The 129,680-nt window shown below is 48.8% G+C and overlaps 3 protein-coding genes across 8 annotated transcripts in view; 1 reads left to right on the top strand and 2 right to left on the bottom strand.

Moving 5' to 3' along the window:
- The first annotated feature begins 8,876 nt into the window (after window positions 1-8,876).
- Window positions 8,877-69,780, top strand: SACM1L (SAC1 like phosphatidylinositide phosphatase). The gene is made up of 20 exons (XM_080806886.1): window positions 8,877-9,020; window positions 27,481-27,578; window positions 30,599-30,673; window positions 31,924-32,051; window positions 34,345-34,494; window positions 36,906-36,965; window positions 37,886-37,919; window positions 42,273-42,374; window positions 44,763-44,848; window positions 45,660-45,746; window positions 46,262-46,330; window positions 52,576-52,655; window positions 56,813-56,911; window positions 59,301-59,439; window positions 61,620-61,689; window positions 61,811-61,883; window positions 62,606-62,699; window positions 62,813-62,905; window positions 63,849-63,906; window positions 67,899-69,780. The coding sequence occupies exons 1-20, from the start codon at window positions 8,989-8,991 to the stop codon at window positions 68,033-68,035; spliced, it is 1,764 nt and encodes a 587-aa protein (XP_080663012.1). The 5' UTR covers window positions 8,877-8,988; the 3' UTR covers window positions 68,036-69,780.
- A 6,174-nt stretch (window positions 69,781-75,954) lies between these two features.
- SLC6A20 (solute carrier family 6 member 20) lies at window positions 75,955-107,235 on the bottom strand (the record flags this gene model as incomplete). Of its 4 annotated transcripts, none has more annotated exons than XM_080810984.1 (11): window positions 75,955-76,104; window positions 77,748-77,913; window positions 79,470-79,629; window positions 81,598-81,802; window positions 84,701-84,863; window positions 85,746-85,987; window positions 86,722-86,832; window positions 89,494-89,721; window positions 91,054-91,145; window positions 92,853-92,989; window positions 106,873-107,235. In XM_080810984.1, the coding sequence occupies 11 exons, from the start codon at window positions 106,995-106,997 to the stop codon at window positions 75,955-75,957; spliced, it is 1,779 nt and encodes a 592-aa protein (XP_080667110.1). The 4 variants fall into 4 exon arrangements, with proteins under 4 accessions (XP_080667110.1, XP_080667107.1, XP_080667108.1 ...); XM_080810981.1 differs by having other exon boundaries at window positions 85,746-86,032; window positions 106,873-106,997; XM_080810982.1 differs by lacking the exon at window positions 86,722-86,832 and having other exon boundaries at window positions 106,873-106,997.
- Window positions 107,236-129,615: 22,380 nt separating this feature from the next.
- The window catches only part of LZTFL1 (leucine zipper transcription factor like 1), a 13,712-nt gene continuing 13,647 nt past the window's right edge, over window positions 129,616-129,680 (bottom strand). For 2 of the 3 annotated variants that reach the window (XR_013968174.1, XR_013968175.1), the window contains exon 11: window positions 129,622-129,680. This exon is cut by the window's right edge. The gene's annotated coding sequence lies outside the window, so the exon portion shown is untranslated. The other variant, XM_080826534.1, reaches the window with a different exon arrangement.

Below are 129,680 nucleotides of genomic sequence, written 5' to 3'. Positions count from 1 at the left end.
GCTGCCTGCACTTTTCATTGTATTACGGCAAGAGGGAAGCTCTCGCACATGCTCTGTATCTTGGGGAGGATTTGGTGGCTAAACCAGAGCCGAGGTTTGAAATGAACGAGCCAGGCAGGGTTTCCTCCGGGTACACTGACCGTGTTTGATGCGGCCCTACAGATCTGCAGTCCCTTAAAGGCAGCTGGGAGCCCGATGGAGATTTGCCCTGTTCTAGCCAAGTGTGCTTTGGGACAAGGACTTGGTGCGGGCACCAGGTCTCCTTTGCCCAGCTGCTGGCCCTGTTTCTTTCTGGAGCTCTTGAGAGTCCGTGACTCCAGAGTCGCTTCCACAAAGGCAGGTCTCAGGATCCCCCCAACGTGGAGACAGGGGGTTTGGGCCCGTCCTGCCCCCCTGCTGAGAGCTAGCCCCGCCCCCCCCCACACACAGGGAGAGTTAGTGTGTGTGTGTGTGTGTGTGTGAGCTCTCTGAGCAGCCCAGGAAGGGGGTGCCTCAGGATAGATGAGTGTGTTCACCTCGCACATCTCTCCCTCACCCAGTTCTTGGCACAGGCGTGACGTGGGACGAGACCCGTATAAGGTACCCTGCTCTTGTCTGGTGTTTCTCCTTGTTTTTAATCGTCTCTCTGCCCCGCTCTCAGTCTTCCACACACACAAAATACCTCACAGATAAGAGCTTCATCAAACCGCAGCTAAGGAGGCACTCGGCCGTGGCACTGACCTCACACGCCTCCGCTGGGGCTTGCCGAGTCTCTGCGTCCACGCACATGGGACTCGCAGCCTTGTCTGCGGGCCAGGATCCCAGCTTGAGGCTGCATTTTCATTCGTTTGGTAGCAGCTGCTCTAAGACTCACAGAATTGGCCCCGAGCATTGTCTCCTGCTTTTCTTACATTCAGTCCCTTAGATGGCCTGATGTCACTTCAGTCCAGGCATGGGCTCTCATTGATTCCGTGGCACGGGCCAAGCCTCCAGAAGCCCGTGGATGCATGGGGCTGGGGGAATGAACCCTGGGGCTGAACCCCTCTCTTCCCAGAGTCGCCAGCTCGGCTCTGGCAAGGCTGGGGGGCCATTGTCACTTGGCTCTGCCAACCTAGGAACATTTCTGGCCTGGCTATCACACCTTGGCTTCACTTGCAAATCCAGCAAAAGTGCAGAAAATTGCCTGAGAGCAGCTGTCAGAAGCAGCGATTTGTTTGCAAATTGGGTAACTAAATAGTTTTTTTAAAATATCTGTGATTAATTTTTTAAATGATACCTTTTAAGTGGCCTTGGTGGAAGTGATTCAGAGATCAGCACACATGGTGTTTTCTACTGTTTGAGGAAAAAACAATAAGAGAATTTCCAGAAGCCCGAGAAATTAGAGTGGTGAGCTGTAGAATCTCACGCCTGTTCTGTTTCTCGGGCTGTGGGGCTAAAGCCACGAGGAGAAGTTCACCTACGTGGTATCTTAGACATTCTGGAAGCTGTTAGCCTAACAAAATTGTAATGGGGTTGTATTTATAGGCTCCTAGGAAGGATACACAAGAACCCCGTAGACCAGGATGAATTTGTTTATTTTAAAAGGTAGAGTGGATAGCCCTTCCTGAGTTCCCTAGATAGCTCTCGGACTTTAGATAAACAAGGAGAATTAAAGTCTGATGGCAGACCCCAGCCTTCTCTTCCCACCTCAGTTGGCCCACAGTTCCCACCCTCCCCACCCTCCCCACCCCCGGTTTGGCCTGCCCTTCTCTCTCTCTGATGTTCTCCCCCTGCCGCTGGGGAAAGAGTGACACGTTCACCTCCCACCGTGGAAGGGCATTACATCCTGTCTGGGTCACTGCCCAGACACGGCAACAGGACTTCCCACTTCTCCGTGATCGGTGCTCAAGTGAGAGCCTCTTTCGGCCAAGTCCAAAGGTGAGACCACCAACCACATGTGCAGGACTTGACCCCACACCAGCCTTGTTGCGGGATGCTCTTGTTCCAACTCTGTCTGCCAGGAAACCCAAGTTCTTTGCAGTCTCCTCCATGCCAGGAGTCAGTTCTCGTTTCCGGTTATTTGAAGTCAGTCTTAAAAGGAATAGAATACAATAAGTAAAATATATTAGCTATCGTTCTGAGTCGGAACTGGACAGATGTGGGAAATTTCCGTAGAGTGTGTGAAAAGTTCACCGTGCAGGGAAATTGTTTTACTCTGTATCTCTTCTTTTCCTATACAAATTATTCAAAATCATACCGTTCCTGTAAAATTCTTCCGAATATTGTTACTACAAAATTACTCAGAATCGTACTGTTACTATAAAATTATTCAAAATATCATGCCAATAAACTGCATCAATTTGTAGACGATTAAAGTGCTTTCCAACACGATGATGCTTATTGGGTTTTCTTGTGTGCGTGTGTGGAAGTAAGCAGACAGCACTTTTTGCTAACTGGATTTGGTCGTCTTTTAGAGCTCTGGATCCTTAAGGGAACACGTGTCAAAACTATGAAAGGTCCCAGATTTTACCCTCCCTGCCAGCTAATAAGGTACCATACCGTGGTTTTGTGGATAGCGGACTCCCAGGTCAGAGACAAAGGACAGGTGAATGCAGCACCAGCCAGGAGCGTTTCATCAGCATTTTATCAGCCTTGTGGTTTTAATCAGCATTGACACTGACTCCCTGACCTGTCTTCCCTCCAAGGCCCCAAGAAGAGGGCCAGGTGGTGCCTGCCAATGCAGCCACAAGAGGTCACCCGAACTTAGGGATCCTCCATTTTTTTTTTTTTTTTTTTTTTAAATTTGAGAGAGAGAGAGATGAGAGGGAGGGTCAGAGGGAGAAGCACACTCCCCACAGAGCTGGGAGCCTGATGCTGGACTCAATTCCAGGAGTCCGGGATCACGACCTGAGCCAAAGGCAGTGGCTTAACCAACCGAGCCATCGAGGTACCCAGGAACCTCTGTCTTACAATGACGGGTAAGCTTGCCTGAGTGTTGCTCCAGAGAGAGAGGCTCTCTGTCTGCAGCCCGAGACCGTTCGCCATGCCAGCATGCTAGAGAAGACCGGGAAGAAGCTCATGGGATGTGCAGGAACGTGAGCGACCCTTGGAGAATCATCTTCCAAGAACTGGCAGTTCCTTCCCCTGGGTTCTTAACATGGAGACACGAGGTTTTACGGCAGGGGTGGTCGTTCTTTCTCGTTTTGTGTATGTCGTTTTTTCCTAATGAGTTTCTGATCAGAGTCCCGGAGATGCGGGCTTGCAGAGGGGCTGAGTGTGCGCTTGGAGTCCCTGGGCTGGCAGAGGGGGTCGAGGGACTCCCTCACCTTCCATCGCTCAGTCCATGGGCTGTTTCAGGCTTCAGGTTAGTTCTCGTGGCCACCAGGGACGAGGGAAAGTTGAGCACAAGGATACTGATGGTGGGGGTGGGTGTCTCACTGGAAAATAAAACCTCTTTATATGAAGAAAGAGCACATGTACTGATTTCATAAATCAGTTTTCCTGTGACCCTGATTCCACAAGGGATGGAACTATATAGTCAGGGAGAAAGGTGGCCTGGGCCAAGGTGTGCTGGTGGTCCAGCTTTGGGGTAGGAGGTGGGGATGAGGCTCTGATTTGTGGTGCTTGCTGGTTTCTGTGATGTAAATATTCCCCTCATGGCCAATTTCAGGTGATCCGTGTGACATCCCTAAACCTGGTCCTGGGTCGAGATGGCACAGTCAGGAACAGACACCAACCAGCCAGCTCAGACCTTTGGGCCATTTGGGTCTGAAACAGTGAGGAAATCTGATTTGGTCTTAAGTTCTGTGATTAAAGCGGTAACAACAGGTGTAGCTGACATTCATTGTGGGGTCAGCATGTACTAGGTGCTATTCTAAGGACCATATTCTTTATAATCCTTTAGCTTATGGACAAGGCAACCGAGTCACAGAAGGATAAAGTTACTCTCTGAGCATTGAGGACACGGTAAACCAAGCCGAGATCCTATCCCAGGCTGTCTTGTTAGAGCCATTTAGCCTGAAACACTCATGGGTGGGTTGGTGGGGAGGAGCCTGTCCCCTGTCGTTGTTCTCTGCTGGTGTCTGTATTGGTTTCTTTTTATTTTATTTTATTTTATTTATTTATGCGAGAGAGAGAACACAAGCCGGGGGCAGGGAAAGGGAGAAGCAGATTCCCCATGGAGCAGAGAGCCTGATGCACGGCTCGATCCCAGGAACCCGGGATCATGACCTGAGCCGAAGGCAGATGCTTAACCGACTGAGCCACCCAGGTGCCCCTTGGTTTCTCATTGCTTCTGGGACAAATAACCAAATTTGGTGGCTTAAAACCACACATGTCCCAAGATTCTGGAGAAATGGGTCTTCTAAAGCTTGAATCAAGGTGTCAGTAGAACCAAAGTTCCTTCTGCAGACTCTAGGGGCGAATCTGTCCCTTCCTGCTTTTCAGCTTCTAAAGGCCACCCACACTCCTTGGCTTACGGCTCTGTCACTAAAGTCTGTTGTCACCCTTCTCTCTCTCTCCCCCTCCTGCTTCTTTCTTGTGAGGACCCATGTGATGACACTGGGCACGCCCATGTGGTCTAGGATAATCCCCAGCTCATCTCTGGGCCCCTTAACTAATCACATCTGCGAAATCTCTTTTACTTTGTGGGATAAGCAATTCACCGGTTCTGGGGATTAGGCCTCGGACTTCTTGGTGGGGGAGTACGACTCAGGCTTACTACAGAGTCCAACAAACTTTTAAGGTGGAATGAAAGAATATCCTGGGATTATGAAGTGCATTTTCTTCAAACATTGCTAGAAGTGGGGTTCACATTTTCCCTGGACTGACAACAGAAATGCTTCATATATAAAAGTGATTTGAACCTTGGATTCTGGGTGTAAAAACAAATCAGAATAGGCCATACTCTGCAGTGGGGTGGCGGGGAAGGAGAGAGGAGGGAAATAAGCCAGTGGTCTGCTCCAGGAGAAGGTTCCAGGTATGTGACAGCTGCAGATGTAACACTTTTAGGAGAAGCCCTGGTTACCTAAGGCACTCCCATCACTTGGGTTATACACACGTCCCTCCAACTAACCCAAGCCCACAAGGGCAGGTGGCTGTGGGCCCTGAGTTGTCCATGGGACCTGGCCCACAGCAAGTGATAGAGGGGAAGTGAGGAAATGCACCCAATTTGGAGACTTGGCAGTAAGGTGGAGCCCCCCAACAGACGTAACGGATCAAAAGTATGTAAGAGAGGGCGCCTGGGTGACTCAGTGGGTTAAGCCTCTGCCTTCGGCTCAGGTCATGATCTTAGGGTTCTGGGATTGAGACCCATGTCAAGCTCTCTGCTCAGCGGGGAGCCTGCTTCCCTCTCTTTCTCTGCCTGCTGCTCCCACTGCTTGTGATGTCTCCCTCTCTGTCAAATAAATAAATAAAATCTTAAAAAAAAAAGTATGCAAGAGCTACATTTGGGAGCCACACTCCCTTATAGAAGCATGGACATAAAATCGGGCAACAGGGATCATTTATATAGTGCCAAAAACCTCATCCGCAGCTAGGGTTGCTTCTATGGGAAGCCCCTTGGCATATTTTATAAAAAATTATATTTGTATTTACAGAGGTAACATAATTTCACGATAGGAAAAACTTGGCTAAAGGTGTCCACTCATATTACTTACCCTTGCCTGATTTCTTATCCTGAACATTGTTCTCCTTAGATCGGATTTGGGCTTGCTAGGCACTGAAAAGCCCCGGAAGAATGTCTGTTTCTGCCTGGATTAGTTTCCATTTTCCATTCTCACTGAGTGCTCATGAAAGCCTTGGCTTGTATTACACAACTGGCAAAGAAAGTTCAACCTTTGTGTCTCTTTGTTCTGCGGTGAATAGATCTTCTATATGGTGACATGATTAGAGTCTGCCAGGAGCTCTCTGCAGGCTGGTGGCTGTTAAGCAGTCTTAAAGCCTTAAGAGATAGGCTGCAATTTATAGTCCCATCTTTTTTTTTTTTTAACGATTTTATTTATTTATTTGACAGACAGAGATCCCAAGTAGGCAGAGAGGCAGGCAGAGAGAGAGGAGGGAGCAGGCTCCCCGCTGAGCAGAGAGCCCGATGCGGGGCTCGATCCCAGGACCCTGGGATCATGACCTGAGCCGAAGGCAGAGGCTTCAACCCACTGAACCACCCAGGCGCCCCTATATTCCCATCTTATTAAAGGAGAGGAAACGTCCAAGAGCCCACAGCTGGTGAGCTGAAGCATCATCAGGACTTGATGAGATCTGATTGAAAGCTGAGGCACGTACGTGATTGTCATTCACGCCCAGATATGGAATGACCCTGAGTCCACTCACCTTGTCACCCTCTGGTGCACGGTAAGCTCAAGGTCAGGATGGCTTTGGGATCAAGAGCCCAGACTCAAGTTCTAACTCAGGCTCCACCACCTAATTGCTCAACAACCTTAAGCAAATTTAGCTCTGGCACATGTAAAAATGGGGCTAACTGAACTTGCTTAATAGGATTGTTGTAGGATTGATTGAATTAGTCCAAGCAAAGAGTTTAGAGCTCGTAATTAATTGCTCAATGAGAATGATAGGCTTTAAGACTTAATTCATCTTTCCACTGGGCGGACAAAAAATAATTACAAATGGATTAAATGGGAAAAACAATACAAACACACAATTTTTTTTTTTAAAAAGACCATCTATGCCATAGAAGATACCATAAAGTGAAATACTGGTAAATTGGAATACATAGTAGTGAAAATTGTTAGGTTCAAAAATATTATAAGGAAAAGGTAAATGATAAACTGGAAGACTGTGTTGTGTTTTGATAGCCAAAGAATTAGTGTCCTCTATATATTAAAAAACTTAACAGGGGCGCCTGGGTGGTTCAGTGGGTTAAGCCTCTGCCTTTGGCTCCAGTCATGGTCTTGGGGTCCTAGGATCCAGCCCCGCATTGGCTTCTCTGCTCAGTGGGGAGCCTGCTTCTCCCTCTCTCTCTGCCTGCCTCTCTATCTACTTGTGATCTCTCTCTCTGTCAAATAAATAAAATAAAAAAAACCGTAACAGATCTAAGAACAACAATAATACACATACATCAAGAGAATAGATACGTTAAGTAATGTATGTAAAAAGAAGTTCCATTTTCTATTATGAAAATTGCAAAGAAATCATAATGCAAGCTATAGCACTCAGTTTTGGTTAGCAAGCAAGAAAACAGATGCTGTTAATGGAAATGTGTCCGTTTTATTTTTTTGGAGGGCAATTTGAAAATATGTTCCAAGTCTCAGAACTGTCCGCCTGATCCTTCCAGATCTAGAAATTTATAAGCCACATCAGAAATAATCCAACACAGCATTATCTTTAAAAAGTGTTAAGCTGACAACACCCCAAATTCCCAACAAGAGGATAATGCTTAAAATCATCTAGTTCTTGGATGGGGTAGCTTCAAAGTCTATTTAATGACCTGAAATCTTGGACAGAAATCAAAGGGGACAAAATGGGACCACAAAGGCATTTCTAACACAACCCCAAATCTGGAAAAATACGTGGGCAAGTATAGCCATATTTAAAAGCCTGGAAGCAAATATATATAAAAGGAAAGAGAAATATTTATTTTTAAAAAGTATTTCTTTATTTTACAGGGAGAGGGCAGGAGAGCACAAGCAGGGGAGAAGGAGAAGCAGGAGAAGCAGACTCCCCGCTGAGCAGGGAGCCCTGATGGATGTAAGGTTCCATCCCAGAATTCTGGGATCATGACCCCAGCCTGAGGCAGTTGCTCAACCAACTGAGCCACCCAGGCGACCCGGAAAAAAAAAATATTCATAGCTGTGATCTCGGCATGGGAACTCACATTATTTTTATTCCAAATAGTTTTCTGTATTTCACAAATTTTCCATGAAAAGGAGGAAAAGGAATGTCATATTGGAAAGACGTCTTGGCCAGTCCGCGGGTTCGAGTCCGCTTTCCCCCGCAGAGGTTTCCTGCCTTCGAGGTCTTCGAGCCAGACGTAATCGAATACGCCAGGTAACCTAGGGGTGATCTCACCGTAAAAAACACGCGTGTTTGAGGGCATCCGGGGAAATCTGGGGGTCAGGTGGCCTTTGCACGCGGAGCCCTCCGAGGACAGGGTTGCGGGGCCTGCACGCAGTGCAGCGCTCGGTCTCCGCTGCGGGGGAGCCCACGCCGTCCGGGGAAACGGGCTGCGCCGCTTTCCCCGTGACTACGGGGCTCTCTGCCCCAGGGAAGAAAGCCAGCACCGCGGCCGGGAGAGCGCTTCGGTGTCCGCTGGTGGCCAGCCTCCGGCCACAGCGCGCCCCCGACTCCAAACGGCCGCCTTTTCGGGCATGTCTTCCTATATGTACCCCATTTACAGAGACTCCCGCATCATCAAGAGGGAACTCATCATCATTTACAAACCACCTCACACACTCCCGGTGCCAGACACAGCCGAAAAGATGACATTTCGGGCAAAGTGGCGGTAAAACTCAGCTATCTAACCCTCACACTCTAGCCGGAGCCCCTTCCATGGGAACCTTGTACCATTAAATCAGATGGGGTAAAAAACACGACCCGAGCCAGCCAGGAGTCGAACCTAGAATCTTCTGATCCGTAGTCAGACGCGTTATCCATTGCGCCACTGGCCCTGTGCTAGGGTGGTTTTCGCAGTGATGTAGATCAGCCCTGATGCAGCTTCGTTGGGTTTCCCACAGCAGCGCCGCCTTTCGGCACCCCCGCACCGCGGCTCCCGCCCACAGCTCTCACGGCTCCGCCTTTCTCAAGCAAACGCTCTCCGCCAATCCGCAGCGTATACGTCACGGCGCTTTTCGGCGCGCTCCAATCCGCACTCCGGACAGCTGCTTTCGCGCTCTCTAGTGCGACTATTAAGTTTGTCCACGGCCGCCTCCCGTCCGCTGGGGGCCGGGCGGGGCGGGGAGAGGGCTGGGGCGACCCGGGCGCTGCGGCCGCGGAGCTGGGCGAACGGTACCGCGGTGGCGGAGGTGGCGGCGCGGGGCGGGGCGGGCGGAAAGAGGAAGAAGGAGCTAGTGGTGCACGATGGCGGCGACGACCTACGAGCGGCTGAAGCTGTGAGTCCCGCGAGCCGGAGTCCGATGAGCGAAGGGGGCCTGCGGGGCGGCGGGGCGGGGCGGCAGGTGCGGGACCCCGGCCTCCGGCAGGGCTCCCGAGTCCCGGGGCTGCGGGCCGGGTGTGGGAGCCCCTGGCGGTCCCCGCCCTCCTCTCCCGGCGCGGCCCGTCCCGGACCTTGTAGGTCGCGGCCGCCCGAAGGCCCGGCGAGAGTCGCCACAGGCCGGGGAGCCCGGGAATGACAGCGTCGCCGGCCTTTCTTCGCCCTGCTCGGCCTCAGCGCCCACGGCGGGAGAGCGAAGCTGCAGACCGGCCTCCAGCGAGCCGGGGTCGGCGTTGCGATGCGGCAAGCTCCGGGCGCGTTCCTCCCCACCCACTTTGTTTGTTAGAAAGGTGGCGGCTGAATTTATCTTTATTGTTTAGCAGAGGAAAGAGAAGTTTGTTATTATGGGTCCCCCCCCCTCCGCCCGCCCTCTTGTGTAATGGACCCATGACAGCACGTTAGAGTCCACACACAAATCGACGTACCTTATCTGGGCACCAAAGCCTGTCTGACCAGCTTTGAAGGTGCAGATAAAAAGAAACGTCAATACTCTTGAGCTCCTGAAGGATTTGCTTGGTTTTAAATATTATACAACTTAAGCACAAAGCGGGTTAAGTTCCTGTTGACGGCCAGAGGCCATTCTCGAGAATTTTGGCACTGCAGATGGACTTCCCGGTAAAGCTAAGTTCTTGAGACTTTGAGAAATAGGCTCTGGTTGTTAGAGTTGGAAATTGAGTAATTGTAGGTTCTTTTCATTTGTCCTGAATAAAAACATGCATTCATTTGAGCATTACTATCAGCCCCTTGGTCTTCTTGCCTCTGAATAACTTTGTACTACTTTGGGTTTAATACTTTACCTCTAGACTGAAAAGCCAGTTGCCCTAGTCTGAGAATGTACTTGGCCTCAGAAGCAAATGTAATTTGGGGGAAGCTTACCTATCCCTAAGTGAGCTAAAATACCTTGGGACTTAGGCAGAGGGATCGTATTTCCTTTGTAGGGATATGAGGACATCAAAATGTGGTTTGGGCACTTCCTGTGCTCTCTGGAACCTCAAACTCACTTAACTTTCTGGAAGGTTCAATTTAAAGTTTGGGTGCAAAATTGGGAGTGAGGTCATCTACTTGACATGCGATGTTTTGCAGAAAACATTATTATTTTTTTTATTCAGCCCCCTCCTTTGCCTCTTTTGTGTACTGTAATTCTCTTTGAAAGCCCCAGTTGCACACTTCCATTCACATTTTCCTTTGCCAGGTGTCCTTCTTCTCTCCCAGTTTCCCTCTGCAAGGTGATCACCTTGGTGGTGAATGGATCCAGCAAAACGCCTTTGACTAGGGTACTGGCTGGGCCGGTGTCACGTGTGCTGTGCTGGCTAATTAGGTTATCATTGACTATCTGATAGTCACTGAAGGGCTTGGTGCGATCCTACACCGAGTCTCAAATATATTTAAGCAGTATAGAGCCTTGGCTCGATGCTGCTCTGTATCGGGTTATGGAATGCAGTTATATTTTCCTTGAATGTGGCAAAGGTGGAGAACTTGAGAATTCTCATGATTGCTTATACGCTGCTAGGGAGTCACTAAATTCATCAGTCTAAAACTTAAAAAAAAAAAAAAAGGTTCTATATCCACAAAAGAGAAGGGCCCTTAAGTGGGGCGGTTGATGCTTTTGTATTGATTTTTGTAGAAGTGGAGACTATGAATCTGAGTTGAGAAAGTAAATCTGGGGTTATGTGAAGCCGGTCTCTAATTTGTCAGTCCTTAACTTTATTCCCCCAGGAGAAGTTATGCATGCCAGTCTATATGTGAAGAGCCGGCTTTTCTGTAATTTTGTTTTTCTTACCAAGAAGTTTGTGAGTTGGAATCTCTCTTTTTGGGCCTTACTGCTCTGAGGCATGCTGTCCAAGGTTCTTATATGTGGCCTCTGATCTAAGGGGTGTTCTTTATTTTTTAGATGCATGTGGACATGGCAGTAGTTTCTGACCCATGTAAGAATTAGTAGACATAATAACCATTATTTATTTATTTAAAATTTTTTAATGGTTTTAATTTATTTGACAGAGATAGAGCACACACAAGTAGGCAGAGTGGCAGGCAGAGGGAGAGGGAGAAGCAGGCTCCCCCCTGAGCAGGGAGCCTGACATGGGGCCGATTCCAGGACCCTGGGATCATGACCTGAGCTGAAGGCAGACACTTAACTGTCTGAGCCACCCAGGCGCCCTAATAGCCATTTTTTTAAAAGAGATTGTATTTATTTATTTGACAGAGGGAGACAGCAAGAGAGGGAGCACAAGCATGGGAAGTAGGAGAGGGAGAAGCAGGCCTCCCACTGAGCAGGGAGCCCCATGTGGGGCTTGATCCCAGCGCCCTGGGCTCATGACCTGAGCTGAAGGCAGATGCCTACTGACTGAGCCACCAGGCGCCCCAGTAATAGCCATTTTTAAAAACATGCCTAGAGATGTTTTAAGAGAGAGCCATCCAAGAGGCAGTTTGACCATTTATTACAAAACTGCTGCTGCTACTGAGTGTGTCACAATATTGAAATGCCCGGGATGTTAAATGATAATTTGTTCTGCATTATGTCACCCATTTGCAGTCCATCTCTGTCCCTCTGTGAAGTTCACCTTGCTCATTACTGCCCTGATTTTATCAGCTGCTCTCCTGCTTACAGTCTCCAGTTCCATCTTGCCAATAGGATTGAGCCCACATTTCTTAGTCATCTGGATTCCAGCCTCTTCCTAAGCTAACCCTTAACCATATTTCCTCTAACTGCTCAGTGCATTCTTTCCCCTTTCCCCCGACTTGGCCACGCTCTTTTAGCCTTAAGCTTGCGCTTATTTTATTTTGATCCTTCTACCAAAATGCCGCCTTCTCTCCTGACTTAATGTGCTAATCACAATCGTGGACCCGTGGTAGAGCTGAGAGATGCAGGCATTTTTGGTCAGAGGAGACTTTGATTCAGATCCTGACTTTGTTATTTGCTTTGTGTCACGGCCATGTTACTTATCTCTGAATCCGTTTTTCATCTGTGAAATGAGAACGGTCCTACTTCACAGGATTATTACGACGATTGAAAGAGTGTGGCGGAGATACCCGGTGTAATTGACAGAGACTCACTTTCTCTGAGAAGCCTTTTCCCCACATCTTTCCCTTCACTGAGCTATCAGAAGAGTTTACCGTCACAGGGACTGGACACCACACGTCCAACTGGCTTGCACATTTCTGTCTCTTAGGATTGATGTGCAGTGTAGAAGACTGGAAGTAGAATCATCAATTCATAGCACTGTTTGCCTTTTTAAAAAACATTAATTAGTTTGTTAATTAACTTGCGAACCAGAGAGAGAGATAGTGCACGTCCATGCATGGGTTTGTAGGGGAGGGTGGGGGAGCAGAGGGAAAGAGAAACTAGCAGACTCTGTGCTGAGTGTGGGGCCAGATGTGGGGCTCAGCCTCCTGACCCTGAGCCGAAACCAGGAGTCAGACACTTCCTTGACTTCACCACCTGGGCACCCCCCCTTTTTAAGTGGGCTCCGTGTGGAGCCCCATGTGGCACTTGAACTCACTACTTTGAGATCAAGACCTGAGCTGAGATCGAGAGTTGGACACTCAACCGACTGAGCCACCCAGGCGCTCCTCCATAGCTCTGTTTGAACTACTCACTTTGCCCCTGAGAAATGATGAAAAATCGTTACAGTGTAGTGCTTATGCTTCGTTTCTCCCGCTAGGTTGCTCGTGTGTAGAACATATTCCAACCATCCCAACATTGATTTCTTCTCTGCTCCTCCTCAGTACCTCGCATAAGGCCTTGTGCAGAGAGATCATCGGTGAATCACCTAAGTAAATGCACTTTCCAGTGTAGAGATACCACCAGCATCTCAAAATGACACACGCCGGGGTACTTTGGAATGTATTCTTTTGAAGTAGCAGCTGCTTAAGTCGTTCTATGTAGATGATTGTCTTCCAGTGCCTCTGTGAAGTCATGCATTGACGTATATCCTCCATCATTGTTGAAGACAGAAATAATTGCCCTTGGCCCCACAGGCAGGTCACACAGCCCAGCCATGGCAGAACTGGCCTTGGAACACAGCAGGGCCAAAGTCCGGAGATCTTTGCATTACACTGAGTTATTCAGACTGCTTTTTTTCTTATCAGATTGCTTTCACCTGGGTCCTTGGATGTGCCTGGTATAGAAGCGGGTCACTTATATTTGAAAATAGTCGACACGTCCATATGGATTTTTAATACGGAAAACAGAATATTGGTATGCTCAGGATTTAAAATTCTTCTGAAACATCCAGGCAGTTTGGAGCGCCTGGGTGGCTCAGTGGGTTAAGCCTCTGCCTTCTGCTCAGGTCATGATCTCCGCCCTGGGATCGAGCCCCACATTGGGCTCTCTGCTCGGCGAGGAGCCTGCTTCCCCCTCTCCCTCTGCCTGCCTCTCTGCCTGCTTGTGATCTCTCTCTGTCAAATAAATAAAATCTTAAAAAAAAAAATCCAGGCAGTTCTAAATAACCTATTTTGTGACTCCTTTTTCTTTTCAAGTTACTTGGATAAAGCATAGAGAATGTCAGACAGTGATAAATTTGAAATTATGACACAATTACACCAGAAACACATTACTGGAAATATTTAAAGGACCCCTGCCTTTAAAAAGTCAGCTGAAATAGGTGTTAAGACAGGAAGTCCTTTAGAAAGTGAATTAGGCTGCAGCTTGCCTCTGAAGCATTGTTCCCTGTTAGGAAGTCACCTTTCTTTGTAAGAGATGGCCAGAGCTGTGAGGTCAGCAGGACGGCTATGATGCAGCCCTGACCAGATGGAAACTGAATCACACAGTGATGAAGACATACGTGGTCTGTCCAGTACAAGCAACAGAAAGCTTATTCACTCATCTCTTTGCAAGGAAGGATGGAGGGAAGGGAAGGTTATAAATATGGGCACAGATAACGCACAGTTGATGTCCAAGGTACTGGTTGGCTTGGGGGCTCAGGCTGGAGCCTGGGTTAGTGCTGGGCTGCGTCAGATTACTAGCGGTGCTTGTGCGTCTCCCAGAGTCTCACAGGAGGCCTAGTCAGTGAAAAATCTCTCGGGGGAGGGGATGGCTGGGAATCTGCGTGTTTAACTTGAGCTGTCCCAGTGGTTCTTACACACTCTAGAGCCAAGTGAGAACCAAAGCATACTGGGGTAGAAGAGTAGAAGAGCGTTCTCTGGAAGGCCTGGGGGCCCTGGAGGATTTTGCTGTGGATTAGAGCTTCGGATTAGGTGGTCGTTAGACTTGGTACTATTCTGGAAGAGTCTGGGTTTTGGAGGTAATGGGTTTTAGGAGGTGCAGAGAATAGGAAGTAGGTGGGACCTCAGGGTTTTGAGGAAGAAGATGGAATTAAAGTGCATTAGCTTGGGCACCTGGGTGGCTCAGTGGGTTGAGCCTCTGCCTTCAGCTCGGGTCGTGATCTCAGGGTCCTGGAATCGAGTCCCGCATCGGGCTCTCTGCTTGGCGGGGAGCCTGGTTCATCATCTCTCTCTCTGCCTGCCTCTCTGCCTACTTGTGATCTCTCTCTGTCAAATAAATAAATCAAATCTTAAAGTGCATTAGCTTCCTGGAAATAGCAACTGTTTGGGATTGGGTTGTGCTCCTGGGTTGTCTGGGATGAACCTGGGCTGTACCAAAGGTAGCCTAGCAGTGGCTCCGCAAGGCTGGAACCCCTGCAACCCGGAGGGTGGATGGATGAGGGGTGGTGGGAGCGCCTTCTGGGTGGAGGTGTAGTGGGCTCAGATCGCCCTTCTTTTCTGTCTGAGTTTTTACTTTTTGCTAGTCAGGGCTAGTAAAATGTTACTCCTGTAGGGTTTGAACCAGAGATAGGATAGGTTTGATTATTAAGACTTTGATTTAATTCTTACGTAAGATTTTTTGAGGATACATGTTTTTGCCAGAGTTTTGTGGCTCTAGCAAAAACTCCAGTCCTCCTCCCCCTGGTCCTGGGCAGCCACCATTCTACTTTCTGTCTCTGAATTTGACTCCTCTAAGTACATCATAGAAGTGGAATCATCTAGTATTTGTCCCTTTGTGACTGGCTTATTTCCACTTAGCATAATGTACTCAGTTCATCCATGTAGTAGTAGGTCAGAATTTTCTTTTTTGTATATTTTTGTATGAATTTTCATTTTATGTATGTACTGCATTTTGTCTCCCTCGTTCATCTGTCGATGGGCGCTTAGGTTGCTTCCATCTTTCTGGCTGTTGTGAATGATACCACTGTGAGCGTGGGTGCGTAAATACCTCGTTGAGACCTCGCTTTCGGTTCCTTTGACCATATACCCAGGGGTGGAATTGCTGGATCATGAGCTAACCCTATTTTTAGTTTTACTGAGGACCCCCCATGCTGTTTTCTTGCAGTGCTACGCTTCGCTGCATTTTATATTCCTGCCAACAGCGCCCGGTTTTCCAGTTTCTCTACATCCTCAGCAAAACTCATTATTCTCTGTTTATTTTTCATAACAGCCCTTGTGATGGGTGTGAGTTCAGCAAATAGTAATATTTTTGAAGTGGGTTAATTTTGCTCCCAGGATGGGACAGGATTTTGAAGAGGTGAGTTTTGTTGCCTAGAGATGTAAATGTTACATGGGGGAGAAAGGTATGTTTTCAGCCACTAGAAAATCATATTGCCAAGTCTGAAAAAATATATTTTGTGTTTATGTTATAATTAAATATGTTGCTTTTCTTAAAAATTGACAAGGGTAATTTTTAAAAGGCACTCTTAGGAGCTAGTGAATCCCAGGTAGCTATAACATAAAATGCATTTCTATTAAGTATAGTGGAATTACCTGGTTGAGTTAAACTCCTAGTCCTCGGCATTTTCTTTTTTAGCTCCTACTTGGTCAGCAATCTATAAAAGCAAAATAGTCAACCAGAGGAAAGCAGTCAGAGTAGGAAGTAGTTGTTATTTAACTATTCTCCTGTTTCAGTGTATCTTCCAGAATATGTGTCCTCTGAACAGAGAGCAGAACGCAGGTTTGAGAGAAACGAGGCAGTAGTCATGTTCGGTTAGGGTTCATGGTTTCATGCCTGTTGGATTCGGACAGCCTCGCCGGTTTATATAGGACCAGAGCTCTTTTTACTGTACGGTATTTCTCTCAACTTCCGAGCTTGATATCAGCAGCATAGTTAATGACCAAATAATCTTCTTGGATGGACTCTCCGTGTCTTAGCTTCTAAAATCTATTTCATAAAAAAAGTAATGTGAGAGGGTTTAATGAAATCAGAGACTTGACAGCAATTGAGGGCCATTCTTTGGCTGTAGAGGACGGATTTCCTCCCAGATTCTTGGTTATCATGGACGCTTCTGTCTTGGTTTCCTTGTATTTACTATGTTGAGAATTCAGTATAGCCCGTTGACTGGTTAATTTTGAAAAGCTCCAGGCGGAAATTGGCACCAGTGACACTTTGTAGGCTTTCTGATCGGAGAAGCACTGCTTTGCCTCTTTGCCCTCTCCTTGGGTACACCATACCCTCCAGTCCAGTTAACATGCGACCGGCCGAGATCTTTCCTTAGCTAGGAGGAAGGAAAACAGCTTTTAAATCCTTCATCCTTTGTCACTGAGCCAAAGAAAACATTAGTTAAGGTCCGTAGGAAAAAACCCAACTTAAGGTAGATATTTACTGACTGATTATGTAGTGTTCTCTTAAGACTAGTACTTGAGCTTCTGCTGTCTTCTTGGGTGAGAAGCACCAAGGAGAATGGATAAGCAGAGTCCGTGTCTACCTGGTAGCCTATTTGGTGAGGCTCCCCAAACAAAAATAGCAATAAGACCATGTGCACCAGCAAAACTTACACCTCTGGATGGCTTACTCCAGTGTTTCTGATGGTAACTGCTAGAGAGCTGAAGCTAATTTCACTGGCTTGTTTTTTTTTGTTTTAAGATTTTATTTATTTGACAGAGATAAAGACAGTGAGAATGGGAACACAAGCAGGCGGAGGGAGAGGGAGAAGCAGTCTCCGCACTGAGCAGGGAGCCCGATGCAGGGCTTGATCCCAGGTCTCTGGGATCATGACCTGAACTGAAGGCAGACCCTTAATGGCTGAGCCACCCAGGCACCTCTGATTTCACTAGCTTTTGCAATGAGACCTGGGGAGCATAGAACTTACAGAATACAGTTTACTGGGTAAAGTGCATATACTTCAGGTCAGTAGTCAGGGCAGTTAAAGAGTGGGGTGGGAAGAAGACGACAGCGAAGGGATGTGTGGACCTCTCTGAGTTGAGAGGACACCTGCGGTGATCTTCAGTGGGATTCTGAGTCATCACTTACCCTGACTGCTCAGAGATGTTGATTAGGTGGTGGTCACTGTTCATATCTTCACTGCTCCAGTTCTTGAGCTGTTTTCAACAGCATTAGCAGAACAGGCTGGTGGAGCACCAGCAAGCAGGATTCCAGCAGCATCTCTCTGAGTGGCAGGATCCAACAACCGTCGTAGAGCCTTTGTTGGGCCCGAACTCTCTATCTCGATCCACGGTTGCTCTTACTTTTGTTTTTGTTATTTTAACACATTATTTATGTACTTATAGAAGATTTTATATTAGAGCTGGTGAGAGAGCAGGGGGGTGGGGGGAAGGGAGAGGGAGAAGCAGACTCCCCACTGAGTGGGAGGGGCACCAGGCTGATCTCAGGACCCCAGGATCATGACCTGAGCGGAAGGCAGATACTTAACCGACTAAAGCATCCAGGCACCCCTTAACATATTTTTTAAACTTCTTTTTTATTTTAATATAATACCTGTGGATGTTTTAAAAGTCGTCAGTATACAGAGCTTATAATAAAAGAGGACACTGTTCTGCACTCCTAATTCCCACTGTCCCACGGACATTGACTTTCAGCATTTTAAGCAGTTCCTTCTAGTATTTTATTTTATTTTTTAAAAAGATTTTATTTATTTATTTATTTATTTGTTTATGACAGAGAGGTCACAAGTAGGCAAAGAGGCAGGCAGAGAGAGAGAGAGGAAGCAGAGAGCTTCCCTGCTGAGCAGAGAGTCCCATACGGGGCTCGATGAGGGGCTCCATCCCAGGACGCTGGGATCACGGCCTGAGCCGAAGGCAGAGGCTTAACCCACCGGGCCACCCAGGCACCCCTCTTCTAGTATTTTTTCCTTCCTTCCTTCTTTCCTTCCTTCCTATTGTTTTAGAGATGATATTTTTTAAGTGATCTCTGTACCCAGCATGGGACTTGAACTTTAACCCGACATCAAGAGTCATATGTTCCGGTGACAGAGACAGCCAGATGCCCCTCTGCTCCACGTTTCTGAACAGCGTGCTTGTACTGCTGCTTCCTGAATTTTTTCAGTTTTAGTTATCAGATGACTTCCCACTTCTGAGGATGAGACTTTAGCTTTTATACCTCTCCCTCTTTTCCTCCCTTCTTCTCTCAGTATATTTATAGTAAGATACTCAGTGTTCACATTGCTATGCCCATGTAGATAGGGTTCAAATGAAGTCAGTAAAAATGCTTGCTTTTCCGGGAATTGAAAAGTGCCTTTTTCCTTTTTCTTTGCATGACTTTTTATTTATTTATTTTTATTATTTTTTTAAGGTGTTATTTATTTATTTGACACAGACAGAGAGAGATCACAAGTAGGCAGAGAGGCAGGCAGAGAGAGAGAGAGAAGCAGATTCCCCACCGAGCAGAGAGCCCAGTGTGGGGCTTGACCCCAGGACCCTGAGATCATGACCTGAGCCGAAGGCAGAGGCTTAACCCACTGAGCCATCCAGGCACTCTTTTGCATGACTTTTTAAAAAAAAATGTGCCTGTTGCTAATGAATCTTCAGTCTCTGGGACAGCAGTAAAATTCCTCTGAAACACATTGGGTAACTATGAATTCATTTTCTTCTCTGAGATTTACTTCTGGGAGCCCTGTACACCCTGCTTTAATCGGTACTGGCTTTTGTTTAGGCTCATTGCATAGCTGTGGTCCCGGACAATCCCTTCGTCAGGAGAATTTTTTTCATTTCTGTCCCGTTCTGGATTCTCAGTCTACCTCTTGATTCATTCCATTTTGGTGAAGCAAGCTTTTCCTTCCTTCTAAGAAAGGTATCTTGAGATGTTGTACATCTGAAGGTGTTTTCATTCTATCCTCACACTTGGATAGTGTGGTTAATAGAATTCTCAATTAGAAATTATTATCCTGTAGAATTTTGAAGATGCGCTGCTGAATCGTGCAGTGTGTGTTGTTGCTGAATAATCCAGTAGTGTGACTGTTGAATATTTCAATGCTTCTTTCTTTCTTTTTTTCTTTTTCTTTTCTTTTTCTGGAAACTTTAGGCTTATGTTTGTGTGGTGTTTTGAATTTTAATGCTTAATGTGCCCCTGTGTGTGTGTGTGTGTGTGTGTTTGTTTTTCACTATTTTTGTTTTTGTTTTCTCTGTTTCTTTGAAATACTTTCTTTCCTTTTTTTCTTGTGTGCTCTTTTGGAATTCCTGCTGAACTGATGTTGAATATCCTGGATCAGGCTCCTCTCTCTTCCCCCCTCCTTCCCTCCCTCCTTCCCTGCTTCCCCTGTTCCTCCTCCGCTTTCTTCTTGTGCTTCCCGGTTTTACAGCTCTTATCTTTTTATTCCGTTCTCATGGAGAGTTCTTCAGTTTTATCTTCCAGTCTTTCTGTCCAGTAGTCAAATTATTACTTCTGCTCTCCATCCAAGAATACGTTCTTGCTTTCTGAATGTGCTTTTCTTGTTCTTATTTCACGAATGCAAGGTCTTCTGTCTGAGGCCACAGCAATTATCAATGTGTTTTGAGGTTGTAGTCTGTTCTCGGCATAGTTTTTTTTATCCAGAGTTATTCTTCTGTTTGTTTTAGACTCTCTCTTATGTGACGGAAGCTTTCCTAATATCTGGTGATCCTTGGTTGTCATTTCATGTTGAAGAAGGAGGCACTAAAAATTGATCGGAGGGTCTGCTTGTGGGTCAGGACTTACAAACTGGTGGCCTTTGCTTTAGAGGGATTGCACAGGAGCTCAGCTGTTTCTTAGAGCGAAAGGAGGTGCAGCTCAAGGTCAGCACTTGCTGGTCTTTGCTTTCAGGACAATGAGTTTGTTTAGAGACGGTATTCAGAGCTTCTGTGAGGGTTCCGGGAGGGGGGTGGTGTGAGCTGGGCTGCCAGCATTCTGGGAATCTAGGAGAGAAAGAGGGTTGGATGAGTTTTCCAGTCTCTAAGTAGACCTTCTTTGTCTCTTGACTTGACTTGGCTCTTTCCTTGGCCCTCAGCTGTGCCTCATGTCTGGAGGCCTTCGAGCATCTTCTTTTGAACTGTTCTAAGCATTAAATCCCAGGGTGGGGGTGGGGTGGGGGTGTGTGTGTGGGCAGGTGCTGCTGTAGGTTTGGGTAGGGATCTGAGCGACTTACACAGACTGTGAGCCACCTCGCCCCTACCTTCCCCAGTCCTTATTACCTTTTCCTTCTGGTCCTTGAGGCTTTTCAGCATTCTGCTACGGGAATTGGCTTGCTTTGTTGGCTCTCACCCCACAGGCGATGAGTCTCTGTGGTGACTTAGTGAGTTAGCCTATTTCCAAGCACTTTCCCTCTTCCAGACCTGCATTTGAATGACTAGTGGCTGCCCCATGTGCTGCACCCTCCTGTTGGTACCCCCTAGATTCCGTGTTCTGAAAGAGTATCAGGGCTTTTTTTAATGGATGGAATTTACTCTTGGAAATGCGTTTCTTTCTACTTCAGTTAAAATTTTAATCAGTTGATCTGTCATTTCAAATGTGTCTGTCCAGACTAGAAGTGTTATAGCAGTGTCACTTCTTCTAAAAGAAATTTCAGTTTCTAACTTTATAATTTTTAGGACTCTAAGGACATAGTGAAGTCACTAACTTTGTGATTATCAGGAATGTGACAATTAGTAAAGGCTTAGTTTAACAGCTCTCTACTTTTTTTGTATATGCTTGAAAGTCTTAATCCAAGATGTGTGTATTTAATCAGTGTTCCCAGAACTTTTCACATCAGTTTTAGTTTAAATACCAAGTGGGGAAAAACTTTTAATTGCTTATAATGGGGATACTTTTTATTTCATATATAATTTAAACCTTTTGTTTATTATTTTATTTTATTTTTAGAGAGAAAGACAAAGAGTAGGGGCAGTGGGAGAGAGAGAGAGGGAGGGAGAATCTTAAGCAGGCTCCATGCCCAGTGCCTAGCCTGATGTGGGGCTCTGTCTCATGACCTTGAGATAATGACCTGAGCTGAAATCAAGAGTGAGAAGCTTAAATGACTTGAGCCACCCACATGCCCTTAACCTTTTATTTTTTTAAAGTAATCTCTATACCCAGTATGGGGCTCACACCCACGACCCTGAGATCAAGAGTTGCATGATCTACAGCTGAGCCAGCCGGGCATTCCTATTCCATATGTATTTTCAAAAGATATGTACATGCACATTTTATATAACTTTGTATATATACATACATACATACATAAATTTTAATAGACTCTTCTACTCCTGTAAACACTGGATTTTACAACGTATACTTTATCAGTAACTGAAAGGTTATCTGTTAGGTTAACACCACAACTTGTATATGGAAACAGGTGTGACTTTTCGGTTGATTTCATTCAAATAATTTATTTTCATTATAGAAGTTTTGCAGGTGAGGAGCTTAAATGCATTTATGTAGATAAAGGTAGTCAGGGGCGCCTGGGTGGCTCAGTCAGTTGGGCATCTGCTTTCGGTTCAGGTCCCTATGTGGGGCTCCCTGCTCAGTGGGGAGTTTGCTTCCCCCTCTCCCTCTGCCCCTTTCCCTGCTTATGTGTTCTCTCTCAAATACATAAATAAAATCTTCAAAAAAATAAAAAAAGAGAGCTAAAGGTGGTCAAAGTATAAGAGGGTGAGCCACTGAGGAAAAACACTATGCCTTTTTCTTCTTTTAAAGATTTTATTTATTTATTTGACAGAGATCACAAGTAGGCAGAGAGGCAGGCAGAGAGAGAGGGGGAAGTAGGCTCCCTGCTGAGCAGAGAGCCCCATGTGGGGCTCAATCCCAGGACCCTGGGATCATGACCTGAGCCAAAGGCAGAGGCTTTAACCCACTGAGCCACCCAGGCGCCCCAACACTATGCCTTTTTCTGTTGGCTGTTTGTTGAGCTGCAAGCTCCGTGTTTTGTGCACTGTATTAAAACGTGGAGGAATCTGATTTCTGAGATTGTATGTCCATTAGTCACCCTTCACGGGGAGAATTGTGCCAACCCTGTGCCCCCAAACACAACTGCGAACGGAGAGGAGCGAAGGCCCCTAAGCAGGATGCAGAGCATAGTTAAAGTAACACTCAGGGACTGTTGTGGGACTGAGGTCCCTGTTTCCTTGCTGGCTGTCAGCATGGGGACCACTCTTAGTTTCTAGAAGCTTCTCTGCTGTCCTTGTATGTGGCCGCAGCATCTCAGAAGCCATCAATAGTTGATCAAATCCGTCTCCTGCCCAAACTTTCTTGTTCCCCTTCTGCTGCACCTCTCTGACTGGCTCTTCTTTCCTCTTCTGCTTTTATGGGCTCCTGTGATGCCTGTGATTCCACTGGGCCCTGACTACCCAAGATAATCCTGTTTTAAGGTCAGGTGATTAGTAACCTTATTCCATCCGCAGGGCAGTACCTAGAGTGAATGGGTAATCAGGAGATGGGAGTCTTGGTGAGGGACATCTTTAGGACGCAGTCTACCACAGACACTTCTATGATACAGTTTAAATTCCAGCACATTCTGTATCCGGTTTAATTGTTCAATATTTAAAAAATATTTATAAAATATTTTAAAAATATTTATTTGAGAGAGAGAGAGTGCGAGCGAGCGCATGAGCAGAGAGAGGGAGAAGCAGACTCCCTGCTGAGCAGGGAGCCCCAGGAGGGGCTCGATCCCAGAACCCTGGGATCATGAAGACACTTAACGGACTGAACCACGCAGGTGCCCCTAATTGTTTAAACTCTTAACTATGCAAAGTAAAAATGATTACTGGAAGAAGTAGCAAGGAATAACCAGCATTTCATGCTGGCTTCTTAGAGCTAACATTGTCTTTTGTACTAAAAGCTTTTTTCTTGTTACAGTCATATTTACAAATAAATCAAGAAAGACATTCATTCATAATTTTGTTCACATTATTATTCTGGAATATTTGTTTTTTGATAAATCAGAGCTCTGTTTCATATGGTCTTGAACTTTGGGGATATATATTTAGAAGATAAAGTATTATTCCAGTATCTTCCTATCAAAACCAGATTGTTCAGAGGTGGCCCATGTGGCAAAGATATCAGAACCTTCAACAGTATTATTTCTTTAAAGTGTGAAGTAAATAACTTTTCTGGTCCTGTCATGAAAATTTGTAACTTTTCTCCCTTCTTCTCTGTTAAAGGATGTTTCTGTTAATGATAGAGTTATTACACCTATGAGGCAGACCTTTTATTCTTTGCAAAAGTACTTCATAAGTGCTCATTTAGTTCCTGCTGTGAGGCAGTTAGGATGAGCAGTCTCGTCCCCAGGCTTAATGAAGGGCTGCGACTGTGGGGTGTCCACACCAGGTGGGGCCTGGCAGTGGGGGGCAGTGAAAGAATTCACCCAAGACAGAACAAAAGAGAGAGAAGTTTATCGAGTACACCACAGGGAAGTGGTGGACAGGGCAGTAGAGGAGAGGCTTTTTGCCGCAAGGCAGGGGCGAGGGCGGAGTGAGGGAGTATGGGGATATCACTGTGCCTGGTTGTGAGTAGCTCAGTGGTTAGTAAGGTCCTATGGCTATTTTGGACTGGGTTGTTTAATAAACCTGTTTGCATTGCGTCTTTGCATTCGGCTTGATGGTCACTGTAAGCCCTTTGCCTTGGTCAGGTTCCAAGCCTCTTGCTTAAGTGTGGCCCTTTATCTCTTACTCTCCCCTCCCCCGCCCCCAAGATACACCCTCCAATCATATGACCCACCAAGATACATCTGAAGGGTCTCATGACTGAGGGTTTACTAAACAGTAATAGACAACCTTTCCCAACAAGAGCTAGCCCCCTCAGGATCCTGGAAACCATGCTTCCAGAATTCCTTAGAGACTTACACTATCCCTAACCCCCTCCCCTCCTCTCTTGACCCCAGTGCAGCTCTTTCTGCCCACGGGTCCTGTCCCCATGCTTTAATAAAACCACCTTTTTGCACCAAAGACATCTCAAAAATTCTTTCTGGGCCTTCGGCTTCAAACCCTAACCATCATTTTCAGTTTCCCATCTAAACAAGGTCCCCATGTGTTTGTTGACTGACCACGATCGTGGGTAGTTGCTTTAGCGCTCACTGCTGGGTCTTTGGGGGTCGACTTAACACTGAAGCAGCATTGGTAATGGACCGCTCTTTAGCAATGCTGTAATCATTATTTTAGAAGTAAGGGAACAGAGGATAGATTCTTTGTTATTCATTTGAAACTTGTGAAAAGATCTCCTGGAGTTTCTTCAGACATCAGAGGTGGGACAGGATGTTCCCATGTAGCTCCAGCCACGGGCACTCTTTCAGGTCCTAAGCCTGTTTCAGCCTCAAAGAATGCCGCTGGGAATCTACGTGGCCTGCCTCTCTAAGATGGGGGTGGCCCTCAGGAGGGGGCTTGTCATAATGGCTTCTGCTTGGGAGACAGCACTTTCTTTGAAAGCTTTTATAGATTATAAAGAAGTCTTGGTTTTGAGGTCTCTTTTTCTATTGAAATTTTTTTCCTGTTTGTTATTTTATCTCTCTCCCCTGCCTCTCAGTCCCTAATGCTTGTGTAATGCTTCACACATGGTTAGCTTTCAGCACATTTATTGACTCACTCTTAGAGAGTGATTCACACTGGCACAGGACATCTGCAGACAAGGACTGGCATATTGGTTTGGTTTGGTTTTGTTTTCATGATTGAAGACTAGAGATAACTACCTTATGAGTTGATTGTCTGGAAATTTGCTTTATTCGTTTTCGTTGGTTTCAGGACCTCTCAAAAAAAAACAGCTCTATTGGAAGTATATTTGGGCAGACAGTAAACTCCACATGTTTCAAGTGTACAGTAGTATTACACATGTTGACGTATTTTTACACCCACAAAACCATCACCAGTACCAAGATGATGAACACCTCCGTCACCCTGGAAAGTTCCAGCAGCCCCGCCCTTTTCCCCCTCTGTGGAAGTTAAACCCATAACTCCCGTGAGATCCAGCCTTTCCACCTCCAGGGAGTCACCCAGGAGAAATGAAGGGGTACGTCTGCCTCAGACCTGTACAGGAATGTTCGCAGAACCTTCATTCATAATACCCCAAACCGGAAGCAGCTCAAATGTCCAGCAGCAAGTGAATGGATAAACAGATCTGCCGGAATGCTATTGGGCATTATAGAAAGGAATGAACTCTTGTATTTGGTTTGAGTTGAAGACTCACAAATTTTTTTTTTTAAGATTTTATTTATTTGACAGACAGAGATCACAAGTAGGCAGAGAGGCAGGCAGAGAGAGAGGTGAGAGCAGGCTCGCTGCTGAGCAGAAAGCCCGATGTGGGGCTCGATCCCAGGACCCTGAGATCATGACCTGAGCTGAAGGCAGAGGCTTAACGCACTGAGCCACCCAGGCACTCCAAGACTCCCATATTTAAAGCAGATTTGTCTTTGTTGTATTTTGCTTGACTTGTATTAAAACTGATGGATTTTCATTCTCTTAGCAACCCACCCCCCCAGCCCCTGGAGGAAACTAGCCCCATATTAAAGAGTTGGTTATAGATGAACTGTAAGAGGATGTAAGTTGCATTTGGATCCTTAAGAGTTGAGAGCTTGTCGTCCGAAATGTTCAGTACAGTCTGTTCCACTGTGGGACTTGTTCCTGTAATCCCAGGTAGCGGAAATGCCATCTGTGTGTAGGAAACGATGTCGGTGATGGTTGTGGGGATCTTTGTAAGATTTTTCACAGGCAGGGCCAGTGAAATAGAGGAAGTAGAATTTAAAAGGAAAGGAAAAGCCCTCAGATTGGTTGCTGCACAGACAGAAATTCTTTCAAAGGAGGCTTAAGACAGTAAATTTTAGTTCCTGGAAAATACAAACAAAACAAAACAGAAGACCCCACAGAAAGAAAACTGCTTCCTTCCCCAGACCTGGTCAGCTCCTGGAGGGTCGCAACAGCCCCACCTGGGCTCCATTGTTTTCACTGTCTTGTTTGTGCAGGGGGTTACTGTTGCCAGAAGCAGCCCTGGACCTTGGACCTCGAGCACCCTGCTCGCCCGAGTTATCCACGTGTTCTCCTGAGGAACCAAAAAGTGTGGCTTTTGTTGGACTCTGGTTACAGAGTTGCATCCGCTCCAAGTAGTCTGTCCCAATCCTGATTTTTACCCCCTTTATTTCTTATTTTGCAGAATGAGTTTTCTTCCGCCCTCATTCTTGTTTTTTTATATGGCATTCTACAACAAAAACAAAATGCCCAAATGTTAAAGTAGTTTATTTTAAAAATTTTTATGATTTTATTTGTTTATTTAATAGAACAACAAGTAGGGGGAGTGGCCTGCAGAGAGAGAGGCAGAGGTAGGCTCCCCGATGAGCAGGGAGCCTGATACGGGGCTGATCCCAGGAACCTGGGATCATGACCTGAGCCTAGGGCAGAGGCTTAACCCACTGAGCCACCCAGGCACCTTTATTTTTTTGTTTATTTATTTAAAGATTTTATTTATTTATTTGACACACAGTGATCACAAGTAGGCAGAGAGGCAGGCAGAGAGAGAGGAAGGGAGGCAGGCTCTATCCTGTGTGGGGCTCTATCCCAGGACCCCTGCTGAGCAGAGGGCCTGATGCGGGGCTTGATTCCAGGACCCTGGGATCATGACCTGAGCTGAAGGCAGAGGCTTTAACCCACTGAGCCACCCAGGCGCCCCTAGGCACCTTTAAAGTAGTTTACTTTAAACAATTTCCTGGAAATATTTTATTTGTATTTCTTAGTATTTTTAGCCAATACATCCTCCTTACTATGTGTCAGATGTTGTTCTGAGCTCATTTTATCCTCACAATAATGTTGTTCGATTATCTGATGTTATCCCTGTTTTATGAATAAGGGAACTGAAGAACAGAGAGGATGAGTAACTTGCCTAAGTTCACACAGGACAGGTAGCCTGGTTCTACAGACTGGGTTCCTGACTACTGTGCTACCTTCTGCACTGTGTTGAATGTAGTAAGTTAGAATTTCGTATGATTTTCTTGTGTAAATCAAACTGGTTTTACAGCAAACCTTGTGAGCTTAGTGCACCAGTGAAAACAGTTGCCGGGAATGCGTCAGGACAGCAAAAACATTTATTCAGTAGCTGGGAAATCAGTTTGATGTCAGATTTAAGCAATGCGGAAACTGTTACAATAAATAGGTTTTTTTTTTTTTTTTTTTTTTAAAGAAGCCTGCATTTCATCTGCTGTGGTTATTTATGGTTTTTAATTTCTTCTTAGGCACGTCACACCTGAAAAATTTTATGTGGAAGCCTGTGATGATGGAGCGGACGACGTACTTGTCATTGACCGTGTGTCCACGGAAGTTACCCTGTCAGGTAGCTCTCAGCGGTGGGGGGATGGGGGGCTGGGCAGGAGCAGCCCAGAGAGACTCTGTACCGTGGCTACCGTAATTCAAGTAAACGGATCGGGGGTATATCCGTGTGTGGCTCTGAGTCTCATCTTATAAATTTGAATTCCTGCCGCCTCATTTGATTTTTATGCCTTTTGTTTTATGATTCTTCCTTATTCTAAAGAGGAGGAATGATCTCGAAAGTTTTACTATCCATAAGGATTTAAAAACATAATTATTTCTTTTTTTCTTCCCTTATCTGTACTTTAACAGGATTGGTTTTGTTGAGATCAGTTCCTTTCTAGCTGTGAGACTTAAGGTATTTGAGGGTGAGAAAGTTGTTTGAGCATTAAGTGTGTGGAATTTTAAGAGCTGCTTTAGGTTTTGAAAATTCGTGACTCTGAGTATAATTTAATAAATGAAAAAAATTTGTATATGTATGTATCATTGACTAAAACTTGTATTGTAGGCAAGTAATGTTCCTAAGCTTTATCTGTCTATACCTTGCCTGTCTCTCCAGTTATATTTCGGTTTTGCTTCTCTGGTGTGTGAAAAACAATTTTTCCCCCCAAATAAACGGTATACTGATTTCTGATTAAAAGTGAAATAATTTTGGTGATAAATTAGTATACCACGTGATATAACATTTAGAATTTCATATTTCATGTGTTTAAATATTCACCTCTAGAAAGATTTTGTCTTTTTTTTTTTTAAAGATTTTATTTATTCATTTGACAGAGAGATAGAGCAAGCACAAGCAGGGGAAGCAGCAGAGGGAGAGGGAGAAGCAGGCTCTCCACCAAGCAAGGAGCCCAATGTGGGGCTCGATTCCAGGATCCCGGGATCATGACCTGAGCCTAAGGCAGACACTTAACCGACTGAGCCACCCAGGCGCCCCTCTGTCTTTTTTTTAAGTACAGTATTTGAGTAACCACAGAGTAGGAATTCAGTCAGTGTAAATATCCTTTGAATAGATAAAGTAAAATATGAAAATACTTTGAATAGGATAGTAATGTATAAGAAAGGGATGGCTCTAAATTTCTATTTTCTTAGTTATCTGGTTATTCTGGGAAGTACCATGTATAGTTTTCCTTTGACCAGATGGAATTAGTGGTCTGGTTTAGTTTGATAATTTGTCATTTCCTGTGTCTGTTGGTTGGTGGCTGCTTTCTCAAGAGAGCTGATTGGTTTTAACCAATGTTAGGGCACTTCTAAAGTCTAGTAACACTACCTCTTTAGACCGTGTTGCTACAGCCTGGTGACCTATAAAAGCTTTAGCACGAATGTGCTTTCAATTATTTTTGACCTTTTAGTGACATTTGTTTGTAGGTAGAGATTGCAGACCCATTAGACGGGACAGTGCTAAAGGTCACCAATAGTTTGGATGTAAAAAGGACACCAAGTAGTCATCAGTAAACACTTGAAGAAATACTTTGACCCGAAGCCAGTGGTGATGAGGGGCTGACTCACGCACAGTACTCACAGTTGGTCTGCAACTTTTTTCTTTTTCTTTTTCTTTTCTTTCTTTCTTTCTTTCTTTTTTTTTTAGCCGTTGGGAATGCAGACCATTGCCCCGGAAAGAGGGATTCCTTTTTTTTTTTTCTTCCATGAAAAACTAACATATATTCTTAGGAATTATCAGTTTTATTGTTATTATACTCCAGTTAGTGTAACTTAGAGCTCCATCCATAAATAGTACATTCGGGTTTATCAGATGATCTCGGTATATTCAGGATTTTCTCTAAGCTTTTCACTGCACTGGCATTCCCATTCGTCATGTTCGTTAATTGTAGCATAGCGTTGCTAAGTAAATTGAATCACCGAGAGAGACAGAAGTGAACTTCAAACCTTAGTTGGAATTACTTTATGCAGAGTAACAGTACTGCCTTTAAGAAATAGGACTTGGATTGACAGCAGTGTTTCAGAATGAGTTCTAGGATAGTAATGAAACTGTGGAATGAGTTCAAGGATAGTAATGAAACTGTGAAAGAAAAATTGTAGAGCCACATTAGTTTGGGAGCCGTGAATGAAACCATGGAGCAGCTTTGTTCCCCTGTAGGCCTCCTCAGAGATCCAGGCCTTATATGACTCTGGGAGAGGGAAGAGAGGTGACGTGCGTGTCTACAGCAAAATCATCGCATTTGATGGGGACCCTTACCTTCCCCCCCGGGGACATTATTCCTTAGAGTTCTATAGATGTGTTTTGTGAAACACATTGACTTAAAGTTTAACAATTATGAAAGGAACTGTATAATCAAAGATACTTTTTTTATTATTAAGGGCATTATTGGTAAAGTCACGGTTAATGGTGGTGGCTCCCTGCACACCTGTGTTTCCTTCCTCCTTTGTCCCTTTGGTCTTGCTTCCATTTCCCATATTTGTTGAGGTGGATAGGCAGGTCTCTGTTTGCGTTCCATTAGTTTCATGTTGGTGTTAAATTCATGCCTTCTTCCCCATTAACTTTCTAGTTCCCTTCAATGGACATGGACTTAGTTTCTGGCAAGAGGTTGAATAAATTTGGTTAAAAAATGACCATAGAGGGGCGCCTGGGTGGCTCAGTGGGTTAAACCCTCTGCCTTCGGCTCAGGTCGTGATCCCAGGGTCCTGGGAAGCCCCGCATCGGGCTCTCTGCTCAGCGGGGAGCCTGCTTCCCCTTCCCTCTCTCTGCCTACTTGTGATCTCTGTCTGTCAAATAAATAAATAAAATCTTTTAAAAAAAATGACCATAGAAATACCTCATGATTTACTTGATGAGGATTCAGAAGCATGTTACTTTGGACAACTTATTCTAGATAGGCAGAGGCTTTTATACGTCACATGGACATCTTTATATTATATTTTGCCAAAATGGAGGTCTACGACTCATGAAGGACTATTGCTTTCTTAGAACAAATCATGCGTATTGATTTTCAAGTAACTACAGAAGTCAAACTACATCTCCTTTTGTATCGGTGAGCTGCTTCTGTGTGATTTTTTTCTTTTCCTTTTTTTTTTTCTCGTTTAAAGTCAAGAAAGATGTTCCTCCTTCAGCTGTTACAAGACCAATATTCGGTATACTGGGCACAATCCATCTGGTGGCAGGTAAGAAAAAATAAGCTAAGATGGGCAAAGAAGTTAATTAAATTGACACAGTATAAGATGAAGGCATACTTCTATCGTGCTTGAGGCAGTAAATCTGTAGGTTAGATATTTGTCATTAATTTCTAAAAGTGACGTACTCCAGATGACAAGTGGTAAAATCTATCAGCCTGAAGGTTCTGTTGAAAAAAGTTTCGTTTTGGTTTTATTTCAACTGGAGTTGAAATCCCTAGTCAACTAGACATTTTTCATAAATTCTAAGAGTATTTGAGTAAGTAAACATTTTAATGCACTGATGAACCAGAGTATCCTCTACCGTCAGCCCCATATTGAGGTTGGATATGACCTAGCGTGGGTTGGAGAATGCTACCTGGTTCTGAGTTACTAGGAAGGAGATTTTGTTTACCTAAATTTCATTTCATTGAACTTAAAAAACAATCCTGTATTACCAGGCAGTGTGCTAGATGCTAAGTTATAGAAGATGCTAGAAGATGCCAGGCCCCCCCTTTTTCTCTCTGCAGTTTACAGTCTAGTGAGAGATGCTTTTAAGTAGTAAATCATTGCAGTACGATGTGACAAGTTCCAGGAGAGAGGTGTTCACAGGAAGACTTCCTGGAAAGACACTTGTGCGAGGAGCCTTGAATGGAGCTTAAGAATTAATTTAGTGGTAAAGGCTTACCCCGTTTTATTTGTGGGAGGAGGCAGTGGCCAGGATCATGGTTAGAGTATTATTCCTGGTGCTGTGATGCCTTCTTAATTCTGGACTGTTCATCTTCGTGATCCTGCAAGGACCAGTTAGTCATATCACCCCAGCACATTTCTCTGCCATTTATAATGACACAGAGGCCGTAGGGGTGGTGTAGACGGGACATTAACCCCTCTCCCGGAGTGGTCAGATCTCCTGACACATGATGCTTTAAGCTGCACGCTGGGAAATGCATTAGCAGAGGCCTATATGCCAGAGAGGGAAAGAAGCATTTTCTGGCTTTACTCTTCATCTGGTAAGATCGCTGCTTTTACTTTTATTTTTTTGAGAAAAGATTTGAGCTTTCAGTAGGATCTTTTCTAAATAATGCCCTGTTCTTTCTATTCACAAATCCTAAGATTTCCTTTAAAAAAAAAAAAGTCATAGGCCTTTCATCTGTGCGGCCCTGTGCGGCTCACTGCTGGCCTGTGGGGCTTAACCGTGTGCGGTGCCACTGTTGGCCTTCGAGTTGCCTCCTTTCTAGTCATGTTGTGTGTGTTTTTTGCAGGTAACTATCTAATCGTTATTACAAAAAAGACAAAAATAGGGGAATTTTTCAATCACGTAATCTGGAAAGCAACAGATTTTGACATCCTTTCTTATAAGAAGACGATGTTGCACTTAACTGATATTCAGGTAAGAACTGAAATCACTTGCTCATTGCAAAAGCTGATGTCGTCCCGTTGGGGCGACGCTGGGGGTGGCGGGACAAGGAACACTGGATGGATTTCTTTTAAGCCTAAGGATTTCAGCAGCCCAGCAAGCAGGGTTCCTCTACACACGTGCTTTCTTAAAGTCCTTTATGTATCTTACTGTTCTTGGTTTGTTTTTTTTAAAAAACTGACTCACGTTCTTAAGTTTTGAAATTTCATATGTAGAGAAAAGGACAAACAGAAAAAGCCCCTATAGCCAACAACCAGAATTAACTTCGTATCCTTTTTGCAAAGAAATAAAATGTGAGACTCCTTTGAAGTTCTGCTGACCCCATTTCATTCCCACCTTGTCCGGAGAAAGAATTTTCTTTGCGTTTGCTGCATGGGGACAGCAGCGTGTGTGTGGATGTCCCAGCAGCACCCCTTTAGCACGAATCGTGTACGTGCGTCTTTCAGTTAGTTACCCTGCTTCAGGTGTTAGGGAGTGCAGTCCCCCAACAAGGCGGTTTAAATTTCAGTTACCGTGGTACGTGAAATCAAGCACTGGCGCAGCAAGCTGGAAATGCAAAGGAACGAAAAAGCAGCAGCTCTAGGAGGGAAGTTGGGGTTGAACCTGGGTGGGGTAGAGAAGTCGAGGCTGATCCTGGGAATGCCTGTGCTCGCCCTTCACGAGGCTCTAGGTCTGCAGCCGGGGGTCTTAGTGAAGGTGAACTTGACATTCATAATGAAGTGGTTGTGATGAGAGAGTTGAAGATGTCCCAGAGGAAGTGATGCCTGTGATAGACTCCCCAGGAAAGGAACTCTTCGGGGTATTCCATGACCTGGAGAGTGTCAAGGATAAGGTGTCAGGGTAAGATAAGACAATTAGGGGCACCTGGGTGGCTCAGTTTGAGCAGCCGACTTTTGGTTTTGGCTCTGGTTATGATCTCAGGGTCTTGGGATGGGGCCCGGCATTGGGCTCCGTGCTCGGCAGAGAGCCTCTCTTTCTTTCTCGCTCTCTTTTTCTCTTAAATAAATGAATACTTCTTTAAAAGAAAAAAGAAAAGAAAAGTGTATGACAGGGTGTAGAAAAGATACTCCATAGATCAGTATATTCACCCCATTAAGACATGGCGTTTAAGGCAATAAAAATGGTTGTATTTATTTAATAGCCCAGTAATATTTACCTGAACAGTTTTTCCTTGATTGCTGTACTTGGTTGTCAGGCCATGCAACTTATTTTAACATTGCCCACTGCATGTACTTTGCTGGTACCTTTTGTTCTTAAAAAAAAAAAAAAAGAAAAAAATATATACACATACACATATACATATATATATATTCTAAAAAATATATGTATATATATCAGACATTATATATATATATCTGAGCCCGAATTAAAAATTTTGTAATATATAGATTTGTAACGGGTAAATTAACATGTTAATCATTTGATAATCATTAAACATTACCAAACATTATCAATTATTTCTTAAAGTAAGGATAAAAATAAATGTCCCAGTATTCAGCTAAAATGATTATCAGAAAATAAAGCTAAGTATTATTTTACTGGACTTTTCTCTTTAATCTTTGCATTTTATTTCATTTTATTTATTTATTTGACAGACAGCGAGAGAGAACACAAGCAGGGGGAGTGGGAGAGGGAGAAGCAGGCTTCCCACTGAGCAGGGAGCCTGATGCGGGGCTTGATCCCAGGACCCTGAGATCATGACCTGAGCCAAAGGCAGAGGCTTAGTGACTGAGCCACCCAGGCACCCCTAATCTTTGCATTTAAAAAAAAAAGAATTTAATTCCCATCCAGCCCAGTACGATTTCTTAGGAATGAGGATAATATTACTCCCTTGTTATTTGCTCGCCGTGCTATTGGGCCTCTCATGACTTTATGTTTTTCACTCTCACAGATGAGAGTAATTACACTCAACTACAGGGTTTGTTGTGAGGATGAAAGGGAGTCTCTAAAGGGTCAGGCATGTGGGAGGTCATCACCTAAGGCAGTGATGTTCTGTTAAAGTAACTTCTGCCTATTAGAAGTTAAAGTTAAGTTATGCCCCTAAAGGGCAGGAGATGCTGCCCATCAGTTAATATAATAATACCCCCATTCTGTTCCCTGAACCTCCTCCGTGGGCAGGAGCTGGCCTAGGTCCTGGGGAAATGGTGAGCGTTCTCCTGTCTCACCTGTGCCAGTGGCATTTACCAGGGCTGGTGGGCTCACAGATCTGGACAGATTCTGTTTCAAGTCTGAGGCACACTAATGTTTTCCTCCCCTTTGTTAACAGTTACAAGATAATAAAACTTTCCTAGCGATGATAAACCACGTCCTGAATGTGGATGGGTTTTACTTCTCAACGACGTATGATTTGACCCATACTTTGCAGCGGCTGTCTAACACTAGTCCGGAATTCCAAGAAATGAGTCTTTTGGAAAGGGTAAGCCTCATCTTTATTTTTCCTTATTTTGCTTTTCTTTTTTTTTTTTTAAAGGGTATAGCTCTGTATCATCCGTAAAAATATTTATCGCTTTTTCGCAATCCTGGCTACGTCAGACTCCTGTGTGGGGTTGAAAACACACCATGTTCTCAGTACCCATCACAGTTGCAAATTCAGGATCCCAGAATCGGTCTGTGTGGCCCAGACAGGACTGAGAACCAGTGGTACAAGAATTGAGAAGTACAGTCTCAGCAGACATGCCGGTAGTTTCCTGAGTTACTAGTGTTAACAACATAATTGTCCTTATAAAATTAACGTGCCTGTAGGTGATTTTCTTTCTGCAGTGGTGTTATAGTTTTTATAACTAGAAAAGTAAGAATTTACTAATATAAGAACTTGAAAAATACTGATTTAAGGTGGGTTTTTTTGGTTGTTATTTTGCCCTGCCCCCCCTCTTCTTTTTAAATATGAGCGTGTCTTTAAAACTAGGTCCTCAGATGGTATCATCCTAAAATTCCTGCTGTTCAGGAACCTGGATGATTGCTGCCTGGATATTTTAGTAACAGACTTTAGATGTGTTTAGGGGGCAGACCGAATTGTAAAGGTTGCTGTCTGTTACTTGTTAGGCTGGCCCCTATGAAATTGCCAGTCACTGACCATTTTTGACCAGTAAAAATGATAATTTCATATGGTCTACCCTAAATCAATATTTTTGTTGACTGGCTCTTTTAAGATTTTGTACTCTAATCTAGGAAAATTATATGTAGGCTTGGACGTAAATTTAGATGTAAGCTAAGCAATCAAGCAATTTGTCTTTTAACTGCAGAGACAGTTGCTTTTAAAAGCAGTTGCTATGCTGTGTTCTCCATTTGTTTACGAAACGTCTCTCAGATGCCTGCTGTGTACCAGTCGCTACACTAGCCAGCGGGGACACGGAACAGAAAGGGTGGCCCCTTGTGGGAGCCTGCGGCCTCCTGGGGAAGCAGAAGTCTGGGCAGTCACAGAATAAGGGACCATCGCTGTGATGAGGCCTGTACCAAAATGGAGTGGGATCCCAAGGGAAACTTGGGTCTCACTTGGTCTGGGGGAGCTGGGGATGACTTTACAAGGGAGGGTGCTTGTGAATGGAGACCGAATGCTATTCTGAATAGGCCATTGTGGTCAGGGGACAGTGGGAGAGGGAGGGTTCCAGGGGGAGGCGGTGGCAGTGTAATGCAAAACTGAGACAGCCATCCTGCACGCTGGGAAGGGAATTTGTCAGCTACTCAAGAGTCAGAGTTAATGTAGGAAATCGTGAAGCTGACAGATGAACCATACATACTTAGACATTTTGTCTGACTAAAAACATAAAATTCGACACCGACTGGTCGATTTTTTGATGGAGGACTAACTGTAAGCTATTCTTTGTTTTGGGTTCCTTGATCCCTGTGGAAAGTACATCCCTTTCACTTTTCCAGTTTGAGCGGGTAGAGGTTTGGACACCCACAGAGAGGTCTGTTGGCAGAATCCTGTAGATTTTGACCGTTTCTCAGACCTTCCAGAGCTGCCCCTCCTCCTGCAGCTCCAACAGCTGTGTTGGTTCAGCAGCTTGCCTTTAATTGCTTTAAGTTCTGTTACCGTTCAGCTCTCCAAAAAAAAGTTGTTTGTTTTTAAGTCCTGTCTCACTGATGTGTACGACCCTGAGCTTGGTGATGTCGTGATGGCTACCAAGTGCAGCTGGCGGCCTGCGATTGCGAGCGCACACCTGAGCGGCGAAGTGTGCCCCGAGCCCGGTTGTGGCCTCTCCCGGGACTTGGGGGAGTGGCGGTCTATAGGTGTGTTTTGTAAAGAGAACAGAGAGTTGGTCAACCTCCCGTGTTGTTGAGGGAACTTCTGTATTTATAGTGTGAAATCAGAGCGGCCAGGGATGCCAGCAGACGGTTCCTGGAGGTGCTGCCAGATGCCAGCGAGGGTTAGGCCCTGCAGAGGGGTGTTCTTTAGGTGACAGCGAGCCCGTGAAGACTCCCCAGCAGACAGGAGACGGGTCGTGTTGTAGAGCTTCTGCCGGCAGCATGTGGAGGGGTGGGTGGGAGGGGCGAGGCTGAGACAGGAGGCCGGGGAAGCTGCCCACAGTAGTTAGGCCGGATCAAGTGCTAGCCGGGCCGGTGGGAGCAGGGATGTAGGAGAGGGGGTGGATTTGGAAGGAGATGTAGGACTTGGCAGTTGACTACAGATAAGAGAAAGACCGACCCCAGAGGACTCCTAGGTTTCTAGCCTGAGCCAGTGGGACAGGACACCCCGAGGAGAGGTGGGTTCGAGGGGAAGTCCTGCCTGTAGCTGCCAGGTGGAGACTCTGATTGTGGAGAATTTTCGTTCTGTAGAAACTCAGGTTGGCAGGAGCTACTTAATTAATTTTATATCTTCCTTCTCAGGCAGATCAGCGGTTTGTATGGAATGGTCATCTTCTAAGAGAACTTTCTGCCCAGCCAGAGGTAATGGACCCTAAAATAAAACCTGCTTATCTGTTTCAGTCCAAGTTCTAATTGACTACACATGTAAAATGGCTGCCTAATCACCAGGGATTTTGGTAAATACTTCTCATTTAACTCAGTTTATAACTTAGGAGCTTTGATAGGTCTGCCTCCTCGCATTGTTCTGGTTTGAAGAAGCCCAATGATTTTATGCTGATCTCCCATAGAAGCCTTAAAAAAGAAGAAATACTTACATAAAAGAACATTGCTTTCTGTGAGTAAGAGAGAAGGGGTCCTGGTGGGTCAGTAGTGGAGAAATGAGGGGCCCCAGGAGGTCCCCGGGCAAATGCAGAAACTGCATTTGCAGTTTCAAAAGACATTTACAAAAGACAAACTGTGTTTGTCTTCAGTCACCCGAGAGAGACACGTGCGGATGCCATCTTCCTCTGTCCTTAGTTGGTACAGATGAGGGGGAGCAGGGAGGCCCAGCCAGGAAGCATAACACACCACACCTAGGTTCATAGATTTGCCTAGTGTCTTTATTTCTTTTCTTTTGTTTTGCTTCTTTTGGAAAAGTAGTTTGAGCTGCAAACCTTAGCACGGGTGTCTCTTTTCCCCAGAGCAGTGAAGGTGCTATAGGCAAAGACTGACAGGGAGGGAGGTAGACGTCCGGCGGCTTCATGCAGTTTGATTAGTGTTCCGGAACCTGCACACTTCAGCCCAAATGATTGTATCACATGCTTAAATTGTGTTTTAACTGGAAAGACAAGAGTATGTGAGAGACATTTTTAAAGAAGTTACCCATAAGTTTGATACCTTATTTGTATATTATCTCCATAACACCCGAATATTGTTACATAGTGTAAGTATGTTTTATGCAGTGATTCTTTTCGTTTGAAGAGCATGTGTTCTCCTCAGCGTCCTGTCTCTCTTCGTTTCAGGTCCATCGGTTCGCGCTTCCAGTGTTGCACGGCTGTATCCTCTCCAGTTGTCTGCCCGTCCTCAGTTCCGTATTAGTATGAGGCCGATTTAGGAACAGTCCCAGTCGGATGAGGAGAGTGTTTTAGAATGAACAGAAATTGCTCTTGATAACAAAATCAAACCCATTACCATAAAATTTTAGAATACTGGTTATAAATGATCTTTCCCTCCATTTTTAAAAAAAATTTTTTTTAAATTTCTCTTCAGTGTAACAGTATTCATTGTTTTCCTCCCTCCATTTTTTAAATGAACTTTTTTTTTTTTCAAGATGTTATTTGATAGAGAGAGATCACAAGTAGGCAGAGAGGCAGGCAGAGGGAGAGAGAGGGGGAAGCAGGCTCCCTGCTGAGCAGAGAGCCTGATGCGGGGCTCGATCCCAGGACCCTGAGATCATGCATGACCTGAGCCGAAGGCAGAGGCTTAACCCACTGAGCCACTCAAACGCCCCTTCATTTACCTTTAATCTAATGCTTTAAATAAGTTTCTGGGTCACACAGTTTCAGTGTTTGAAGTACATACAGCAAGCTGGGCAGGAACAGCGACTTCAAGGCAGGGCCATACATAGGCGACGACTGTGGATCGGCAGGTGGGATCCAGCTCAGGGAAGGAGCCAGGTCTTCTGGGGCATCCAGGGCCGAGCAGGCTCTGTGTGAGCTATAATGGTGATCCGAGTGGAGGATCGGCATGATAGGACAGGCTCACTGTGACAGTGGTGTGGAGAGTGGGCCAGAGGCGAGCGTGGGAGGGTACCAGGCTAACTAGAGGCAGTTGCAGTAGTTCAGGCCTGGGGCCAGGATGGTAGCAGGGATGGTGGTGGAAATGGTCAGGTTCTAGATCTGTCTTGAAGGTAGAGCTTACAGAATTTTCTGACAAATTGTACATAGGCTATGAAAGAATGGGGTTCAGTACGAATCTAAGGTTTCTGGCCAGAGTAAGTGGAAGGAAGTCAGCCAGCCAGCCGTCGATGCGTGGAAGCATCTGGAAGTGGGGTGAGGCCAGAGTACCCAGAGTTCCATCGGGACACGCTCACCTTGAGATTGCTCTAGCTTCCAAGTCGAGATGTCACGGAAGAAGATGCAGTCATGGGGCGGGAGTTTACAAGGGAAGGTCACGGTGTGGACGTAAATTTGAGAGTCGTCTGGGCACAGATGGCATTAAAGCCATGAGGCTGATGAGCTCATCAGAGGAAGGAAAGCATCTAGAGAAAAGCAAAGGCCTGGAGAAAGAAGATGGCCCGAGGGAGTTCTAGATGGTGAATTGCTGAAGCCACACACTGCAGGCCTCAGTGAGGACAGGGGTGGGGGGGGGTGCTAGCACGAGTGAGCTGAAAGGACAGGAGAAGTGAAGGTGACCCACCGAAGGGCGGTGAGGAAGAAGGGAGCCACCCAGGTGAGCGTGGTATTCCCCAAGCAAATGAAAAGACTGTTTGCAGGCACAGGGGGTAATCAGCTGATCGGGTGCTGATTGGTTCAATGTGAACATTCGAGAGGGAGATTGTGTGTGTGCTCCCCTGACTCTCCTCCCCAAATGGCGGATATGACAGATGAGAAGGTTTCGCAGAAGGGGAGAGCACAGTCACGTGCTGGAGTGACATCCTCGTGGTGTGTGACAGGTGCACAGGTCCTCCACCGCCAGGAAGGGAAGCAGACAGGTGGATGTGGATGCCAGTTGGTAGAGAGCTGTGGCAGGAGGACAGGGGGATGGCTTTTATTTCCGCAGAGGACCAGGAAACTGTGGCACTTGGGTGAATGGGATGATGGAGGAGTGTTGGAGACTGAGAAGGTATGGCAGGGGCATCCGAGTGGGAGCGTGTGGCCCTGGGCGGAGCTCACTGATCCAGACTGGAGGTGTATCTATTCTGTCATGGTGCTGGGCTGCTCTGTGGTTTTTATTTTGTTCTTGTTCCTTTCATGCTTTCTGGGTTCTTTAAAGTGTGTATGTATTTCTGTTGTAATCTAAGGAAATGATTCATAAAGCAGTCACTCATATTCTATGCTATCCTTAGTTCTCTAAGGGCAGGCTTGTATCTTACTCATCTTTGTGCCCTGACCCAAAATAGGTAGTGGGTAAATGAATGAATAAATACGGCCTTAGATTTTTCTCTAGTGCTGTGGGTTTTAAAGAAAAGTGAATTGGGAGTTCAGGATGAGTCATCGTTACATCTGATGGTCCCAGGTCAAAGAGAAGGGTGACTCATTGGAAATTCACATGCTAGTGTCCCTCAGGACCATCACTTTGAGAATGATTTGGCATTCTCGTGAATTTACCAGAACTTCCCCTTGCATACCCAATATGTCCATACCATGGGTGTTTGCAAGAGTGTTTACAGCACCACTGTTGGATGGAACCAGCACCACGAGTTCCCTCTGAGGAGAGTCAGGGCTCTCGTGGTGTGGTGCTTGCACGTGGCACACTGCACCGGGAAGGAGTGGCCTACTGGCTCATGCCCTCCAAGCATGAATCTTAGGAACTTATTGGTGGAAATAGACAAGCGCTGAAGTTGGTCAAGAACGTGGTGCTGTTTTTATAAACTCAAACCTAAGCAAGCCACGTGTTTTTAAGTCATGGTTGCCTGTGGTGAAATTAAAAAGGCAGGAGTATGGTCTCTTGAGAATAGTTGCTGCTTCTGGGCAAGAAGGCACTTGGATGGGATGGAGAAGTTATCAGATAGTTAGACCAGGGTTTTGGTGCTGTTCTGAAGTTGGAGGGGGTGGGTCGTAGATACTTAATTTACTATGATGTTATGCACTATAATGGAGTATTCAAAAAGATAAGATGAGGGCAAACCCAAACAAATGAGAAAGCAGGAAAGATAAGGCCTTCAGACAGTGAAAGAAACGTGTCTTTCCCTTACACTATCAGGCGGTAAAGATGAAAAGTCAGAGTAATTCTTAGAAGAGTTTGGCGTTTCCTAATAAAATCAGATGATGAATCTGCTCCGTGACCTGCAGTCCTAGCTCCTTAGAGCCCCTTCCCCAGAATGTTTGTTTGCAGCACTTTTCTGCTAGCAGAAACTGGGGACAACCTGGACAGTCGGCTGGACAGACTAGCGTAGCCCGTCTTCACCCGGTGGAATAGAATCCAGCCCCAGCAGCAGGGGAGCCCTAGGCACATGTTGCTGAGCAAGGGCAAGCCAAAGACCTACACAGTATGATCCCTTTTAGGTAAAAAAGGTAAACTGTCCAGTCTCGCCAGCAGATTGCTGAGCGGGAGAACTAGAAAGACCAGCGAGGGAGTGGTGAACTGAGTGGCTAGCGGTCTGCCCGTGGACTAGATACGGAGGGGTGCCCGCGCTCGGTGCTTCAGAGCTGCCGGGGGTGTGTGGGGCGGATGCCTGAGCGGGTTCAGTGATGTTTGTTACGATCAGACAGTATTTAACGGAAACACGTCATTTTAACCAATTCCGAGTATCCAATTCTGAGTGTATAGTTTAGTAAGTGGCATTGCCTTCCTAATGTCAAGCCATCTCTCTCTCCTCAGTGGGAAGCAATAGTTCCCCAGACATGGCTCTTTTTGCAAATATTTAGATACACTGTGTATTCTTTTCTATTTGTTATACTTCCTAATAACATTGTTTTAAGAGATCTGCCGTCTCCAGACGCTTCTGCAGCCCTTCATTCTGGCAGGGAGGTGGAGAGGCAGGGCCCTGAGGGTTCGCCCTGTGCCTTGCTGAGCGGTAGTGAGCAGGTGGACAGCGGGTACCCTTTACCAGTTGTTAGGGAGGTAGTTTTAGATTAAGAAAAGCTTTTGGGGGAGATACTGTTTTTTCTTACTCAGTTTCGCTTTTCCTGTTTCAAGGAAAAAGTAAAGTCAGAATTTGTTCCTGGATAATCCTTAAATCACAGTTTGATCTGTAAATCTTCATATGTGTACCAGCTGTTATCACTGATTTGTATTTGTAATTATACATATATTTCTGTGGTTTTTTTAATTGCAGTAGCTTCGCACCCTGCCCTTTTCCATTTCTTATTTGAAGGCAGAACTACTTTATGTTTTTCATTCTAAGCAGGGTCTTTTGGTGATGTAGATAATTTACTTTTAGAAAGTGGTTGAGGATGGCAGGGCAAGGAAATCGTATTTTCAAAATACAAACAATATAATGAACCCCTCGAACATACTGTCTGTTTGCCATTATAGGACTACTGACTTGACCAGACTTCACAGTCGAATATTACAGTACTAAAGGCTTGTGAACATTCATGAAGAACCCAAAAAGATTGTACATTCTTGGTTCATTTTTCTCTTAAAGATAATGTCGTTCTTGCTAGGGTAAATAGGTTCAGATGTCCTCTGGAAACAATACCTATGATTTCTATAAATGTTAATATTTTTCTTAACATAGCTAAGTTATTACTATGCACTCGTGTTCTATTAATGGAAAATACTTTGACTGGATTCTCATCTCGAGGAGGAGTTGTTTCAGAGCCGGTGTGCGCTATTACGTAAGAGGTGAGATTAATATTGTCAGCGTGATTCAGTACTGGGTTTTATCTGTCACTAATTAATGTTTTGTCATATGGTGACATGACTGTAACCTTTTGTATTTCATTTGTTCTCATTATCATTTGATAGCCTCACTAAGTATTTTTTTTTTAATTTTTTTATTTTAATAAACATATAATGTTAGCCTCACTAAGTATTATCTCGTACTTCATTATAATAATTAGGTAGGTTTTCTGTGCTTTTCTCCAGCTACTGTAGTTAATATGGCAAATGTTAGTGAGACCCTATAAGTTGCTTTTTATCGCTTTAAGAGGAATTATTCATGTTGTTCGCTGGATGTCTGAAAGCCAGTTGAACTCAGTGTAGTTTCAGCAGCCTAAACTCACACCAGAAAGTATTTTCTTTTATTACTCTTGGTTTCTTTGCACGCATAAAGCTAGACATTTGACTTTATGCCTTCAACTGTAAAGATTGACATTTCGAGCATTTATTCCCTAGGATTTGTACTAGCAGCACGCTAGTTGACTTAAACCAGGCTTTTAAAAATCTGCATTAAAAATTACTGGCTTTATGAAAAGAAGTTTTTTCTAACTTGTCCTATTTTCTTTTCTTTCTGTCTTTTATTTTATTTTTTTTGTAAGCCAGGGTGTATCAGAATAAAATCCTGTGGGCCATTAGATCAGCTGTAGACTTTCGGGCCACGAAGTTGTAAAGGTTATTCCTTTATTATAGGTGATAAAGCAGAAGAAAGGCATTTAGTAATGTGGCCCAAAATTGCAGAACCAGAATTGGAATTAGCGACTCCTTCATAACTAGATTTTCTTGGATGGAGATGTAGTCTTCATTAAATTTTGAATAGGTGATGCATTCACATAGTTCAGATATCAAGAAATGTAAACAGATATGCAATAAAAATACTTCTCGGCTTTGAGGCCATCTGCTGCGTCTTACTCAGTTGTTAGCTTCTTATTTATCCTTCCAGATCATTATTTTTTTTTTTTAAGATTTTATTTATTTGACAGAGAGAGAGATCACAAGTAGGCAGAGAGGCAGGCAGGCTTGGGGCGGGGCGGGGGGGTGGGGAGCAGGATCCCTGCTGAGCAAAGAGCCCAATGTGGGGCTCGATCCCATGACCCTGAGATCAAGACCTGAGCAGAAGGCAGAGGCTTAACCCACTGTGCCACCCAGGCGCCCCCAGATCATTATTTTATGCTATTACAGTTGTGTGTTATCCTCCCCCTTTTGTGGACATTGGTTCTATACTGAGCACATTTTCTTGCACCTTGGTTTTTTCTGTTTTTTAAATTTCATGTATCTTGGAAATCATTTCATAAAGGTCTGCCTCCCCACCTGGCCCCCGTCTCCCCTTCTGTCCTTCCCTCCCTCCCTTCTTGCGCCCCACCCCCCACCCCAGTCTCACTCTAATTTCTGAAAATACTCCTTAATGAGAATTATGGAAAGAACCCCAAGTAGAAGATGCTTTTGACAAGTAATCTTAGAAGGTTTTGAGAAAGCTTTTCATTTCCTATTTGACTCAGTAATTTTGTCCCCGTCACTATTAACAAAACCATCTCCCTCACCTTAAAATGTTATATTTGAGAACTAAATAGAAAAGGTGTTAAGAAATATTTGAATTGGTTAAAAAAATCTGTTGATTTCTTTTTGATAACCTGGTAATTTGAGTCAGGGACCAGCTTGAAAGTTGCCTTTGCAAGCTTCTCGTATAAACGTGGATTATGTGAACAGATTGTCGAGGATTGCTTCACGCGATCAAAAGGACTAACCAACATTAAGACTGAACACTTGAGAGCAGTGCTTTTCAAATGAGGCTTTGTGGGTATGTTCATAGAGTTACAAGAATTCTAGGATCATATAATTTTTGTGCTTTTATTTTGATAATTAAAATCATTATAAGCATCTGCTGGACCATTTGCCTTATTACAATAAAATACTGTTAACATAATGACCCATATTTGCATTTAATATTGTGTTTAATGGTTTTAACTTTCAAGATAGTGTTTTTCAAACTGGGATCTGTGGACATACTGTCAGGGGTCCTTGAGAATTTGACTTTTCTTGAAAATATTTTTCAATTTTGAGAAACACTGTTTTAGAGGAATTTTGTATGTCTAAACAATTGATATATCAAACAACAACCAACTTCATCTGTTTATTAATAGGTCCTTAATACACTGCCTTAAGCCTGTTGTAATGAGTGAGCTTCTGGTAGCTTTCAGATGGTGTACCATGCGTTTGTCTGAAATTGATTTTTACAAGTATTTTCCCCCTAATATGAACTGACTTAATTCTTTCCAAGTTTAAATGGAATTGCTGAGTTTCTGATGTGTTTCTCCTGTAAGAAATCTAGTTAACTTTGACTTTTTTTCAATTTAGGAATTGATTCTGAAGGCCACGCTGCTAACTTTGTAGAAACAGAACAAATTGTGCACTACAACGGGAGCAGGGCCTCATTTGTACAGGCAAGTGGCCGTGGCCGTGAGGCGGCCCGCCAGCCCTCCTCTGCTTCCATCGGACTTTCTGCGCTGGTGTTGAAATGTCCCTCTGCTCCCCTGCTTCTTAAAGTAATACTGTTGTCTGAGATGTGGGAAATGTTCCCTCAGAACAAAGCTACTCCCACCACCTGGCACTCACCTGCCCACATTTCCTGTCCTTGAATTAATTAAATCCCTATGGAGAGGGGAGGGGAGGAGGTCCAAGGGTTATGGAGGTGGAGCTACCTCCCCGCTTCACCCTCTCCACTTCTTCAAGGCAGTGATGATGGGACAGAAGGTGGCTGGCGAGGGCGTTACGCGCCTTGCACATCTTTGGGGGACAGTCTGTCCCCTGTTGCTGCCTCACTGTGCTGTGGGTCGCTTGTTCTCTAGAACAGTAGTGTCTCAGCGTATTTGTAAGTTCATGAACGTTCTCATTCGAGGACCAATAAAGCAGTTTTCTGGTTTCATCTTCATGTCCGACTACATGACAGATACAATGTAATAATTGTTTGTAGATAAATTCATTTATTTTGGAGCTTAAGGGAAACACAGAGCCGTTTACTACCCAGGTAGTAAACGTGTATATAAAGCCGGGAGGAGAAATCCCTTCCAAATGTACTCCCACGGAAGAGGAGCTATAGGAGTAGGTACCCACAGACCACTCTCATAGTTGGTAGATTGTAGTCACGCTTTTCCCTTTGTAGTCAGTGATGCACACACACCCCAGACAGGAGATAAGCTGAGAAAAACAAGTTTGTGTGAATGTTTCTTTTCATATTTCTCTCTTTTCTTTTAGACTCGAGGATCAATACCCGTTTTCTGGTCTCAAAGACCAAACCTCAAGTACAAACCACGGCCGCTAATCAACAAAGTAGCAAATCATGTGAGTATCTTCTGTGCTTTTCTCCTTGGCTAGAAATAGGAGCTTCGTGTCATTGTGGTTTGCTCGTGGGGCACGAATCCGAATCCGAATCCTCACGAGTCAAAACCCAGCATCTCTGCGGCCGTTCTCCTTGGTTCCGGCACCTGCTGAACCTCTGGCCCAGAGGCTGCAGAGATGGCACGTTGCGAATGTGGAAAACTCGCGGATGATCGGACGGCGTGGCAGATTCAGACTTTAGAGGCCCTGTAAGATTTGCAGCTTCATGGCATTCTAGAGTCCTCGGTATGTTCTGTTTGAGGCTGTGCTCGGAATTAAAATAACGATATTGTAGCTCAGAATCCAGTGGCTTGTAATTGCTGCGTACTACATGCTGTTTAGAACGCCCTGAAGACGTGGTCCCAATCGTAGTGTCATTCTCTTGAATATACAAACAGGACATTGAAGGAGATACTTTAAAAAGTTTTATAAATATGGTGTAATTTGGTAAAGCGTATAACTCTTTTTTCTCTTTCTAGATGGATGGTTTCCAAAGGCATTTTGATTCACAAGTAATTATTTATGGAAAACAAGTGATAATCAATCTGGTAGGTTTCTTACTTGTTTCGTGGGGGGAACAAAAGAAAAAACTTCACATTTGAAAAAATACAACATGTACCATTTTAACTGTTTTGAAGTGTGCAGTTCAGTGGCATTAATGTGCTTTACAGTGTTGTGCTCCTGGCACCATTGACCATTTCCAGGACTTTGCATCACACCAAACAGAAACCCAGTGTCCGCTAAACAATAACTTCCTGTTATCCTTCTGCCCTCAGCCCCTGGTAACCATTCTACTTTCTACCTATATAAATTTTCCTATTCTAAGTTCTCCATGTAAGAGGATCATAGAATACTGATTCCTTTGGGTCTTGCTTATTTCATCAAGCTTAATGTTCTTAAGATCTGTCCACGGTACAGCATGTATCAAAATTTCATTCCTTTTGAGGACCAGATAACATTCCTTTGTATGTTCCATATTTGGTTTATCCATTTATCTGTCGACAGACATGGGGTTGTTTCTACATTGTAGTTACTGTGAATAATGCTGCTCTGAACATTGGTGTGCAGGTATCCATTTGAGTCCCTGCTTTCATTTCTTTTAGGGCTTTACCTAGAAGTTGATTGCTGGATCATATGGTGATTCTAGCTTTAACTTTTTATTTTATTTTATTTTTTAAATTTTTATTTATTTATTTTTTAAAAGATTTTCTTTATTTACTCGACAGAGATCACAAGTAGGCAGAGAAGCAGGCAGAGAGAGAGAGGAGGAAGCAGGCTCCCTGCCGAGCAGAGAGCCCGATGCGGGCTTGATCCCAAGACCCTGGGATCATGACCTGAGCCGAAGGCAGAGGCTTTAACCCGCTGAGCCACCCAGGCGCCCCTAGGTTTAACTTTTTAAGGAACCACTGCTGTTCTTCACGGTGGCTACGTTGTACGTTCCCACCGCAGTGTGCCAGGGTTCCGCTTTCTCCACATCCTTGCCAACACTTGTTATTTTCAGGGTTTGTTTTGTTTTGTTTTTTGATTATAGCTGTCTTTATGGTCGTGGAGTGGTGTGTCATTGCAGTTTTGATTTGCATGACTAGTGATGTTAAGCTTCTTTTCATGTGTATATTGGATAGCTGTATGTCTTCTTTGGAGATAGGTCTACTCAAGTATTTTGCTCGTTTTAAATCAAGGCGTGGTTGTTTTTGTTGTGTTATGGTAGTTCTTTATATATTCTGCAACTAATCCCTTATTAGATGTGCTTTGCAAATGTTTTCTCCCATTTTTTTGTGTTTTTTTGATAACTGCTAGTTATAGGTCTATTCAGATTTTCGGTATTTTCATGATTAATATTTTGGTAGATTGTTTCTAGAAATGTGTCCATTTCATCTAGCTGGCCTGGTTCATTGACCTACAAATGTTCATTGAATTCTGTTACAATCCTTATTATTTCTTCAAAATCAGTAGTAATATCCCATCTGTCATTCCTGATTTTTTTTTTAAGATTTTATTTATTTACTTGACAGACAGAGATCACAAGTAGGCAGAGAGGCAGGCAGAGAGAGAGGGGGTAGCTCCCTGCTGAGCAGGGAGCCCAACTCAGGACTCGATCCCAAGACCCTGGGATCATGACCTGAGCTGAAGGCAGATGCTTAACCCACTAAGCCACCCAGGCACCCCTGTCATTCCTGATTTTAGTAAATTGAGTCTTCTCTTTTTTCTTGGTCACTATAGCTAATAGTTTGTCAGTTTTTATCTTTCAAAAAACCAAGTTTTGGTTTCATTAATTTTTTCTCTATTTTACTATCCTTTGTTTATCTCTAATCTCTATTTCTTTCTCTTTGCTAGCTTGGAGTTTCATTTGCTGTTCTTTTTCATTCCTTAAAGTTTAAAATGAGGTCCTTGATTTAAGGTATTTTTTAAAAAAATATTTTATTTATTTATTTATTTGAGACGGGGAGAGAGAGAGAATGTGAACGTGTGTGAGCAGGGGGAGGGGCAGAGGGAGAGGTGGGAAAGAGAATCCCAAGCAGACTCTGCTGTGAGTACAGAGCCCGAGGTGGGGCTCCTATTCTACAACCCATGAGATCATGACCTAAGCCAGAATCACTAGTTAGCCATTCAGCTGACTGAGCACCCAGGTGCCCTGGTCTTATTTTTGAATGTATGTGTTTATAGCTGCAAATTTCCCTTAGTGCTGCTTTGGCTTTATTTCATAAGTTTTGGTATATTTGTATTTTGTTTTCATTTGTCTCTGTTTATTTTCTAATTTCTCCCCTAACACAGTGATTGTTTAAGAGTGTGCTGTTTAGGGACGCCTGGGTGGCTCAGTCAGTTAAGTGTCTGCCTTCCACTCAGGTCTTGATCCTAGGGTCCTAGGGTGGAGCCCCATGTCATGCTCCCTGCTCAGCAGGGAGTCTGCTTCTGCCTCTCCCTCTGCCCCTCCCACCCCCACTTGTATGCTGGGACACTCTCTGAAATAAATAAATAAAATCTTCAGGAAAAAAAGAATGTGCTGTTTAATTTCCTCATATTTATGAAATCTCTGGTTTCTCCTTGTTATGGAGGGTTAGCTTCATTCCACTGTGAGTAGAAGAGATACTTTGTATGACAGTTATTGAATTTGAATATTGAATATTATGAAGACTTGTCTTGTGGCCTAACAGCTACTCTGTCTCGGATACTGTTCCATGCACACTTGAGAAAAATGTGTATTCTGCTATTGTTGGGTGGAGTGTTTTGTTTATGTCTGTCGGGTCTGATTTGTTCGTGGTATTTAGGTTGTGTTTTCTTACTGATCTGTCTGGTGGTTCTGTCCATTACTGAAAGGGAGCTGTTGACATCTCCAGCTATTGTAGAATGTTTCTCTCCCCCTTCAGTTCTCCCAGTGTTGCTTCCTGTATTCTTGGGCTCTGATGTTTGGTGCGTGTGTATCTTCATTGTTTTACCTTCGTGGTGAGTGGACTCTTCTGTCACTATATAATGTTCTTCTTTGTCCTTATAACAGTTTTTGACTTGAAGTCTGTTTTGTCTCATGTTGCTAGCTGCCCCTGCCCTGTTTTGATTACTAATTATTTGCATGGAATATCTTTCCATCCTTTTACTTCGAGATTACTTGTGTTTTTGTTTTTATTTTTAAATTATTTATTTATTTAAGATTTTATTTATTTGACAGAGAGTTCACAAGTAGGCAGAGGCAGGCAAAGAGAAAGGGGGAAGCAGGCTCCCCACTGAGCAGAGAGCCCGAAGTGGGGCTCGATCCCAGGACCTTGAGATCATGACCTGAGCCGAAGGCAGAGGCTTTAACCCACTGAGCCACCCAGGCGCCCCTACTTGGTTTTTAGATCTGAAGTGATTGCTTTATACAGCATATGGTTGGATCATGTTTTAAAATTCATTCTGTCAATCTGTGCCTATTGATTAGAGAGTTAATCCATTTATACTTGAAGTAATTACTTCTTTGTAGAGACTTAGTTCTGCCATTTTGCTATTTGTTTTCTGTACATCTTACAGTTTTTTTCCCCCTTGTCTTCCTCTATTACTGTCTTGTGTTGAATTTTTTTGTAGTTATATATTTTGATTACCTTCTCATTTTCTTTTGTTTATATTCTGTGGATATTTTCTTTTTGGTTACCATGAAGGTTACATATAATGTTTTAATTAAAGTTGTAATATTTGGGGCGCCTGGGTGGCTCAGTTGCTAAACATCTGCCTTCGGCTCAGGTCATGATCCCAGGGTCCTGGGATCAAGCCCTGCATTGGGCTCTCTGCTCAGCAGGTGGGAAGCCTGCTTCTCCCTCTCCCACTGCCCCTGCTTGTGTTCCCTCTATTGCTGTGTCTCTAGCTCTGTCAAATAAATACATAAAATCTTAATAAAAAAAAATAAATCAATATAGTTGTAATATTTAATTTGAATTGGTACCAACCTAACTTCAGTTTGCCTACAAAAACTTGATTCCTTTAAAGCTTTGTCCCTCTTTATGTTACTAATGTCACAAATTACATCTTTACACATTCTGTTCCCAGTAACATAGATTTATAATTTCTTAAATGCATTTGACTTCTGAGTCCTATAGAATATTAAAAAATGGAGGTATGGATCAAGATTATAGTAATGCTGCCTTTTATATTACCTTCACAGGAAATCTGAATACCTTCACATGGCTTCAGGCTGTTTATAGCATTCTTTCATTCCAACCTGAAGGATCCCTGTTAGCTTTCCTTGTAGCCCGGGCCCAGTGATAATGAACTCTCTCAGCTTAAGAACATCTTAATTTTCTCCTTATTTTTATTTTATTTTACTTACTTACCCCCAGCCGAGCAGGGAGCCCCATGCAGTGCTCGATCCCAGGACCCTGGGACCAAAGGCAGACGCTGAACTGACTGAGCCACCCAGGGATGCTCTCTCATTTTTAAAGGACAATTTTGCCAGATACAGAATTTTTGGTTTAGGGTTCTTTTCTTTCAGTGCTTTAAATAGATCAGTCCACTGCCTTCTAGCCTCCCAAGTTTTCTGAAGAGAAACGGGCCTGTAGTCCTATTGAGAATACTTTGTATATAATGTGTTTTTTTCCTTCTTGTTGCTTTTAAGATCCTCTCTGTCTTTCAGTAATTTGAATAGAACGTGTTTGGTATGGGTTTCTTTTATCATACTTGGAATTGAGTGAGCCTCTTGGATTTGAAGATTTATGTCTTTCATCAAATTCAGGCAGTTTGGGGGCTTTTTTTTTTTTTTCCCTTTAAAAAAAGACCTCTAGCCTTTTCTCTCTCTTTGCCTTCTGGGACTCCCAGAATGGGTGTTTGTCCCCTGGTGATGTCCCAGACATCTCCAGGGCTCTGCTCACTTTTCCTTATGCGTTTTTCTTTCTGTTCCTCAGACTTGGCTAATCATTTGTCTCATCTAGAAGTGAGCTGATTTGATTTTCTTCCTGCACAAATGTGCTCTTGAAACTCTGCTAGTGAATGTTTAATTTCTGTTTGAAATTAATTTCATTAATTTCAGCTCCAGACTTACTTTTAAGTTCCTTTGAATGATTTTTGTTTGTTTGCTGTAATCCTGTTTTGTTCATATACCATTTTCCTGGTTTCCTTTTGTACCCTGTGTTTTCCTTTAGCTCTGAGCATATTTAAGACACTCGTTTTTTTAAAACCCTTTTTCTGATAAGTCTTCTGCAGGGATGGTTTCTGTCAGTTCATGCTTCTCAACTGAATAAGCCTTGTTTTCCTGTCTTTTGTTATGCCTTGGTATTTTTGTTGTTGAAAATCAGGCACTGGGTGGTTATGATATGGTAACTCTGGAAGTCACATTCTCCTTTCCCTGAATTTTGTGGTGTTTTTGTTTCGATTGTTGAAGGCTGTAGTAATCCATTTGTTTTCAGATGTTTTCCAACCATTTTTGTAAAGGCTCCCTTGTTTATGTTCACTGAAGCCTCTGTTCTTTGAGCTCATGTTCAGCTAATGTTTTGACAGAGATTTCTTTGAATGCCAGGAACCAAAACCGACAAAGGCAAAAACCAAAAAAGAGAGAACAGCCCCATCTCTGAGCCTCTGCAGATGGTTCTGTGCTGGAGCAGTTCTTCTCTGGGTCACCAGGCTAGCCCGACCATACCGCTCAGCCTGAGGGGAGGGCTCCAGGTCTTCTCAGAAACTTCCAGACGTGCCTTTTGCCTGGGTGTACATGTGGCATTCTAGAATCCTCCTTATACATGGCTGCTTCTAAATGTCCTCATTTCCCAGAGTATCGCCCCGGCTTCTGTAGCCTATAGATGGTCTGTTTTATGTTTCCCAAGATCCCTTGCTCTAGGCGGCTGTTGGTTTGTAGTCCTCTTGTGGCGTGTATGAGCCATGTTCACCTTGTGCCCTGGTCGTGTTCAGAGTTGTGCAAGGCAGAGACAGGCAAACCCATCCTTCAGGTCAGAACAAAACATAGGCGGTAACTTGCAGATAAGGTCTGGGGCCCTCTCTCTGGTTTGAGGAGGTGAACTGAGAACCTGGTTGTGGCTTAGGACTGAGACCGTCACTGTCCCAGGGACTGGGTGGGGTAAGGGCAAGTAAAAATGTCACAGAACTGTCCTATAGTTTTGAAGATAGCTTTTTTTTTTTTTTTTTTTTTCCGGGCATTTGCTTCATTGCTTTAAACCTTTGATTGTTTTCCAGAGCTCCTACAAAGGCGGCTCAGATAGCTTCTGTTGTTTTCAGTGTTTCTGTGCGAGAAGAAGAGCTTGGAGCTTCCTGGTCCACCATTTTGCTGATGTCGCTCGCTCCTTTTAAAGGAACTTAAAGCTGTGATGTTTTTCATTTTTTACAGGTGAATCAGAAGGGCTCAGAGAAACCACTCGAACAGGCGTTTGCAACAATGGTGTCTTCCTTGGGCAGTGGAATGATCAGGTACGTCCCTACAAATCAGGTCTTTTCGGATTAGATGTGCACTTACATATCCAGGGTCCCTCCTCACCCACGGGCATCCGTTCCCACAGCCCCAGTGGATGCTCGAAACCACACATGGTCCTGAAGCCTACGTATACCGTGATTTTCCTTAGACGCACATGCCTTTAATAAAGCTTAATACATAATGTCGGCATAGTAGCAGATAAACTGATAATAGAAGAATAATAATAGTAGAATAATTAAAACAGTATATTGTAGGAAGAGCTGTGCAAATGTGGTCTCTCTCAAATTACCTTGCTGTACTGTAGTTGTGCGTGTTAATGATGTGAGGGGCTAGGTGCCCACGTGATGAAGAAAGCCCAGAGATGTGGGCACGGTGGTGGAGCGTCAGGCCACTGGCAGCCTGACTGCATGTTGGGAGGAGACCAACTGCTTTCAGACCATAGTTGACCGGGAGCTAAAGCTGTGGGAGGTGAAACTGTGGATAAAGGGAGACTACTGTATATACCAGTACATAGATCTCACTAGGCATACGGTGTCCCCCACTTTCTAAAAGTCTGTGTCACACTGCTTCACTTTTACAAAAGACCCACGTTGCCTCCTGTTGTCGCTAACAAAAAGAAAGCCAAAGACGATTTTTCACTTTTTTTTTTTTAAGATTTTATTTATTTATTGACAGAGAGAGATCACAAGTAGGCAGAGAGGCAGGCAGATAGAGAGGGGGAAGCAGGCTCCCCACTGCAGGTAGCCTGATGTGGGGCTCGATCCCAGGACCCTGAGATCATGACTGGAGCCAAAAGCAGAAGCTTAACCCGCTGAACCACCCAGGCGCCCCTGATTTTTCACTTTTTTGAGAAGATCATTACCACAGTGATGGAGAGGGAGGTCTTTGTAAGAGTAGAGTGGCCTGTGGCATAAGGCAGACGTTTGGACAGCAGAGGGCGCTCTTTGCTTTATGTTGCGTTAGATCATGAAAAGTTCCATTGGAACACTCCACCTTCGGGTAGTAGTGGAGCCATGAATTATAGCTCAGCTTCCCTGCCGCCCCCCTCCCCAATACTAGATCAAAGCATGATTCTGATGGCTTGAAGTTTTTCTCTGGCACAGTTATATTGCCCAATAACAACTTCTTCTTCTATTTATTTATTTAATTTATTTATTTAATTTTAATTTTTTTAAAGATTTTATTTATTTATTGGACAGACAGAGATCACAAGTAGGCAGAGAGGCAGGCAAAGAGAGAGGAGGAAGCAGGCTCACCGCTGAGCAGAAAGCCCGATACGGGGCTCGATCCCAGGACCCTGGGATCATGACCTGAGCCAAAGGCAGAGGCTTTAACCCACTGAGCCACCCAGGCCAATAACTTCTTAAGAGTCAGATTTTAATTTGAATTTTGTGAAAGTTTAGTCCCTGATCAAAATCCCCTCTGTGAGGCTGTATGTCGTGTGGCCACTGGGTCATGAATTTTGGTTCCTCGTGATCATTTGGTGTGATCTCTGTTGTCCTGACCCCCCATGGGAGCTGTAGAAGTTTACACTGGCATGGAAGCCTTGTCAGGAGCAGCAGATTTGCCTCTGTACATCACCAGGCTGCGCTTGCAGACTCTGCGTGACCTTGTCAAAAGAGGGGAATCCTAGAACATCCCATAGCTGCCCTGTGGAAAGGTGCGAGGTCATGAGTCAGCCCGTTTGGAGTTTGCTGCAGCAGGAAACTGGGCAGGAGGTGAGGTGCTGTGGTAGGAAGTGGTCACAGGCACTGGGGGGAAACTTTCCAAAGTAATAGTTTGGGGTTATTTAGGGAGAAATTTTTTTAACCTATGAGAAATTTTAAGCATTCACAAAAATAGAATGATATAATGAACCTTTGGGGAAGAATTTAAGTGTATTTCCTCCAACTCAAAAGCTCTAGCAAATTCATCAGATCCCCACTCCATGCATACTTCTGCTTTCTCACAGTGGAACTTTCTTAAACACTCTTTGGAGGACTTAGAGGAACTCAGAATATACCTTAGACCTGAACAATGAGAATCTCCGGGTTTGGGGTCCAGCATGCGTACTCTGAGAGCAGTTTGTCTGCTGGCTGCTATGTACCCCCTTGTGAGGGTTCTCTGTCTGCCCCAGGGGCTTCCTGAGACACACTTGGCTCCAGAGTCATCTTGGGTTTGTAGCAGCCGCTGACTTCGAGAACGTGCAGTGTCAGTCAGAGTCTAGGGTTATGCCCTTGGTGTTTCCAGGAGCTTGGAGGCCACACACAGCCCTCACCTAGAGAGTGACCACCCAGAGCTGTTGTCATTTTCCTTCTGTGAGCTCGAAAGACCATCAGACAGAGGAGCATATTAAAGAAGTATATTTGAATATTTTTTAATTTAGTAAGTCCATATTCTAGAAGGCAGTGGGAGAGATCAGTCTGTTGGTTAAAGGGAAATTAAATGGTACACTTATTGTCATGTTTCAGATATCGGTCTATTGGATTGATGCACTTTTTAGTGGTTCAGTGGTTGTTGCTTTGAGTAAATTAAATGAATGACCAGAAGGAGAAAGGTTGTGTGGTTGTGCTTCTGAGGAATGGTGAGCCTCATTAGCAATGGGAAGTTTTCCTTTTGGGAACTGGATGAGAAAATGAGCCGTGTAAGCTGACATGTCTCTGAGCATTTCTTCCTAGAACTTGGAAAGAAGCAGAACTGCTTGACTGTTGGGGTCAGAAGCAAAATAATACATGTATAGTCCTGCATTGCCAAAATGTAATTCTGCAGTTCAGTCTTAGGAGATACCAGTGTGATTTTAGAAGAGTATATGCTAAGAATCCCAGCGCGTTTAGGAGCTGGCTAGCTGCTTACGTCCTTCAAGCCAGTCTAGGGCTGTTGCTTCTGTGGGAGTACCCTGAAGTGACTGTGCCTCTGTCACTCTTGTGGGAGTGGCCTCTGGAAGAGCTTGCCCCACTCCCCAGCTTCACCAGGTCTAGCCTTAGGGCTCGCTAACCTCTGCTTTTGTACTGATTTCTAAGGAGACGGTTCTCACCTCATCAGTGAGATAACCATTAAGGTGGCCGCAGCTACTGGACCTGCTTAGAAGCCCACACCCTCCTGACGATCCTTCGGTCTGTTGGAGCCGCGGGAGTGATGTGGGGAGTGACACGAGGGCAGATGCCTCCTCTGAATTTCACTGTGTAGGCCAGAGCTCGCTGTCCTTCCAGTCCTCCTAGTTATGACCTGACCCTGGTTCCTGACTCCCTTGACTTTCAGGAACGGGTTCATGATTTTCTTTCCTCCCCGCTCAGTTGGCAACATTTTCCAGCTCATGGTAGGACACCTTCACTGTCAGATGTGTTCTAACCTTCAGAATTGGACCTATTAAATACCAGATAACTAAAAACAACCCATTGCCGATGGGCCGGAAGAGTCCCTCTGCCGCATCTGTGTGAGATGTACATGTAGTGCTAAAGACAGCAGATGTTTTGATTTGTTAGAGAAGGTGATGGATAATAGTAAGTGACCAGAGTGGGGGCCATGCTTCCTCGGTGCTTCTGACAAACCCCAGTACAGATGCGACACTTGTTGAGTCCTCCTCGCACTGATTTGAGTTTGACCCCTTTGAATATATATATATATTTTTTAAGATTTTATTTATTTATTTGACAGACAGAAATCACAAGTAGGCAGAGAGGCAGGCAGAGAGAGAGGAAGGGAAGCAGCCTTCCCGCTGAGCAGAGAGCCCGATGCGGGGCTCGATCCCAGGACCCTGAGATCATCACCTGAGCCGAAGGCAGAGGCCTTAACCCACTGAGCCACCCAGGTGCCCCACCCTTTTGAATATTTTAACTGATTTGAAAAATGATAAAAAGGGGCCTTGGGGTCCCTGAGGGTAGGGAATATACCCTGGCTATTCATTTGGCCAAGTTTATATTATATACCCGATTGCTGTATCGGAGTTCACTTCTGCTTTGTGCTGGGCTTCTTCTCTACTCCTGTCTCAGGGCATGTAGAAGAAAACGTGAAGATAGAAGAGTGTGTGTGTGTGTGTGTGTGTGTGTGTGTAAACCCCACACGCAGTGAAGAAGAAATCCATATGTTCAAATAGAGGCAGATCAGCTTATGAACGTAGTAGTAGAAGGAAAGTGACTAATCTTTGGTCAGTTTCTGCATATTTTTCTTTTGGTAGATACGTTGCCTTTGACTTCCATAAAGAATGTAAAAATATGAGATGGGATCGACTAAGTATTCTCGTGGATCAGGTAGCAGAAATTCAAGATGAACTAAGGTAAGCTATTTCATTCCTCCATGGAAGAATATTTTTAAATTCTTAAAAGCAACCCAAAGCCAGTTATTTTCACGTTTTTTGAATCAGCTGCCACTTATTTACAAAGCTTTACATAATTGAAGTTCATGTACTAGTATTTTTATATTCAGTTGTTTTCACTGAGAATTCTGTCGCAGATCTCTGATTTTGTCTCTGTAAGGATGGTGTTTAATGGCTTTTCTGTTTCATAATACAGGTTCAGTTAAGTGTTCTTTTTCATACTAAGCATCTGGCTTGGTTTTCTTTCCTCTTCCTACCACAAAAGATTGAGCCGCAGTGAATCACTCTGGGCATATATATTCTTACTTCTGTGAAAATTATTTCCTAAAATAGATTCTTGAGAATAGGATTAATGGTTCAAAGGGTCTGAATAACTTTATGGTACTTTCCGTGTGTGTTTACCGTGTTACTTACCACGTTGGCTCCCGGGTTTGTGGTCGCCTCAGCACATGTCTTCACTTACTCTAAAGCCAGAAGAAGTCGTGTTGTTCTGCCTGTGTGTAGCTCTATCCCTGGCAACCCACGGGCACTTTTTCATGTTAGTTGCACAGTAATGTAGTAGAACTTTTTCCCTAGGCATTTCTGTTTTTAGAAATAATATTTTGTACATATTAAGTAGTAGACTGCAGTTAGTTAAATCTGCTCTTTTCCTACGAGGTTTTGTCCGGAGCAGCTAGTGAAGGGGGACTAACATACTTTGTTACTGGGCTAGAGTGACACCAGCTGGACTTGGGACACTGTCAGAGGAGGGGGCTCCTTTGGTTTGCCCCTTAATTGCTGTCGTGCAAGCGTGTGAGAAAGGAGGATTGACCCCAGGATCTCTCTCCCTCCCCACCCACTGTGTTCCATGGGGACAGTGGAGCTTTACCATTGACCTGCACATGACCTCTCTGGACATTTTTCCCAGGGGTTTGTGAGGAAGTGGAAAGAATCTGGGCTTCAGGGTTTTACACATCTCATTTTGAAATTTGCTGCTTTTTTTTAAAAAAAGATTTATATGTATTAGCACATATGAGCAGGAGCAGAGGGAGAGGGACAAGCAGACTCCCCGCTGAGCATGGAGCCTGACTTGGGGCTCTGTCTCATGACCCTGAGATCATGACTTGAGCCCAGGTCAACGGTCAGGTGCTTAACTGACTGAGCTACCCACAAATCCCCAAAATCTGTGTGCTGCTTATTAGCTGTGTGACCCAGGGGTGAGTTAGTTACCTTCAAACCTTGGTTTCTCCATTTGTAAAGTGGAGATAATATTACTACCTTATAGGCTCAGTGTACAGTTGAAGAAGTAATATTTGTAAAATACCTAGTATGTATTTTTGAGGTCCTCATGGGGTGCCAGCGCCCCCCTGCACTCATGGCCACACGTACTACACACACCAGCTCCAGACGAACCTCACGAACTCTGCGTGACCCTCATCTAGATTTTTAGCCTTGGCATTTTCTTGGGGGCCCTTACTTTTAAGGTCATGATTTTTATTTGGCCCCTGGTAAATCTCGTGTGTTTCTCTGCCCATTTTGATTTGGGGGAGTAATTGCAGTAAAACTACTGTTACGTGGTGTTCATGGCGTGCTCTGTCCCGTGCGCTCTGCTGAGCACTTGTGGATGGTGCATGACCTTATTCCGACCTTGGGGCAGCGCTGCCTCGGGTTTGTGGATGAAAACTTCGGTTCGGAGAGATGAGGGTGATGATTTGAAGTTACCCTGCTGCTAAGTTGCCTGAGGAGCTAAGGCTCGGGGTCTTGGCTCTTCCCTGCCACAGGGCGCTTTGTCCAGTTTTTTAGTTCATAGAATTATCTGGGGAAATGTTAAAAATTAACAAAACACAGGAATCGGTGACCATGGTTGGCTCCAGTGCAGACACCTGGGTGGTGAAGGGGAGAAAGGAAACCCAATTTTTCAAATAACCCCGTTGAATCTTTCCAACTTCGTAGTATTTGCATATATTACCCATTTTTGGAAAGATTTTAAAAGTGTTCTTAATGCACAATTTCCAGCCCTTCCTTGCTTCGGAGACTCTGACTTGAATTTATCTCAAGGCCAAGTGTGTTCATTTCTGGCAAACAGGTCAGGGAATTCTGATACAGACTGTGTAGGGTCATGCTTCGAGAAATCTTGGTATACAGGGCCATGATGAACAGCTGTGGCAGAAGGGGTCCTGCTTCTGGCCTCAGCTCTTCCAACTTCTTTTTGGCTCTCGGGTCATCCCGCACCCCTGGGCCACGCGCTTCCCGTCCGACCCTTGAATGCGCCGGTTTCCCTGATGTTTCGACGGGAGCCATGATGCGAGAGGTGGTCGTCAGTGCGTCAGACGGACTGTGGTATGAGGGTGTTTATACAAATATGTTGTAGTTATTTTCTAGTGGATGCGGCCGGCATGGTGGTGACGAGCCAGGAGGGCGTGTTCCGCAGCAACTGCATGGACTGTCTGGACAGAACCAATGTGATCCAGAGCCTTCTGGCGCGCCGCTCGCTGCAGGCCCAGCTCCAGGTGCGTGCGCTCTGTCTCTTCTCAGTCCGCAGTAGAGCCCAAAATGGAAGAAGCTGCATCCTTAAAAACCTTAACAAGAACCATTACAGAAGCAAAGGACAGAAAACATTCACAGTGCTGCCCACGCTGACCCAGCCTTTGTGTTTTTGTCTTCCCGTCCGTAGGTGTGCACATCTCCATACTTGTGGTCAGTGTATGTGTACGCAGTTTGGGGGCTTTTTTTTTTTTTTTAAAAGATTTTGTTTAAGTAATCTCTCCACCCATCGAGGGGCTTGAACTCACAACCCTGAGATCAAGAGCTGCATGCTCCACCGACCGAGCCAGCCAGACGCCCATTTCCAGAGTTTTTAATTCTGCCTTTTCCTGCAGGATTTTGAGGAGCCATAGTTGTTTTAAGAGTTGCACTTACTAAGTTGCTATGTTTTTGGCTTGTAAATTGTACTGTAGAGACCAAATCTGCACATGGTAGTATTTTTTTTTTTTAAATTTTATTTATTTATTTGACGGACAGATCACAAGTAGGCAGAGAGGCAAGCAGAGAGAGAAGGGAGGAAGCAGGCTCCCTGCTGAGCAGAGAGCCCAATGCGGGGCTCGATCCCAGGACGCTGGGATCATGACCTGAGCCGAAGGCAGAGGCATAAACCACTGAGCCACCCAGGCGCCCCAACTGCACATGTTAGTATTAACGTGAATTCTTCCTTTTGGGTTAATGGCTAGAAGTGGAATTTACTGCGTTAAAGAGAATACGCTTTCCAAGAGGGTCATAGCAGTTCCCCCTGACACCAGCGAGCACGATAAGTGAGTCTGTTTCATCGAACTCTGGCCTGCTGAGCTGTTAAAACTTTCGTTCCTGTTGGCACAGAGTAGCACCTCAGGGTGGTTTTCGTGTGCATCTGTTTTATCACTGGCTAGCAGTACTGACCTTCAGGTAAGAAGTTTCCAGCACAACTTAGCTTTACCACCAAGACTGGGCTATTGAGAAGAGGAGCTATAGATATTTTCTTGTGTTTATCCTTGGAATTAAAAACGTAAAGCCTGGATTTCCAGGTCACATTGGCCTTTATCACAAGGGGCACACAATATGCATGCCAGGTGGTTTCTTGCCTGAATGGTAACCTTTGTTTATGATGGTTCAACTTTGTTTAGGATAATTTTGTGACACCAGGAAGGCATGATGGGGGTAGAACACCTTCTTTAAAATGAAGTGCCCTTGAATCCTAAGCAACGCAGGCCAGATGAGCACTTTCCCTGCTTGAGTGCGCTGTAGTTCGTCTTGTACTGTCCTCCTCGTGCTGTGGGACTGACATCAGGGTATATTTTTTAATAGAAATGATAGTAGCAAAAAAACCCTAAACGGTTTCCCAGCCCAGTAGACAAAAGCTTATTGAACCAGGTTCTGTAATCTATACTTAACTCTTCCATGGGCTGAATACGGTATTGTAAAATCTGAGCAACCTTCTGAGAGTCTTGGGGTGTCGGTGCCAGCTGGTGGGGGGGCCTCCAGCCGTGCCCTCCCCCTGCCAGCTGAGGGTCACCACGGGGGTTCCTGCGCTGTCTGGGGTGGGAGCGCGGCTCTGAGGTAGAGATAGTGAGCTGTCACCTGAGGTGCAGAGGGATGATGGGGCCTCTGAGGTGGTTGAGGTCCGGGACGAGGACCCAGGCACGGGCTCCTAATCTGAGCCCTTCGGGAAGTCCGCAGGGGGATTCAGCGTGTCCAGGAGTCCTCTGAGGTCATGTACAAGGGGTGCTGTGTGTGTGCAGTTTGTGGGGAGGTGGGTGTGGGCATGTGGCACGAGGCCCTGAGGGGCTGGGGCTGGGGCTGAGGGAAGCCTGGGGCCAATAGTGGTAGGGACGCTAGAGGGTGGAGGCAGTGAGAGGTTAGGGGGCGGCCGGGAAGGAGGAGGTGACGGCTGGGGTCCTATTGCCACTCTCCCTTTGGCCCCTCTGTTCCTGCGGGGCTGGGGCACAAGGTGGGTGCAAGGGGAGGAGTCCTCAGAGGGGAGGCCGTGGTGAGCTGCTGCCCCCCCACCCCACCCCACCCCCGCTGCGTCATAGGCAAGGACTACATCTCCCGCCTGCAGCCAGGGACCGTATGGTACCATGTGGGACTGTCTGCTCTGGACCTGAATCACGTGCGCCGCAATCGGTTACACTTGCGTATGGTGTGCTTCTTATTCCAGAGACTAGGAGTTCTGCATGTGGGACAGAAGCTTGAAGAACAAAATGAATTTGAGAAGATTTACAAAAATGGTAGGTAATTTCCTTGATAGAGGCAAAGTTACTCAAGTGGTGAAATAAGTTAATAGTTTGGATTTAGGAATGCTGGTTGTCACGTAAATCACTGCCCGTTGACTTTTCCGTGTTTTCACAGCCTGGGCTGACAACGCAAATGCTTGTGCCAAGCAGTACGCGGGCACCGGTGCCTTGAAGACGGACTTCACCAGGCAAGCCGTGCTTTTCTAGTAGCGCTGCAGGTCCACGGGTCTCCCATCCCATCAGGATGCCCCGGCAGCCTTTGGACTGCAACAGAGCCCCAGTCCCTGGGGCCGTGGGTCACAGCGGTCAAGTCAGGCTTGCTGGGAGGGGAGGCCCGGGTGCTGGAGGGTTCCAAGCCTCCATGGGTGGTTATGCCGTGTGGGAGGCACCCAAGGCCCCGCAACCCCTCCCAGAGCTCGCAGTGCACCCAAGTCACTGTGGTCCCTGGCGGGGCTGAGGCTCTGAACCTCGGGGAAGCAGCTAGGTGATGCCCCTGCGGCTTCCCAGGACTGGACTGGTCAGGGAGAGGTCAGGGCACTGGGGATTTGTTACAGGTGGGGATCTTTCTCTGCCATAGGGATTCCTTGGGAGCAAACTAGGATTCCTAGTGTCTGCTGTGTTCTGACCACCTAACCTGGGCTGGGTGTTTCTCTTCACATTTCTTACCTTTGCAGCTGGCCCCGAGTGTTTCTCTCGTTGTGCCTAATAATAGGTAATATTTTTAGAAGAGGAATGTATTTCTTGGACCCGCTAGAGGTTTCCTTTGTGAGGTGTCTCCTTTATACTTTCAGGGCTGATTTTTAAAATCTTTGTAACTCACTTATCTCCATACCCTGTACTTACTGGCCACAAAACCGTGGGAGAATTTAATATATAGATCTGTAACTCAGAATTCATGTCTTTTAACCAGAACCGGGAAGAGAACCCAGCTGGGACTTCTGATGGATGGCTGGAACTCCCTGATACGGTATTATAAGAACAACTTCTCAGACGGCTTTAGGCAGGTGGGTTTGTGTTTGGTGCTCATGTTTGTGCCTCGGGTGGTCCTCTCTGTATTTTTCTTGAATAATAGAATTACATCACACTGGAAGTTACTGATTTTCTTCCTCTGTTCTAGGATTCCATAGACTTATTTCTTGGGAACTATTCAGTGGATGAATTAGAATCTCATAGTCCTTTAAGTGTTCCACGGGATTTGAAATTCCTGGCTGTAAGAAACCTTTGTTTTTCAAGTTTTTTTTTTTTTTTTTAAAGATTGATTGATTGATTGATTTGAGAGAGAGAGAGTGTGTGTGCAAGTGGCTGTGGGGAGGGGCCGAGGGAGAGCAAGAAAGACTCTCAAACACCTACCCCCCCCCCCCCCCCCCCCCCGCTGATCATGAAGCCCGACTCGGGGCTCGATCCCACGACCTGAGAAAATGATCTGAGCTGAAATCAAAAGAGTCGGATGCTTAACTGACTACACCAAGTAGATGACCCCGTTTTTCAAGTTTTTAAAAGCATTATGTCTGAAGGTGTAGATGGTGCTGACTCCCCTTGATTGAAAACTTTACACATTGTTCTAAATGGACTGTAAAAATTTTGTTTCCTCGAGAAAATGAGAAAAAGGAGTGAAATAATTGTGGGGTGTTTGTTTTCCGGTACACTTCATTGTCTTGCTGTGCGAGAACACGTGAGCAAAAGGGAGCCTGGGGAGCATGGAAGGTTTCTCGTTTCCAGAAGACCCCACTCCCTGTCACGATCGGGGGTTGCTGGGGACCAGTAACATGGAAGGCAGAGTGTGTTTTTGACACTTCTCTCCTTTTTGACTCCTCTGCTCACCAGACTTTGCAGGAGCCCCTCTGAGGTCCCATCCAGCGGACAGACCGTCCCCGAATGGAGCTGACTGGCGTCCTGGCCTCCCACGTGTCAGCCCCCCCTCACTTAGCCCTCCCGGGTTTGGACCAGAGCCAGGCTTCTTCATATGTGTCCTAATCAGTCTAAAGACTTGGGCAGCTGTGATTGAACCCCCCCAAATAACGATGTTTTGTTGGGAAAAGATATTGTGTGTATCGGGTTGCAGAAGGGTTTTATTCTTTTTCAAGCGCAGCTGACTTCACAGCCTTCGAGTAGCGTTCTTAAGTGATGGCGTGTCTCTTCATTCTTCTTTTCAGTTGCCTATTATCATGGTTGTTGCCTTCTCCATGTGCATTATCTGTTTGCTGATGGCCGGTAAGTCTGCTCTTCCTTCACAGCCTCATGCTGAGTCCTGAGAATGTGGCACTTTTCTTGTACGGCGCCTTGAGATGGCGAGTTCACTCGGCACTTGCTGTTTCCCTGTTAAATTTCGTGAGCAAAGCGAGCAGATGTGATTAGTCCTTAGATGTGACAGGAGGAAGAACATAGGCTCACAAATACTGATAATCGTTGTTTAGGTTTTTTTTGTTTTTTGTTTTTTGTTTTTAAGATTTTATTTATTTATTTGAGAGAGAGAGAGAGAGAGAGAGATCACAAGTAGGCAGAGAGGCAGGCAGAGAGAGAGGGGGAAGCAGGCTCCCCGCTGAGCAGAGAGCTCTATGTGGGGCTTGATCCCAGGACCCTGAGATTATGACCTGGGCTGAAGGCAGAGGCTTAACCCACTGAGCCACGCAGGCGCCCCTAGTTTTTTGTTTTTGTTTGTTTGTTTTTTTAATACTCTTTTTTTAAAATAATTTTTAAATTTTTTATAAACATATAATGTATTATTAGCCCCAGGGGTACAAGTCTGTGAATCGCCAGGTTTACACACTTCCCAGCACTCACCATAGCACATACCCTCCCCAGTGTCCATAACCCAGCCACCTTCTCCCTACCCCCCTCCCCCTGGCAATCCTCAGTTGTTTTTTGTTTTTTTACCTAACGTTTAAACTTCTCGTTTCTTACCTCTCAAGTGATACATAAGAATTATAGAAAATACAGTTAGGCAAGAAAGAAGAAAATATTATTCATCATCCTGACTTCTAGAGATAAGCTAACTACTCTTAACATTTTGATGTTTTAATCTTTGTAAGTATGTGTGATTTTTTTTCACAAGTGAGATACACATTTTTTGTAATGTTTTCACTGAGCAGTAAAAGCATTTCCCCAAGTTCTTTACTTGTAATGGCTGCATTAAAATCCATTTATGGATATATAGTTTATTTAACTAGCCACCTGCTATTGGACAAATAAATGCTGTTAGTAGAGGAACACACTACTTACCATCAAATTTTAGTAGGTTGAGGAGCGCCTGGGTGGTGCAGTCAGTTAAGCGTCTGACTCTTGATTTCAGCTCAGCTCATGATCTCAGGGTCTTGAGATCGAGCCCCACACCTGGCTGCATGCTGAGCACAGAACCTGGTTAAGATTCTCTCTCTCCCCATCTCAAAAAATAAAAAAAAATTTTTTTTAGTAGATTGATAAGAACTTGTATTAACAAGGTCTTCACTTTTTCTGTTTTTCTCTCAGTATTTTACTGTGTTACTAAGCTTATAAGCATTTAGGATAAATGTGTCTACGTTAAGTACTTCCCAGGGCTATGGGCTAGGAGTCTGAGTTGGCTGTATTGTGCACTAGGGGCTGTGTTGTCTGAGCCCCACTCACTGGCAGGGCCCCATTCCCATGCGCTCCTCTCACCATGACCCTTTTTTTTCTCCCACATGGACGTTACTCCCTTTTCATCTCTATAGCATTGTGTCCCTTTCTTACAGCACTTTGTCCTCTGACCGCATAAGCACCTGGGGATCTCTTCTTCGGAGGTGGTGTCCCTCTCCGGTGTCCTGGCATCCCCTGTGTGAACTTCTCCTTGTGTGTCATGATTTGCATACTCGTTTGTCTTTCCCACTGGATGAGCAACTCTTTGAGGGCAGAGACCATGTCTTTCTCATTGTTTTGTCTCCAGTGTCCAGAATATAGTAAGCCCTCGGCACAAGTTTGCTGAGCTAGGGACCCTTAACCCCGCCCCCCATGTGCATTCTGGAGGGGAGGCTCCGAGGCTTCCTGTTGGTCTCTGCAACCCCGTAATCCCCTGGGGGTTCAGCATTGCAGACGGTCACCACATGGGGAGGGAGCCATCCTGTTGTTACTCTAGGGCAGCAGTTAGCAAACATTTTCTGTAAAGGGCAAGATAATAACTAGTTTAGACTTCCCAAACTGCGTATCATCTCTGTTGCCATTGTTTGTTTTTACAGCTCTTTAAGTGTAAAAACCATTCTCAGCTCCGAGTACAAAATAGACTGAGGGGTCCTAGAGCGCAGGCAGAGCTGCGTGGCCTAACTCGGGTGCTGGGTCCGGTTCCGGGGCAGGGAGGAAGAGGACAGGGCCAGCCAGCACCTGCCGCCACGATTCCTCTGACGCCCATGCTCTTTACTCCCTCGACTCCCTGACTTCTTTAAAACACTGCCTAGCGGATGCCGTTTTCTGGGAGCCTGTGTCCTGTTGAATTTGTTTCATTACTTCGATCTGTTCTGTATTTTCTTGACTTCCCTTTGGAGCCTCTGGAGAGGCAGGCAAGTCAAAAGACAGAGAGCTCAGCCTGAACAGGTGGACAGCTCCTTTGGGGATGATCCCCAGTTGGGCTTGTGAGGAACTGCCTTTCTTTTTTGTCCGAGAAGAATTTTAAAACTCAAAGGTGTGAATATTAGTGCTCACATAAATTTGCATTTTTTAAAAAGATTTTATTTATTTGAGGAGAGAGAGAGTGAGAGCGAGCTTGAGGAGGGAGAGGGTCAGAGGGAGAAGCAGACTCCCCACTAAGCAGGGAGCCCGATGCAGGACTCGATCCTGGGACTCCGGGATCATGATCTGAGCCGAAGTCAGTCACTCAACCAACTGAGCCACCCAGGCACCCCGTATGTGTTTTTAAGTACAGAGAGATGGATGCAACATCTTGTGTCAGTTCATTGCCATGAAATGATGAGCCCTGTGATGTTTAGATAGGATAGTGTCTGAGTAGCCTGTACTTCGGGTTTTTAGAGAATGGGGGATGAGGGTAGCGTGAACTCTGACAGCTGATAAGGAAGGAGCCTGGAGCCTGTTCTCCCCTGGTGCGCGCCCCCACCATCTCCTGCTCCGTGGGGCTCCCCATCTGTGGCCCCGGCCGATCCTGTTGCAGGAGAAAAGCAGCCCTCGGTTCCACTGGGCAAGGAGTGGGGCAAAGTAGATCTTTTCCCGCGGCTGCTAACCTTCCTGAACTCTAGACGTTGCAAAAATGCCTATCAGGAGTGCTGTGTGCAGTAGGTCATTAAAATCTGTTACCAAGTTTTATCTTATATGCTTTCATACAGAGCTTTTCTGAAGCGTGTGTTTTGTGAAGTTAGTTTTTGTGTAGGTATTTTGATTGTGGTGAATGTATTACTGATAGCTTCTTGTAATAGGAAAGTACCTGATCTTAAAGTAGATGATCTTTTGTGTGATTCCACACAGTTTAGTCAGGTGGCTCTCATGCTGTGGACTCGGGGCCAGTGGCCTTGACATGATCTGAGAACTTGTTAGAAATTCAGATTCTTGGGCCCCCCGGCCCCCAACCTGCCAAGTCAGAATCTCTAGGCTTGCCCAGCAGCTGATGTCTTATCGGGCTCTGGAAAGGATTCTGATGCCGGCCAGAGTTCAAGATCCAGTCGTTCAAACCTTAATTGAGAGGTGGTTGTATTTTTCCTGTAGATGTGCTGATCAACTTTGATGTTGTCAAGATTAAACTTTAAATTGTAATGTTTAAACACTAGACTTTAATGTTGCTAAGCAGCTGAAAGCTAGATCTGGGATCCCATTTATTTGTTAGAGACAGAGAAAGCGCGTGCACGCCAGTGCGCTCGAGTGGGGGAAGGGGCAGAGGGGGAGGGAGAAGCAGACTCCCCGCTGAACGGGGAGCCCGAGATCATGACCTGAGCCAAAGGCAGATGCTCGACCATTTGAGCCACCTGGGTGCCCCTCAATAAAATGATTTTTATTTACCAACTCTTTGTTTTTTAAAAATTTTTTTCCTATTTTTTATTTTAAAAGATTATTTATTTATTTGAGAGAGAGGGACTGTGAGAGAGTGCACAAGCAGAGGGAGTAGGAGAGGGAGAATCAGGCTCCCCACCGAGCAGGGAGCATGAAGTGAGGCTCTATCCCAGGACCCTGGGATCATGGCCTGAGCTAAAGGCAGATACTCAACTGACTGAGCCACCCAGGTGCCCCAGTTCTTTGTTTTTTTATATCAACAGGTGACACTTGGACAGAAACACTGGCCTACGTGCTCTTCTGGGGAGTTGCAAGCATTGGAACATTTTTCATTATTCTTTATAACGGCAAGGATTTTGTCGATGCTCCCAGATTGGTCCAGAAAGAAAAGATGGACTGAATTTGTGTCTGTGGAAAGCGGCTTGGCTTGGAAGATTCCATTATGCAGAACTGGAGTCTTTACTGACCCGCTTTCCACGTGGGCCCAGGGTCTTTCAAAAGCCTTTCTCCAGAAGCCTGCCCTGTGCTCCGTTTGAGGGAAGGACCTACAATCGGCCCAAAGTTCCTGCCTTGACCATCTCTTCACTACTGGGACGGCTCTAGTTATAATTGGAAGCTCTTCTGTAATTAAACGGTAACCTGAGTCCAGCTCCTGGAGCGGAAGGAATCTGTTCCTTGTCGATTTAATCAACTCTTGCAGAATAAGTAATATATTTAAGAGATCTAGCTTCTTTCCATATTTAAAATGGTAAAATTATTTTTCTAGCTCAGTTTCCTTATTGTCACTGTAAAGGCAGTTCCTGATCGCAAGCAGACTTCCCCGCACATCTTTGGACTTCTCTCAAAAGGTGAATAATGAGCTAATGCACCTCTGTTCACGCGGCGTGAGTCTCTCGCAGACGTCAGGTAGTTAGCCGGGGAAGCCCGTGACCTCTCGGTCGGGCGGAGGGGAGCCGGGCCTGGCGTTCCGGTGGAGTTTCGGTTGGGCCGCTCTGTGAGTCCAGCTTGAACTTGAGTGTAAAGAAGAGGAAGTTCCGATAGACTTTATCTTTTTTAAAAGGTGTAAATGAAATCAAAGAATGTAAAGTCTGTGTCTTATGCTAAAGGTCCAAAGCCACCTCTGTTTTAAGGATTTACCCCAACGTGGAGAAGCCCCTCGGCGGGCCAGCTCCTCCCTCCCGGCTGTGTTGCTCCCCACCGGGCCTGTTCATCGAGCTGCGTGAGCCTCGGGGAGACTCTTGGCGGGACATGGTGTTGCACTTGGAGGCAGCAGCCGCTCTCCACGCATGGCACCGTCAGCCCTTCTCACTCTGGAAAGGTTTGTGTCAATAAGTGTGTCTGAAATTTTGTGCTTCCACATAGCTGGAGTTCTCCAAATCAAGGACCAACTTCAATGTTAATTTATGTGCAAAAACAAGCCTGAAAAATACGCTTTAGAAGCTGCGCATAGTTCTGATTATAAGTTGGACTGTGTATTCAAACTGTAATTATGAGGTTTAAATATTAGAAAAGTGTGTAGGGTAGTATTCTTGCCACTGTTTTAAAACCGTTCGATTAAATCCTGCTACGATATTTGCATTGTGCTTGAAAATATGTACATTTTTTTTTCAATAGTAAGTAAGACTTTCTGTGGTCCTTCAATATCTCTCAAAGCGCCTTTATTTCAACATGACTTTTTATTTCCCAACAGTATCTTTTATAAACATTAATAAGAGTCGTTGCTTCTAGAAACTCTAAAGGAGGTAATAGCTGGAAGCCCTCTGGAGCTTAAAATCATTCATTAAAACTCCCAGGAGGGTAAGTGATCAGAGCTACCTATTCTTAACATGTAAATAAGCATAATTTGTTCCAAAGATGAAATGTTTGAAACTCAGTTCATGTCTACTGTAATATAGTAAGTCAAGTGCACCTGGGCATCTCCCATGAAGATCTGACTTCCACAACCACAGCAAAGACCCACTGAGAGCCGCCCCGCTTGTGTGGCTCGTGTGGCTCATGTGGCTCGTGTGGCTGTTCCGCAGCGGGGGGACCAGGCCAGTGTGTCAGCACCTAAAGTGTCCATATCCAGAGCCCTGCCGTGATTTTATTTCTAAATTCATGTACTGTACATCCTTAAGTGAAAATAAATGTCATATTCTTTTCTAACCACTGTTGGTATCACTCCTATACTTTGTCTTAAAAGGGAGGTTCTTTTTTTATTTTACAACTTTTTAAAAAAGGTTTTATTTGAGAGAGAGAGCGAGCGAGGACACATGCAGGGGCAGCAGGAGAGGGAGAAGCAGGCCCCCCGCTGAGCAGGGAGCCCGATGCAGGGCTCGATCCCAGGACCCTGAGATCGTGACCTGAACCCAAGGTAGATGCTTAACGGACTGAGCCATCCAGGTGCCCCTGTACTTTAGAATTTTAGAACTCACACAACGCAGTGCATGCAGGGGCTTTATAGAAAAGTAGACAGTGTAAGGAAGCAAGAAAATTCAGAGCTGCTGAAACCTGCTTTCCAGTTATCACTTGAGAAGTCGTGTCCGTGTGTATAATTAATTTTTAGTTAAAGATAAAACCAGCGAATTATTTAGTAAAGTATTTGTCCATAAAAAGATATCCCCTGCACCCTCCCCCCCCCAAGTTAATTTGTTTCTCAAAATGGCAACAGGTCTCACCAGCGCAGAGCAACAAGTCTTGCCTATTAGAAACTGATCTCTCGGGCCACAGGAATGTGTCCGCAACAGGTGGGAATGCACCTCGGAGGCCCCCTGCCCACGTGGGGAGTGAGGTAAAAGGCCTTGGAGATGGGCAGTGGGGTCCTCCGTCCCCGCCATGAGCCGAGCCGCCTTGGGCTGTGTCGTGCCTGTCCCCAGCATCCGCTCTCTGGGCTCCAGCAGCTGCCTCTCCTGCCCAGGCTGTTGAAGGTGAGCCGCCCCAGCGGCTTCCTGCCAAGGGTTTTTCAGGAATTCTCTCCCACGCACCCACCCCTGTGACCGTCTGTCCTTCCTCTGATACACTAATCGGTGTGTGTGCCCGCTCATCTCTAGCTCCTTGCTTCCGTGGGGCGTAGAGAAAGGTCATCGCCTGGTTACGTCCAGTACAAGTGAGACGTGAGTCCGTGTGCGACCCACGGTGACTGCTCTTACTTGCCGTTCCAGAATGACCAGCTTTGTCCTGTTGAGGATTCTGGGACTAGGAGTAGGGGGGGTGCCAGTCCCCAGAGTCATGTGACGCAGATTCCTTGGTTCTAACGGCCTGGGCTGTACTTGTGGGGTCAGTTCGGACTGGAATTGGAGGTGTGCCGGGGGTGTCTTGGGGGGAAGCAGCTTAAACAAACCAAGGTCTTGGGGTTTTATCTTCCAAGAGTCCCGATGTCAGAAGAAAGTAGCCCAATAAGGACGTGTTACGATAAGCTTTTAGAATGCCCTGTCCATTGCCTGTGGGCTCCCCAGCAAAGCCACTTGGCTCATGGAAGCCAGCAAGACCAAAGTGCCATTCTCGTAACCGAATCTCAGAAACGTCGTCCCATCACGTCTGCTGTTCTCCGTGGGTTCGAAACCAGTCCCTGGGTCCAGCTCATTCGAGGGGTGGGGCATGAGTGCCAGGAGGTGGGCGTCCCTGGGGCCGTGTTAGGAGTCCTGCCCCTGCAGCCAGGGAGGAGCGAGACGCTGGGCTGGTGCCCCAGAGTTCGGTGGCCTCCTGCCAGGTGGTGCAGCTTAGACCAGGACCGACGAGTTCTGGTAACCAGACTGCGTGGCACATTAGCCCCCGGAGCGGCACAGAACAGCGATACCATTTGTTTTGCTCCCCAAACCCTGTAGTCTGGGCTGGGCCCGGCAGGAATCGCTCATCTCTGCTGCACTGGGCATGGGCTGTGTGGCTCCGAGCCTGGGGCCCTCCATCACCAGCAGCTTGCGGTCACCTGGGAGGAGGCTGGGGGTCAGGAGAGAAGGGAGAGGGAGGAGGAGGAGACAGACACCTCGGTGTGCAAGGACCTCCCCACTGCTACCTATAGCTCCGGGCTCCCTTCTCTCTGTGGGAGGAACGCTGGGGAAGAAGGCGTCTTTGCTGGACAAGTCCAGTACCTCGGCTCAGTCTAAAGCTTTGTGGCTTCCCTCCTGTGCTGTTGGGGCCCGTAACAGAATGGGGTCGAGCAGACCCTGCGGGGAGGCCCGTGTTCTTCCCAGATCCACCCCTGCGTCCTTCCAGAGAGCTTTCCACTGGCCTTGCGTGCTCTTCCTGCATTTCCTCGCCTTACTAGTTGAGTCCATCTGTATATCCTTAATATCGTTGTGTGCGCACTCAGCGTGATATTTCTAGGACTCCTCCGCATCGGTGGTCCCAGCTGTCGTCCCCTTCTGCCAACTAGTTTATAATGAATGAATTTATGACAGTCTCTGTGTTCATTGAGATTTAATAGATCACATGTTCCTTTTTATCTGGTCCGGTCTGATGCTGATGGACATTTCGGTGGTTTCTGGTTGGTAACTCTTGCACTTGATACGGCTGTGCACCTTCTCCACGCCTCCTGGCTCCCGTGGGAGTGTCTCTTTCCCTGCTGTCTCCCCAGTAGGAGAACGAGGAGCCAGAAACACAAGAATAACATGAAATCATTTTCTAAATGGGCTTGTGCCATTTCTGTGCCGAGTGGTTCCACGTGACTATCAGCGCTCAATATGCCAGACTTCCTGATTTTTTTCATCTAGCAGGTACAGATGAGATACCGATCTCATTCTGGCATTTCTCCAATCACTGATGACCCTGAGCATCTTTTTGTCATTCTTTCTTTGGTCATCGGTGTTCCTGTTTTGTGCCTTGTTGATGTCTTTTGCCAGTTTCTGTTAGATTGTCTGTCCTTCTTGGTTTGTTGTGAACTTCTTTATATTCTAGAGTTGTTTGTTGGTTATATGTGCTATATAAATCTTCTCCCACAGATCACACAGGGCAAGGCGCCCACGTTAAACCCTCAGTGGGGTTCTGTTGCTCTTTGAAGAAAAATCTAAGCCCCTTGCCTGGCCCAGGAGGCCTCACTGACTCAACCCTGCCCACTCCTCCAACCGTACCTCTGAGCACTCTCTCCGTTCCTACCATTGGCCTCCTTTCTGCTCTTTCTCACCTCTGGGCCTTTGCACATGCCGTTGACTCTGTCTAGACAGACATTCCATCCTCAGAGCTCCTCCTCAACCACCTGATTGAAGTACTTTCCCTCTCATACCATCACTTGACCCATTTCTTGCCTTCTTAGAAACGATCACAGTCTGTACTCATTCGTTGCCCATGACTGTCTCTCTTCCCTCCCAGAACGTAAGTGCCAGGAAGGCCAGGGATGATGTCTGTTGTGTTCAACACCGTCCCCAGCACCTACCCCGGGACTGGTGTGTAACCCACCAGCTGGTGCTCTTAATAAACACTGATGCTGTGCAGGTGAGCCACAGTCAGGAAGAGAAGTGGTTCCCATGTCAGGGACTGGTCAAGGCATTCTGGTTGAGAATTTCCTGTTTGTCAATGATGTTTTAGCCTTACAAGTGGATGTTTGAATCTGTTACTTATTTTTCTTCCCCTGACTAATGTCAAGTAAAAACTGATCGGGGAGTTCATTCTCTGTCCCAGCTTTTCTGTCAATCAAATGGAACAGCCACAGATTCATCTTTTATGTAACGCAGACAAAAGTCGAACACAGCAGTTTGCGTACGCCCCCTCTGCCCCCAGCACAGTTGTTAAGGGCACACTCATGCCTACTGCGGTTTCTTATGGCCTCAGCCAGACCCTGAGACAGACAGGCTGCCCAGGATGCCTGTCAGAAGGGTTGAAAAGATTCTGAGGTCACCCTGTTTTATATGCAGCAAATTAGACATCATTTTTCTGGCTTTTCTTGGGGAATCTGACCATCCCATTAGGGTCTTTGTGTACCGCATCAGTGTGGCTTCACTGGCTGTGTGGGCGAAACACGGAGAAGGTGACAGAAACAAGACGCTAGCTGGATTCTCCTTTATTTGTCATGTTTCCCAAATCAACTCGTCTCTTTACATAACGAAGGAAAATCTTGTGTGGAGAGCTCTTAAAACTGCAGCCAGTACATAACCAAAACCTTTACAGATACACTTGTCTAGGGCTTTATTTATGGGGACAGTGGCTAAAAACCAGATAGTTCCCTCCCTGATTTCTTAGAGCTAAGCCAAGGGCCATTATGTCTCCAGCATTAATAGAAAGCTCCCTGGAGCCTGCAATCTGGCGGTGGCATCTAGGTGACTGTCACGTGGACAGGGATGGAACGTTGCTTTCCCCCTCCAGCTCTCTGGGAGGCAGGTGGACGAACGGCAGATGACCACTTCCGTGCAATACCCTGAAAATGGTCAACTGAGGATTTTTTCGAGACAGGACTTAACTATGGCTTCAAGAGGATGCTTGAGAACTGTTCTGCTCTTCATGAAGTTCACAGGAACCAGAATAAAACTGAACCAAAACCTGAGGCCTTTTTATCTCAAGTGCATTATTCTAAAATAGCGTGATTTCATCTGTCCAGCTTGGGGTGCAAAAATTATTCTGTAGAAGTGGCTTTTCCATTACAATTGAAGGACTCAAAAATGCTTTTAAATGTCTGAAGGTTCTTTTTGATGTAAGTATTCCTAAATGCACGACCCGTCATGGGGCCCTGGCCCTTGGGTTGGGCTGGCTCCGGGCAGGGCCTGGGTCAGCACAGGGAGACAGCAAGCCTCGCTCCCAGGTGGTTTGGATGGGCGGCCAGGGGTAGCGGCAGGGACATACAGTAACTCAATACAGGAATGAGGATGGCGTCAGCCCCCATGGTCCTGAGGCTACTTGGCATTTAGGGCTGACACACCCCGCTGACACCAGACCCCAGGAGGGGTGGCCCATGTTGTAAGACCATGACTGTGCCTGTGAGCTTGGAGGGGGGGGTTCCTCTCTGTAGGGATTCAGGAACAGACTGTGCTGTGTATTTGACATGGAGTGTGCCTACTCTTTAAGCCCTGGTAGGTAAGGTTTGTTGGCCCTAAACCCTCTGATGAAGAAAATCAGAGGACTGAGTATTTGTGGTTAGGAAATGCTGGTGCATTCTAGAGGCAAGTGACTTTTTTTTTAAATAACTGGCCATGAGGTGAAGTTGTGAAATATTGATAGGATGGCTATAAGGCGGCAAAAGACCTAATGCCTATTTTTGTTATATAGGACACTTAGAGCCATGAAAATGAAGTTTAAAAAAAAAACAACACACCAACAAAAAACCCTCCAACTGATGCCCCACATGTTTAAGTGTCTGTGGAAGATGTTTGTACAAATCTACCCAAAGAAACTTCCCTGAATCCTGTATGTCGGGGAAGCACAGAATGTTAGGGCAGGAAGGGGCCCTCTCCGCTTAGGAATAACCTTGACCTACTTACTGCGGTCAAACAAAGACAGGAAACATTGGCACTATGGACTGATGCTGTATCATAAATATGGTATCTTCAGTTTCAAGAGGCTCTGTTTTATACATTCTAGAGAACCTATGTACAAATAATTTAAGATGGACTATAAGTGACGTTCATGGTCTTTGCTCTAATGAGTTGGCTGCCATGTCCAAACAGAACACCAAGTTGGCTGTGCCCTCACCCAGAAGCAGTTCTGGCATCTTTTCCAACACCCGGGGTAGGGGCCGTCTGCATGGACTTCTCAGGTGGTTTAGGGTTGCGCACCATAATTGGGAGGACCGGGCCTGGACCCACTGTGAGAGACCTCGGATCACAGAAGTGAGCCCCTTTGTGGACCCCAGCAAAGGCCTCCTTCCACATGGCCAGTCGGTCGTGTTAGTGAAGGACCCAACAGTTACATATTCATGGGGACTCAAAAAAAGAGACCTGGTTTTGCACCAGTGACATTCGGCTGTCATCTCAGGCACTTGGAGAAAACCTCTCTTCCAGCTGATCTAAAAAACAACTGCCCTCTCCTATTTTGGGATTTCTTCAGAAGAAGAAAAAAGTCGCTTAAATTTTATTCCATGAAAATTAGAGTCAAATTTCAGCTCACAGTGTGGCCTAATTCTAGGACTTCCCTAGAGTCAAGAAAGCAGTTGTCTTCCAGACTGGCCTTGAAAAGCCTGTGTCTCTGGTCACAGGGAGGGGCGCAGAGGGGAGCAGGGACTGCTCCGAGGGTGGGGGGGGGTGTGGGTCCTCCCAAGGGAACCTTCTTCCTCCACAGTCCTTCTTGACGAACTCAGGAAGACGACAGGCTGAGTGTTTCTGGAGCAAATATTGTCCCAAGCAGCCAAGGAGACTGCGTCTGTAAGTCGTAGCTGCCGGACAGGGAGCAGCTGAGCATGGTCTCTGGGAAGCCCAGTCCTCAGGCCGCGGGGGGCGTGTCTCCCCTCTTGAGACAGCGTGTGATGAAAGTCCCCAGGGCCACCAGGGGGATGCACATGATGGAGGAGGCCACCAGCAGCCCGATGACGGCCAGGGCGTATGGGGGGTAGTCCTTGGTCACGAGCTGACCCTGCAAGGGGAAACTGAGGGTCAGCAGGAGGAAACCACTGCAGGCAGAGGTTGGCCTGGCGGAGAGGCCGTGTGCTGGGGGGGTGTCCGGGGCCACCTGGCTCTGCAGCTCACCAGCAAGTATGCTGGATAGACCGGCCCCCTTGCCTTCTCTCTCTTCCGTGAACTTGAGCTAGCATGCATACAGCCACTATTTTGGCTCTGCCTCTGAAGGGTCACGGACAGGAATAATCAAGGTCCTTCCCTTTGGGGCACCGATAGGGGCACCTACGTGCAGGGGGCTAACTTGCCCAACAGAACGTTCTGTGATGACAGACGTGTTCCGTATCAGGTTTGTCCAACATGGCAGCCACCAGACACAGGGGGCTACTGAGCCCTGGAAATGTGGCTGGTGAGAGTGAAGAACTGAATTTTAAATTGTATGCAATTGCGGTGAACTCAGATGGGCACAGCCCCATGTGGCTGTTGGCTGCCATCTTGAATGGCACAGCCCTGGTCAGGAGAAACTTGAGGGACCTCTGGATTCAGTTGCTGGACGTTTCCCTGAACGCACATGAATTAAAGCTGATGAGAAAAGGCCTATAAAGGCCGCCTTTCCACGCGGGAGCCACGGAACAGCTACGCCCAGGGGAAGCGGGTGTTTGCTGTCGCCCAAGCGTGGTTTGTGAACCCAAACGCTGCTTAGGGTGTGGTGTGGGAAACCAGCCCGCAAATTTTGTTGCTCGTCTATTCCCTTTTTTTGTTCCATCCGGACCCGTGCAGAATCTGGGGCAGGGTGGGGGTGGGGGGTCACTGAGACGCTGCTGTAGCAATGTGACCGCTTCGTCTTCCGTCTGTTGGGTATCAGAAGTGATGGGAGCTTGTTTTCTACAGATATTCTCCTCATGTCACTTTTCAAGTGCTTCACTGTCCTTGCATTTTACAGACATATCAGACGGCTATGGATTGGGGAAGACACACCCCAGTCTGCCAGCCACGGCTGGAGAAGCGCAGCTGCTGGAACCAGGGGTGGGGGCGCCTTCTGCCGCCATCGGTCACGTTCTCTATGAAAGCGCGTCTGTATCGGGACAGTCGGCCTGGCGTGAGGCCGAGGGTCCCCGTACGGCCCCTGGCTATTCACATGCTGACACGATGTCCTTCCGGTTGGGGCACAGCAGCTTCGTGGAGCACCAAGCGAGCCTGCTCTGTCTGTCCCAGCCGCACCCGGACCCAGACCCTGCCAGGATCCGGCACCCAAGTGCTGATGCAGGTCCCCTCGGGCTCCTGCAATGTCCCTTCCAGGGGCCATGCTTTCCAGGGGCCATGCTTTCCAGGGCCGGGCCCTCCTGGCTCGCTCTGCCTTCCCCGAGAAGGCCTAAGTGGACAGAGGTCAGGGGCGGGAACCAGCACCTGGCAGACCTTCTACTGGCCTCCAGAGGCCCCCTGGGAAGTCCTGGGAGGGAATCCTACTCTCTTTACTGGAGTACACAGTGAAAAACCAAAGCCCACTTCTGCTGTCCTAAGCTGAGTGTTTTTCAATACCCGGGTGGTGTTTCTGTGTCGTGACAACCGACCTGCCCACCCCAGGGAAATAGGTCTTTGGTTTCAGCGAACGTAAAGCCGGTGCTTGGGAGGGAGCCCAGGGGGCCCGGAGCCGGAGGGTACCTGGAAGGCGTCCCACGCTTGGTACTGCAGGGTCCCCGTGAGGATGTAGTCACTCAGGTAGAAGACAAAGAGGCTGACGATAAGCAGCGGGCTCACGCCGGCCCACATGGCCTTCCAGTACCAGTTCAGGCCACGACCGGTCATGGCCTGAAGGTCACTTTCAAATCTGTTTGGAAAATGTGGAGAAAGTCAGGATTATCCATGCTGTTGGGGCAAGAGGGCTCCAGCTTTCATATCCCTTTGCTTAGAAATATTCCGTTCTGAGCACCACCGATGATGACCTCTTTGGGGTCCCTGACACCTCGGAGAGGGTGTGCGGGGTGGGGAGGGGAGAAGGGCTGAGGCCGCCACAGAGCAGGGCAGCAAAGCAACTGCCTCATGGTTACGGGGACATCAGAAGATACCTTCCTGGTGCCACCTTCGGATGAAGGCTGCTGGGGTAGACCAGGGGGCCACTCCCCGTGGCGGGAGAAGCAGGCATGGAAAGGGGCGGGGGTGACGTGGGGTGAGGCCGGACCATCACCAGCAGCAGCCACGGCCACCTGCCACACTTGGGCCTGTGGCTTGTGCTGAGTTCCCACAGAAGCCTGCAGACAGCCACCTGTTCCCATGCTGCTGCTGACCTGGCTGGACCCTGGGTTTCAGGCCATGAAGCCTCCTGTGCTTCATGTGAATGCCCGAGATTTTTCAAGGTGACACGTTCTTTTGTTCCTTCACATCCTCTGCGCAAACCCCCCTCCCCGTGTCCCCCCCCCCCTCCCGCAACATGCCTGGATAGAGAGATGTGGGAAGAGTTAGCTGGCGGTGGAAAGAAGGGTGACATGGCACTGTGGCTCAGTGGCCACTAGATGGCGAGCAGAGGGACTCCCCTCTCCCGGCCATTCCTGGGTCCTGCTGCTTACAAACTCTGCTCTGCCAGACACCTTTGGTTTCTCCCTCCCTCTGGCCCTAACCACGTAGTACCGCCCCTTTGCATGGACTTGTGTCCCTTCTCCAGCATCTCCCCTGGGCCCTGACTTTTGGTCCTCTTGCCGCAACCTTCTCTCTTCCTGGGAAACACCTACCCTTTCAGGGGACCGATCTGCTTCTCCCTCTAGACTACCACATCTAGGTGACCCACTTGTCCCGGTCGACCCAGGACATCCCCAGTGTTCGCACTGAATGTCCCAGGAAACCCCTTGGTCCTGGGAAAACAAGGAGAATGGGTCACTCTAACCCGAATGTCCTCGACAGACAGCAAATGGAGGGACAGATAGAGAAGTCTTTCTTGACTTTGGACATGCTACACATTATACCCTCTCTTTGAGACTCACAGTGGTCTTTGAGGCTCCAAGAAGTCCTATAGGAAAAAAATGTTGACTCTCTCTTATTTGTGACGTCCCGAAATTACTTGATCATGTGAGTCCCTTGGTGTGACAGGGGACCCCAGAGCTTCCAAGGACACAGAGGGAAACGTGGCTCAACGGGTCTGGTTTCTAGGGTCATGGCTGGCCCTCCCCAATCCCGTTGCAATACAGAAAGCGGAAAGATGAGATACTGGTTGAAGGTGGGAGCAAGGCAGAGAATTAGCTGGGCCACGGGAAAAACAGTGCCAAGTTGGAGGAGAAAAGTAAGGGACTTACTGTGGAAAGGGACTCGCTTTCCTTGTGGGGCGAGGCCTTCGTGCGGGCGTGGCCTTCCTGGGCCCTTCCCCCAGCAGGTGTCGGGGTGGGGCCTCCTTACCTCCTCAGCCCATACACGTAACACACAGCAATGGTCTCCACCAGGACGATAAGCAGCAGGGACAGCGTGGCCGCGTAGTCATTGAATATGTCGAACCAATAGTTGCCAGACTCCATGGTGAACACCAGGCCGATGACACAGTTGACAAGGCACACCAGACCTGGGGCCACAAGACCACACGCTCACTTGCCCGAGACGCCTACCCGTTCATCCAGTTTCCTATGCCCCTGTGGAGCCATGGACCCCAGGGGGACTCAGCCATGGACTGGCCTCTCTGCCTCTGCATGCCACAGGTGTGTGGGTTCAGGGGACAACAAAGGTGTCCCAAGGAGTGTGTATCTGCACAAGTCACTAATGTTAATTCAGGGAGCTGTCTTGCAGGGGGCATCAAGCTTAGCGGAAAAGAGAAAGTTGTGGGCACTGCCGTCCTACGGGGGGGGAGGGGGGGTTCCACCCAGGCTGCGGGTCTGATGATGCCGTTTACCCCTACAACTCAGCTTCTGAGCTCACGGAGGTGAATCGGGGCACCCCTCTCAGAACCTCCTAGAGAGGACTCATGTCTGGCCAGACGAGGGAGTAGGGAGGGGAGAAGAAGACAGGAATGTTTACCAGCTCCCACTGTACGTGCCCCTGGCACGTCTCGTGCATTGGATCCAACAGCCTGGGGAGCTCCCTTTCACAGCTGGGGAAACCAAGGCTCAAAGATATGCAGGAACTTTCCCAACATCCCACAGCATCTAAGAGGTGAATTCGGGACTCAGACAGAGGCCCTTCTGCTTCCAGAACCCAGGTTCTTGTCCCAGTCTCCACTGGCGGACTCCCCCAGGGACCCCACAAAGTATTTGACCCTCAAGCTCTCACCTGCCCTTCCCACTGCCACACCGTGTCCCACCCATCACCAAGCCCCTGTGCCATCTTGAGGGGATACACCTTGAGAAAGGGGCTACGTGCTGGCTGGGAGCTAACGGCACATAGCATGTAGCCACAGAGACCATGTGGGAAGAGTGATGCTCAGGGCTAGAAGGTTCTGTCTGACAAGGGGTGGGTGGCTCCACCTGGCTGGCCAGGACTTTAAGGGGATGGGATGGGAGCTGCGTGGGATGCAGGCTGGGAGAAGGGATGTCCTAGATGTGGTGGGATGGTGTCATCATGGGCAGGAGTGGGGGCCACTGGGTTCCCCAGACACCACCAGGTATGATGGTGGAGCAGAAGGGTGGTGGAGTGAAGCGGGGAGAGGGGTGATTAGAAAAACACGTTCCTTCCCTAGCAACCCAAATGGCCCCCAACAGCAGAAGGGAAGATACACAGTGCTGGGTGGTCTTCTAGGGGATCATCTATCACACAGGTGGGAAAGGGACAGATCGATGGTCGCTTGCAACAACGGGGAGGACCGCACCGAGTTTGGTGAAGACAAGAGACACACAGAGCACAGACAGCGTGATTCCATGTATATGAAGTTCAAGAGCCGGAGAAACGATCCTAAAAAGGTAGCAGTCACAAACAGGTGGCTTCTGGGGCTGGGAGCATACGGACTGGGAAGGGGTGGGGAGGGGCTCTCGGGGGTGCTGGAAACGCTCTGTATCTTGACTTAGGTGGTGGTTTCTTGGGTGGTTACATGTAAAAATCACTGAGATTGGGGCGCCTGGGTGGCTCAGTGGGTTGGGCCTCTGCCCTCGGCTTGGGTCATGAACTCAGGGTCCTGGGATTGAGCCCCGCATCAGGCTCTCTGCTCACGGAGAGCCTGCTTCCCCCTCTCTCTGCCTACTTGTGACCTCTGTCTGTCAAATAAATAAATAAAATCTTTAAAAAAAATCACTGAGATTGTGTTTAGGAAATGTACATGTTCTAAGTGCTGCACTTCGACTGAAACAGACAAAGACCAGAGCAGATTGTCTCCTAGCCTGAAGAGTCTGGAGCACCATGCTGGTGAGTCTGGCCATCCCCACTGCGCTTCCCCATGATGGAGAACCAGAGGCACGGGTGAGTCACGCGCTCCAGGTCCCACATGGCCCCGAGGACGAGAGACCACGGCAGGCCCCCTTGATGAGCACAAGCCTCGTCCATCTGCTTGTGCCCCGTGCTTGGCCCTCCCCGAACCCCACATCCCCCCACAGACGGGCCCACTCACCGGAGATGGCCTCTTTGGGCAGGTGGCTGGAGACGACCTTGCTGTCGGTCAGAGGCGTGAGGATGGCCGCCGTGTTCCCCAGCATGCTCCCAATGCCCAGCATCAGCAGCATGAAGAAATAGAGCACTGACCACAGCTGGGACACCTCCATGTTTTTAATGGCCTCAGTGTAGACGATGAAAGACAGGCCGGTGCCCTGGACCGCCTGCCCGTGGTGAGAAGACGGCAGTTACCCACCCAAGGGGCTTGGGACTCCTTAAGCGCACCTGATGCGAAGCAACCTGCGGGACCTGGGAAGTGGCCCGGAGAAGCCTCGGGCCAAGCTGGGGTTTGCCATCTGCACACCGGCCCCTCGGGCTTAGTGGGGCTGGGTAGACACGTGAGCCGTCAGGAGCCCCTTTCATCACTTCGGAACACTGAGCTCCCATCTCCGCCCCAACTCAGATCCATTCGGAATGAAATACAATCAGACAAGGTTCAGATAATTTGTGCTTCCAACAGGATGGCCACCGAGGCGCTCTGAGGCCCCAGTGGCTGGGAGGCGAGGTGGGTGGGTGAAGCCGCGGGGCCTGGGAGGGCAGGGTTGCTCCGCAGCAGGAGCCCTGCAGGGATACCGCTGTTGCGGGGACAGCGACCTGTGGAACCAGAGCCTGGAGCTCCCGCTTACAGACAAACCCTCCAAGAGGGTTGGAAGAGGTCTTGGGGTTGGCGGGGGGAGGGTGCCCCCTGGGTACCAGCCGCAGAAGCAAACCCTCTCTGGGGGCAAGCTCCTGCAACGTAGACCCGCAGGACCACCAGAGAGGATCAAGCAGTGAGCTTGCAAACAGATGTGTAAACCCAAAGACGACATGCCACGGAGGAAAGAGTTAGGAATCATTCCCCCAGAATGGCCGACCCTGGTTGGCTTGGCAGACTCCTGGCATACCAACGAGCATAGTGGGATTCACAGGCTCCGTGTGCAGACAACAGGGGGTGGTCCCTTGTAGAGAATTTACAAACAGTAACAAAACCTGCTAAAGTTGGCTTGCTTTTTATCATTATCATGAGCTAACAAATTCTCCATGGGGTCAGTCAGGAAACCTACTGCCCTCACTCTCCTGCCCAAGGCCACCCCTGGAACAGCTATGTAGGACCTTTTCGAAGAAGCAGAAGATAAAACTACCAAAAATAAGCATATCACAGGAAACTCAGCATGGGGAGCAAATCTGAGAAAAAAAAATTGTGCTTAACAAATCACTGAACCGACAGGCTCCATCAACACCTAAATACTTGTAGCTGAAGAGAAAATTAGGGAACTGGGAGGCATATTCCAGGAACGGATCCACAATGAAAAAAAAAAAAAAAGATAAGAGGCTGGGAAAACATAAAAGAGAAGCGAGTGGACGTGCAGTGGCGGGATGCGGAGGTCTGGAAGGAATTCCAGAGCAGAGAGATACAAATATAGACAATGACAAAGAGGTAAGGGGTGTGAATTTCCCAGAACTGGTAAAGACACGTGGATCTGTAGATCCAGGAAGCCCCAACCTCACCCAATCCACCCTGGGGCTGGGGGTGTACTGGCGCGTTCATCCAACCCACGTTGGATGAATAAAAAGTACATCCACACTTCGGTCACCGAGGCCAGAGTCCGAGGGATGGGCCAGAGAAATCAGAGTGAAAGCATGGGGCTGCCGAGAGCTTCGAAGGAGGACAGGACATTTCAAGGCAGCCGAAATCACATGGCAAACATCTCCGAAGTGTCCAGAGAAAACAACTATAAACCTGGGACCTTCCACACAGGGGAGACAGCCTTTAAAAAGAGGGGACTGAATATCGGCATTAGCATACAGACGACATCCGAGGAAATTTATCAAGAAGCAGGTGCTGTACACCGGAAAGGAACACAGTCCGGGAATGATACTGGAATTAAAACTAAAGGGGAAAAAAGCAAGCTGCTCTAAAGGAATGCATTTTAAGGGAGAAAACGATCCCGGAAGATGTCTGGGGAGCCAGAGGTGCACGAAGGCAAGGAGAGACACACACTGTTGTGTAAAACAGCACAGCCTCCAACACAGGGGCTGAGGAAAGGACAGAGGCGGACACAGGCGGTATTTAAAACTGGAGGGACGAGATGGACGCGCACTACAGTCCCTGTTCCGGGTGGGCGGGAAGTCAAGACCCTGTTGCATTTCAGACCTGGTTGAGTTAAAAAGGCAGAGGACAAATTCGAGAGGAGAAATTCGCTAGATCAGTTCCAAACTGCAGAGAGTAAGGCAGCAACAAATGCAACAGAAAAAGACAGTCTGAATCCATCACTCACCCCCTCATTCTCGGACACAGAAGTCAGGGAGGAAAGCTCCCAGGGACCCCCAAACAAAAAGGAACTTTGAAATGAGAACACGGAACAGGAGCTGAGGCCCAAAGGGAACAGATCAAGGCCTCAAAAGCTGGGGGCTGGGGAGCAGGGGGTGGGAGGGCGGGAAGGGGGTGTCAGGCAACAGGCCGGGGTGAGCAGAGAGCCAGGAAGGACAGTGTTGCCTGGTGCGTGAAATGAGCCCATCAGTAACAGTGATGCAAGCCGACTGCCCGAGCCAGAGCCAAGGATCCCTGGGAAGGTGGCCCAGGTTGACAGGGTGCCAGGGGTCAATCACCCTGCGCAGCCACCATGGGGTGGGCTCAGCCAGCTCCTGAGTCACAGGAGAAGAGGTCTGGGGTGGGGGCTTGTACCCCAGTTGCTTTAAGCTGTTTAGCTACGACTGGCCGAGAAGCCAGACACCTCTAACCACGGTTTAGACCAGAAGGCCCGAGATCCCAGCATGACCGGTGATGGAAACAGCTCCAGGCCCCAGGATCCTCCAATGCCGCAGCATGCATGGGAGGGACTCAGGAGGACCAAACTTAATGACAAAGGCCTCCCGCCGGGTATGAAGCGGCAGGTCCCCCCCAACTCAAGGGCATTTGCAAAGAAGGTGTCACTCCATCTGGCAAATGACACGCAGGCCCCACCCTGTGGCTGACTGCCACTCCCCCCCCCCCCCCCCCCCCCCCCCCCCCCGGCTTGCACTTGTCCCTGCGGGCGGCGCTCGGTGCAGGGAAGCTGGCCGAGACCTTGCCCGCGCCTTACCGTGGCCAGCTCTGCCTGCAAGCTGCAGTTTCTCATCTGCGGGAGCACCTCGCTGTATTTGCCGGGGAAGGTGGACGCCAGGTAGTCCTTCACCTGCTCCAGGTTACTGGCGGTCAGAAAGCCATCCTCCAGGTCAAAGGAATTGGTCAGCAGCAGAATCACCCTGCAGAGCAGAGGACCACGCGGACCTTGGCTAATTAGAAAGGCCACGGTCACGGAACCCTCTTGAAGCTGGGCTGCTGGGGGTCCTTCCCCTCTGATGGGGCAGGGTCTCTCCAACAAAGGGAATCTGTTGATCCGTGGCCTTTTAAAGTTTAGCAGGGGTGGGGGGGCGGGGTGTGTGATTTTGAGTGGCTTTGAAGGAGCCTCAAGTAGGACCAGAGATGAGAAACCAACCCACCCAGCTAAGCCACCTTCACCTCTGGGCCAGCATGGTCCTCCAGAATGTTTGGGATGATGGGAATATTCTGGGGCCCCCATTAACCAAGGGGCGGGGGGGGGGTGGTGGCTGAGCATTTGAACGTGGCGAGCCTAACAGAGAAACAGACCTGAACTCATTTACATGTAAGTGGAAATCAATTTAAACAGAAATTTAACCGACTTAATTTAACTTAAAATCACAACTGCTCTGATTAATTAACATTTAATCAACTGATTAAATTAATTAAAAGTTGAGTTAATTATATAAATCCACCCCCATTTAAATCTGTAAGTAGCCAACTGTGGCCGGTGACTGGGGGCTGGGGTGGTCTGGATGCGGGTGGTCGTGTTTTGGGTAGGGGGAGACAGAGAGCAGACTCGGTCCTCTTCAAGGCTCACCCACAGAGGCGCTTCCAAGGTCAGGGAGATGAGGCTTGTCTGTTGAACTGCCCTCAGCCCCTCAAGGCAGGGGTGCCCAGGCTGGGGCCCTGGATGGAGGGCTGCAAAGCCGGTGCCCTCTGCCCCTCAGCCCTTGCGTTCCTGGTGCCCACCTCTTCCCGGTGGCCCTGGGAGCTTGGGGGGACGCGCCCCCCCCCCCACCCGACGCGGCCCGGGGTGGGCTTACTTGTTCAAGCAGCTCTCGTAGTTGAAGGTGGCCTTGAAGCCGTAGATGGAGAAGGTCACGATGCTGGCAAAGATGGAGGTGGAGCTGTTGATGAGGGACACGATGACGGCGTGCTTCTGGCAGTTGTTGGACGGCTCGTTGTAGCTGGCGAAGGCGATCAGGCTGCCGAAGCCCAGGCCCAGGGAGAAGAAGATCTGGGTGGCCGCGTTGATCCAGGCCTTGGGGTTGGCCAGCTGCTCCAGCTGCAAAGCCGGCAGGGGAGGGGGCCACTGAACCACCCCCGTGACCTGCCGGTAGGGGGCGGGAGGCCTGGCAGCAGGGGACCCACCGCACCTGTGCTCCCAGCCAGAGCCCATCCACTCCCCAGCGGCCGACACACACATCGCTCCCGTCCGATCCCCCGTGGCGCCCTTCCCAGTGGATGTGCGCAATTGGAAAGTCCAGTGTGAAGTTAATTTAAGACGCTGGGGGTCATCTGGAATGTGGGGGGCATTTTGGGATGGGGGTGCTGCCAGTCCTTTTGTTTCTGGGGGCCAGATTTGCTAAATGAAGAACGTGTTTTGTCCCAAAGGCAATAGTACCCCCCATCTCCCCAGAGGAGCGTTGGCTGCGGGGCGCAGGGGAGCGGGTGGGCTGGGGAGGGATCACAGAATACCCTGCAGTGGATTCACCCCTGCAGGGAAAGGGGTGCGGGAGAGAGACAGTTGGACGACAAATCACACGGTCCACAGGCTGCTAGGAGGGTGGGTGCGAGACCAGACGTGAGGCCAGGGCCGTAGTTGGTTGGGGTGCCGGGAGGATGAGGGGGATGGGCGGACAAAAGACTCAGTGCCCCCAGCATAAACAGGCCCCCCTGGCCTGGCTGAGGAGGGGACCCAGTGCTCATACATAATCCACACCGCTCCCACCTCCCTGGGTCTCCCCCCCTTTCCACCCATCCTGAAGGACGGCGGGTCCCCCTCCCTCCAGCCCGTACCTTGGGCGTGAACATGTAGGCTAGGCCGTTAGTGGCTCCGTGGAGCGTGAGGCCCCGGACCAGGTAGATGATGAGCACGCAGTAAGGCAGCAACGCGGTGAAGTATACCACCTGCGGGCAGCAGAGGGCAGCAGAGGGCAGTGTCAGTCTCCCTGCGACCCGCGATCACCAGGCCCCTTTGTCCCTGGGACAGACCCGTGCGTGGTCCCCATAGAACATGCCACTCTGTCTCGGGCATTCAGGCTATCGACAGCTGGAATGGTTCTGAGTTTGGGCTGGGGAGAAAAAACAAAACAAACCCCTCAGGGGCTTGAAGCCACGGCATGTCTCTCCAGAGCTGAGACCCAAGAAAAACTTCGCCATGAGGGCTCGTGGAAAGGTGATGATGTTGGTGTGGGGACAATGTCCCTATCAGAAATATGACAGAAATTCAATCATCTGACTTTGTTTCTGCACGAGTGGCATTTTTCTTCAACCAAATCCTTCCCTGCTGACAGGCATCGCGAGCTCAGTGATATTTTATTCTTGGTTTCCACGGTGGTTCCGGCAGCGGTGTCGTACCCCGGGCCTGCTGATGCGCTTACACGACCTTCAAACCAGACCCGGCACTTTTTCTCTGAATCAACCCATATAGGCACCAGAGTCTCTTTACGGGAAGCACAGAGGTATTTTGCAAAATTCTTTCAGCGAAAGCAGTTTTGCTTGAAGGTTGGGTTCATCTGGTTGGAAGCCCATGTCCAAATGGGCTCGCACTCAGCCTCCATTTCCTGCTGAGGTGTGGCACCATCTTGCCCGGAACCCTCCAAGGCCACCAGAGGAGCGGTTCGTACCCTCTCACCCCCGGGGGACAGCAGGCAGAGGTGGGGCCTGTCTCATCACTGATTCTTCTCAGAGGCCATTGTAATTTGAGAAGAGCCATCAAGCCAGCTGACTTGATAGGAAAATACTCCAGGAGCAAGATGGAGACAGATGTGGTCGAGGACAGGGGGCCAGTGAGCTGAAGACCATTGAGGACAACTGGAGAGGGGTAACCAATGCCCATAACTGGTGGACACTTCCGGGATACCGAGGGCAGACCCTCGGAACTTCCCTCCTTCCCCTCAAGTCAGTAAGTTTCCCAGAAGCACTCTGGGCTCACTTCTTTCCCATCGGGGAGGCTGGACAGGTGACCCAGCCGACACCATGGGAAGAGACCATTTCTGACCCATTCATGACGACTCTTGAAGTTGGGGTGTGGGGGGAAGGAGATTCCAAGAGAAGAGGCCAGGAAATAGTACACAGTTTTTAACTGAATTACTCCCCCATAAATAAAGCTGCAGGGGTACTTTTGCATGGAGAGGGGGTGTGGCCTGAGCAGAGGAAATAGTAAAAGTTCATGGCAGGACATGACCTCATTTCACACATTTATAAATGATCGCGAAAAAAGATGGCCTCATTAAATCTCCAAGTTTACAGACGCTGCCCTCAGATCTTTGTCACGTTCATGATAATCTGGCAAAGACAAATTGCAAAGAACATTTTTTTTATGAGCATAAACTATGAACCAAGCTTCAAGATGGGACGGCGTGAGTACGTGAGAAGCTGCAGGCTCTAAATTCTTCCAGAGAGGACTCATTAGTCCCTCAGCCTGGCCGTGGGATGGGCATGGCCCTGGGGTCATCACAGGTCACCTAAAATATCACGAGCAGTTCTGGTCTTGCGGCCTCTAAAGCAACACGGTGGGGCTGCAGGAGGCGACCCAGGTGGTCAAGAGGATGAGGACTGGTGGCCTCTTAGGACCTTCTAAAGGGAGAAGTTGGGGTGAATTATGTCACGAAAGTCCGGGAAGAACAAGCAGAAGGTAGCTCACCAAACCAAGAGGTTGGGGAGTTTCAGGGGCAAAGCTGGGTCTGCCCAGGCTCCGCCCTCACTGGTTGGTGCCCTTGGGCAAGTCCCTCTGCCCCTTGATGCCTCACGTGAGTGGGATGATGAACCCTACCATGAAGGGCTCCCCAAGATGGAGACAAGGTGCACACCCAACCCACAAGGGATCAGGTAGGACGAGCGCCCGAGTATGCGGACGGAGCACGCCCTGAGAGGGGGGAGGGTAGGGCATCTGCTGCAGCTCCAGAAAGATGCCAGGTGCTGGAGTGACTGTAGGAACACTTTCTCCATGGGGCAGATCAAAGAGCATCCGAGCCCCTGCAGGAGAATAAACCTGGGGAGGCACCAACAAGGGAAGGGTCATCCATCCGGCCGGACAGCTCTGCAAGGTCATTGACAGCAGCTTAGAGCAAAGGTTCTGAGACTCAGCTGCAGATCAGAATCACCTGGGGGAGCTTTCATCTACCCACGCTCAGGTTCCTCTCCACACTAATGATTCCAGGGATTCCCGGGGAGGGCGGGCAGGGAGGAGTGAGACATCAGAGCTCTACAAGCTCTCTGGGTGACACCAACCATGCCGCTAAATTGGAGGGCCAGCAGCAAGGGCGTCATGGGGACATCGCCAGGGAAGGGAAAACTCACTGTCTAGTTGCTTGGCGCCCCTTGAGTGGTATGGATGTGGGGCTGGCTGGCACAGAAACGCTCATCTTTTTAGGCAGTGGAAAAGTCCTCCTTTCAAGATGACAACTTGGAGCACCACTGGCCATGTGCCTGGTGGCCTGGTAGGTGATTCGTGTCCGTACCCTCCCCACCAGCGCAGTGTCCCCCGCACCCCCTCCCCCACCCCCGGAGCGCAGAAGGCAGCCGTTGGCAGTGCCCAGCCCCAGGCAGGGGCTCTGCCGTCCCCACCTTGCCAGTGGACTGGGTGCCCCTCAGGACGCACAGGTACACCACCAGCCAGGCCAGGACGAGGCAGAGCGCCGGCTCCCACTGCACGCGCCCGCTGTCCTGGATGGATGGGGAGATGTTGAGGGTTTTCCTGTACCAGAAGTACTGGGTGGAGGACGCCTTCTCGCACTCCTCGTCGTAGCCCGTGTGGTTGTCGTTCAGCGGGCACACGGACCACGGCAGGGGATCCTTTGGGATCAAAAGAAGCATTTATACAGACAGGTGAGGGCTGAGTGGGAAAGGATGGGACTTGCCCTGGTAGAGAGCTCTGGGCAGGGAACGGGAGGGCCGGTCAGGGGCACGGACAGGCATCGCAAGCTCAATACAGATCTGCGACACCGGCGATGTACACAGCAACTCTTTAGCTGGAGGGCTCTTGTTCAGTGCGTGACCTGCCCAACTACACATGACAGGTCTGCACAGAGGAGCAGGAACTGACACCCGTGGGGAGAGTACAAGGAGCTGCTGTTTCTACCCAGAAGCTGGAGGATGGGCAGGGCTGTGGAGTCAGGGAGATGAGCTCAGAGCAGGGAGTCCTTCCTGTCAAGGATGTACACAGGGAATTTTCCAGCGGGGTGACCAGACAGGTCAGAGTGGGGTGTGGACGTACTATCTTCTGAGTGTAGATGCCAAGTCCCTCTCATTGAGGTCATTCACCCAAGCATTACTTGGGGTGCCAAAGATTCAAGGCTGAGCCCTTGTGCTCCAGAGAGCGGCCCCACAAGCTGGGGTTAGTCCATAGTGCATGGCCAGCCCTGCCTTGCTTTCAGGACTTGGGGATAGTGTCTGTCCTGTGAAGGCCTGGGTCAGGGGCAAAGGGTGTGGCATCTGCCCAGTGACCTTCTGTCCGAGACAGAAGGGGGCTGCTGGAGGGCAAGAGGGGGCAGAGGCTGGCGGGGGGGGGTCCCCGCGAGTGGAGGGCAGGCAATGACAAAAGGCACTGAGCACGGGCGGCAGAAGCGAAAACTCCTCTTGGCTTGGACACAAGGAGCACCTCGCGAGGAATCGGGGTTCTCTCTTCTCTGTGATTTTCAGCCCCCTCCCACTCACTACCATGAGCGTCCGCTGCGGCTATCTTCAGAAGTATGTGTTTAAAATGTTTATCTTTGGGAGCAGTCCCTACTGTGTTACAGGGGGGCCAATGGTCCTTCTAGGAGAACTCGGGTCTGCAGGGAAAAGTGGGGGCTCAGCCTGGAGTCGGAAAGCTGGAAGGACAAGTGACCGGAGCAGGGAGGGGTGGGGGGTGACCCGGAGGAGGAGGAAGGCCTCCCCTCCTGTCTTGCTGGGTTGGCCGAATCCCTCCCCAGGGGATCTCTGCACAGATTTCCAGGGGTGCTGCTCAATATTTTGTGGAGGGTGGAGGGGTCCTATCTTTCAGAGGGAACATGGAGCCACACACGCACATGTGCATACCACGGCAGGAGCCCTCCGCTTGGCTTGGGGTGCTGGGCCTGCCCCGGACCCCAGCCCCCGAGGCTGTCCCCTAGGGGTGGCTCCTGCTCCCCACCTGGGCTGACTCACCTGGAAGGAGTGGAAGAGGTACCAGAAGGCCCAGGCGTTGATGATGTTGTAGTACATGGACAGGAAGAAGGACACCACCACGCTGGCCAGGCCTGGGAGGAGGCAGAGGGGCACTGAGGCCTGGCCCGTGTCCACCAGCGCGGGACGCGCCCTGGTGACTGCACCAGGACAGCAAAGCCTCCTCGGGCCGCTTTGCAGGAGGGCCAGCTGTGGCCACGTGCCCGCGGGCCCCTAAGAGCCAGTCCGTCCCCACAACCTCACTCCCCGGCCTTGAGGACATGAGTCCAATGCCAGTCTGTCACACTTCAGTGCCAGGTCCGATGTCAAACACCTGCTGGACTTTAGGTCTTGGTAACAATGTGGTCACAGGTGGGGGGGGGGGGCGGGCATTATTACCCACACTTCCCAGGAGAGAAAATGAGGCAGGGAGATGGCCCGAGAGAGCTCGGCTGTGATGGGGCAGGCATGGGCTCAGCACGGAGTGTGAGTGGCCTGCTGACCCTGCCCAGTGCCACCCCGATGCTGGAGGTCACAGATGTCCCCTGGGGTTCCCCTCAAGTGGGGTCCCTTGTGCCCAGCCCAGCTTCATGGCAGCAGGGAGCAAGGGTGTGGGACAGGGTGCCAGGAGGAGAGGGGACAGGTCGGCGCTGACCTGGGCAGCCTGCAGGGCCCTGGGGCATGGGTGCATGACACCCACCCACACCAGCCCCCCAGAGACACCCCCGCCCTGTGGGACATCGTAGGGAGGGTCTGCAGCCCCCCGCCGCCAGTGCAAATATTTACACTGGGGGCACTGGTGAACACTACAGCCAGACCCTGCCTACCCCCACCCCTCCTCGAGGGCCAGTGGTTAAACATTCGCCTGCACCCGGGCTTGGCACGAGCATCTGGTAGCTTTCCTATGAGGCAGCAAATGCCACCTTGGAGAAGCCCTCTGTGATTGATGACGTGGGCCGATTGTAAAACCACACGCCTCCTTGTTAAAAATTAACAGCCCTTCAGGATGAGGAGGCCGGTTTGGAGATGGTCTGGGAGGGCACGGACGCATCGCTTCTGCCCAAAAGCTACATCCCAGGCCCACGTATGTCCCCGCTGCTCCCAAAACACCACTCTGCGCCCCTGCCTGCCTTCCTGCCTGGGGGCGGGAGGGTGGAGCCCAAGACACCGTGGCCCATGTGGGTCAAAGTCCCACCCGCAGTGCCCAGGCATCCCTGAAACGTGAGGGTTGCACGGAGGAGGTTGACGATCTCCGAGAGGTGCCCGGACGCCCGCCGGTAGCCGCTCGGGGGAGGTGGGCTTGCAGGCTCTGCCTCCGTGCACGGAGGGACCAACGCATCCCGCAGGCTCTCAGCGCTGTGACCCAGAGTGCGTGCCCGTGAGCATCTATGGTACTAGCAGGCACCTGGCACAGAGCAGGTGCTCACGGAGCGGGAGACGTGGTTCCCAGCCATCAGCAGAGCTCAAGTAGAGCTCAAGTTACAGCTCCTTGATGGGGCAGCTTCCTTTTACAGAAAAGCAAACGGAGGCCTGGAGAAGAGAAGCAATGTGGCATCCACTCCCCAGTGGGTACACATCTCCCCTTTCTTAGTGGCACACGAGTAAGAAATCCTGCCCTCTCTCCTGGCGTTCTACAGCCCCCCAACCTGGGCCGTGTGTCCACCCTCAAGGGCTTGCTCTTAGAACCTGTGCGGGCTCCTTGCTCCAGCCGCTCTGCCCGTGGGCTCCCACCCCCACTCCCTGGTGCCCGGGAATACAGCAGGGGGTCTCCAGGGGCCCCAGATGGGAGAGGACCCACTTACCGACACCACCAAGGTAGGGGCTGATGGTCTTCCAGGCGCCGATGCTTCCCTGCCGCATGCGCTGCCCCACGGCCAGTTCCAGGTACAGGAGAGGCATGCCCTCCACAATGAGCATGACGAGGTAGGGCACCAGGAAGCTGCCTGCGGGCGTCCAGGGCCAAGACCAGGCCATCACTGACGGGTTTCACTCTGGAGCCCGCAGGACCTCCATTCACATGTCCTTCCAGCCACCCTCCCTTCCTTCCTTCAGTCCTTGCACATATGCATTCATCCTCCCACCTTTCCATCCATCCTCCAACCCTCTGCCTTCACTCTCTTCTACCTTGTTCCACAACCCACTGTTTTTTTTTTTTTTAAGATTTTAAAAATTTATTTACTTGACAGACAGAGATCACAAGTAGGCAGAGAGGCAGGCAGAGAGAGAGGAAGGGAAGCAGGCTCCCTGCTGAGCAGAGCGCCCAATGCGGGGCTCGATCCCAGGACCCTGGGATCATGACCCGACCCGAAGGCAGAGGCTTTAACCCACTGAGCCACCCAGGCACCCCAACACACTGTTCTTTCATTCCTCTCACCCATCTGTCATTCATTCATCTGTGTTCTTCCATTCGTCCATCCATCCACCCACCCGCCCACCCAACCATCCACCTACCCTACCCATCCACCCACCCACCCATCTACCATCCAACCACTCATCCATTCACCCATCCAACCATCCATTCACCCATCTTTTCATCTTTCTACTTATCCATCCATCTTTTGACCATCTGTCCATGGATGACATGCGGACTTGTTGGTTAAAATGTTGAAATACTTCCATCCCAGGTAGTAAACTGCCACTGTCACAAGCCCCTTGAGTGCCTTTCTCAATGTCTCAGCTGCCCCAGCTCCTCTGCCAGAAACCCTAGTCCATCTTCTGTTGTACCAACCAATGACGTAGGCAGGAGCCTGGTGTGTATGTGTGGGGAGACAACAGGTCCCCAACAGACAGAGCCTAGGCCACCATCTTCTTTTACAGAGTACCTATATTGTATGTGTATCTGTTTTATGCGGGGGCCCTCAATCTAAAATTTTATTTTAATACAACCTAAAATTTTATTTTAATAAATAAAAATAATTTTATTTTATTTTAATACATTTTATTTTATTTTAATATTTTATTTTATTTTTAATAAATTTTTAAATAAAATTTTATTTTAATAATTTTAATTTAATACAAAAATATTTTTAAGTATTTAAAATTTTATTTTAATACAATCTAAAATTTTATTTTGATAAATAAAAATAATTTTATTTTATTTTAATACATTTTAATTTATTTTAATATTTTATTTTATTTTATCTTTAATAAAATTTTTAATAAAATTTTATTCTATTAATTTTAATTTAATACAATAAAAATATTTTTAAATATTTAAAATTTTATTTTAATAAAATTTTATTTTAACACATAAATTTTAATAAAGTTAAAATTTATTTTAATACGTATTTTAATATGCCCTCCATCTAAAATTTTATTTTAATAATATTTTATTTAATAAAATTTTATTTTAATTAATTTTATTTTAATATTTAGTACTATCACCAACACAAATTTAAAACTCACGGGTCCCTGAGCAGCCGTGAGCGGACGAACGCCTGTGATGACAGGGAGGAGCCAGGGGTGTGGCCGGAGTTCTGGAAGCCCTCCCCACTGCTGACCCCTGCTGGGGGCTCCCTCCACCCCTGCCTGGGAGCCCCGCCCCTCCTTCCCTCCTCTGAAGTCCGGCTCTTCTCTCCCCCTGGGCTCCCAGCTCCTTGGCAGTGGACCTGACGAAAGGTCCAGGAGGAGAAGAGGGCAGGACTCCTGATTAAAATAAAACCCTGACACTACAGCTCCGGGGATTAAGGGCTGCTTATGGAAGGAACTGGTTGCAAAAGCGTTCAGGTAAAAGAATGAAATATAGATGCTTACATGAACATCTAATGTTTGCAACAATGCCTTCACTGTACGTACAGAGCCCCAGAGCTCACTCTTCTCCCCCAGTGGGATCTCACAATCCCTCTCCTGACTGTGACATGTCCGTGTGCATCACCCCCTCAGTAGCTGCCTGGCGTTCCACTAGGAAAACGTGCCCAGACTCATTTCATCCTTTGTCATCCTAAACAGAGCAGTGGGACAAACTCTGGCCCACATGTTCGGTTCTTTCCTCGGGGCAGAAATCCCAGAAAGAGGATCTCTGCCATCAAGACCAAGCAGAGACCAAGCAGGGCCATCTCCCACCACAGAGAGAAAGGCACCGACTATGCCACTATCACCAGGCCTCGCCTTCCCGGCTCCGTCCTCCCCACTTACACTGGGGCCCACGACATGTGCTCCCCTCTCACTCCTGGACTCTGCTGACGACTCTGCCAGGCCCTGCTCCCATCCTGCCCTGTAGAAACGTGTTTTGGCATCTCCCCAGGTTCTTCTTGGAGCAGGGAGTTCAAGAGGCGGGGGCTGTTGGGGGGGGGAGTCCCCACCCACCACAAACCTAACAACAAAGGTTGCATGGACAGCACCTGCTTGGAACAGCATTCAAACCCTCAGTTGTCGTAAGAAAAGCTCATTTGCACCCAAGGTGTTAAACAGCAACCACACAAGGCCTGGCAAGGTCCATGGCAGGATTTTCTCTCTGACAGGGCCTGCCTGATGGCCCACGGCCCATAGGGAGGCTGGAAATCCAAGACCTGGTGCCTAGGCGGGGTCACAGGGGCACTTGGGGTCTGCCCATCAGACACTTCTATCTCCCCTCCCATCCTCCAACTATCCAAACACATGATCCCCGTGAATTCACTCTGCAACAGTTTTCTCAACAAATGGTTTTAGAGGGATGCCTGGGTGGCTCAGCTGGTGATCTCAGGGTCCTGGGATCGAGCCCCGCATTGGGCTCTCTGCTCGGTGGGGAGTCTGCTTCTTCCTCTCCCCCTGTCTGCTGCCACCCCCCAGGTTGTGCCCGCCCCCATCAAATAAATAAATAAAATCTTTTTAAAAAGTGGTGTTAGAACTGAACACCGATGCAGAAAAAGATGAATCTCAACCCGTATCTCACATTTTAGAACCCCCTCAATACCCCAAAATGGATCACAGACCCGTATACACAACTCAAAACTATAAAACTTCTAGAAGATGGCCCAGGAGAAAAACTTTCTGACCGCAGGCTAGGCAAAGATTTCTCACCTACCCCATCAAAAGCACTATCTATGAAGGACGGTAACAGTAAGTCAGATTTCATTTTCAAATTGTGCTCTGAGAGACACAGGTAGGAAAATGAAAAAGGTGAGCTAAAGACTGGGAGAAACATTTACAAAACACGAATCTGACAAAGACAGTATCTAGCATTTGTAAAGGACTCTCCAAACTAAACAATGAGCAAACGAAGAACGCATTCAAAAAAAGCACAAAAGATCTGAACAGACATTTCAGCAAAGAAAATGCACGAATGGCAAATGAGCCCATGAAAAGATGCTCAACGTCGGTGTTCATTGTGAAAACGAGCACGCGGACCACAGTGAGATGCCACTGCACACCTACTGGGACAGCTAAAATAAACCAGGCTGACAATATCGAGTGCTGGCAAGGACCTGGGGGGACTCCCGGGCATTACTACTGGCCTGGAAGGTGGTCTGGAAAGGGGTTCGGCAGTTCCTCATAAAGTTAAGCACACTCTTCCTGTGTGCCCCAGCCATCGTATCCCTATGCGTTTCCTCTAGAGAAGCGACAATGTTTGCATCAAAATCTCTACATGAATGTTTATAGCAGCTCCATTCAGAGTCATCAGTCACTGGAAACAACTTAGTGGTTCTCCATTGGATGAGTGGATAAATAAGTTGTGGTACATCCATACAATGAAATACTACTCAGCCAGCAAAAAGGAACAAACTACTAATCCACGCTACAGCACCACAGACTCTCAGAAGTGTTATGCTAAGTTAAAGAGCCAGATTTGAAAGGCTCCGCACTGTACGATTCCCCTTATAGGACATTCTGGAAAACAGCAACCCCATAGGGACAGAAAACAGATCTGTGGTTGCTGGGGGTCGGGAAGGGAAGGGCTGACTCTAAGGGGCATTACTGCAGTGGTGGTAATGCAACCAAATCTTTATCAAAATTCTTAGAATGGGACACCAAAAAAAGTGTACTTTCCTGCGTTATCTCAAGAAAAGAAAAATTAGTTTTGTGATCAGTTTGAAAATGAGTCCACTGACCAACCCTCTTCCACGGACTGCTCCCTGTGCTCCTTTGCCACAGAACCTCTGATCCTGCCTTAGTATGAGCAGACCCCATCATCAGGGAGAGACGGATGAAAATCCTTTGCTCCCATGACCCGGGGATGAGAAGCCACGGGAGGAGAACCGAAGGCCCATTGAACTCCATGCCGAGGGCCCACATGGGAGACTTGCAGGCAGATGCCCCCACAACAGCCAGGCCTGATGAAGCCTGGAGAAATCCCCAGGCACCCACAGAACTGCGAGACAGAATTCACTGCTCTACGTACTACTTCGTTTTTTGTCCCCCCTACCTCTTTTTACCTCTCAATACTTCATCGCACAGCTCCTAAAAATAAGGACATTCTCCTGCATAATCCCAGGGCAAGGAGAACCAGGAGAGAGACACGGCAGCAGCATGAGGATTTAACCCACAGACCTGGGTCACCTGGGTGGCTCAGTGGGTTGAGCCTCTGCCTTCGGCTCGGGTCATGGTCTCGGGGTCGTGGGATCGAGCCCCGCGTCGGGCTCTCTGCTCGGTGGGGAGACTGCTTCCCCCTCTCTCTCTGCCTGCCTCTCTCTGCCTGCTTGTGATCTCTCTCTGTGTGTCGAATAAATAAATAAACAATCAAACGAACAAAAATTAACCCGCAGACCTTCCTGCAATTTGACCAACTCCCCCACCCCCATCTTCCCTCCGGCCTCACCATCACGCATGGCGTCTCGAGCTGCATCCCCTCGCTCAGCTTCAACCTGGGACAGCCTCTCGGGCTCTCCTTGTCTTTCACAACCGTGACCTGCCAGAAAATCCTAACCAGTTCTTCTGTGGAATGTCCCTTGCTTTTGGTTTTGGAAAGAACACTGAAGCCACCTGGGTCTTTGTCCAGGGGCACATGATGCCGCTGTGCCCTGTTCTCGGCTGGGTTCACTTGGCTCACTTGGTCAAGGTAGGCTCTGCCAGGTTTCTCTGCGGAAAGTTATGGGTTTGCCCCCTTGGAAATGATGATGTGACTTTGCTGGGAGGTATTTTGAGCTGAGATCGCCCTCCTGTTTCCCATCAGACCCCTGCCCGCCAGACTGAGTGGCCCCTAAGGATTCTTGCGGGAGACACCCGTCGTTGTGCTGGTTGCCGATGGGCGACCCTCGAATTCCATCATTCCTTCTACATCCTTAAGCTTCCGAGGGCTCTGGGGTGCCGAGAGACGTCAGGTGGCACGGGCTTGTGTGCGTCTGCATGACCCTGGGCATGGGGGGATGGTTACGGTCACAGAGGTCAATTCTATTCTGAGATGTAAAGACAGCTCCGAGCCTGGAGAGCTCTTACTGCCACCTGCCCAGCGAGCATCTTTGTGTCCCGGGGCTGGTCTTCCTGGTGTCCGTCCACTCCACAGCTGCCACCCCGACAGCTGATCGTCCGACTGTGTCCCTCTCTGTCCTTCCCACACATACCTGGTCAAAGCCTGCTTGGCTTCTCCTCACACCCAGAATAACACCCACACTCCTTCCCGTGGCCTCTGAGGCTCTGAGATCCAGGGCTCCGCTCTCCTCTCCAGGCTGGTGGCCTCCCTCACGCCCCTGCAGCCCCGTGGCCCTTACCGCTGGTCCAGTCTCTACACACTTGCCCTCGCTGTTACCTCTGCCTGGAATGCCCTCTCCCCTCTCTCATTTCTCTGCCCAACTTGCCCCCCCTTGGAGGGGTCTTCCCGGTCTGCCTTAGTGACCACGACCCCCACCCCAGAGAGACCCTCCAACCTCTCACCCCGCTGGCCCTTCCGAGCAGTTACTCCTGTGACACGATGCTGTAATTCTAGCGTCTGCCTGCTGCCTGGCCCCCCACAGCAGGGATGCCCTCGCTCGCCGGTCCGCTCGGAACGGAGCAGAGAGCCCAGCACAGTGGGTATCTGGTGGATGCAGGACAGTGTCCCTCAGGCTCGCTGGACCTTCTACGCACATAGCTTCCTCCAGGAGCCTCTCCACATCACCCGAAGCTAAGTGGGGGTGCCCCCCTCACAGTCTACTGCTCCGCCCACCCCCACTTCCCAAAACAGCTCCCAAGTGCGGAGATGGGGTCTGCCTGGCCCACTGTGGAATCTCTAGTTCCCACCGTGGGGCCCGATACAGAGTAAATGCACGTTCAGTGAGTGTTTGCTGAATGGCCGCTTGATGGTAAGTGATTTTGTTGGTGGTTCAACGTGGGTGGGCGATTTGTGAAGCTCTTACCAGAGAGAGATGACAGGAGAGATCTGGGAAAGTTCGTCATGGTTGCTAAAACCATCCCATTGTTAAAACCGTCAAATTTCATAGGAGGTTCCTTTGAACTCTCGCTTTATTTTGTGGCTGCATTAGGTAATCCAGACCTGGGGCAAGTCTATATGGGCCTGTACCTCCCTCGGGAAGGGTGAGTGCTCAGAAGGCAGTGTTTGGCCCCCGGGTAATACACCGCAGATCAAGACACAGGGGCTCCTCTAAAGGCTTCCTGAGCAAACGCCTTCCTCCGAAAGCAATCTGCCAGGACGCACAGAAGAAATCTGTAGCCAGCTTCTAGTAGCTGGTCTCTGAGAGCCGAGAGAACACGGCGCTTAAGAAAGAGCGTCAGGCAATGAGGAAGAAGGGACCATTTAAGGAGAAAAAAGATTTTACGAAGATGAAAAATAAGGCAGATGAATTTAAAGCCAATGCAGGTTGTAAGTAAAAAGTGGAAAATGACCCCGTAGCCCAGGGGAAGAGGATACGGCGGAAACGACAGAGGGTGAGGCAGGGACGGTAAGTGCATCTCCTGGGTCTCTAGAAAGAACCAAGCAGGAGAGAAGGCTGTGGACACAGCAGCTAGAACAACAAATTCTACCAGATGTTTCCCTAGCCGTGTCACAGAAAGGGCTCACTAGTCCCCAGTAAACTTTTTTTTTAAAACTTTTGTAAGCAAAAAAAAAAAAAAAGTTTTGTGAGTTACCAGGTCCTACGGAGCAGAGAGCCACAGTGGTGGGCTCCTGGGAACCCTGAGGTGCAGCTCTGAGTATCCCCGCCTGCAGGATTCGCCCCGCAGAACACTCGGGTCGTTCAGCCCCGTCTGCAGGTGACCGGCCTGGACCTGACTGCCAGATCATGAGAAAGGTGGGGAGGAGATGACCCAGGGACACAGCAGCCTTTGACAGCAGGGGAGACGCCTGGACCCTCTCACCAGGGAAGCCCGCCCCTGAGGGTTTCACCTTCTCAGCCAGCCCATCGGGCAGCCCCAGCAGCCCATTCACAAGGATAAGTGGGCTAATGTCTGCGAAAAGGACTGACTTCCCAGAAGGAGCTCTGGTGCCCCCTCCGGAGGGTCAACAGCTGGCCAGAGACGTTAGTGATCAGCAGGGGATGTGGGGTAGGGTCTCCACGCTCCATGCCAGGAACCCTACTAGTCCGAGGCAAAACTGTTGAGAATGTACTTACTACCCAGACATCTAGCCTGCAAGGTTTATGAGATCAAGTCCCATACCACCCTGGAGAATGGCCAAATTAGTGCCACATCTGTAAATGGAATCTTGAAGGGCCGTGTTAAGTTCACAGCTTCAAAGAATATTAAATGATTTTGGAAACAATCGCTGATCGTCACAGGAAAAGTAAAATCATTAGACATGGAATTAGATGTAAAATATGCCTCCAGATAGAACAGTCATGACTTTTTGGCTACTGGAATTGGGGTGATTTTATATTTCATTTCTTTATGTATTTCTCTATTTTCCACCATGAACACGTATTCTTACATTTATGATCCCCCAATATGCACGTGCGCGCAGATACACACACGAATACGTCTTCTAGAACATGTTGCCATTTTTTTCTTTTATTTTTTCTATTCTTTTATTTTTCCTTTCTTTTTTTTAAAGGTTTTATTTATTTATTTGACAGACAGAGATCACAAGTAGGCAGAGAGACAGGCAGAGAGAGAGGGAGAAGCAGGCTCCCCGCTGAGCAGAGAGCCCGATGTGAGGCTCGATCCCAGGACCCTGGGATCTTGACCTGAGCCGAAGGCAGAGGCTTAACCCACTGACCACCCAGGCGCCCCGCTACTTATTTTTCTAATGATCACAGCCAGTACTTTATCTACTTTACCCACAAAGAGAAACTCCTCTCTGTATGAAATTTATCTCTGCAAATCTCAGCTCTGTCCTTTGAGACCCACAAAGACACCAAACAGCGAGAGGCGGCCACTTTCAGGGGAAAGTTCGCTCAGGCTTTCAAACTCACGCCATCTTTTCACTTCTATGCCTTTGTCTCTCCAAAACCACACAGGGACTTTTTACCCTGATTTTTTCCTTTTGGGTGTGTGTGTGTGTAAGGAGTACAGAACCCAACTTCCCAGGTGACTGCAGAAGCTGCTGGTCCAGGGACCACCCTCTGAGGAGCGCAGTCCTGTTCTCTGCACACCCAACCCCATGGCCTGCCTCCTCCTCAGTCACCCCCTCCCATTTCGGCTTTCCCAGAAAAGTCTACGTAGAGTCAACTCCAGCCAACTTTTGGGAACAAAGAACAGAAACCCAAGTAAGACACATGGAGGTCCCGCTTACCCTGCCTCCCGCCTTGGTCAGACCATCAGACCACCTGCCCAGCCCCTCCCCCAGCAGGATCCCTTCACCGGCCTCCCTGGTGAACGAGGTCCTGGCGTCTATCAGTCCGTCCGTCTGTAGGCTCTGTAAGGTCTGAAGGTGCCCCTTCCCCGCCTCGACCCCTGGCTTGGCTATGCCGGTTCCATCTTGCCAACCTGATAGTCAAGACCCTTCTGTTTGCGTTCCTGCCGGACCCTTCCTCGTGTGCCCTCCCGCCCGGCCACCACCCGACACGCCGGCCACCTGGAGTTTCCAGCCATTCCCCTCAGATGTACACCCTTCTGTGCTGTCTTCACACATGGTTTCTTCTGCCCGGAATGATCCTGTCCCTACATCTACCTGACGAGCTCAGACTCATCTGTCCAGCCGGAAGCCCTCCTGGCTTCTCCCGGGCGGTTAGTCCTTCCTCCTGAGGCACTTGGTCAAGCCTCTTGAAGAGCCCTCTGGACACCACTCCTCGCAGAAGAGACCTCCCCATGCTGTCGCGTCCTCCACGGTGATGACCAGCTTTGTCCCCGGCAGCAGCAGATCCTCGACCCATGCTTGTTGAAGAACCGAAATTAAACTCCTAAGAGGTTTGTCTTGTTGACTGTTTAATGTTCTAGGCTCGTGCCTGTTTGGGGAAGGATCTCAGATGGTAGTTCTCATCCCTGGGGCACAGCACGAACCCCTGCGGAGCTTTAACATGCCTCCTGGTAAGGACAGGAGTGAGACCAACTCAGGGTTTGGGGGTGGGACCTGGACATCAGCGTGTGGTCCAGCTCCCGAGGGGCTGCTAGAGGCTTCCCCACTGGCCGGTGGACGCTGTGATCTGGTTGGGGGCCTTTCTTCCCCACGGGGGTGGGGCGGGGACCGGGGTGAGCCACATCCGAGTCCACAGTGCTGTGCATGGTAAGACATGGCTTTACAGACACTTTTAAATTAAGGAGTAGGGGGTGTCCTGGAAAAGGTGAGGAGTATGGGTATCCCCCCTGGGAGGGGGGAGGCACTGACATTTGGGGGAAGGGCAGGGGTGGAGAGAGAGGGCTGGCCTGCAAGTGTCAAGGGCTTCTCTTGGGTGGACACAGCAGACAGCAGGTGCTTGGCCAGACCCTCTCTGGTGTGCAGAGGAAGCTGTGGTTGAATGTCACAGCAGGCCATGGGGGGAAGGACCCTGAGCCAGGGTTAGTCCTGTTCTGGGGAGGGGCAGGGGGCGGAGGGGGGGGCAGGCCTCTGCAGGAGTCACTTCTGGTCTTGCCTTTATCAGAACAGGAAACCCCAACCCCAGGGGGTCTGGGGAGAGTTCAGCTTCCTGAGGGAAGTGGCCCAAGCCCCAGCTCCAGCTCCAGGAGCCCCCTTTTCTTCCCTGGACTTGTCTCCCATCTCTGAGTGGGGAAGACAGGACCGACTACAGGGGTACTGGGAGGATGACGTTGAGGGCCTGCGGCCAAGAGCCCAGACCAGCCGGTTCCCAGCACCTTGTCTAGAAGCCCCAGCAGCAGCAGCAGCAGACAGGGCTTCTCGAGGGAGGCACAGAGCACATGCTCTCACCTACTATCTGGAGTTGACTTTGGAAATTTTATGGGCTCGATGCACTACAACCTCTGAACCTCAGGTTTCCATCCCACTGAGGAGAACGGTAGAAATACAAACGCGCATTTATCGAGCACACGCGCGTCTGCCCACACGCTGTATGGCGAGCCACGGCAGGTGCCGTCCGCCTGTCCATCTGCGTGCAGAGCTGCTATGGCTCTGGCCGGGAGGGCTGTGGCTGCAGGGGCACGCAGGGCCAGCTCACGGGAGCCGGCTGCTCACACTGCTTCCAGCCCTGCATCCCGGGACCTCATGGTAGGACGTGTCCCAGGACACGAGTGTGTGAAGTTGGCCATGGTGGGAGTATTTGCACGGCAATAATCATCAGATGCTCCAAGTTAGGTCTTACTTCTCCTATCAAAAGCTGGCTGCTCCATGTTTTCCCAGTGCCCTACCACCTCACTCCCAGCAGCTGCTGGCCTGGGGGCAGCGTGAGAACACCCCTGACCTCCGTCTAAGGTGTGCTCCAAGGACCAGCAGCATCAGCACCACTTAGGACCTTGCTAGAAGGGCAGATCCTCCCCCCGCCTCATGGCAGGTGCCTGAGTCACAATCTCTGGGGGCGGCGGCCAGAGACCTGCCATTTATCAGGCTCCCCAGGAAGGCTACGGCTCTAAGCACCACAGAGGAGCAGAGGGGGCTTTGAGGGGGAAGTGGGACATCCCGTCTGAGAGTCATCGACCCCACGCAGGCAGGTGTCCTCCGACTTCCTCCTCTTCACAGATCCCATATAACAGAGAGAAAACTTAGGGGGAAAACCATCCACGTTGCCACGAGCCACACAACCGTTCCCCATCTGTCGGCGTCTCTTCCATGACTCGAGCACATCTGTATAAAAAGCAGTTGCTGGTGCATTTCTTTTCGACACAGGTGAACCCATGCATTCGCATCCCAGATTTCTTCAACAGAACAACAGTGCCTTGGACGCTGACACGGTCACCGAGGGCTGCTGACTCGTTCCAGAAGAGGTTCTGGGCTATTTTTTCCTCTAGCGCCAGCATGCTGCACAGAGGCGGCTGGTACCCGAAACATAATCTTCAGAATTAACATTCCTTGTGCTGGGCCTGGCTTGGACAGCAGGAAGGACACAAGCCCCCACTCCCCCCCACCCCCCCTTCCTCGCAGAGCCAGCCCCGTGGAAAGGAGCATGGATCCCTAATCCTCTTTATTCTGGGAAGTATTTTGGCACAACTTGGCCCTGTAGTTTATAAATAAGCCCTTTGTTGGCTGTAGGCGGCGGGTCATGGTGCTGTTGAGAAAAACCCTCCTCTGGAGACTTTCATGATGTGGTTGGTTTACCCTTTAGCTTTAGGTGAATAATGGGTCTGCAAATGGCCCGGCTTCTGGGCCACATAAATCACTTATTAATAGGCAACACCCCTGGACAGGGAAAGGCTCAGGGAAAACCACCCGCATCCCCACCTCACGTACCCCATGCTTTTCTAACAGATCCCACTCAGCAGTCCAACCAATACTTTTTGGTGCCGCCTCTGACCCCACCACGGGGGCTGGTGGGAGGCAGAGAAAGGAGGCCTCCAGGCTCTAGACAGCTTCCCAGGTAGAGGAAATAGCTCGTGCAAAGTGTGCACGCAGAGAGTAGGCATTCGCTGACAGAGAACTGTCCAGAATAGTCTAGAACATTTGGTGGGGCTGGAAGATGAGCGGGCGGAAACGGGGTGGAAAGAGAAGCAGGTGTCAGGTGATGAAGCCCTGGCTGGGCCAGGATAAGCTGTTGGGTCTTTACTCTGTAGACACTTAACGCCTGAGAACGTGCCACCTGCCCGGTCTATTTCTGCCCATCCCGAACCCAGCGAGCCACCTATCCTGCCTCTCTCCTTGGTGTCTACCCATCCATCGGCCATCCTCCATCGCTCTCCATCCACCCAGCCCAGCCAGCCCGAGTATACTCTGTACCAGACACAGGATTTCTTCTTTTCTCTTCTGGGTCCTGAAGGTCCTGTGGTTCCCTTAGCAACTCCCTACATATATACAATTTCAGAATTACTCCACCCAAACCACATCACCTGCGGGCTATTCAGGGGATGGTTTTGTTAGAAACAAGGAATTAACAGTCCTGTGACAGTGGGGCTCCCCTGGCCCGAGGGGTGGAAACCACGCAGCCAGGACAAAGGTATTGTGGGTAGTACGTGTGCTGAGCACAGAAGGACCCAGAAATCTCATCCTGACAAGCAATTCTTTGAAAAGTCAGCTATGAAGCCATTATACCACATGGCAAAGCACACCCTTCCCATAATTATGATGTGTTTATGCCCTTCGAATAAAAAAAGGAAATCAGAGAGTTAACCTTTTGCCAGTTTTTCTTTTCTTTTCTTTTTTGAACAGGTGTGGGGATGCTAAGGGGAGCAGTACTTTAGGTCTTGGTCCTTCTTAAATGGGTTAAATCTTGTTAATACTTTGGTCTAACATCTTTTATTGTCCTTTATGGTGAAAAAACATTCCTGATTATAGAAAACATCACACACACACACACATACACACACACACTCCAAGGCAAAGAAAAACCACCCTGAGCTAACTACTGTTAACATTTTGGTGTATTTTTTGTTCTCATTCTCTTTTCCTGGCCTATCTCTAAACATAGCTGAGACCACCCCTTATGTACAGTTTTGAATCTAACTTCCCCTCCCTCCACTGAATAGACGATAGGAGAAAATTCCTATGAAAGTTTCTGAAAACTCCATCCAGCGGCTGCACACCGATGTTCCATAACTTATTGGACTAAATCCCTTTCCTTGAGGGCTTGGGGAGTTTCTAACATTTTACTCTTATTAAAAGACTGAGACTGTCCCTCCATCGCCACCCTTGGTCAGACCTCTGATAGTTTCCTTTCGGCAGAGTTCTAGAAATGGAACCAAGGAAGAAAACTCTTGTTTAATGCTGAGACTTCAAGCCCTCTCACCACACTGCCTTCCAAAACGACAGGCTGGCCTGCAGAGAGACTCCCTGGTGTGTCACCAAGGTGTTCCCAAGCTCCCCACAATGTTAAGGGACTACGATGGGCGTGGGTGGGTCTGTCTAGTAAATGTGCCCTGATGCTTCAGAGGAAAAGAGGAAACATTTGTAAAACCAAATGAAAAAACCAAAAACTATAACGAAAAAGAAAACAAAACCAAAAAACAAAACAAGAAAAAATTATAAACAGAATGATTTATTTGCCTTTCCTGACATCTGTGGCTCCAAATCCAAACCAGAGTTTTAATAAAAAAATTTAAAGAATTGCTCAAGACCCTTTTAACCGGTTTCAAACCAAACTGCTGGGAATAGGTTTCGTATCTGAAAACTGTAGCAGGAGTTTCTGTTGAACACGACAATTCCCTGCTCACTTTTTACATTTAAATGTCAGCTTTACTCACTAGAAGTCAGCCTCTTGCCCCGGGGGAAAACAGTCCGGAGCCTCCTGAGGCTCACAGAGCCCGGGTGCAAAGGAGGCTCGGCGGCCGCTGGGCTGGGGCTGGGGCGTTGCAGAGGCCGCGGGAGGGCGGTTTTGGGTAACAGCTCGGCAGCGGATAGGGATGTGCTGGGTCCGGGACGGCGGGCTCTGCACCCCCGTGCCCCTCGCTCGCGGCGAGCCTCAGTTTACCGGCCTGGAGTCGGGGCTCCCGCACGGACCGCACTCACCTCCGCCGTACATCTGACACAGGTAGGGGAAGCGCCATACGTTGCCCAGGCCCACGGCGTACGAGATGCAGGCGAAGACGAACTGCAGCGGATTGGCCCACAGCGGACGCGCCTTCTCCATGGCCGCGAGCTGGGCGCCGGCCCCCCCTCGGGCGCCGCGCGGGGCTGCTTCGGAGCGCCGCAGCCCGGACGACCGCCCGCTCGGCCTGGGGATGGCCCCGCGCCTCAGCCGCCGCTGCTCACTCGCTTTTTAATTGCTAATCTCATTAACGTGCGCCCGCTGGAGGGGCGAGGCTGGTAAATGGATGACGGCGAGCCCCACCCCGCCGGGCCGCCGCCGCCGCCGGGAAGGCGCCCGGGATTGCGCCTGGGACGGCGGGGCAGGGGGTGGTGCCGGGGCCCTCCGCTCCACCTCGGGGCCCGCGTGTTGCTGCGCGGCTGTTCGGAGCCGTCAGGTTCTCTCAGCCATTTATCCATCGTTTCCTGGGTGCCTACTGGGTGCGGGGCTTCATCTGGGGACGGGCTGTGAGCCACCCGCACACATCCCCAACCCTTGCGGGGACTGACATCCGGGGAGGGAACTGCTTAAATTGGCCGGAATAAAAGGTCCCATTTTCAACGACTGTTGACCTACAGAGAAGACAATTTCATATTGTTCATTTTAGTCCATATAAAAGACTGAGACACGAGGAAGACAAATGAGGCAAAGCAAAAGGGTGAGCAGCACCGCGGGGGGGAGGCTGCGGTGGTCCGGGAGGGCTTCCCAGAGGAGGAAACGTGCCCTTTGCTCAGAGACTGGAAGGAAGGGAGGGACTCGGTAGCGCCTCCACTCCTGCGCAGACCCACACTTCTCCGAGGAAGAGTAAGCCGGGCAGCCAGGTTTCCTTCCATCTGCCGACGGGCCCTACCGCCTACTGTGTACAGGGCGTGGAGCCTGGCTCTGTCGTGCCAGATGCGGGTCAGGATTCCAGTTTTGAACAACCTCTGTGGGATACTCCACTGCTCAGGAGGGTCTAAGGGCTAGAGATTCTGATTCATTATGCCAGAGCTGAAGCCTAAAAAAACCCGTCTGGAAAGGTTGTTTGGTTCAAGGTGGTCACTACACCTGTCTCAGCCTGGTGCTTGGAGAAGTGCCAGAGCTGGCTTTAGAGCTCAGTTCGACCCCTGAGCTGTGTGACCTTGGACAAGTCACTGAACCTCTCTGAGCCTCTGTTGCCTAATCTGTAATGGAAACAACATATCCGCCTCCCAAGGGCTCATGTGAGAATTAAGTGATAGCTTCCTGTCTGCCACATAGTAAGTGCTCCATAAAGGGGGCGCTGGTAGATGTCCCCAGAGGTCTGGATGAATGGAAAAGGTAGCATGCTAAATTAGTTAATAATAATGATGGACTTTGAGCAGTGCCTGGTATGGTGTCGGGTAAGAAAATGCTTGATACCTACATATAAAGAGATGAGAAGCGGAGTTGCTAGTGGAAATCTTCCTTGAAGCCAAAATGAGATCACTACTCTAGTTTCCCCCTAAGTCCCTTCCTGGTCAGCTGGTGGCTCCCGAGGAAGGTGGAGGCTCCTCAGATGGGCAGCCTGTCCTTGAACTTTCCACCTCCAACAGCCAAAGCAGCGGAGGTCTGCAATGCAGCAAGGAAGACTGTTGCTGCTTTTTAAACTTTGGGATTCTAGTGAGTGCTCTTCCTACAACTTGCCCTCTCCCCAGAGGGACTCACCATTCTGGGTCTATGGCTATGGGTTAGTTTCCGCTGCTTGGACCTCTAGGCACATGAACTTGGGCAGCGTGTACGCTTTCATGCCCCGCTTCCTTGCGCAAGTCGTTCTGCTCAGGGAGCACCTCTCTAGGCTGTTCTCCCTGCTGCATAGTTCTCCATGCCACGAACCGACTCTAGGCGCTGCCTCAAGGATATGGTACCATCTCCAGTTCGGGGCTATCGTGAATAAGGCGGTGATGAGCATCCTAGTGCCACAGGGAGACGAGTCCACTCATTGCTGGGAACTCCTGGGCTGGACGGTAACTGGAGGTTCAGCGTGAGCACATATTGCCAAACTGTTGCCTGGAGAGGTAGGACCAGTTTGCACTCCCACGCGAGTTGAGTTTCGTTGTTCGGTATCCTCAGCAACATCTGTCATTCTGTTTTAAAAGCGCTCCAGGGTTTGGTGGGTGTGTCGCAATGGTTCATTGTTCGATGTGACTTATTTAAATTTCAATTTCCCGCATATGAAGGAGGCTGCATACCTTTCCCTAGGTGAACTGGGTCGTCTGGATATCCTCTGCCATGAAGTGTGTGTTCTTTTGCCAGCTTGTAATTGACTTGTCTTTTCCTCCTGACCTAGATAGTTCCTTACTCCTTCTGGATATGAGCCCCGTGTCAGTTTTAGGTATGACAAATGCCTTCCCTCTGTCTGCGAGTTGTCTTTTCTTTTTTTTTTTTTTTAAAGATTTTATTTATTTATTTGACAGACAAAGATCACAAGTAGGCAGAGAGGAAGGCAGAGAGAGAGGAGGAAGCAGGCTCCCCGCTGAGCAGAGAGCCCGATGCGGGACTCGATCCCAGGACCCTGGGATCATGACCTGAGCCGAAAGCAGAGGCTTTAACCCACTGAGCCACCCAGGTTCCCGCGAGTTGTCTTTTCATTCTCTCAGTGGTGTCTTCGGATGAATGGATGTTCTTGATTTTAACAAACTCTTAACAAACAACTCTCGAGGGTGAGTTTTCCCTAGAGGGCGGCCGGCCCCATGGTGGCATTCAGGAGCTGGGCACTCCGGACAGTGTCCAGCACGGTTGCCGGCCACCTGCTTGTAGGGGGTTGGTGTGACAAAGGCAAGGCCCCTCTTCCATTCCCCAGCCCCAGGGGTCAGGCCTGTGGGTCCCAATGGTCACACTGCCAGACCCTGCAGGAGCCTGATCAGGGTGGGAGGGGGTTCTGGGCGGAGCGCACAGAGACACCCCATAGTAGGACTAAGTAAATCCTCAGGGGCAGATGCTCAGGGTTCCTGGTGAGGGTGTCTTCTGATGTCCACCGACAGCTCCCTCTAATCTGACAAGACCAGAAGTGCTGCTGGGAGAACAGGCTGGGAGGGGCAGGTGCGCTTCCCTGGGGAACCAGCAAAGCAGGGAGTGGAGGTGAGCAGTGGCAAATGCTAAAGGGACCAGCTCTCTACAGAACTCTGGGTTGTAGCGCTCACCGATTTCGCCGGTGTAAATATTCCCCCTGTGGCCAAGTCCAAGCTTCCAACACGTTGCCGCTGAACGTGGAGTTGGGCAGAGACGCGCAGGAGCCTGCTGTTGTCTGGATCTCCATGAGACACACGCAGTAGACACAGCCTGGAGAGCAGGACGGAGGTGCAGTGAATCATTAGCGAATTAGTGAATTAGTGAATCATTAGGAAGTGGTGGGGTTTGAAGGCATTTGTCACCTCTGTTTTATGCCATTTCCCTGTTAGGTTATATAACTGAAGTTTTTGTTTTGGTTTTTTTTTTGGTTTTTTTAAAGATTTTATTTATTTATTTGACAGGCAGAGATCACAAGTAGGCAGAGAAGCAGGCAGAGAGAGGGAAGCAGGCTCCCCGCTGAGCAGAGAGCCCGATGTGGGCTCGATTCCAGGACCCTGAGATCATGACCCGAGCCGAAGGCAGAGGCTTTAACCCACTGAGCCACCCAGGCGCCCTATATAACTGAAGTTTTAATCATGGCTGCCTTTAACAATCAGCTCGCAAGATTCTGGAAGAGGTGGCCCTCCCGAGCCTGTGGGAGCAGATGCCAGCACTCCGCAGGGCCCCGGGGCTGGGGGAGCAACTTCTGTGTGGTGGGGGCCAGGGGAGTGGGGCCGGGTCTCAGCAGGGCCGATGCCCAAGGGAGGCCTCACCCTGAGTGCTTCCCGGGGGCCTCCCACTGCCAGGACAGAATATTCCCCTCCCACCCACCTGTCCGGTCTTATCAGGCCCCCTGTCAATCAGGTCAGAGGGTCAGCCTGCCCTAGTTATCTGATTTGGGGAAGGAGGGACGGTCCTGATTCAACTGCGCGGGTGTGGCCATGGCCCGGTGCCGGGGTTCCGGGTCTTTCCCACCAATTCCAGCCACGCAGCTGTCAATAATTAATGGGCTCGCCTGCTCGATAATGCTGTTACTTAACACACCCCCCTCACTCCACCCACCGCATCAATCCCTAGTTCCCCATGAGATAAAGTCCAAACTCCCGAGCCTGGTCCGGACAGCCCTGAGGCATTTATTTTTTAATTGGGCCAGGAGGAATTTGACCCTTGCTCACCTAGACTTTTCACCTTCCCGACCATGCTGTGCATTTTTATACTCCTGGGCTGTTCCCTCAGCCAGGAACACCTTCTGCCTTCTTGACCTGGGAGAGTCCTCTCCATTCTTCTTGACCCAGATGAAACCCTACCCTTTGTTGGAAACCCAGCGCCACACCTGGCCCTGGCCAGGCGACATTGCTCCCTCTTCCCTGCCCCTCCCCGCCCCAAGCCTGGGGCTGCAGATCTGGTTTCTAACGCTGTCCTGTCCACTGGCCGTGCAGCCTTGTCACGAAGAGAGCAGGATATGTGTCCCCTCTGCTCCATGGCTAGTGTCACACCTATTTTTTAAAGATTTATTTATTTAACAGAGAGCACAAGCACGAGAGAACACAAGCAGGGGGAGCGGCACAGGGAGAGGGAGAAGCAGACTCCCCGCTGAGCAAGGAGCCCAATGGGGATTCGACCCCAGGACCCCAGGATCATGACCTGAGCCGAAGGCAGATGCTTAACCAACTGAGCCACCCAGGCGCCCCCGTGTCATGTCTTTTTCATCTTTTTCTCCCTATTCCTATTACTGACGTTGAGTCTCCGTAAAGTCCAGTGGATAAATGAGCACTTTGGTGTCATTTAATCATTATTGCTCTCTAGCATTGATAATCGAGCTGCCCACATTTCAGAAGTTTTCTTCAGACATTCGAGTTTTTGTGACTTATCCAGCACGTGCCGGCAGGCTGCCGGGCTGAGGGACTGGAGGCACACCCCGGGGCCAGAACAGCGCCCCCACCCTGCTGCCCGAGGTACCTGCTTGCTCTCTCTGCCTAGCGCAGATGGGAGCGCAGAAGCCCCAAGGAGCTGCTGGGGGGGGCGGGTGGTGGGGGGGGGCTGTCAGGGGGTGAAGGGGAGGGTCCTCCCGAGAGCCAGGCTGGGGGCCCCTGACATCAGGGCTGAGTGTGCACGTGTGTGTGTGTGTGTGTGTGTGTGTGTGGCGTGCTGAGCAGGCAGGAGCTCCCAGGAGACCTGAGCCTCTTCTGGCAGCAAGTGGAGCTCCTGGGCGGCCCCCCACGCCCCCTGCCTCTCCCCCACCACCCCGACTCTCAGTGTCACCAGCCCCTTCTAGCACGTGCCCCTCAAGCATCCGTGTGCCCACAGATGCCCTGGGGGCTCATTCAAAGGCAGATCCTGCTTCGGGAGGTCCAGGATGGGTGCGGCCTCCTAGGGTGCTTTTCTGACAAGCTGCCAGGGCACGCTGCTGGCCCTGGTCCAAATGCCCGGACCCCCAGATCAGACCCTTCAGTGCTCCCCACGGCAGGGACACATCTACCAGGGTTTTGAGCCTATATTGTGCCCCATTTGTGAACCACGGGGACTATTCTCTATGGATCGTTTTCCTAAGAAATTCACTGTTTCACGTAAATGCATTTTCAAAGGAAGCTTTCAATCATTACCATATGGACAAAGCTACTGTTTGTCTAATGCCTTTTAAGATAAGCTGGTAGGGGCGCCTGGGTGGCTCGGTGGGTTAAGCCTCTGCCTTCGGCACAGGTCGTGATCTCAGGGTCCTGGGATTGAGCCCCGCATCAGGCTCTCTGCTCAGCGGGGAGCCTGCTTCCTCCTCTCTCCCTGCCTGCCTCTCTGCTTACTTGTGATCTCTGTGTCAAATAAATAAAATCTTTAAAAAAAAAAAAAGATAAGCTGGTAAATATTCCAGCTGCAGAATGTCTGTCCACGGTGAGCCACCTCGCGTCCTCCCCGGTGCTGCGTGTGCAATGAGGGCACCCCACCCCTTGCCCACAGACGGCGCCCACGGAGCCCCAGAATTCCACAGTGTGCCGGGGCTTGGTAGGCAGTAGTGGGAGCCCGAGTAGTGGGACCCAAGTGGAGCAGCCCCACCAGCACGTTTCTAGATACAGGGTTTCTGTGGAGAACTTGGGACAAAAGCGTTAAGGTCCCCAAATGTACTGGGGCTGCACTGCCAAACCCAGGCCTCTGTTTTCAGGGAGGGGAGCTGAAGCTGGACTGTCCAACGGAGCAGCCACTGGCCACATTGCCCTTGTTTAACCTTATTTTATTTTTTTAAGATCTTATTTATTTGTCAGAGAGAGAGAGAGAGCACACACACTGGCAGGGGGAGGGAGAAGCAGGCTCCCTGCTGAGCAAGAAGCCTGATGCAGGATTCGATCCTAGGACCCTGGGATCATGCCCTGAGCAGGAAGGCAGACGCTTAGCCGACTGAGCCACTCTGGTGTCCCCTACTTAACGCTAAATGAGCTAACGGGAAATAAATACTAGGCATGCTCCGAGAGTCAGGTAGTGCGTGTAGCTGGGGGCTGCTGTGCTGGAAAGCCGGACAAGGAGTGTCCCCATCCCTGCAGGAAGCCCCGCCGGACACTCCTGACTGGGGCCTGGGGGACCTGAAGGGGGGTTTCTATGCTAATTGCTGCCACAGAGAACTTCCTGCCTGCTGGGCCCAGACTGTGAGCAAGGAAGTGGGATGCAGCCACGTCTGAATGCTGTCCTGTCCCCAGAAAAGATGGGACTTTCTTTTGCTGAATGTGACCCCTCATCTTCCCGTTGGGAGGCTGGGTATGCCCTCGGCGGCTCTGTCTCCTGAAGCCACTCCAGCTGCAAGAGCGGAAACCCCAACCCCCACTGTTCCCTCTGCCTTTCTGTTTCCAGGGACCACTGTTTCTGGCCTGGACTTTACGGGCACCCAATTCCATGTATCGCCCTGCTAACTCCCTTGACCCCCTGGCCTTTTGCTCTCTCTCAGCCTCGAGCCACCCAGACCCGAGCCTCTCTGGGTTCACCAGACTGCTGGTGAGTGCTTCTGGAAAGATCTCGCAGAGCCGTGGCTGGGTCTGCGGCAGCCACGGGCCGTGAATCCGCAGCAGGGCCTGATGCTGCCGTTGCTCCGAGATCTCTGTCCTGTCTCGTGGCCCTGGGCCGGGGTCCCGGATCTTCTCTGGGTGCCTATCAAGCCTCTCTTTCCATCCCCCTCAGCCCACCGATGACTTAACCCAGGTCCCGAGCAGCCCTTGGCCGGCTGAGGGCTCTCCCTCCAGCGCGGGACCCTTCCTGCCCCTCTCCCTCCTGGCCTGCCTCCCTGAGCGTGGGCTCCCACTGCCTCCTTGTGCCTCTGGGGCTGGTGTCTGTCCCACCGGCCACCTGCTCCTCTCCCTGACATGGCAGATAGCTTTTCTGTGTGTGTGTGTGGGGGGTGTGTGTCCCACATTCTCTGTCCCTTGTCCACTCGTTCACTCCTTTACCTCTCTCTGATCAGGGAGTGACCTAGGTAAGAACGAGCCTCCCCCGGGACCTCGAATCCCCAGGCTGACCCCGAGTGTACCGCGACTTCGAAGAGGAGACACCTTGATGGAAAGACATCGACCTTGTCCGGGAGTGTGGGAGTTTGGCAAAAGATGGTAATGAGTAGAAAAAGAGATACTTATGGACCCTATTCCTGTTTTCCCTGTTCATGGTGAAATAGAACAGCCAGGCGGACAAATGCACATCAGATCTACAGCTCACAGATGATCGTCTCGCCCAGGTCCAGAACGGGATTGCCAGCCCCGAGTGGCTCCTTCCCCCATCCTGTGCATCAGACCCTGCCGCTCTCCGTGCAGAGGGAACCCTCTGCTGACCGCGCCTTTCTTGCTTTTCCCTGTGATTTTACTCCCCTCCTTCCCAAGGCACGAATCCCCGATCACTACACTTTCATCTTGTCTGTGTTTGAACTCTATAGTATGGAAAATACAGCGACTATCCTTCGGGGTTTGGTTTCGTTTATATCACCTGATTATTGTTTTTTAAGTTTCCTCCAAGTCAGTATGTGTAGCTATAGTTGATTCTTTTTTTTTTTTTTTTTTGATGCTCTGTTGCATTTTCTCTATGATTATAACCACAGATCAGTTACCCACTTTACTCTCGGTGGACATTTGGATCATCTTTGGGCTTGGCTGCCGTGAAGAAAGCTGCCAGGGTCTTCGGGTGCATGTGTCCGGGTGCTTGTGCGCACGCGTTTCTGTGGGCGCGTTTGCTGGAGCGCATGCCTGTGTGCGTATTTTCAGCTTTGGTAGACGATCCCAAACCGTGGTCGTATCCGGGTCATTGCGTCACTACTCTACGCCAGCCTGCAGTTCTAGTTGCTTTATATTCTTGCACGGTCTGATGAAAGCAAACAAAGGAGGGGGAAGCATGAGTAAGAATTCAGAACAAAGAGGAGGCAAAAAGTAAGATGGGGAAATGCATCCCAGTGTGGCAGGAGTTACCGCGCATAGACATGACTTAAATGGACCAGGACAAAGACTGGGATAAAACTTTGATTTAGAAGACACATGCTAGGGGCGCCTGGGTGGCTCAGTGGTTTGGGCCTCTGCCTTCGGCTCGGGTCGTGATCTCGGGGTCCTGGGATCGAGCCCCGCATCGGGCTCTCTGCTCAGCGGGAGCCTGCTTCCCCCTCTCTCTGTCTGCCTCTCTGCCTAGCTCTGATTTCTCTCTGTCAAATAAATAAAAAAAAAAAAAAAAAGAAGACACATGCTAGACGTAAGCTCACAGAAAAACTTACGGTGAATTGATGAAAAGGAAATGCCGGGAAAATAGTATCCGCAAGAAAGCCACGGAGAGGGGTGCCTGGGTGGCTGAGTGGGTTAAAGCTGCTGCCTTCGGCTCAGATCATGATCCCAGTGTCCTAGGATCGAGCCCCGCATCGGGCTCTCTGCTCAGCAGGGAGCCTGCTTCCTCCCTTCTCTCTCTGCCTGCCTCTCTGCCTACTTGTGATCTGTCAAATAAATAAATAAAATCTTTAAAAAAAAAAAAAAAAGAAAGAAAGCCACGGAGAGGTGTATTACTTCAGACGAACAGACTTGAAACCCAAAAAGTGTTTTGTTTTTTTTTTTAAAAGATTTTATTTATTTGACACAGAGAGAGAGATTACAAGTAGGCAGGGGGCTGGGCAGAGAGAGAGAGGGAAGCAGGCTCCCCGCTGAGCAGAGAGCCCAGATGTGGGGCTCGATCCCAGGACACTGAGATCATGACCTGAGCTGAAGGCAGAGGCTTAACCCACTGAGCCACCCAGGCGCCCCCCAAAAAGTGTTATTAGTGACAGAATGGACGTCTGTTACCAGAAAGATGGGACGTTTTCAAAGTGGAATACAATGAATAAAACAGCTTTGAGAAACCGGAAGCAAAAATCGATAGTGCTGCTAGGAGAGCCGGAGCTGGCTGCCATGAGGAGAGAGACTTCTACACGCCCGTCTGTCTGTGGCTGGCAGAGCAGGAAACAGAAAGAGCGGAGACTGGAAAATGATACATTTCATATGTATATATATGTATATGTATAAGTGATACATTATAATAAGAACCGAGTGGAATTTCTAGAAATGAAAAAACGCAGTAATGGAAATCAGAAACTCAGTGGATGGGTTTAAAAGTGGTGGCTCAGGGGTGCCTGGGTGGCTCAGTGGGTTGAAGCCTCTGCCTTCGGCTCGGGTCATGACCCCAGGGTCCTGGGATCGAGCCCCACATCGGGCTCTCTGCTCAGCGGGGAGCCTGCTTTCTCCTCTCTCTCTGCCTGCCTCTCTGCCTACTTGTGATCTGTCTGTCAGATGAATAAATAAAATCTTAAAAAAAAAAAAAAAGTGGTGGCTCAGTGGGTTGAAGCCTCTGCCTTCGGCTCAGGTCATGATCCCAGGGTTCTGGGATCAAGCCCCGCGTCTGGCTCTCTGCTCAGCAGGGAGCCTGCTTTCACCTCTCTCTCTCTGCCTACTTGTGATCTCTGTCTGTCAAATAAATAAATAAAATCCTTTAAAAAAAAGTGGATTAGACAAGTCATCAAACTCAAGGATCCGCCAGAAGGAATTTTCTGGAACACTGCACAGAGAGACAAAGGTTACGGTACATAGAGCAGGAAAGTGGCATATGTTTCCTTAGAATTCTAGAAGGAGAAGAGGGAGAAATGGAGACAGAGCAATATTTAAAGTGCTAAGAGCTCGGCATTTCCCACTACAGATTCCCACAGCCCAGTGATTCCTAGGTAGGATTTTAAAAAAGAATAGGTATCAGGATACACTAGAGGATGTGCCAGAACGGCACAGTGAGCCCATAATCCATGACCAAGATCTCACCACCGAGGAGCATTTACTTTGTGGGATTTTGAAAAAATAAAAAGGTAGAACTTAAATCTGAGGCATGTGACTTGGAAGCCAGATAGGAGTTAAAATGTTCTAAGGATGTAACTTTCGGCTTCATCAAAATATGCAAAGTGAACATTTCAGGGGGTTGTCCCCAGGGCCCTTTATGGCTATCCAGGAGTGAATCAGGACTCGTACCTTGCATTTGGCTGTTGCAAATGGAGCTGCTTTTATTTTTTAATTAAAATTTTTTTATTTTTAAAGGTTTTATTTATATGTTTGTTAGAGAGCGAGCACAAGCAGGGGGAGCAGAGGGAGAAGGAGGCTCCCCTGCTGAGCAGAGAGCCTGATGCGGGGCTTGATCCCAGGACCCTGAGATCATGACCTGAGCTGAAGGCAGGTGCTTAACCCACTGAGCCACCCAGGTGTCCCCAGAGCTGCTTTTCGGATGGTTTTCCCACCTTTTTATTTTTGTGGCATGAACTTTCTGGAGAGACCAGGCAAATTGCTGGCCATTGTAGAATGGCCTACATTCATGATTTGTCAGATGGTTTCACTGGGGCTCATTGAACACCGTTTTTTTCCTTAACTTGTAGAAAATGTGTCAGTTTGGTCTTCCCACGGCACCTGTGACACGTAGAGCTGCACATGCACTTTAGACACTAGACTATATCCTGATGGATGAGCTTTGGGGGAGAAAACTGAGATGTAAGCTTTCTGAGTTGGCGTCTTACATTTGCAGCGTGGGAGAGACTGCTGGCCTTCCTCCCCGAACCCTGCTGAGCCCTTCGGACTGTGCGGCCCACCCCAGGGCGGCGGCGAGCCCCGGGCCGGTGGAGAGTGGCCAGCTGGGACCCAAGGCCGGGTGGCCACATAGAGCGGGGCTGGGGCGAGGCGGGATGGGGAGGGGGCGGCTGCAGGCTGCGACTGTTTCTGGTCCTCCTGCCACTGAGAGACATGACAGTCACGGACACAGGAGAAAAGAAAATGAAAAGAAGTCTAAGGCTTGCCAGCACGGGAGGCCTAAGTGGAAAACGATGCCGAGAAGCGCTAGAGTGAATGTTTGAATTTGTAGACTCTATATTATAGAGTCTGTCCTGGGGCGAACTCCGGGGCCTCCAAAAAGGGCGCCTGGGTGGCTCAGTGGGCTGGGCCTCTGCCTTCGGCTCAGGTCATGATCTCAGGGTCTTGGGATGGAGCCCCCCACATTGGGCTCCCTGCTCAGCGGGGAGTCTGCTTCTCTCTCTCTCTCTCTCTCTGCCTGCCTCTCTGCCTACTTGTGGTCTCTCTCTCTGTGTCAAATGAATAAATAAAATCTAAAAAAAAAAAGAGGAACTCACAAAGGTGACATTGGGGTGGGGGGGGGGTTCTTCTGTCCACATGACCCCTTCCCAAGGACGACCTCCTTCAGCCAAGTCACCTGAAACGATTTTCTGCAAGTTGCCGCAGATGCTGCTGGGCTCGTGGGCATGGACACCGCCGAGAGGGCGTCCTTCAGAAAGGCCTGAGGGGAACAAACAGGCATTTCACAGGCCCCAGCGAACAGACACGGCAGCAATGGGTTTACTGGGAAAACAGTACGGCCGCCCCCCGGGGCCACTCAGCTGATCCCCCTTGAGAACCCGCAGCTGCGTGCTCTGCAAACACCGGACCCAGCGGGCCGCAGAGAACCCCATCCGTCCTTTCTGTTGGTGTTGGCCCGGGTTGCTTCTGCGCCCCACATACTTGTGCAGGGAACAAACAATCAGGACCAGCTAGGAGGCCTGATCCGCTGAGGGAGAACAGATGGGGCTCTGTGAAAATATTTTCAAGGGTCAGAGAGTCCGTGGGGCCCGCGCTGTCCCCATCGGGGACCCCCTGAGGACTCCCACTGTGCCCCGCGGTGCTGTTCTGGGCTTGTGCTCGCACAGCCTAACAGGAGAAGCCCTGTGAGCCTCTCTCTGCCAGGAAACACACGTGCTTCATTCTGCAAGAGCTCCCCGGGTCACATTGTCTGGGATTTCTTTCTCCCCTGTCGATCCTGGAAATGGGGTCTGGGGCCGAGCGTGGGCACTGCCGGGGAGCCCGGGAGAAATGCAGACTCATGCGGGCCCGTCCCCAGGCCCCCTCAAGTCAAATCCCATGCTGTAGCCAGCCCCACCTGGGGGGTTTGTAGGCCTGTTCACGCCTGCGGGGCACACGGGGTTCGGGGTTCATGGACCCGGCTGCAGCAGTAGGACCCTCCGTGCGGCTTTAACACACATCGTCCCTTTCCCGCCCTTCCCGGGGCTCCTGGTGAACAGCCCACTTCCGCCCACTCTCTCTCTTGCCTTTCCCACTTTCACGAAAATGCCTTCGGAGTCCACAAAACCATCTCAGGCTTGCGCATGTTCTAGTGGGGAGGAAGACAGAACATGCTGGACTTCTCCCATCTCAGGGAAACGGTCCCTTCGCCTGATATCCCTTTCCACTCAGGCTTCTGCCCTGTTGCTTTTTGGTTTTGGTTTTGTATTTGCTCTTTTATAGCAAAACTCATCCAGAGGCTCTATACTCCAAGTCTCTCTCCTCCCGTTACTTACAGTCACCTGCACCAGACCTAGCACTCCCAGCCCCCAGTCTAAGGAAACTGTCTGGTCAAGGTCACCAGTGACCCCACATGGCTTAGTTTGAAGGTCAGTCCTCAGTGTCCCTTCCTTACCTACCCCCACGCCCCTGCTGTTTGCTCCTTCCTCTGGCCTGGGCTCTGGCTCTCTGCAGCCCCCTCCCTGTCTCCTCTGCTGAGTCTTCCTCTTCTCCCCGCCCTCACTATACATTACAGCACCCCTGCTTCTCACCCATACTCACCTCTTTGGTGTGATTTCCTCTCTCATGGTTTACAGCCATCTCATCTACACCGCTGTCTCTCCAGCCCAGACGTCTAGACTTGGGTGTCTACCGTCTCTCCAGCGTCTTCGCTGGGATGTCTGCGAGGCACAGACCGACTTCCTGACCTTCACCTGCAGGAACCTGCTCCTCATCTCTGCTCACCCAACTGTTACTGAGCAGTTAGTTGCTCAGGCAGACCCTCTAGAGTCATTCTGGACTCCTGTCTTTCAGACCGCACTTCCAGTCCGCCCCGACGTCCTGTTGGTTTCATCCTCAACACAGATCCGGGGTCAGACTCTCCTAGTGTCAGGCAGGTGTGGCAGCTGGCAACAGGGAAACGTCTCACGCCGAACACTGGTGCGTGGCACCGTCTGGCAGTGGCCCCTCCCGTGTGCACCGATCTCCACCGGAAGTCCCCCTGCAGCGTGTTGGAACCCAGCCCCGGAACAACCGCAACTGTCCAGCAGCGGTGAGACTGTAAGGAAACCGTGGAGTATGCAGGTGAGCAGACGGGAGGCAGGACGAGGAGGACGGACTGCGGCGGGACGTGCATCGCATGCACAGGTGGAAGGAAGCAGCACACAGGGTACGCGGTGTGAGTCCATGTGTGTCAAGGTCAAGAGCAGCCACGAGGAGCCTCAGGGGCTGGAAGGCGGAGAAGTGTTTGCCCCTGGGCGGAGGCGGGGCTGCCGCTGAGCAGCACTGAAGGCCTCCAGGGGCAGATTGCGGGCGAGTCTTCATCTGCAAAGTGCTTGCCGTGTGGGAGTGCTGTGAGCTGTACACCTTGGATCTGTGTGCTTTGCTGCTAAGTTTTCCCTTGATTCAAAACACCCAGACTCAACTGCTCTTCCCACCTGCACGGCTCCTCCCTTGATCCAAGCCCCGGACTCACCCAGGTGACTCCTGAGTTGTCCCCTGCTCCCAGTGTTGTCCAAGGAGGTCTGAGCTCAACACAGCCAGAGAGTGGCCGGGTTTTGTCATTCTGAGGCTCACCTCTGCAATGGTTCCTTCTGAGTAAAATCTAGATTCTTCCCAGTCAGCCTCATGGCCGGCAGGATCCAGCCCCAGGGCTCCTTGCTGCCCTCCCACATGCCTGGCCACTCTCGGCAGAGGCCTTTGCCTGCTGTTCCCTCAGCCTGGGAACAGGGAGGACTGTTCTGACCGGCCTACTGACCTTGCACTCAGCACCCCCAGCACTCCTGTTCCTCCTCATTCTACACAACTCTTGTTACTTTACTCCAGCTCCTTCTTCCTCCAAAACACTGCGTGGTTTGAAGGGTAGCCCCCAGAAATGTCTGCTCAGAACCTATGGGTGTGACCTCATTTGGAAAAGGGGCTTTGCAGGTATAATTAAAGGTCTGGAGATGAGAGCGTCCTGGTTAGGGAGGGCACAAACTCCAATGGCAAGTGTCCACAGAAGAGAAGAGAAGGGGAGAAGACACCCAGAGGCGCAGGGGATGCGAAGACGGGGGTGCAGGTGGGGGGTGATGAGTCCACCAGCAAGGACTGCTGGCTGCCGTGGGAAGCAACGGGAGCTACAGAGAGTGGATTTTCCCTCCGGGCTTCCAGAAGGATCCAGTGCTACGAATGCCTTCATTTTGGATGCCTGACCTCCAGATGTGGGCAAGAATTCATCTCTGTTGTTCTAAGCCACCGAGGCCGAGGTAATTTGCTCCGGCAACTCTAGGAAAATCATGTATATGCCATTTCATGGATTTATTATTATTATTTTCTGTGTGCTCTCACTCTTGGCTCCCTGAGGGCACAAATGACTATTTTGTGCGTGATGCGTTTCAAACGCCAGGGCTGGGCACCTAGTAGGCACTCAAGCCTGAAAAGGAACCGATTTATTGATTTCAGCGTGCTAAGTCCCTGCTGAAGTATTCTAAGATTAGCTGATTAAACGAATGGTTGACACATGGTGCCCTGGAGGGCGGGTCAGCGCCAACAGGAATGGACGCTTCCCATGGCAATGTGGATGAAGGTCAAGTACATTTTGCTGAGCGGAAGGAGCCAGACATAAAAGAAAGCATGCTGTGTAAAACAAGCTGAGCGTTCCCGAGAGAAAGCAGATGAGTGTGGCTCTGAGCCCAGGGCACGGGAGGGTCACTGAACATGAGCTATTTTTGGGGGGGGTGGTGAAAAGGGCCCAACCTCATTGTGGACACTCAGGCATCCGCGTCTGTCTGAACTCATCAAACTGGACCCCTGATATGGGTGCAGGTAACTGTATGTAAATTAGATCTCAAAAAAGGTGGTATCATCAGGTGGTTTGTCTAGAATAATGTCATAACTATTTAAAGCAAATCCCCACTATGGACCCTGAAGCAGGTGAGAAGATGCGATTTTAGAGTCCAAGACTCTATGTGGCAAGAATGTAGAAGAAAGCAGAAAATGTAAAACCAAAGGGACAGAGAACAGACAGTGCTGTCGGGAGCCTGACCGAGGGCATGCACCTGAGAGACGGCGCTGTTGGCAGAGTCCCCTTCTCCGACCCCAATGCTCCAGCTTCGCACCTGCAGCTCAGGCCTCCGGAACCCACCAGCAGCCTCCGCTGGGAGCGAGGAGCCCTTGACTGAATTAATCGGGCAGCTGTCCTGGGGGACACCGGGGGTTGCCTGTTACTGCCACCTGGCTCCCTCAGGCTTCTCCTTATCTATTTATGTTCTTTTTTGGGCAGTCTTGACTCTGACAACAGATCATGGATGTTAGTTACCAAGCAGGATGGGCACTGGTTCAAGGAGTCAAAGGTTTAGTTCAATGTGAAGCAGTGATCGATTTCAGAGGTACTGTTGGTGGCTTTCAAATAACAGCCGTTTTACAAGGAAAGGAAATTCCAGAGCAAAGTCTGATGTGAATATTGATGCAAAACCCCCAAGGAGTATGTCAACTAATAGGAACCAGCAAGGTATAAAAGGATAGCGCATCATGACTGCTGCAGGTGGAAACAGATGACATAGAGATTGGTGTGCAGGATCCCAGATGGGTGGGGTTGGGGGGAGTCCGTGGGAAGGGGAAAAGCAGGGCTGGGCAGGCCCCATGGAAAGGCTCTCAACCCTGTGGGGGGTTTGAAGGGGGCAAGAGGGCCTGGCCTTTATACCTCTACATTGACCCTTGTCAGATGCTGTCACCCGGAGGGGCGTGCAAACTTGGCCAAGGCGGTTCTCTTTAGCTGGGCAGTCAACAAAGGATAGGCAGCTGAGAGGAGTGGTTTCAGGACACTGAGAATAGTTGAATATCAGAAAATTAAGTGTTGTATTTTGCAACCTTAACAGAAAAGGACGAGAAAAAGTATCATCTCAACATCTGGCAAAATTCGATACCCATTTATAATCTTTATAAATGCTCTCAGCTAACTGGGAATAGACAAGAACATCTCAAATCTAATACAGAATATTGTAAACATTATTCTTTTTTTGGGGGGGGGGTTGGGGAGGAGCAGAGGGAGAGGGAGAAAATCTTAGGCAGGCTCCATGCCCAGCATGGAGCCTGATGTGGGGCTTGATCTCCCAACACTGAGAGCATGACCTGAGCCAAAATCAAGAGGTGGACACATAACTGATTGAGCCATCAGGTGCCCCTTGCAAACATTATTTTTTTTTTAAGATTTTATTCATTTATTTGACAGAGATCACAAGTAGACAGAGAGCCAGGCAGAGAGAGAGGAAGGGAAGCAGGCTCCCCGCTGAGCAGAGAGCCCGATGCGGGGCTCGATCCCAGGACCCTGGGATCATGACCTGAGCCGAAGGCAGAGGCTTTAACCCACTGAGCCACCCAGGCACCCCACAAACATTATTCTTATTTGTGAAGTATTTAAAGGGTTCCCCTAGAGACTGGGAATGAGGCAAAGCTGTCCTCTATCACCTTCCATTTAACACTGTACTAGAGGTCTTGGCCAGTGTAATAAGGCAAGAGAAATAAAGAAACGATACAGTATCCCACTTACCCAGAATTATTTACCTGCAAACTGCAACTATGTAACAATGCAGATAACCTGGCCAGTGAACATTGTCTTATAAAGCACTTGAAAAGGTCTTGGAGCTGCCAAGATGCCAAGTCTATGCACATCACCCATAGAAGAGGAGTCCCTTAAGCCCTCACTCTGGGGATAGGAGTAATTCTAATAAGCTTTTCCAAGCCCGAACCACTTAGAAGCAGAGACTAGGCACGGGTCACAATGAGAGTGTGAGCTACCAGCCTGATGAAAGGACACCAGTGGACGTGGGGAAACCCTAAGAAAAGATGTAGTCATTCAAAAAACATGGTGCTTGGGCCCCCTGGGTGGCTCAGTTTCTTGAGTGTTCAGCTTTCTGTTTTGGCTCAGGTTGTGAGCTTGTGGGTCACGGGATCAAGCCCTACCTGGGGCTCCACATTCGCCAGGGAGTCAGCTTCAAGTTTCTCTCCCTCTGTCTCTCCCACCGCTCACACACTATCTTTCTCTCTCTCTCTCTAATATATATATATTTTTTAAAAACAAACCACAGTGCTTGCAAACCACTTATTACTGGGGCAAACAGCCCTCTACGCTTTAGCGGCCCACGGTCACTAGACAGTCATTGACACTCGTGACACTGACTTCTGATCGTCAGGAAAAAATAAAATTATATTTGTGACTCACTACTTAAAAGGATGGGAATTATGTTGTGTATGAAAGTTTTTTCTAGTGTCTGGGTTTTCAAACAATTTTGGTCATTGGTATGGGGAAATTTTCGTTATCAGAAAACTAACTTAGAGGTAATATCTAATTTTGAACAACCTACCCAAGGTTTTCATGGCTTAAGCAGTGCTTGTGCAGGACGCAGGGGTGCGGTTTCACGGACACTGACACGGAGCTTCTGTCACAGGCCCTCACACTTGAGTCACCGAGGGGTGCTATGGGCTGAGGGCTCGCTCAGTCCAGGGATACGCTTTTCCTCAGAGTCCTGGTCATGGGAAGGTGGCTGTGGTCTGGCCACCCGAGCGCATGCTGGGCTTGAAAGGCTGAGCAGGGTTGTGATTCCTCCTCTGAGTTCAGCCTTTGGGAAGGACCGACAGCATGTACAGAACGTCCACCGCGCGTTCCTTCTGTCCTCCCAGTTCATGGTGGGACCCGGTGCTGGCAGTGCCCCACACATCCTGCTTATCCTTGCCAGGAGGTGACCAGCAGAAGGTTCTGTGTCTCTTCGTGAACACTGGAGCATGCTCGACCCAGGCAAGAGAAGGGCTGGGAGTTCACGTCCCACGAGCAACACTCAACCTGATAAAGGAGCTGGTGGAGGGTGCCCCCGCCTCCTTGCTTCTGAGTGGGATGGAGCTTGGTGGCCCACAGCGGTTGCCCGCCCGTGAACATGCCCTTTCTCGGCTTCCTCCCTTTTCTGTCTTCTGCCCCCCTGCCCTCACCGTGCTTCCTGGGGTCCCCTCCCAAGCAAACTAATCAACCAAAACCTTGTCTCAGGGCCTGCTTTTAGGGGAGCCCAGCTACTGGACTTGGATGCCCGCCAGATGACAACAGGATCCCCTTCCTGGTGTTGAGTGCGGAGGTGACGGACACCGGTGTGCTGCTGGGCCAGCTACCAAACTCCAGCCTGGGAATGACTGGGGTGATGAAGAGAGCAGCAGGCTCTGGTCAACCAGCTGTCACCACAGGAGATGCTGTGACAATCAGAATGCCCAAGGGCACACTGAAGAGACCCACATCTCCTCTATGAGGAGAATCCAAGATGGGGTCACGAGTGGCCTGATCCCGAAGTGGACCAAGTTCACAGGCCTGTCAAGTCCCCTTGGCTCAAGCCAGGCTCTGGTTAGGAAAGGCGGGGCTCTGAGATGGGAGGTAGGCCCATCTGGGCAGATGCCCTCAAGGGCCTCCATACCCCAACCCCCCCTGAATACTTGGGTCTAGCAGGTGGCTCATGCCCGGGCTACAGAGCAGCACCCCCCTCGCCTGGAAATCACATTTAGCCTCTCTTGGCAGAGAAGACTAGCGAGAGTGCCTCTGTCCTCCCCAAGACCTGCCCCCACTTGTGCTCATTCCTCCTACATCGGACAACGGGGACGAGGACCAGCATGGCCCGTGTAAAAAGAGACACGGTCCTGCTTGGAAAGGAAGCGAATTATTTGTTTCCTTCCCAAGGAGGAAAGGCCCGAAGAACCGGGCTCACATGGGCTGGCAGGAGCTGGAAGAGTGTGTGTGGGCACAGGGGGTCTGGAGGATGCTGGCCCCGTGGGTGGCAGAACAGAAGCCGGCTAAGGACAGTTTATGGATACGTGCGTTCTCCTCTGTGACCTGGGATTTGGCACCTTGGCAAGGACACGCAAGGCCAGTCCTAACACACTGCTGCGATGCCTCCTGGGAGGTCGGAGACCAGGGCGTACCGAGGACTGGCCTAGAAGGCTCAAAGGGAGGGCCCGGGGGGGTGGGTGCCCGGCAGGAGAGTCAGCCCATGGGCAGCCAGCTGTCCCCTCGCTCAATCAAGGAGGGAGGCCACGCTACTGCTAATGAGCAGCCCGCTGGGGGCCGCTGGGGGCTGTCCTCTGTGGGCCACGGCACACAGTAGGGGTGCTGCTACACTGCCGAGCTCCCTGGGACTTCAGATTCTCCAATGGATAGGATTCCAGAACAAGAGTCTGTGGGCAGCATGTGGCCCCTCCTCAGTTCTCTGCAAGGCAGGGAGGGGACTGCCACCTCGTTGCTGGTACCCTGTACCCACCTCATGTCCTCTCGGTACTTGGAAAATATCATGAAGCATTTTCAAATTCTAATTTTGCTTTATTTAATATCAGTGTCTTTTTAAAAAAATCTGTAAAATACTCCAACGTTTTTTTCTGTGTGGTATTAAAAATTGTTGTTTAAATAGTATTATCGAGGGGCACCTGGGTGGCTTGGTCCGTTAAGTGGCTGCCTTCGGCTCAGGTCATGATCTTGCAGTCCTAGGGTCGAGTCCCGCATTGAGCTCTTGGCTCAGCGGGGAGTCTGCTTCTTCCTTGCCCTCTGACCCTCCCCTCCACTCGTGCTCTCTCACTTTCTCTCAAATAAATAAATAAAATCTTTTAAAAAACAGTATTGCCTAAATACTACTATTCTGTCTTTTATTTTTTAAAAGACTTGCTTACATGAGAGGAATCAGGTCTTGAACTTCTGATGGCAAAGCTTCAGAATATAATAAGCATTTACACATAAGCCATGGAAATCGTTCACGCCCAATGTGTGCAATTCACTCTATCCAAGAGCACCTAGCATTTCAAAGTGTACCCATCTCCACGGACTATCCCATTCATCAGAACGGAAGTGATGGCAAAGGTTTCATGAAACAGAATTACATTCCATTCAATGTAGAGCAATATTTCCCCAACAGTCTTATAAGACGCAAGTGGGTGATCACGAGACAGTTAACAGAGACTCAGAATGAACCACATTATGGGAAAAAAAATGAATGCTTAGATGTTGAACAGAAAAAATTAGTAACAAAAACCCTTTATACTTATTTTTGTCGACAAAAGGTCTGAGTCAGAGCATAGCAGGAGCCTTGAATTTTTCAGTTCGACCAAAGTTGCATCACGACAGCCAGGAATGTACCGTCTAGACGGCTTAGCGCCCTGGAGGGTTAATCACGGCTTCAGCCAATGTTCTTAGGAGCCCAAAATATATAGACCGGAGAGGCTTGCTTGCTTAGTTAACTGCAAAATATCTGAAAACTAGGTAAGTGTGCAAAAAATAAATATTTAAAACTTTGTTTTGTGCAAATAAAGACTTCTCTTTTCATTCCAAAAGAAATACACAAATAAAACTTCATTTTGCTAATGGCATGAGTTAAACACACACACACACTCCCCCCTGAGCAGGGAGCCCGATGCTGGACAAAAGCCGAGCACAAGGTATTTAGATGCAACAGAATCATCATGTTGATTTATGTCAAAGAATGTCGTATGTATCTTCCCGTGGGGCACAGTTAGGTTTTAAGGTTTCAGAATTACTTTCGAATTTATGATCGAATAGGAACACACCATACAGAATATTTCAAAGTTGCTACCAAAAAACAAGTTGAAATTCTCCTTAGCAATATAGGTTTCTCAACCTCTCTTCCGCCCCCATGGGCATCACATTCAGAAAGATGCAGGGAAGGAATGATCAAATGGTCTCTGATGGCTCTTCTAGCATGTTCTGTTTCTGAATTATATAGAATATCTTGGTCCTTAAGGAATGGGATAGATCTTTGGAGAGAGTATCAACTTGGGCTTAAAGAACTAGGTGGGTAAAAGCTCTAGAAGGAAGAGAGATTCACAAGTGACCTGAATGGTGAGAGGCAGGTGGGGAGAGATTATGTGATAGATGTTGGCCTGTTGGATTTTTCCCTCCCTTCTCTGATCCATTCATCTTTTTAAGACTGCCTTCTGTGTCCTTCTTGGGGGAGGTTGTCAGTCTTACCCTTTATCATTTGTTCCTTCAGTATTTTAACACAAAGCCTCTAAGAAAAACAGCAAATTCAAGGCTAGTATCACAAGCTTGAATAAAAATAATGAGCCTTATCGTCTGATTGGTGAACCCTTCTTGGTGAATAAAATCTTCATTTGTGTAAGTGGATGACCTCTCAGCAGACAGCACTCCCTTAGGGCGTGACACTCTGCTTCTGGAAATGCGAACAGTTACTTTCTAAATAAGATGACAGAAGTCAGCCCTTTCTTTCTGATGCATTACTGCTTTGGAACTTATTTTATTTCCCTTTATGGCAAATCGCTGCACTACATGGGTGTGGAGATTGAGGCCTTATTTTTAATGATTTATCCAAAATCACTCCAGAAAAAAAGCAGAACCAATGGAAATAGAATCAGAACCCCTTGAAAATGCAGTTACTGTAGATGCATACAAATAAACAATGATCAGAAGCTGAATCTTAGGTCTGCTGACTGGTTTTATGTGGAACGTAAGTCATTTTTTACAGGTATGATTTAAGAGAATACTCTAGACGACTGAGGTATAAAGATTATATTTATTCTGAGTCTAGAGACTTTCTCAACTGTAGAAATGGATGGACCTGACTTCAGCGATCCAGATTCATGACTAGGTGGGGTTGCAAAAAATGTCTGCATGTGGGGGGAGGTGCCTGGGTGGCCCAGTGTGTTAAAGCCTCTGCTTTCGGCTCAGGTCATGATCCCAGGGTCCTGAGATCAAGCCCAGCATCGGGCTCTCTGAAGCAGGGAGACTGCTTCACCCTCTCTCTCTGCTCTCTGAAGCAGGGAGACTGCTTCACCCTCTCTCTCTGCTCTCTGAAGCAGGGAGACTGCTTCACCCTCTCTCTCTGCCTGCCTCTCTGCCTACTTGTGATCTCTGTCTGTCAAATAAATAATCTTAAAAAAAAAAAAGTCTGCACGTCCTCTGATAATTACAGCGTTTAGCTAGAGAGACTGAAGTTAATCAGATCCTATGTTTGCTATTAATTTTCCTTATAATTGATAAAAATGCTGCCTATAAAAGTTAGTAGGCACATTTTCAGTGCATTCGTATAAAATGAAATAGAGAAAATGAACTTGATTTTGAAAAATTAGGTTTATTTGTAGTAACTCCCTTTAATAACTGTATTTTTGCTCTGGGGAA

This window comes from Martes martes, assembly GCF_963455335.1.
Source record: "Martes martes genome assembly, chromosome: 1".
Classification (NCBI taxonomy): Eukaryota; Metazoa; Chordata; class Mammalia; order Carnivora; family Mustelidae; genus Martes; species Martes martes.
This window is presented reverse-complemented; position numbering and strand designations above follow the sequence as displayed.

Coding starts and splice junctions, on each gene's coding strand:
- SACM1L (XM_080806886.1), top strand. CDS start 8,989: ATGGCGGCGACGACCTACGAGCGGCTGAAGCT. Junction 9,021..27,480: donor ACCTACGAGCGGCTGAAGCT/GTGAGTCCCGCG, acceptor ATTTCTTCTTAG/GCACGTCACACCTGAAAAAT. Junction 59,440..61,619: donor CGCTGCAGGCCCAGCTCCAG/GTGCGTGCGCTC, acceptor TTCTTATTCCAG/AGACTAGGAGTTCTGCATGT.